The 144,179-nt window shown below is 39.5% G+C and overlaps 1 protein-coding gene across 3 annotated transcripts; it reads right to left on the minus strand.

Moving 5' to 3' along the window:
- Nucleotides 1-479: 479 nt before the first annotated feature.
- On the minus strand, nucleotides 480-121,093 carry LCLAT1 (lysocardiolipin acyltransferase 1). Of its 3 annotated transcripts, XM_061991535.1 has the most exons (7): nucleotides 120,891-121,093; nucleotides 120,537-120,648; nucleotides 78,142-78,310; nucleotides 74,261-74,459; nucleotides 59,347-59,493; nucleotides 51,852-51,968; nucleotides 480-4,686 (listed from the first exon to the last, which is right to left on the minus strand). In XM_061991535.1, the coding sequence occupies exons 3-7, from the start codon at nucleotides 78,304-78,306 to the stop codon at nucleotides 4,178-4,180; spliced, it is 1,137 nt and encodes a 378-aa protein (XP_061847519.1). In that variant the 5' UTR covers nucleotides 78,307-78,310; nucleotides 120,537-120,648; nucleotides 120,891-121,093; the 3' UTR covers nucleotides 480-4,177. The 3 variants fall into 3 exon arrangements, with proteins under 3 accessions (XP_061847519.1, XP_061847520.1, XP_061847521.1); XM_061991536.1 differs by lacking the exons at nucleotides 120,537-120,648; nucleotides 120,891-121,093 and adding an exon at nucleotides 83,899-84,037; XM_061991537.1 differs by lacking the exons at nucleotides 74,261-74,459; nucleotides 120,537-120,648; nucleotides 120,891-121,093 and having other exon boundaries at nucleotides 78,142-78,219.
- Nucleotides 121,094-144,179: the final 23,086 nt, after the last annotated feature.

The following is a 144,179-nucleotide window of genomic DNA, read 5'->3' on the forward strand; positions in this document are numbered from 1 at the left end:
GGGCTCCCTCACCTGAACAGGGAAGAAGCGTTTCCTTGTGTTTAAGTTGAACTTTTTGTGTTCCAGCTTATGTCCACTACCCCTTATTCTGTCGCTGGATACTACAGAAAGAAATGTCACCCTCTCCTCTTGACAGCCACTCTTTAGGTACTTAAAAGTGTTGATGAAGTCTCCTCTCAGTCTCCTCTTCTCCAGGCTGAACACGCTGAGATCCCTCATCCTTTCCTCTTAGGAGAGATGCTCCAGTCCCCTGATCATCTTGGTGGCCCTGTGCTGGACTCTCTCCAGAAGTTCCCTGTTCCTCTTGACCTGGGGAGCCCAGAACTGCAGATATACCACTCCAGCTGCCACAAACTGTGGGTGCAGCACCTGAAGGGACATCTCTGTGACAAAGAAAGATGGATGATCAAAGACAAGGTTTGATCCTGATGGATGTGTATGTCACACAGTAAAAATAAAACGGCAAAATTAAACGCATGTGATGCTTCAGGTCTTTATTGTTGCTGTAGAATAACTGGTACATGGTTAAAACATTCTAACGTAATCAGTGGGCTCTGAAAACTAAGGCTTTCTGTAGGTTTGTAGTATCCTGGTGATTCCTTTCACATGGTATACATATAAAAACAAGTTATAAAAACATAGATCCTTTTTTAAACAACATAGATTGATGCAATGCACAAAACTAGGAACTACATTTTGTATGATCAAGACACCACCTTACAGACCAGCTTCGAAGTCGAGAGAGATGTGTGTTGGTCTGATGCCCCACTACCCAGATGAGCTTGATGATAAAGACGAATGGCAGGATTGCAACTTCCTGTTCCAAGCAGAGAGAAAAAACCCAAATGTTGGCTAAGGAAACATCTGATTGAGTACATGAGTGCAGTACCTTCAAAACATGTCATTGATCTCAAATAACATGATCAAGACCTATCAAGGCCTGTAGATCCCATAGACAGAGCAGTTGCTGCTGAGCTGTGTGTCTGCTAGGACTACGAGAGAAGGTGAGCTGTGACAAACGTAGTAATGAGACGAGTCTCAGTGCCAATGTCTGTCTCGTGAAAGAGAGGGGTGTGTGATTCTTGAAGTACAAGCACCTTTAACCTAGCGACATTGAAAACATTTCAAAGTGATTTACCTGGCATAGAATCACAGAACTGTTTCAGTTCGAAAAGACTTTGAGATCCAACCGTAATCCTAACGCTGCCAAGTCCCTCACTAAACCATGCCCCTAAGTGCTGTCTCAGTGTACTTTGAATAAGGAAATGGGGTGAGAACAAAATAGTCTCCAACAAATCTGTATATTAGAATCTTTTGAGTAAAAAGCTACATTTTGACCACAGAGAACAAAAAGCATTCACAGAAAGATCTTCCTCCAGTTCTTTAAACACTCTTTAAGCAAACAGGCTTCTATAACCACAGAGGTTTTTCTATTATTATTTTTGTCTCTCCTCTGTCTTGCATTTCTAACTGAGATGGAAAATGATGCACATAATCTGAAAATTACCATCGCTCACAGTGCCAGCACCCTTCCCTGTGCGAGAAGGATTCCTCACTTACAGGTGCCGCTCCTCATTGGGGAGTCACAGGCACTGCAGAAGTGACATCAGCAGCCGACAAGATGACGATTCTTCCTCTTTCAATACGAATACATGAGAGAGGAGGACGAACTACTGACTTGCAGGCTGTTCACCACATTACAGGAGGGTCACACGTTTGGCTCCAGCTGGGAAAAAACCCATTGCAAGGGTCAACAATGGGCTGTGATTGATTTCATTTCAGAGCCCAACTCTAATCACCCACAGGCGTAAATCTTTCACACGATCAAGACTCACACTGATGTTTCTCATAACATTTGATGACATCACAAAGTTCTCAGAACGACTGAGAAAAGTACAGCTGGTATTTAAGTCATCAACATAGATAATCTGTCCTCCAAAGTCACTCCTGAAGACTACATTAAGGCTATTGGAGTGGGTTGGCTGTGGTATGAAAGCACAGCCATGGCTCAGGACAGACCAGAAGAAGCCTTTTAGGTCTCCTCTGCAATAACCATAAATGAGGTTTTTAGGTTCCCCCTTGCAATGAGTTACCTGGATGTGTAGGGAGCCACACCAAAGCAGAGTATTAGCTGAAGAAAAGCCAGGCTATGTAGAATTAAGCTGCAACCATGCCCTTGACACCACAGAATTTCGTTAGAAAAAAGCCCTCATAGTGCAGAAAGGACCCCCCTTCCTCTCATGACAATGAAACACCAGTTGTCAGCCGTCAGGTACTCAGATATAAACATGACAAAAAAATCATTAAGAAACATAACCCTAAATATAAACCTAGTTTTATTTATTTTTAAGAAAAGAGTGATTAAAAAAACTAGAGTAAAACAGATGGCTTCAAGTACTTTCTGCATAACAAACAGTTATTATAAGCATAGATTAGAAAATACTTGTCACCTTGCAAGGAACAGTTGAATAGAGAGGCTGGTGCTTCGTTCAAAAGAATGGCCCTGGTATTGATACAAACACATTAAACAACATGTTTAGTGTTGTAATCTAGAAGAGAAGAGACGTGTCTACCATGCCGACCCAATGCTTGAGACATTCAGCACAGAACAAGATACATTTTGCACTCTGTGCTTTCAGATTTCATGGCAGTGCCACTCAACATATGGAGCCAGGCCACCTCGGTTTAGCTCAAACAAACCTTCACACAAAAACAACAAATACTTAGTAAGTCAGGGAGGTTTTGCAGCAATGCAGTTGATCAAGCAATCTAACATTTTTTGAGGTTACAAAACAAATTTGAAGTGTCTTCTAAATGCTGACAATGTTTGTCTTTTACCACTTGAGCATGAACATTACTTTTACTATATATGACACGGAATACACTTGAAAGTGCCCTTGCCTGAGTTTAAGCCTTCAAATTTTCTGAATGTCATGAAAATAAGGGAAAGCGTTATAGATAGTGGGTGCCCCTAAAACAATCTCCCAAAAATGGCAAAGGAGGTTGGAAAAGCAACAGTGTCATCAGGCAACCAAAGAGAAAACTGCAAAGGGAAGATGTAGCTCAATGTCCCTGTTCTGTGGTGAATCTGAAACTCACCTCTTGTACCCATATGGGGACAACCATTGCATCAGATGCATTTCAGCAGGTCTGGCTGACACACCCGGCAGACAGAGTCTTCCTGCTGATCTATATGGGCACTTGAAATGCTTAAGGAAGCAATGTGAACACCAAAACACATGCTCAAATTAAACAAAAATAGGTATCTTGTTTTCAACCAAAGGTAGCCCACGAGGAGGCCTTTTTGAAAAACATTTACCAGCTACTCAGACACAGACACTTATTTTTGCCTCTATGAGAAAAAAAACCTCAGCGATAAAACAACAAAAAGCCAGTTCCTCGATCCCGCAGCTCTGTGCACTGCACTAGGAACAAGTCTCCCACAGCTAACAGGGAGAACGAAACAGTAAGAAATCAAAACTTAGCTGTATAGGTCTATGAAATAATCAGTTAAGACTTAAACAGAAGCAGAGCCAGCACTGTTTTCCATACCACAACACAAGACTCCAAGGCTCAAAAACCCTTCAGAGTCACCAAGCCAGAATGGCTGAATAGTGGCAGGTTCAGTAGCGTTTGGGAAAGTTAAAATTGTGAAGCAAGTTTGAATATTTAACATATTAAAAACAAACAAAACAAAACAGGACAACTTATCTTCCAACTTCCACCTACCATTAAAACATTCTTAAACTTACCACCTCTCCAAACCCGGAGATCACTTTACGACAAAGTGTTTATAGAGAATTCATACATCTTCCTCTCTTAGCTGGGCAGTTTGGGTTTCTACATGGAAGTTCAGTGCATGTCACATTAACTAACGTCCTTAATGATTGTTCTACAATCCAGCAATTGTTTTCTGAATTACAGTAGCAGGCAGTCGCTAGCTGCTTGCAAGAGCAACGTTGAAATTACATTCAGAGACTAAAAAAACCTACCGTTTTCACAAGTAGCCATAACTAACATTCTTCTTTCTCTTCACAGAACTGAGTGTGAGTGTCTAACAATGGCGATAGTAACACACAATTCTCATGCAAAAATTCCTCCCTGTGCATAAAACTTGCAGGGCATCTCAAAACCCCACCCATTTCTCCACCCCCACCGGGCTTTCTCCACCCCGGAACTAATTGCTTTTTATTTTCACATTGTGAAGTTTCTGTTGCTTTTTGAAGTATCGATGACAGGCGAGTTCAATTAGTTCTAGCCCACCGAATATCTTTTGCTGCACTACAAAAAAGATGATCATGGCTGCAAAATACCATCGTGCAAAGCTGTACAGGTACAGCAGTGCCAGCATACCCAGTGGGAACACCGTCCAATACAGCAAGGAGGTGCACTTGACCGCCAGGACCCTGAGCTCAGATTTACACGGTGGAATGATGCTTTGCCCTGCTGCACTGAAGCACTTTCCGCCTTCATAGAATCGTCGGAGCCTCTCCTCTTTCTCTTCCCAACGCTTCCGGCACCAAAGCTGCAGGTCCTCCTTAGAAGTGGGCACTGTCTCTATAGGATATCTCTGGACGTGGAAGTGAATCTCCTTCGGGAAATTTCCATTCAAGAGGTGCTTCTCTGTCTGAGGGATATTTTGGGGGTACGCCACAGTTATGTCATGGATAGCATCAAGATTGTCACCTAGAAGAAAGGTTGGGGGAGGGGAAAATGTCAATAAAGGTCATGCAATGGTCAGAACACTGGTTTGTTTCAAGGTGCGACTGAAAACTGTCCAAATTGTAGAAGGAATGCCAAAGATATGTTCACTATTCAGAGTATGTTTCATCTGCTAGATTCTCTAGAGGCTGAAAGGTCAAACTTTTCCCCATATTGCCTGTTCTGAATCTAAGCAAAACACTTTGGGAACAAAACGATACACAGTACAAACTAATGTAGAATTACAACAGGGAGTAAGAGGAGAAAGTAAAGATTTGAAGGAGAGAAGATGCACATCTAGTCTTGGATAAAGAGCTCAGAATCTAAGACAGATGCAGTATTCATACCTGTGCTGCTAGCTGGATTTGCTTTTAACTAATAAAGTACAACTTAATGTATGTTCCTGCAAACGCTGACAAAGATTCGATTTGACCTGAAGCAAGCAGCATACACAACACTAATTAATGGAAGACTGAGAAAACATACCCCAGTATTAATGATATTTTACTAGTGTATCTCACAAAGGACGAGGAGTACCTCAGTTAACTCCAGTTAACACAGTTTCATTAAATCAGACCAATCGGCACTGTGGTGAGGTGAGCCGCTGCTTACTGCATTCCAGAGCTGGTAAAGACAAACTATAGCACATGAGCTGTTTGGTGAGCAGAGTTAACCATTTAAAAAGCAACTGCAGATCAGATATTCAAGGCAATGCTGATGAAAAAACCCCCGTTCCTCTTCATTACCACACCTGATTAAGCCGACACTCCTGACAGCATATCAGTATTGCCAAAGTGGGGTTTGCCGCCACACCTTTGTACAAAGTGTTTTTACATTTTGCCCTTTCTAAACATCCCTTTTTATCCCCCAGCCTCTGACCAGACATTCTTTTTAGATTTCATAAAGTAAATTCTGCTAGTGTAAAACTGATCTAAAAATAGGCACGTGGTGCACTGGATGTTGCGTAACCGTCAAGTTCTGCCAGCAGTGATTTATCCCGCTGTTTTTATTTGTCTGGCTGGCTCGGGGCAAAATAGAATTGGAGACTAAAAGCTGTCTCCGGTTGCAGCAATTGAAGACTTTTGTTCCCACAGATGATGTCACTTCTTGCAAAGATGATCAAAACCCGCTCTTCATCCCCCTGTCCCCATTTTGATTTGCTCCCCTTCCCTGGCATTTTGGCTTTCCTTTACAGCTCTAAAAATGACAGGGGCAGAATAGAAAGTTACTTTAAAAGGCCATGTCCAAAATGATGTATCTAATGCTTAATTCCAAATATCACAAGAAGGAGGGGAAAAAACCCTATTCAGCCTTTCAGAGTATTTTATAACTGATATCTTATAATGATCCCTCTTGGACAGTTTTGTGACAGGTTACTTGTGTTTTTAAACGGCTATATATGACTCCTAGGAGATCTACTAGAGCAAAACTCAAAGCAAACGCACAAAACATTTTCATTTTGAGAACAGCTTGCATTTTTCCTCCCCCCCACTCCAAATATTTTTGCCATTGGAAAGAATTAGAGTCACCCTACCAGACAGACATCCCCTAGTTCCTGGACCAGCTGGGGGAAGGGCTGTTACATATACCTCTAAGAGATAACCATCTCTTAAAATCTGTCTTCCTCCTGATCCTCCATAGCTTCCCAGATCCTAGTGGCACGTAAAACCCACATGCTTTTCCTCAAGAGGGAGGCCATAAAAGTATCAGCCTTCCCGAGATACTCGCATGAAAAAAGCCTTCTGTGACTCCCTGAACCCACAGAGCTGGTCTGATCCCTTCAGCATGCAGGTTTATTTCTGCCTGTGAATTCCTCATCAGAAACAGTGAAGTCTCTACTCCTTACCTATGGATCTGTGGCATCCCCACAGATACCTTCCAGCAGGGCTTCCCTACAGATTGTATGTAAAAGGTCTAAACCACCTTACGGCTTCTAAATCACTTATTCAGAACAAAGCTCAAAGAGTGGCATACAGGAGGCTGAATATGACTCTTTCTGCATTACAAACAGGGAAACCGAGGCAAAAGATGATTTATGTGTCCTGCTCAGTGTGTCCAACTTCAACCTGTATCTCCTAATTCTCAGCTGCAAGGTTCACTTAGTAAAGTATACACAAGAAGAAAAAGAACTTCAAAGGTAGACTTAGCATATCTGAAAGCACAGAAACATCAGAAAGAGGGAAGATCAGAATACAAGGTTTAATATGCAAAAGGATCAGAGCCTTTCTCAACAGGCCCCTTGTTTGGGTTATACATATTTAAAAACTCCGCACAAATGGCAGTCCAAAGCTTTCATTCCCTGGCAAGGCAAGCATGTGGAAAGAACCAGCTTCAATCAGTTTCTACGGCTGTTGAAAGAAGCACACCCTGCTAGCACTGTGTGCAGTAAAGCAGATCAACACTGCACACTTGAACAAAAAGGTTCTGCATATTCTCTGCTCATTTATCGATAGCATCTTTTAATATAGATGGGGTTAATGCATCACTGTCAGATGTGCCACAAGCAAATCTGTTAAAAAGTAGAGAAGCTACTGCAGGAGAGGAAGGTAGACCATCCATGAGCAGAGAAAAAATTCCCTTAGCCTAGGTTTAATCAGGCAGCTCTGAAACTGCATCTTTGGCTACAGTATCTTTACTATCTCTGTTTCACACTGAAGTTTAGTTCATTCTCCCTGCTGTCTGAAGACATCTAACAGCTTGAGTTTCAGATCAATAGCAAGGTGCTGGTCAGCCAGCAAAAGAAAGCAATCCCAAGTGAAGACACAGGGCAGTCACTGATTTTAAAGATCTTTTTTCCACCTGGATTTAAAGATGGAATGAGAGACAGAGGAAATAACGTTCACAGGTTTGCATCTGAAATCTAATTAAGCTAAGAAACTGCCATTAAGGCTAAAAAGTCAATCTCATAGCCCAGCTCTTCAGCACAAAGAGACACCGATTTCAGTAGCTTTACAGTCTCACGATCTTCCTCCTGCAGTAGTGGAATTATGTATCTTTCATACCCACTATCCTATGCTTTATAAAAGCATATCAGAAAAGGAAAACTTACTACAGCGCTCAGGAGTGAATATAAAATTCAGTTGTAGTTACTGTGAAGTGATTCTAAAGTGTAGAACGTGCAGATGTTGATTAATCCATATGTGGGTCTCCGTTTTGGGGTGACAAAATGCCTCAGAAGCACTGTTCTTTTCCTTTTTAAACTTTCTGTGCTCTGAAGTTATTTATATTTCAGGCCCTGTTGATAGGCGACATTACTTCAAGCTATCACAATGTACAGCTGGTTGCTTTGGGCACACTATTCAGAGGTGGCAGAGGAAGAAGTTAACATTCTTAACATTTCCAAGGAAAAACAATGACATTTTCTTTCAATACGTGGGCTGTTCCATCAGAACATTTGTTCTGCATTAGAAGTTGCAGCATCTGGTAAGCCCAGGAGAGGTGAGGTTGCTGTGACTCCTTGCCCAGCTAGGAATGCGCCTGAGAACATATTCCCAACGCACATGTGCACAGAACCACACGCACAATGCACAGGCAGACCAACAGTCATGGATCAACATGGGCAGAAATCACAGCACTCAAGCAAGCAAAATGCCCTCATCGCGTTCCCCTCTCATCAATGAGGTTAAAGGTGTGACAGTGGGAACTACATACATATATACAATCTGTGGATCCCTCCAGCTACTGGCCATAGTCAGTCTATGCAGCAGCTCACCCTAGGTCCCTAGTCTTCTCAGGTCATGGCACCTGGACACACAAGCCCCTCTCCAGTGGCTGGCAGAGACTCGTCACGTGAGGTACATGCACTGTTAGTTCCTCCAGTTAACTGTCCTCACTCAGGGTCATGCAGCAGCTGGTCTTCAGATCTTCTCTTCTCCAATCGCCTCATGCAGAGACAGACAAACATATAAACTGGTCTCAGTTGACCCCAGCAGCTGGAGACCTTGCAGTCTCTCCAGTAGCCAAGTGGTGACCATCTGACCTCCCTGGTATCTGATCAAGATTCACAGTCACTTTGATAGTTGGCTCCCAAGCCTCCTACCCTACTCACCTGCCAAGTCCTGCTTCGTAGTTGCTAGTGATCACTCACTGACATACTCACCCACGATAGACATGGATCCTGATCTCCAGTTGCTGGCAGCTGGACCTCTGTGTGCACAGCCACAGAGTGCTCTCACTTAGGAAAATAGTTAGAAATGGGGCCCAGTGAGAAGATGAGGCAGACCGGGCTGATCAAGTGCAACGCATGGCCAAGCAAGTGTCGTGACCAGCCCCATTTACATGGAACCAGCCCTCTTTACTCCTTAATTCCCCTATTTCCCCAAACTACATCGAACTATCTCTTTGCCCACTGCTGGTTCCTCCCATAAATATTTCATAATAAATCCTGCACAACCCCCAAGCACTCCTCTTGTGCAACATGTAATGAGTCCCAGAGCAGAGCCCTGCAAGCAGTATCATCTCTCAGTGGGTAAGGTGATGGGCAGAAGCCTCTCCCATTGACTCGCTGTCACCCCTAGCCCATTGACAGCCCTTGGAGGAGCCCCACAGCACAGCCCCTAATGAGTGAGCTGGTTGGATGGACCCATGAAGCTATAGCTCGGGAGCTCAAGCACTGCTTGTTCCCCAGTTATGGTTCACGTCAACGACAAGGACACGTTCTTGTTCATATCCAGGACTGAGCATTGCTGAGCAAGCTCACTATGAGACAGAAGGATCTATATAAGCAGCAATTTGAGGACCAAAATGATGATTCAGAACAGAAGCATTTAAAGCCAAAATGACCATCAGTGAGCAAAATTGAGGATGGTTGCCAGGCAAATCCATGAAACGAAACTGCTTGGACCCTCAGCAGCCTGGAAGGTGAACAGGCAGCCAAGCCTCCTTGGCATTAACAGTGACGGCTGTTACCCATTTCCATCCCTAGCAAGGAACTCAGCAGCTGTAATTTGTCCTACTTTAGTAATCATTGACATTACTTTAAATCATACAAGGACTATACAGTCTCTTCCCCTGCATTGATCCAGCAGAGAAGATGCTATTCTTAACTACAGGACATCATAGAACATCATGCTGTTGCTGAGCCAGAATGGGGAGAGGTATATCAAAATGTTCTCACAGCAAAATATACACAATCACCTTAAAATCAGCTATGCTGTGAAGAGTGAGACCAATATGTGTGGCTGTTCTCTGGGCCACAATATAACTGCTTCCTCCTGCAAAGCCTCTTCATCAGATGCCACATACACTTCCAGACTGCCATAAAACACTGGCTGTAGTTCCACCTCTTAATATCCTTGACCTTTTATACATTTCCTTAGGAAACCACACAGAAGGAGGCTTGTCATTTCTGTAATAAACTGATCAACGACATAATCAAAGTAGAGATGGAAACAAGTAAACCCAAACCAGTTATGTTCCACAAGATCTGAGTATCGTACATGAGTTTTGAAACAAAGATACACTTTTTAATGTAAAAACAAAAGCCATCTGAAACTTCTTAAGGGGAAGTATCGCTATCTTGGCTTCTGAGGTTTGAGACATTTTTCTTTGAGAACGCTGTATCAGGAGGGAACAGCTTCAAGATTCACAGCCCCTCCTGAGAAGTATTATCCTTGTGAAGATTTAAAACTTCAAGCAGCCCTCTTTAAAGCAGTGGTGTCAGCCAGGGTTAATCTAAATCACTTTCAACTCAGTAGTTATTGGAAATATTTTTTGGGTAAGTGTAGCAATCAAACAAGCAAACAACAACAAAAAAAAAGACAATGATAATGCTGGCCTTGATTAACAGAGAAGAGTGATCCTGCATACCAAATGTTTCTCTAGCTATCCAGTTCTCCACCTACATTGTGACAAAAGGAGAGAGGAAGATCTTCCACCTGCCAACACAAAAAGGAGTTATGAAAACTGCACCTCTTGTCTTTGAGGGTGGGAGCCTGAGGAAGGGACAGCACTGGATGCTTTCTGCTTCCCACTGAAAAGAAACGTGCTCTGGCTGCTGCATCAGGAGTAGCGGACTACTGATATCCCCTGAGAAGTACCCTCAGGCAGCAGGTACAAAGGTCAAGAGAGAGAAGGACATAATCCTAGCTATCAGCAATCATCACTGATAACTGAATATGAAGCATGCTTTTAAAAGTTCAAAGCCCTCTCTCTTGTAGATCTCTGAACCTCTTCTAATATTTCAATATCCTTTTCAAAGTGTGGGTGCTGGACTTGGGTAGAGTTTTCCAAAATGGCATCATTAATTCCATACACAGATATTTAGTACTAACATTCCTACTTGTGGGGGGTTTTTTGTTTGTTTTTATGCCTCCAAAGACTACGTCCTCTATTGTAGCTACATCACTGGTGCAAGAGCTGATACTGAGCCCTGTTTATTAAGCGTTAGATAGCCCTTTGCAATATCCTGGAAGGCAATGGAGCCAGCAAGCTACAGTGAGCATGTCAGGGTTACACTTGGGTAGGATTTAAAATGATGTGCAACAGTGCTGAGATGCCAAAGTCACCATTCTCCAATGAAAAGCTTGTCAAGCCTCCATGGCTGAATTGGGCTGCCACCTCCCATGGAGGCAAGACACAGCTGAACTGCTAAGATGGAGCTGGCAGGTACCACTCCCAGGTCTCAGGGAAATTTCTTCCAGGTGAGGAGAACACAGCCTGGCACAGTGTCAGTGAAAGGTTGTTGAGCCCCAGCTGAGTCGAGGCACACAAATAAGCTATGGGAGAGTTATTCTGCTCTCACCTGTGACAGAACCTGAGTTTCTCCTACTCCAGGCTGGTGTCTGATAATTGGCTTCACATTTGTTGCTGTAACACGTGTTACAGCATGTGTTACTCCCTTTGCCCTCTCTATAAGCTAAAAAATAAGCAGGACTGCAGTTAAACAAACATTAATTTACCTGATTCTTTTTCTTCATATCATCACTACACAGAACTTGTCATGCCAATAAAATCTAGTCGACTTCAACATCTCTTAGAGATTGAGTAATTCTTTGCAGGACTGAAAAGCAATGTTACTGCAGCGTCAGGAGAGGATCTCCCTTCTTTTCTATTTGAATGTGAGGGACCCTCCTCATCAGACACACCTGCCATCTCCCTTTCTCCTCTCCAAACCAAAATCAGAGCTAATGCAAGAAGGAAGGCACAGGGTAGTTCTGTTATGGTAAAAGTCAGTACTGTGGGAAAGCTAACAGCAGATTGAGAAATGAATTATCCTGGTCTGCATGTTAAGATATGCCAAGTGTGAAACTGATTCTTAGTTCATGGATTAAACTGTACAAAAATACCTAGGTATGTGTTAAGCCAAAGTGAAATATAGAAGATTTAGCTCATAATTACTGCACACATTGTTTGCATGGCCACACTTTACAGGAATGGGTTGCAGTGCCAGATTTCACACATTTCACACCACTTTCCAACCTCCATTAAGGCTTTACAGACAGAATTCTATCTTGCCACCTCCCTAGACCTAGGCCCTCTGACCCAACTGCTATGAAAGCCGCAGGCAGCTCCTCTGGAACACCCCATGTTGCTCTTAGGTACCACCTTCAACACAAACTAAGGACCTCAGGAATCCAGCTGGCTCTTTTAAAGAAGAATCTCTGAACAGATAAGGGAAGAGTGTGCAGAGGAGAGGGGGGACTTGGCCATTGCAGTGGGGGATGCGTGAACCCAGTGGCTCCATCCACAAGACTGCCCAGGGGATGTTGTCCTTTGGTTTTCCCTCCCCACCTCAGAAGGGTTATTTTACGAATTGCAAAGCAAAAGCTGGTTGAGCTATAAATAAACCACAAAATATGTGGAGAGGAGGGAGAGGAGGGATAAAAGGGTTGGAATAACAAGTTATTTTCAGTCAGTAGCAATGACCTGGCATGACTGACTTACCACTCTTTACTCCATCATTCCCAAACCATGTTGACAAATCTGCTTGCCTATTTGCTCTCTCCTGGCCTCCCATACTACAAGTCTGCTCTGTATAGAAATACGGTTTTCACAGGTATGTTACACGTTAGGAAAGAGAAAACACTATTTATTTCTGGCTTCCAGTACACCACTGTGTTTTCATGCAGAAAAAAATGGTATTTCATGTAATCGACAGACAGTGATGCACTGGTATGCGACTCCCCAGTCCCGCTAAGCTGTAACACAAATTTCCTGGCAAACAGTCAACAAACTCGGACAAGAATCACAATTATGCTTGAAATGAAGACAATTTACTACACTGCAGTGTAATCCTTTTAAAAAGCATTATTACCTTGCTGTGATGTCTTGTTAGACAGGCAAATGTATATAAATTAGGAAATGGCTGTTTTATTTTTAAAAAGAAAGCTAAACTTGTCACCCAAGTATTTCTGGAAAGCTAAGTATCATGAAAATTAAGCACACATCCACAGAATTATTAAGATATTATTAAGATATTTCTTATCTTAAATGAAACAGAGTATTCACCTAATTCCTCTGTTACTTGTTGGGCACTTGAAATCACTGGGAACCTAAGAGAAGTAATCCACTCTTGTACATTTCTTTGCTCTCTGCCTGGATGAACAATCTCTCTCCGATGCAGATGGAATTAAGCATCTGTCTGTACAACTGAAAACACAACCCTATTGAGGTAATCCAGTTCTGCCAGCACTCAGCTGTTGCATCTGCCATTTCCACTGTCATTTCTAACTGGCCTCACTGAGTTAACAGTAAAGCAAAACACTCTGGAACAGTTTACATATACAACTGCCATACCAATGAAGCTCAACATTGCAGGAGGTTAGTGCTAGGTAAACAACACAGCTGGCTTAAACCCTGGAATTTTTGGAAACGAGAAGCACTACATTTTTAAAGATGTAAGGCGTAGCACTATGGATCAACTGCCATGCTGTAGCAGAAAAAGCATATATCAGCTTTCAGGATACCACTTGAAGTACAAGCATTCAAGAGGTTACCTTTCTCAATCTCCCTCTTTGCTCTCCTAGATACTAGTTATTTCCTCCAGCTCTTCCACAAACATTGCTTATACTCTACTCATTCTCTTTTTTTATATGGTTTTAGGATTTGCCAGGATATAAGGTAGGAATATCTCCCTAATTTCCTCATAATTTTTAATGGTTTTCACATTGTCATAAATAGATAAGCATTAGAGACCTGCTAATCTGCAGACTGACCATGCAACTTATTTTGAGTCTTGTCTTTTGTAACATCATCACAGAACTACTGAGAGACACTGTGAGGAATAGGGAAAAAATGTCACCCCAGAAAGGCTGTGGACTTCTCACTTTTCATCAGCCTGTATTTCATGCCAATGAAAGGATGGTGCTGTGAACCACGTTAATGCCACCCACTGCTGTATTGCAACAGTAGCAATAAGGAAAGAAATGATGACTATGGAAGAGATGTTCATTCTTGGCTTCCAGTGCATTACATCTTTTCTATCATTTAGATATAAAGTTTAGCTTCCTTTCTTTGCCTTAGTCTATTTTTCTTCCTTATTTTTCACAGCTACAGAAGATTAACCTTATGTTAATCCAGTGCTATCTGTTATTACCACTACCCAAAGTTAACCACTAGAGAGTACTCTTTAGCTGCTTGGTGACCTGACATTGCTCTATAACCCTGTCGTCTTCAAACGGTCTGGGCATCAGTTATCCTCAGCACAGCCTTCAGCAACCCCAGGAAGAGCTATCTGGGATTAGGGGGCCCACTTGAATTCCTTGCCATACAAAAGACGGGCTAGATGATATACTCAGTACCATGATACCTTTGAGCCATGAAAAGAGAGTGAAAACACATTCAAACTTCAATAGATTTCGATATTGCAAATATAGCCCATACTAAACCAAAACACTAGATGAATATGTATCCTGCACCAAAAATAGAGTGTGAACTAGATGTTGAAAAAACACCTGCTAGCAGCCACCTCAAATATTTGGATGGAGGACTTCCGCAGATGTCCTGAGCCGATCTCTCGTGTTTCACGGCTTGCTGATTCGTGCTATTGCCATTCTTGGTCACAGTGGTTTGTTTTCATTTCTGTGTACAAAGCATGAGGAATGCAGACCAGCACCAGCAGCCTGACAAAAAGGCATAATTCCAGCATACAGAAAAATGATGAGGCTTATAACTTCTCTCTGATTGATGTATACACTAAAACCACATCATGCTTTGCTCCACTTTGTTTTAAACCCAGGACAAGGATTTTACTCTGAAAATATTTCATTCTCTGACATTAGAAGAACTTCTGTCGGGAATATCTAGTTTATTTTCTGTTGAATATTTACATAGAAATGAGTCAATCTATACATCTCACTGAATGAAATCAGTTTGGGGCACAGAAGCACTTGTGTTTCAATTACGCAGCAAAGCCCTAGCTGTGAAGCAGTCAAGAAAACAGAGCCTCTAGCATACTTTAATCTTCTGTTCCTTACTATAACCCTCTAGATGTAACTTAACCCTTTGATATTCAACTCCAATTCTTCTAATTCCATTTCCATGGGGTTTTTCCTCTGCTGACTGACGATGCAAACCATAGAGTCTCTTGTTAGAAGAGCACTGTGCATAACAGGCATTCAGACCCTTGACTGCCTGCACTGAGATGTGAACTTATTTTTCTCAGTCCCATGGTGCTAAAACAGCTTCCACCAGACCATGATACACACAAGTGGACAAATCTTATTAAATTTAATCAGCCCAGTACTTGGGGGAGCCATCTTAATCAGAAAGGGATTTAATGAAAAGCCGCAGCTCCAATAAATACTCTTTAATTACGACTGACTAATATTTACCCACAAAGAGGAATTTGTTTCAGGATTAGTCTGAGACTTGGAAGAAGCCAAAGACATCAAATTAATAATGGAATGCCTAATTAAAGTATAATGGAAACCTAATTGTGATATACTGCTTTGTAGCGCACGATTTATTTAGAACAATTGCTTTTCACTGGGCTCATTAGGGAAAGTTAAACAAAACACAACAGTAAAAGACAAGAGGGAAAAACAGGCACAGTGGAACTTCCAAGATGATTATAATCAGCTGATGAAAGACAGTGACATATTTGTCTGATAAAGCACTGCCATCCCTCCACAGGCTGTGGTTAAAATTTCTAAAAAGGATAATGATTATATAGCTCCTTTCCTCCCTAATGACATGGAATCAGACCCAAACTCTACTGCAGCTACTTGATGAAGCTCCTCTAGTGGAAAGGAACCATGAAGTTGAAGGGTCTGCCAGCCTTTGGATCCTCCTTATGCAGAGAAACCTCGTGTAATACATGCACCCTTCCCATCAGATACAGAAGGAGGGCACGCGGGGAGAGCAACCAGCAGAAATCACCTCCAGCCCTTCCTGCCTACAGCCTGTGGATACAGCTGACTGCTCTTGATCAGAGTGCGCTTCTTTAGGAAGGTATGTCCCCGCAAGTGCCCATGGCACACGGGTGAGTGTCTGCTTTTTCTTTTTCCCTAAATAAAACCCAAAAAGCTGCTCAAGCCATTCTTACGGTAAAACCAAACATCAGGACTGCATTCTGATGGCACTGGGGTGGCAGTCCCCCCAGTAATATGGGCTAGCTGCTACCTCCCTCCTTCGCTCAAGCCAAGGTGAAGGACGTGTACTGTTTATCCTGCATCACACTTCTACAGTGTCAGTGCAAACAGCATTTCATCCCTTCCCTGGTAAAGTACTGGGAAAAAGGAAGAATGGAAAGGAGCTGCTCCTCCACCTTGAGATGCCCTGTAGAAAAAAGAGAGGTTCAGGAGCAGATGAGCTTCCTCTGATGGCAGCTGCTGGAATTGCCGGTCAACACCTTTAGCTCCAGCTCAGTTATGTTTAATTGGTGATATGAGAGCGGCTGTACCAACAGAAGACGTCATGACAGTGCCACGGAAAAGAAAAAGAGATGCTACATACCATAGGATCTGTGAAAACACAGCATCATGGCCTTGAAGATGAACGAGGAATTGCAATAACTTTAAATGCACTGCAGCAAAGTGATCTGCCTCTATAAATAAAATCATTTGCTAATGGTTTTGTTCCAACTACTGTTGCTCATAGGGATGCTTAGAAAAATTATACTGAAGTCAATTCTTTGAATGAAAATGAGCAAAGAATGATGAGAGTGCCTGAACAGTCATTCCTGTGTCCAGACAGAGGCTGAGTTCTGGGCATCCATCTTGTACTTCCACGTGTGTGGTAAGTCAGTTTGTCAGCTGGAGAAGTAAAACTTGAATTCCTACCTCAAGGACAGCAAAAGAGAGGCCACGGGCCAGTGGTTCATCTTCAGATATGGTCTCAGTATTGCAAGAACAAGGTTGAGAGTGACCACTTATCCCAGCATGTAACAGTCCAACAATGAGCCAAGTGTGTCTCTTTGCTCAAGTTTAGGCTCACCATCTATGCATTGTGAAAGACATGTTAAAGCCATAGGATGCAGTTGACTGCTGGTTATTCCATAAAGATCAAAAGGCAATCCCATGCTGGCAGCTGAAGTCACAGATGAGACAATGCTGTAAATCCTTCTTGTACAGGCTTCTTTGAACAGAAGTCTAAAATTGGTTTCCTGAAAACATCTGCTATAAACTTCCATCTCTGAACTCCAGTGGAACATTAAATTCTGTTGGCACTGAGTGCTAGAAAGCTCTGAGAGCAGTCATTAGTAATGTTTTTAACACTGCTTTTTGACACAGATATGAATATGTACATAACTACACCACAATGAATAAAATCAACTTTGGCAGTTCAATTTCTTTCATAGGAATTACAGAAACAAATGGCCTGCAAGTCAAAAACTCCATTGTTGTCAGCACACAATTGTTTTCCTTAAATATTTTAACTTGGGAAAAATGAAGCCCCCTAAATTTCACACAGTACGCTGAGAGGACAATGCTTAATTATGGGGAGAAAACATTTGCCATAGCTGAAAATCCTTTGGAACTATGTTTTCCATAAATACACTCTGCTATATCTAACACATTTGAGTTCAGAAACACTTTCCCTCAAGGCTGCCTCAACAATGTCCCCCCGGGCTTATCACTGAAAGCACAAAAGACATCGTGTAGTCCTTGCTCCAGCTTCCTCCCACTGGGAGACCCCAAGGTGCACAGGAAGAGCAAACAGATTGGAAACACGCACATCAGTAGCACATCCCAGAAAACTCCATGTTCCTCACTAGTACCTTGACATTTTCCTTCAAGTGCTTGTGTACATAACCGCTCACTGCAGACAAAATCCAGACTCGCCAGTCTCAACACTTTGTCTCACTGGTCATGAACAAGCCTAGGCAACAGTTGCAGATTTTAGGTGAATACTGCTATTCTCACTCTTATTTGGTCCATGGACACAAACAACTGTGGAGAGCTTCAGCCACAAGGGAAAGGACAAGGGCTCTACTGACCATCAGTGAACGCAATGACACCTCTGCTCTGGACCAATGAGAACCAGAAGGAGACCTGGCCCGGGGCTGGTGGAAAACCCTGAACTGCCCACAGGAAGGCTTTGCCATGGTGCAGCACAATGCTTTTCTTCAGCCAGAAGCAACGGGATGGCTCCCATTTAAGAAGGGAACAGGCTGTCCTTACAAATGAGAAGTTGCCACAGGTTCACATGGCAGATCAAAAAAGAGAGTTCAAATTTATCTGAAGAGCATAATCTCTCCTCTGAGGAACAGTTAGAGTTAGACATTTCAAGAGTGACAGAATGATGAACTGCCAGTTGGTCTCTCACCAATAAACGATGAGGCAATGAAAAATCCAATGCAGCTTGCCTGAGTTCAAAGACAGTTTAGCTCTAAAGGGTAGCTCTGGTAAAAACCTTCCTCTCTGTGGGCAAACACAAGCAAAGGAGAACTTTAGCAGCTTTGCTGTACTCTTTGAAACATGGAAAGCATGACAAATGCTAAAACCCAGAGTCCACCACTCAGTATATTTTCTGCCTAAGCAAAGGTGACACAAATTAAATCCCACCAACTCTTCCATCTGTCCTGCTTCTGAAGGCATTAAAAACAAGTAAACAAACCAAACAATAAGCAATTGTAGCATGAATCTCTCTGGAACTACACTTAGTGACTCAAGTAAAAGGAACGCAAAACAAAGACTACGACCTCTTGCTCTTGTTCTCCCAAAGCCATGTTAACCTACAGTCATAAGTTTATTGACAACAACTTTATCTATGTTTCTCTATCGTAGAAATGGCCTTTCAAATGTCAAGGCTGACACTAAAATTAATTCGGCAAACTGCCAACTTCTGTTCAAACATATGTAGTAACTCATGTTTAAGTGGACTGCACACCGAAGTGACAAATTATTTGATTAATTTATAAGATATATTGTATGCCAAATCAAAACAGTGTTAGAAGAGTGAATAAGCTGCTGCTGCAGAAACAGCTAGTGTCTCAGCAGTAGGTTGCAAAATGGAAAATTCTTCTAGATCAATCTGTGATCTGAGAAGTTGTCATAGTATCGCTCCACTCTCACCAACTGCAGACATGAATGAATAATTCTATCCATACAGTAAAACCCTGGCACACTTTGGCATTTTAAATTGACTGGTACATTGAGTTATGGCGCTGTCTGTGATGAAATAACACTGTAGGCAAGAGCCCCAAGATGGAAATGAATTGGCTACTGTCCATCTGTCTTCCCTGACTTTCAAAAAACTTCTCCCTCGACACTAAGAATGACAAAATAGGTGCAAACGTGTTTTTACACTCACTGGTCAATTATCTTACCTAAACTGAAGTAGGAAACAGATGGGGGTCTGGAAGGCTGTCTGTGAACTTTACTGTATTCACATCTTTAAAGCTATTTTGGCTACTTCTCACATCTATTTAGTTCCCTGAGCTACACACCTTCAAGAGAGCTAACAGAGACATGCACAGTAGTGGACTCATACAGTTGCATCTATGCTGACCTCCTGGCAGTCCCAGGGCAGGCTTGAGCCCAAATTAACTACCTGTTGCCAGGAGCCAGTTAACTACCAGTTACTTACCAGGAGCACCCTCCTGGGGCTAGCTGCAGGATAATCCCACCAGGATTCCCATGGGGAAAACTTCCTCAGGAAGAAAAAAGAATTCAGGCAGGGTACATCCTTTATCCACGGTCCTTCACAGAAAGGCCTTAGTACCACCTGAGAGTAGGGAGTCAGTGAGATTTGCATGGAGCCTAAAGTGACAGTATCTGCTGGGGCAGAGCGGGAAGACCTATTGCTGAGCGTTGTCCACAGCCCAGACCCAAGTGTGTCATCAGAGCTATCCGGCTGAAGCACAGTATTCCTGAGCAATGGGTCCTGAGGAGCCCTGATCCTGCACTTTCTTTTACCATACATTACATTTATCTACAGATAGCACAGGCATACTAAAACATAACTCGAGTTTATATAGCACTTTGAAAAATATAACATAGTACTCAAGACTCTTAAAAAATAATTGTATACAGAGGAAAAGACTAGATGAACAACTACCTTCTCTTGTTTTCCTGTGCTGAAGACACACTTCTACTACCAATGGTTGAACTCTATCTACAGCATACAATTTTGAAGTACGCTATAAAATCGGAAATGTACACCCTAAAGGAAGATGAAGATGACTAAATGCTGAGGAAATATATCTTATCAAGGAAGGATTCTAAAACTGATGAAAAGTCCATCATTTTGTCCTGACATCAGCAGGACCTCAACTAAAAATGCCGGTGCTCCAGTTGATCTATATGTCTGCTCCTGATTTACTACACACGATGCCTTCCCTTCATGATCTACTATCTGAAAACGTTAGCCAGTAACAATACCTGTCTCATTTTTAAATACTGAAAAAGGGAACAGTGGAGCAAAATACCACTAAATGCATGATGCCCTGAATTCCTGATTCTTAAGTATACATTCTCAAAGGGCTGTTTTAAGAAAATATTTACTTTTTGGTTGCTATGGTGATCATCTTTTCACAGCAGTTTATAAAAATAGGAATTGCTAAAAATAAAAAACCAAAGGAACCTAAGGCACTAAAAAAGGAATATGGCATGCAGATTTCTCTTCTTCAGAATAAATCTGCATATAGTGTCCTGCAGCAGCATGTTTTACAAAGGGAATTAAAGCCATGAAATTAACATTTTAATGAAGTAGAGAGACCATTGACGTCAGGACTACTCACTGATTGTTGCTTCCAGGTGGCCTAATGAGATGAAAATGAAGTTTATATCTTCAGCTAGTCTAAGCCAGGCTTGTTTTGTGACTGTGATTGAATTTAAATGAGAAGATACTGCTGTGTGCAAACATGTCTAGGCTGGTAAGTAGCCTTATCAAATCTAAGCATAATAAATGCTTGATTTAAAATATTTTATGTTAAGAAAAGGGATTTCAGTCTTCATTTCACAATTCAACATAAACACAAAGCCAAAGTCTTATCATTAATTGCATAGCATGCCACAGCTTCTTTACTAGTTGCTCCAGGAATTCCCATGTAAAATTCTGACTGCAAGATGTGCTTGTTTATCTATCGAGACACAGAAAACATTCTGGATTACAAAGGTGAAGTAGGAAATCATAAATCCAACGTAGCCTGTGGATAACCCGCAGTGTGATGTTTTGGCACCGTGGGGTATGTCTGACATTAAGGTAAAGTGATGAAATCAGAGATCACCATATATTGTGTAACACAATACACAATAAACACAATAAATAAGGAGCTGCAGCACATCATAAATTCCATGATCCTAAATGCCAGAGAGAGATGCATTTCATTTTCTGTCTTCACTATACATAGTCAATAGACATGCATAAATAGCCTTCATTATTTCTTATATGAGGAATGAATCACGCTCAGCTCATATCACTACACACACTATGTGTATTCATTCCTGGGTTCACACATCAGTGAAGTTGTCTTCAGCAGTCCTAATTTCTCACTTCATAAGATGTCCTGACGTGTAATATGCTGCTGCTGTTATAACTGATCAGCACTAGAGACTGGAGAAGGGCTGGAGAAGAAAATAAACTATCTGACCCTCCATCCCTGCTCTTCTACAAAGTCTATAATCTAGAGCTAAAGAACAGCAATAAGGGGATTTGTTTTGTTCATTATAACATATGTAGTTTTAGGATCATAACAAGAAAAAAGGTGTCCCATTAACAACTCTTTGCTCTTCATAAAACCTGAAAACTTTACAGGAAACCACTGCTCTGGAAAACCCCTTGTTTCTCTGCAAGATGGAACTAGTAATTTTTTTTTCTCCTCCTCCTTTTTTTCTCCTCCCCTTGGAACAAGGGCTGTTGCACATGGATTACATTTGAAGAGTCGGTAAGTAGGCTTGAAGAACGTCCCTGCTGGTAATTTAACAGTAATATCATGCCTGAAACTACCCCTGACTCCTCCACAGCATGTTAAGTGATGTTCCTGGCTGTTTAGGTGGAGATTTCCAGAGGCACAGAGAGATTGTTTGGAAAGACTTCATGAAACTATGCACCGTGTTCTGCCATGGGAGCTCAGATGCAGGGAAAGTGACTGCTCAAAGCAGGAGGAACAGCTGGCAGACATGTATTTTAGACCCTCTTGTGTTATCAGCAAAATGATGAACATTCTCACGAGCAAATAAACATATCTGACTGCTCTCTGGTCCCTAGGACTACCTTAAATAAGGAGCCTTTTGACCCAGTGCTTGCTACCTTTAATTGTTGAGATAACTATCCTTTACAGAGGGCTAGACATGAATGTGACTGTTGAGCATGCTACCAGAACAGAAATGTAGCCTGTTCAGTGACAGCAAACACCTTTCTCTACAAAAAGAGGATTTAATCCTCTTTCATTCTTAGCATGCAGGTGATACAGCTACATCAATGCAGGAACAACTTGACTCCAAAAGAAGTGATCTTCTTGCCCCACATTGGATGCTCCCTTTGCTCCTCTTGATCCCACAGCAAGCCCTTTCAGCACACGGAGCCAGCAAAAGCCAACCCTACCGAAGAGCCATGCAGGTCCTGGGGCTGCTGGGGAACTCCTGCCTACTGATGGAAGTGGGACATGGGCATTCCCACTGCTAGCTCATGGAGTCAGAAGAGCTCATCAGGCTAGATTGGATTCTATACACACGGTATGCTTTTTCTTGTTAGAAACCTTTTCCTCCATCCACCAAAGAGGATAAACACTCTCCATTTCCCCCACCCCTCCAAGATGTGGGTGGAGGCTTGTCTTCTCATGGCAGGAGACCTAACCTGCAGCTCACATCTGTTGTGCTGGTAAGATGCAAAAACAAGATTACACGGAACATAGTGTCCTCCTGTAATTCACATGAATTCTGGGCCAAGTGTTGGAACATTTTTTCTTCATTATTCTACCGTTGCCTAAAGTAGCATATTCCTCTATTAGTTGCTACTGCCTAGAAGAGCATCTGGAACAAGTTAGGTAGCCAGAGTAGAGTAACAGACATGAGCTCAGTGTGTTCCCAAGACCTGATTTTCAAAGATACAACACACCTGCAGCTTTCAGCCAATTCATTACAGAGTTAAAGGGCTTCAAAGCTATCAGAAAAAAATCAAGCCCAAGCTGATTAAATACACTCAGGATGTATGCCACTGCTTTCCACACACCAGTTAAATGCTCTGGAGGCTCATGAACATTTGCTCCAAGTATGGATTGCAGTATTTCAGCCTGGGAGGTGACAAAGACATGAATAACCTCAGCAAGATCCACATCCGAGAAGGATGTTCACAAATTCCTGGCTAGCAACAGATGGAAAAAACAAAGGCATGGAACCACAGCTGTTCCCCTTCTGAAATGGTGAAGGACCCAATGGGACCTCCAAGCTAAAAACTCCAGCAGAAGAGCATGGCACGCTCTCCTGCCTCCCTCCAGAGGTGCAGGCACTTACACCATTCCTGCAGGCAAATGCCTTCTGCCCGTCAGCTAAACACATCCTTCAGACCCAGATTTCTTCAACACTGACACAAAAGTGTTTTGATTACAGAATAGACACATGCCTCATATTCTTGCCACAAACTTCTCCAAGGTAGGTAGTAATACAATAACAATGTTGTACTCAAGTTGTGATAGAACCGTGGGTTTTAACACGTCTTTAATATCTCCCCCTGTATTCTTATGCATTCCTTTATCTAAAGCAATAACAGCTTCAGCAGTTTCCTGAAATTAAAAACTTCCAGGCAGTAAGAAAACCGTACTAAATGGCACCCTCTGCCATCAGTCAGCACTCAGCTCTGACACCTTCACATGCAAAACACGCTTCCTGTTGTCAACAGCAGACAGCCGTGAAAAGGCTCAGTGCCTCAAAGGAAGAACAGAACAAAGACTGGGCCACACTGTTGTTTCCCAATGGGCACAACCCTGAACTCTGGGATAGTTCAATTTTGCAGAGCTCATCTTTAAAAAAAACCCAACCAACCAAAAAAAAAAAAAAGACAACCAAATTGGATAATTTCCTAGGTTTTTCATTCCTTTCCACCAGCAGACAAAAAGAAAAAGCCATGATTGACTGAAATTTATAATTCTGGGTTTGGGGTTGGGGGACAGTGTCTTTTTTGCCAATCTGAGGTTCTGTATTTCAGTGCAGCCATTTTCTACAAGGTGTGTCCTGCCTCTCACATCAGTCACCCAGCTCCTTTGTGATGATCTTAACTGATGGAGAATTGACAAAACATGCATCTTCCTTATTACAGTGTAAGAAGCTTAAAGCCATTTCTATGACATATTAAGCTGATCTTGTCTTCAGTAAACAGCACATTTCAGGCTTTCAGTGCTTTTCAATTCCAAAATCAGAATTTCTGCTGAATGCTTAATACACGCACTTGTAAACTGACAGATCAAACAGTGCTAAAGCTTGATGCAACGTAATTACTTTTGTTACAGAAAACAGTTTAAAATGAGTAAACACAATTAAAAAAAAAAAAAAGAAAAATACAAATAACCCACAGGACATCAAATACTGCACCTAGGACAAAAATCCCTGCTTTGCATAGTCCTTCAGTCTTGCTTCCCTGACTTTATACTGCTTTACAAAGGGCAAAGTGCCTCACCAAAGAATTAACTGCAGAGACAGTAACCAGATGCCCCCTAGGATTGTTTATAAGAAGCCACATGAGGAACGTACCTATTCAGTAATAAAACTCAGTAAATGTCCCTGCAAAGAACCCGGTTCGGGCAGAAGATAAAAAAAGAGGTTTGCAATCAAACGGGCATGACAACAACAGTCTTGAAGTAGATGCAGGCACTCTCTTCTATGACTTTTGTTACAGCTACCAAAAAGTATTTATAAATGATGCTTAATGTATTTTCTCAAAACAAAGTTGTAGTTTATGCACTTAATATTTGGAATTTACATTTTTAGAAGACTATTTTCTCCATACACAATGTGTACAAAACCCATGCATGCTTAAGCCTGTCTAATTACCTCTTCTGCCTTTAAGAAAGGCATTGAGAATTTCCATCCCAGTTTATACATGGGACTCTTTATTATAAATGTTGTGACTCACTCATGTAAATGTAATCTGCCAAGATCTGCTTACCGTAGTCAACTGCATGGGAGGCGCATTACTGGCAACACTGCACGTGAATTACCTCAATCCCTCCTCTCCCACCCACCACCCTAATCTCCAAAGTGTTAAAACTCAAAGACGTCTCATGCTGCATTTGGGGAGTACTCCCACCATGTGCAAAATGTATAAACGCCTGTATGAAAACTATCCTATTTTAGGAAGAATTCGTATCTTTTTGCTTGTTTATTTTGTATTTATTACATCAGGCAGACATGGATCAAACACCTTGGTCCTGGTTGGGACCTGCGGGAGGTTATTATAATGCAGTTTATTACAACTTTTAGTTTTATGGATCAATCTCAAAACAATCAAGTGGGTTCCAGTGAGACTCTTACTAGGACAGAGGACATGATTTATCTCTAAAAATACCCAGGCTAGTTACTGAAAACATTGGTTCAGATTCTTAAATAGTTTCTGTAGTGTTTCACTGCCTGCTTCTGAAAACTAGCTTGTAAGTGTAGCAGATTCACATTTTCCTGTTGCTTAACTAAAGTCATCAACAGTTTAAAGATTCCTTATTCAAACAGAACTTGAGTTTGTACTTTTCCATTTCTTAAGTAGAAACATGATCACACAACTAAATGATATGTTCACTTCTTGTTTCATGCACAGAATTGCAGTTAACCTCACACATGTAGAGAGGAAATCAACCAAGGTTTCACAAAAGTGATTTTTACGTTCCCCTCCAAAATAGGTATGAGGCTATTTGCAAAAAAATTAAAAATGTAGCCATGTTGAATTGAATATGCTTGAGTTGCATTTGGTTAGGTCAGAGTCTGCATTCCTTGACCACATTATAGCATTTAATACCGTCTATGTGAAGAAGACCTCAACCCAGCTACCGCGGAAAAAGATGGCTGATTTTGGTTTAGAGAGAAAAGCAACAACAAATACATCCTACTCTGGCATCCCATAAATATTTTTTTCCATATACCAAACTTCATTAAATGAGCCTAAAAAAGAATGCAACTCGAGTTTTTAAAATTTACTATGAAAAATATCAACTCCTGATCTGAAAAACTATATATATCTGTATCTACATATCTATCTGGATCTGCTTATCTACCTGACTTAAATTAGCAAGTTGAATCTTTTTATTCCTGTAGTTTAAAAGTTAAAAAATTACTCAAACTGGACAGACAATACTGACAGCATTCTATTAAATGCACAAAATAAATTTGGAGTAAAAATACAATAAACCAAAAATCAAGCGTGTCTTTTTAGTTGACAGGGTAACTAATAAAAATATATTGTGTTTCCACATGTTTGAAAGAAAGAAGATGCCTGCAGAAGATGAATTACATAAAGCATGCTGTTTGGGTTTCATATAAATTGCTTTATTTTTATATTCAGAAACCTAATGTACTGACAGTCCTGAAATCAGATGTGCGTTGCTCACTCTGGGCATTTGTGCAGTTCCTTGACCACAAATGAAATTGCTAGATTAGGATCTGAAGTTTAAAGAACCGCCTTTAACCTCTGATACCTGTGCATTCATATGCACAGTCACCAGCGCCTTGAACAGTTTACAACCCCTCTGTGTATGCTTATTAATTTTCCCTGGGCCAGCTATATCTTCCATTTATCCTTATTTCCTGCAGTCCTCAAACTATATTCTGTGTAAGCAGAGGATGCCATGAAGTGGCCAAATGTGATTGCCGAGACAGTAAAGTGAATAAGGGAAGCGCTGCATTACACAGAAGAGGAGCATTATCTAACATACCATTATCCCCTCACATATGTGATTTGATTTTACTGGACACACAACTATGGAATGAGGAATACAGATCCTATGTCACTGTGTGTTTGCACGTGTGGTGGCTGTAATAGGACACGGGTCAGGGGAGTGCACAGAGAGAAAGCCATTTTTGAAACTAGATCTGCGTACAGTGAACTACAGTTTGCTGTAACCTCACTTATCTTTAGTGCTGTGATTTTTTTTAAAACCAGCATTAAAGGTTATTTTGATAGCTTTGGCTTAGCTCATGATTAAAAGCATTACCTCTAACATTTACCAAAAAAGACTCTTGAATCTTTGTTTTTAAAAATCTTCCAGTGATGCTAGGAAAACCAAAAAAAAAAGCCCAAAACCCAGCAAGTTTTTAACTTACATCTCACAGACCCTTAGTCCTCACTAAAAAGTGTTTATATAACATTTCCAAGCTATTCTATGTTGATACAGAGATGCTGAATTCTATTAACAGAATTTAGCGTGATCAAAATCCCAGTAGGGTATGCTGACGTTGCTCTCCCTCCAGCTGGTCTTCTCGATCTGAAACATTCCCTACTCCATAAACAGGAAAAACTACTAAAAAGCCAACAGCATCGTATGCTGCAGACACATTCATCCCTGTAAACGTGTAGCTTATAATATCAACAGCTGTATGGGAGAAAAAAAAACCCAAACCCAAATGGAACATTTCATAACAAGATTTCAAAAAAAATGCTTAACAATTACACAGTTTTTGGTCAAGGACCCAAAGCTGGTTACAAATATCTGTATATACAAAGTACTGGATTGTCCAGATGCAGAAACAAAGATGATGCAGAAAGACAGATGTCACTCTGAAGATGGTGTTGCATGCAAAAATGTCCATTTTTACTTTTACTAAAGACATAACAAAGGGTGTGCAGGAGGTGGAATCCTTCTGCCAGATGGACAGAGGAGAAAAAGAATTTCAATATGGGATGTGTCCAAAGATACAGGTCAGAGAGAAGAGAAAGGAGAAAAGGTCACATGCAAGCTTTTAATAGGCAATAACATTTTCTGGAGGATATAATTCCAAAACTATTTGGCAAAACTTCAGGACATCCATCAGCACAAGCAAAATGAGGGTCAGTTGGCTATTCTGTGAAGTATTGAGCATTTTATGAGTCATAAATTTAATAAAATGTGGATGTGCTAAATTTACTCCACTCCCAAGTCACACCCTTTTTTGGTAACCTCTGTCCATGATATTCTTCAATGCATTAATAATGGGAACCCTCCAAAAAAACTAAACTCAAAGGAATTAAGACTGAATAAAAACAGACAATACATGAATACTGAAATCCCATTTAAGGTAACAAGAGAATAGGGTAAAAACAACAGACGCGCAAAAAAAGTAGATGCCATTTTTGCCACAGGGTTGTAATTAGTGATGGGAGAACTAACTTGTCACATGAGTCCATAGTTAAAGGATCAGAATCTCATGAATAGTTTTCCCAGCCTCTGATAGACATTTTGCAGCTATTTTACTGAAAATGTCAATTGTTAAACTGAGCCATTTCCTCATATACTCAGTCCATGATGCTACAGAGATGCAGAACATGTCTGTCCGTCTATGATCTCAGTGCCACAGCTCAAAAAAATGAATTTTGCTAGACACAGCCTTGTATCATATATGTCCCTCTTAGTAGCAAACCAGTACCGATCTAGGCAGCAGGCTCTGAGCATTTACTTATTTAGGCGAGTCCTACTTAGGCTGGTTATTCCTCAAGTTCTTTGTTTCTTGCATCTCTCCCTGAAGCTGCTGTTGAAGGAGTCTGGCTACAAGTTTCTTCCCTTTAAAAGACCCTTGCTGCTACTCTGCAATGTCTTCACAAATTCCATCCTTTGCTTGGATTTTGAATCTCTGTATAAACTCTGCACCACAATTTCCACAGATATTTCTCTTTTCCTTGAAGTCTTCAAAAGGAGCATGGAAGACTTGCTGTTATTCCATCTCATCACCAGTATTCTGCCTGATGCCCCTTTGTCTTTTTATTTTGACCATAAGCTCTTTGGTTCGGTATTTCAAATTACTGTGGAACGGAGGAAGAACTACTGCCACATAAAAAATCCAGACCAATCTCCCCACAATGAGATAGATTTTACACAGGTTACTAAGAGGTGGAGACTCACCTACGATTTGCAGAGGGCCTCACAGATATGCTCCATTACAATTTAAAATCAGCCCTGGGAGAAAGCAGTGGCAAAGAGAGAATCTGAAGATCCCAGTACTTTTACTACCTAGAAATTATCATAAGTCATGAAGAGAAAGCTGTGTGGAGCGGGAGAGCAGGGGAAGCAAGACCTAAAAACCACCAAACAGAAGCTTTAGCTCAACCGCACACTTACATGTTCCCTTTTCAGAAAAATGAGAGAGAAAAGAGGAAAAAAGGCGAAACAGAACTGAAACTTGCAAAAAGCCAGGTTCTCAAACAAATCTTTATGTGAGAAACTGTCTCAAAAGCTCTGCTGGATTAATGGACCTGTAAAGACACTGTTTTAAGGAAACTTCCCTGGATCAGGCTTTGAAGTTCCAGTCAAGAAAGTAAAACCAAGTGGCTCGTTTTTTCAGAAATTCAGAGGAGACAAAAAGTTATCATTGTTTTACAAGAATGAGTTAGCCTGTCTTTTGTTGTATTTAAAAAAAACCAAACAAACCCAAATCATTTGTTTTTATATTCACTTATTACAGCTCCTCAGGAGTTTCGATACATTTCAGGATCTAGGAGAAGCTACAGCAGTCAGCACAAAAGGAACCGATTTCTTAAATTTCCACAACAACAGAGACCGCAAGTGAAAGATTTTGTATAACAGATCTAAATCATTACTCTCAAATTTTTTTCGTAATCTTCTGAAAACACTTCTGCATAGTTAAACTCTTGTGGCAGTTAAGAAGAAAGGAACTTGCTCCTAAAACCATGCGTGCAGATAGGTGGGCTTTCAGTGTTTCTCTGAAGCTGGCTGCACCCAGAGGTTTACGTTTTATAGCTCCTTTTAAAGCGTTCATCTGCCATTATGCAATCTCTTGCATAAACACCACTAAAACTGCAACTGCTGGTAAGGCTACCAAACAATCTCATTGAAGTACAAAAAGTTATTTTGTTTCTGTCTAAGGGTTTTTGTTTGTTTGGCTGGGGTGAGGAGGGTATTTGATCATTTCAGAACCATCTCGTTTCACATGAAGTACAGCAAGCCATAAACCATGTCATGATTTTATCAAAACAATTTCTTTATTATGGTCATTACAACACACAAGCCACTGCTGGCTTATTAATTTTAATTTAAGTTGTTTTAAATACGGGGTAACAGCCACATTTAGTTTCTTTTGTTCTGACTCCTGATGTTTAAAAAGCAAAACAAGAATTAAATCATACAGTATCTGTAATATTGGTACATGAAAGAGCATACATAATTCAAAAGTGACGAAGCTCTATAAATGCTTGTAAACATCTTTTCTCTTTTACTAACACATTAATTTTCAGAGAGAGACTCATCAGGAAATGGAGACTACCAGTATTGTACTGAATTTATTTCATAGCAAGCATATTGCTTTTGTTGAGCTTTAAAAAAAAAAAAAATCAAAAAAACCCCAAAACCCCTTTTATTTATAAAAGAATAAAATGTTCAACTGTTTCTTGTCAAATATGTATAATGAATTCTTATCAAGACACAAGCAATTTAAATAAAAATGGCCATATCTGACACCTAATATTCAAGCTGACTTCTAATGAATTCATGTTTTTTCCTCAATCAATGTAAAAGAACCATTAAATTCTCACCAACTTCTGCCCATAGAGGAGACAGCAAATATCAAATTTCAGGAGATGTTGGTCAACTGGAAAAAGAGGGAATCATGTCCCAGGAAATGGACAATGTCCCAGATTTATCAATTTATTTTGCTACCCCACCAATGTTTAAGTGCAAGGAGGAGGTTTTACAGAGACTTGGATTCGTCAGGTGCCCACCTCCCACAAAAGTCAAAAAGCCCAATACCCTGCAGTCAACTGAGTCAGGTGCCTATTTACATCCATGAGAATCAGTTTCTTTCTTTGCCATCTGGCCTGATTGCTCTACTGTTTTAGGTTAAGCTGCAGCACTTGAACAGGCATTGTCCATTGCCCTCAAAATAAAACAGCTTCATCCACCTCAGTCACTCTCAGGCTTTGGCATAGCAGGCCCTCTCCTTCCCCTCCATGACCACTGCTGTGACACAAGGATTTGCAGGCCAGATGGTGAATCACACATGAAAAATTCTCCCTCTGAAAAACAATCCTTTTCCTGTATTTTTCCCTGGTGGCAGTTGCTGATTTACATGCACATAAAACTACATGGTTGGTTACAAAGCTCTTGGGCAAACTAATAACCCCCCTGTTCCCTCCACCCCAGTTGTGCAACTTGTTGAGAAGCAAAGCAACTTAATAATGACTGCCTGGTTTACTTTTTACTAAAGTTCAGCTGGGAAATAAAAAGATGAATTTGCAAGGGCAAACACAAACATTGTAGTTAAAAGAAGTGCAAATGCTTGACTAGATGTTCAGGGGTAAAGCTGTATGTATTTCAACAGAGGCAAACTAATTCACCCCAGCTAAGGATCTAGCCTTGCAAGAGCAGGCAGGCAGAAAAACAGTAGATCCTCACTGAAGTCAGTGAGAGCTGTATTCATCTTGGAAGGGAAAAAAAATAGCTTTACCCATAAAGGGTAAGACATTACTACTAACAAAATTCTTCACATTCTTTTCATGAAAAGATGTTTCATATTGCAAGACGATGTCTAACTAACCTTAGATGGCTGGACTGAGACTGCACAGTGCAATGTCAACATATCACACGTTCTCCTGATGAAGCAAAAATTGAAGTAGGACAATTTGTCCATTCCAGATTGGGTTATTTGGTCTAAAAATAAAGTTCTTGAACACACATTTTTATGCTAGTAATCAACTCAGATGACAACACCCAACTTCTTTTATTATAAGCAGGTTTAGTACCTCTACATTACAATTTCCCAGGTCTTTCATTACAAAACCCTACAGTAATTGCTATGTACAAAGTCAAGTTTAAAATAGTTTAAATTTCCAGCCTCTTTCAGCCTCAGATTTTAATTTTTTTTTTTTTTTTTTAGAGAAGGAGTACCATAACCTCAGCTAAAGCAATTCATCTGTATCAAAGACTGAGGCTATGGAAAAAATGGGCTCGTTGCTTAAAAAGTCACAAAAAAAATTCATATGGTTTCTTCTTTGGAAAGGACTAACATCCTCAAGCCTTGAAACTGCGACTTGAAGTTTGGCAGGATATGGTATTTGTGTCAGTAATACACATTTTGCCAACTTCTAAGAAAACATCCCAAATTTGGCAAAAAACTACAAGCCTTTGAAGAATCTTAATTTTGCACACACTCAGCAAACATTTTATAGAGCTTACAACTGAAATTTAAGAAGAATCTGTCCTTATTGAGTATTCTCAACTTCTAGCCTTCAGCTCATGCCTCACTTCCTATGAATAAAAGACCATGCAAAGTCCCCTCATAGCTCCTGCATACGACCACCCATGCAGTGGGAAAGGAAGCTATCTGATTCAAAAGCCAAGGAGAACAACTATTTCACAGCTCTGGAAGCAAATTTGGCTACCAAAGCAGAATCCCAGGCTGGGGAGGGATGGCAACAGTATCTGTTGCATGATCAGCTCTTGATTTAGTGCTTAAAAACATTAAGAATAACATAAAACAGTTCATCAGTAGTAAAGAACATTAGGCTGTATAGCTCAATATATGTAGGAAAATGCCAGATCTGAGGTTGCCTCTGCCTATATAATGGACATTATCTTTAAGTTCTGTGATGAAATATTATTTTGCCTAAGGACTTGAACTCACAGTGAATCAGTTATGTAACAACAAAGTGCAGGAGCTCTGCTTCATTTGCTGCAGGACCAGAAAAGTCTGCAAGGCACAAAACGGTGTGAGGAGAAAACAGGACAAGTTCAACTTTAGGCAGCTGAGTTGCAAACCAATCAATCTTCAGGCAAAATAAAACCTAGGGTAATTGTATTCTGTTTCTGTCTATTTCATAAACAGACTTTAATTTCTCATTTTCTGGTTTGGCTGACTGGAAGTTTCTAGGGTCAGTTTTACAGCGTTGCTGAGCATCCCCAGGTTCCAGGCTGCATAGAAAGTGCTACAACTGAAAAATAAGCCGACGGGTGTCTAAAACCAAGCAGCAGACCTGACCTTATTCTTTTCCAAAATGCGGGAGATAAATACAGATAGAGTACAAGTAAATTCCTTCAAGATCAGGAAGCACTCTAGTGCTAGAGCAGCAAGCAGAAGACATGCTTATATGGAAGTTCTGTTCTCAGAGAAGAGCTTGAATAGTGCAACATATAAAGTCCTGGGGCCACCCACTGAAGATAAAGAGAAAACAAAATGTTTAAAAGTTGCTCCTTCAGTGAGTGTTTAATGAGCCAGAGGATGTGTGTGGGGGGAGAATGACATGCAATCATTTAGCTAAAGATCAGATCATCTCGTATATACATGTAAGAAAGCCAAATTAAGATTCTGCAAACAGCTTTGTGATGTTTGCTGACTTATGAGTGTCAATTTTTCCAACCATTATAATGGGTTTTTTCCTCTCTCTTTAAATTTTGCTTTCATTGTTGGTTTCATCTCAATAAAATTACAAGCCCCCCAACAAATGGAATAAAGTAGTCCTTCAAGATTTAACGATATTGGATGCTGAAAGGCGATAAAGAAATCCAATCTCACCCTTAAAGAATACATTACGGCTTCAAATATTCAATTTTGTATCAGCTTTTAAATTCACATCCCAAACCTGATCTGTGAAAGATGACTCAAATTCTGTAATGTCAATGACCAAGTCTTAAAGTTTTCCATTTATAAAAGCAGTGATTATTAGCAACTGTAAAGCTAATTCACTATTATTTTTCTGATTCTATTTCTCAGACTTTTATAAAATAAAATTATTCATTCATTGTAGACTTGCACTCCATGTAGAAAGTTGCTAAGGAAAAGAAATTAGGATTTTGTCATTCTAATGTGTAGCTCAAGTGTTAAAGCCTCATCTACAAACTTTGCACATATAAATTGTTTACAATAAGATGTATTCTTATTTTAGACATTGTAACAGGAACTCCGTCCATGCTTCTGACTTTTTAAAATTGCCCCTAACAGACACACTAGTCCTCAGCCATTCCAGAGATACTCAAACCTTTGTAATACACAGTACTGTAGAACACAGAAGTTAAAAAAGCATGCCCTGTATGCCTCTGGCAGTACATTTACCGCAGATTAAGGGCTCCTGTCTTACAGGAAGCTGACTGGTGGCTCAACTAATCAAATTCAACAGTAGATTAGAAAGAAGGAATAGGTCTGAATTTGCAGCTCCAAGTTGAACCCTCTGTCATGACAAACCATTTGACAGTCACTGATCTAAATGCTTTGGGATTTGTATTTCAGAATTGCACAGCCATATGCTTACCATTGAAACGTGCCAAAGGCATCTGTTCTTTAACAGTTTTTGAAGTTTATCAGTGCATATTAATATACATTTAATAATTGTTTTAATATCCTTCTCCCTCACCCTCAAAGACTACCAGCTCCGAGAATTTTAAAAGCTCTGGATTATCTGCATCTCAACTTTTTATATATTCATGGACTACTCTGAAATGAAGTAATAGGAACAGCACAAATAAGTTGTGCCTAAAGAGTTAGGATAAGCATTGCCATCCAGCAATCTGCAGAAAGGCTAAAGATAAATGCACCTTCTTTTTGAACTACTCCTCAGTCCTCCTTAGTTTTTCCTTCTACACTCAGTCACCACAATTGAGTTTCCTGACTTCCAGATAACAGGCTGCCTCTCAGATGAACTCATGCTGGAGCTGTTCCCCAAGGAAGCAGTGTGGTGCAGCTAAGCCTGAACTTCGAGCATCCCCACGCCTAACATTCTTACTCTCCTGATAGGGAGTACTCCTTTTCATTACTTCATGAAGTTTTGGAAATAAGCTTGTTCTTACACAATCTTGGCATTAAGTTTGCCTGCTTATCACACTGATTCAACACTAGTCCTTTTAATCACTAGAAGCGATAACATACACCAGACCCACCAAAGTGTTAAATTACCTTTTAAAAGGCCAACTCATCTGATTGTTTCCAGACAAGAAGATACCATGAAGACCATAGTGAATAAAGCATACAGTAAAGTATTCACCCAAGAAAAGACTATTTAAGAAGAAAGGTTCTATTTCAAATGTGAATTTTCTTTGTTGTATTGAAATGCAAAACAGTGTTGTTGCTTATTATGTTGCCACTTTCAATGTGACTTAATTTACATAAAAATTAACTAGACTCTTCTTTTGCATGCACCATGCTAACTATGTATATTTAATATATTTCCATGTCATCATTCATTGCTAGGTAATTAGTTCCTGGAACTCTTACTGTGTTTCAAACAGTGAAACATAAGAAGATCTTATTTAACATCAAGTTTCCATTCTACCGATGAGTAGCAGTTTCCCCACTTATCTTCACCTCTTCTCTGGTACTTCTTGCTGATATTTCAGTTCCTTCAGAGATACCTCACAGACATCCAGTCTAAGTTAAATGGGTATTCAAACACAGACAACTAAATCTGACTTTCTTTCACCTCCTTTGTATTATCTTTTCTCAAAGTCATACTATCTATCTCAACATACTGACATACAGGACAGTTACACAGAAGAAGCCTCCTTGATTTTTAGAATAAACACATCAATATCTATTCAAAACACTGGGATTTTGAACATTCTTGTATATTAACATTGTACAATTTTTTGCTTTGTGCAACATAACATCCAACCACCTTTCTAGTACAGTCAGTATGACATTTTCTACTAACTTCAACAAGTGAGGGGTTCTGCCAGAGATGTGAAGGCCAAAACAGACACAAGAGTTATCGTAACCTAACCTTGCACTAATGGCCACTGAAATTGCTGCAAAGAAACTTCTGCCTTGTGATAAAATTAGACAGAACTGCTATATCAAAAAAAAAAAGATGTTTCTATTCTCACACTGTACTAAGATTTAGCAATACTGAGGTATTGCAGTAAGTGAGACACAGGTCTAATAAAAACTATTTTACCTTTTCCCTCCCTGCTAAGATACTTCAAGCATTTTGCAGTTCTGAGATTAAGTTCCACTCACATTTGCTGTTAGACATTTTGGGCCAAATTTCATCTTTAGTTAACAAGATGACCACCTGCTGTTTGTGGAAGCTTAATCATTGTTCCTTTCCAGACCTGGTGTTACAGTTATTTATTTTCAAGTCCAAACAAAAATTCATGGAAAAGCTACAGCTGGACACCTTACCTCAAGTATCTGCGCTCTGCCCAGCACACCACTCAAGGTTCTGGTACAGACCTTCCTGTCCCTCACTGAGCTGTACTCACATATCCTCTGGGAGTTTTACTCTGCCTTTGAATCTGATAGACAGGATCATTCAAGCACATAACCCACTTGAAGCAAATTCCTTTGAGAGTGACCAGCTGGCAGGCTGTCATGCAGAACACAAGTTTGGCAGGGGGGACTCTTATTATTCACGACTGTTTATAAAATGGAGAGCAGCAACCCAAAGCTGCCTCTACTGTGTGGCCTACACCAGCCTCTGTTGGTAACCAAAGGGAAACGACTGAACTCAACCAACCTTACTCGTACTCATGCTAACTGTATTTCACTCAAAATGTCATACATGACATTTATGACATATATGAGGTGCATTATTTATACTGAACAATGCTAGGTTCAGACATTACAGTGCTGAGCAACTAGCAGGCATCAGCACAACTAGGGCTGCTTTGGGTGAAGGTTGACAGAGCAGAAGGCTGACAGGTTGCAGAAGGGTCTTCCTGACAAGTGCCTGATGGGAAGAGACTTCGTTGTGGCAAGTCAGCAAAGAGTCATGTTTTCCATGCTTGAGAGAGGGACCTATCCAAATCATGGCCTCTTTCAAGAGGAGAACAGGCTGAGTGTAATACACAGATCTGACTAGTAAATTACTTACACCATAGTTGGTGCTGGAATAAGGTGGTGAGAGCACAGAGGACAGAAAGAAGAAATGTCTAAAAGGAATCAGACAAGCTTCAGTTTTCTTAATTTTATTGAAGTTTAGAGATGACAGAATTTCCTCACTCTGCTCAAATGAAGACAGAAACAAGGACATAGTGAGAAGGAGCATTAAAGAATTAACTGTCTCCTTCAGAACCAGTGAGGCCACTTACACTCTTCCAGGCCTATCTGAGGCACAGGCATCAGGACATGCAGAGGATGGAAAACTGCAGTAACTCACTGAAGAAGGATTACATGAAAGTCATTTGGAGAGTTTACTGCAGGGAGGTGTAGGAAGATATCCTTCAAAAAGATCCATTTAGCGCTCTAAGCAGGCACGTGTGAAAGACTAACAATTTGGATGAGCCTAAGCTATTGTTTAGTAGCATGCAGAGCAATTCACCAAAAAGATATTGTCTGATAAAGTTGTAGCTAGTCATTAGGCTAAAATCTAAGCATATAATTCAGGATGAGGTATGCTGGCAAAGGCAGCAAACTCCAAGTTGCCACAGGCTGCCAGATGGTCATCTCCATTTTAGCAGAATTGCATACTCTGTTTTGAAGGCTGGACTAATTTGACCGTTCAGACAAACACAAGTGCCCTGCGGTCTGTAGTGATAACAATTATAAAAAAGCATACTGCTTCCTCCTCTATCCATTCATCATCATTCACTTGCATCTGATGGCTTCCAATTCATCTCTCTCAGCTCCAAGGTTCTGCTGATAAGCATCAGCTCCTCCAGACTGGATTGCTTCAAATCTCGTTTTACCTTGGTTGATAAATCAGAACATTTGTGATCTTCATCTAAATTTGCCCACAAATATGCAAATATGTTAGTTACGGCTCTTTGTTTTTGACCAAAGTAGACTACTATGGAAAAACAACAGAAAGAATAATTTCTCTCATCCATGTCCACATTTTGTTTCTCTTTTAACTTTAAGTAACTCCTTTGGTTTATTCCTATTTAACCAGGCTCCCTAGAGTATTTATCTGGTTCTGAACATTCCTTTGTATAATAGACACTGCTGAAAATAACATCGTACGAATTACAGTAACAGCCTGAGAAAGATACTTTATCCCCACACTATAATAAAGACAGCTTCTGATAATGGCCATATTTATATACTCTCCAAAATTCACCAAACATTTTCAAACACAAAATTTGCTTCCCCAAACCTTTTTTCCAATGAGTAAGAGTACCTAGTTTTCAGAGTTCATTGTAATGCTAACGAAAACTTTTTTTTCCATACTGTCTTAGTTGAAGGATATCCTGTCCTTCTGCTGCATTATTAATACCACCAAACCACTGGAAAACTAATTGCAAAAGCCAATTCACTTAGTGCTATCATTCAGCTCTACAGAATTTTCCATTTTAGCTACAGCATGTGCTAAGTAGTAGACAAACTATATTTTACATGCAGCTCTCAATAGTCTTTGTTTATTTTGTGACAAAAGCTTGACCAGCATATTGCTAATGTTCTTATTTCTTTATAATTGGTTTCTTAGTGTGTATATCTTTCTTCAGCCAAAGACTTTTGTGAAGTGTCTTACTTTTGGGATTAAAATTATGTTCTGGTGCTCTTTTTCAAGGTAACACTTAATTTCTGTCCACACCAGATATCCACAGCAAAATCCAGGGAGAAAAAAGCAACATGACATGTTGTATGCTTTAGTAATGAAAGTCAGTAAAGAAACATCTCACTTAAAAATCAGAAAAACTGTCATGGCTTTTGTGTTTTTTAAAAGAACCAAATATGAGTACTAAAATATGCTTACAATGTAACCATATTTAAATACTGCATTTGATATACCACCATTTCATAAAATATATTCTTTCTCATAGACATAAACCCCATTATTGTATTTATCAGATCTGGATTTGAGAATCTGCTGTCAGAAGTATGCATCTTCAAGCCTCTCATTTCTTTCAGCTATCTCCACTACTTCCATCCTTTCCTATTTGCCACAGCTCTTCTACTAAAATAATGAAAATATTTTAGGAATGTGCTTCCAGATAGCCAAGTATTTTGAGAAAACAATGTTGAGAGAACAACTGTGAAAAAGTTATCATAGAATTTTTGAAAATGAAGGCAATGTTTCTGGAGTTAGAATCAGATACTCCCAAATTCCACTCTTCTCTTAGGAAGAAATGCAGTTCATTTCCTCAGGTTCACCCCTCTCAGGCTCTTCCAGAGAACAATGCAGATTATGGAACTTGCTTTGTTCCTTCATAGCTTCCCACATAGCAGACCAACCTCAAAGCTCTGCTGTTAAAAGCTCTCCATTCTGACATATTTTATATTTCTTTCATTTGAAACAAAAAAAGCATGAAATTGAATGACAGACTCTTAACAATGTAAATAAAGGAAATACCAGACTGGCAAGACCCAACATTTGTTCTCTCACTCAAAACCATAGACCACAAGAGGGCTGCATTCAATCTCACTTTTTGAAATTCCTGTTTCTCAGTATTTAGTTATGCAATCTGAATGTTCAGCCCTTTCCTCCTGTCTTACTTTGAAAGGATGCAGCACCTTATGAGGCCGTTTAACTTGCAGATCAAGATAGTCCATCTTGATGGTGGATCCTGAAATGCTTTTCAAGTGATAATGCACCTACTCAATTGAGTTCCAGTTTCTTGACCAGCTAAGAGGCAGCAATGGATCTCCAGCCAATGAAACACCAATTCTGAACACCAGTGCTACACTGGCTTGTGGATGCCCCAGAATCTTTTGCAGACTGAGTGAGTTCACTTTGCTTATAGTCATGATTTCTTGAAATCCACGTTGGCTTCATTATCACAGTCTCTTCAGTTTGAGTGTAAAGCAACACTTGTCTGGCCTTGCTGTTTTCAGTGAACTCAGAGGGAAACGCAGAGTAAAATAATTTTGCTTGTAAAAAAAAAATCACAGATGGTAACTCCTTACTGTATAAATTCAAAAAGACTGAGTAAGATTTGTTTTCTCTAACTGTATTAATAAGGTTTCAGAATATGACCCTTATCTAGACAATTTACCAAGAAAGACCGAAATCAGCCACCAAAGCTCCATACAAAGCTCTGTATGTACACAATACACCATACCTTACAGGAAAAAAACCCACCATGAATCATAGCCTCATTATATTCTATCAGCATTTGGCTGTCCAGTTTTAATGAATTCTGTGCTGTCCACTGCTATCCAAACAAGACGATGTAAAAAAGAACATGCTGCTGGTTGATTACATGTGCCACTATACAGAAAAGCACAAGACTGAAAGTCAAGATAATTTATCCCTTCAAGGAGGAGAATAATTCTTTAAAAATGTTCTCTCCTAATGTACAACACTGCTATTATAGATCAGAAATTATGCATGTATTTTAACACTGAGTACATGCTTACGTGAGTGTCTCAGTGTGTAATGTCAACTGAATTTGTTGGCACCACAGGTAGCATAAATCCTCATGAATCTCCACAGCCTCTCAGTATGGTTTGGAATGTATTATTAACAGGTTTATTAAATATTTGCAATGCTGTGCACATGAAGGCTGCACTATTTGAGATAACTGCAGATTAACTCCTACCTGCTTCAGCAACGCTGAAATACCAGTGAGATGGTAGTTTCAGACATACAAAACCAAAACACCTGCCTCAAAAAGACACAGTCCTAGCAGATAGTACATGAAGAATGGCAAGGAAAGGAGGAGTCACGTAGCTGCTGAGCCTATGTTTCGTTCAATTCTCTGATCCATGCTGCAAAAGAGCAGCAAAGCAAAGGTCAGATGGAGGAAGCCTGGGAACTTTCAGGTCTTTCGGAAGGAATGCTTTTTTGGATTAGGCAGAAGTAGGACTGGTTAAATCACAGTGCTGCTGCTGACGGGATGAACCTGGAGAGCACTTGGGCAAAGAATCCTTTTGAGGGATGTTTTCTCAAAAGCCTCTAAGCAGATGTAAAGAGCACTAATTCTTATAGGATTTTAAATGGGACTTATGTCCCTAAGGTCTGCCCTCTGTGTGTTTGGCTTTTCAACGTCAGTACCCATAGCAACTTCCAGGCAATGCAAACGTGCCATCGCTCACAAATTCCAAAGCCGCCAAAGCGTTTTTGAAAACGTCTCTCTCCCTTTTATTTATTGTGCATGTGAGGCTTCTCTCCTAATAAATGCTCTTATTGTCTCTGTGATGCCAGAAACTATTAGGAGGGTCTGGCTCATTTCAGAGCACCACGGTGAAGGACTGGTGATCGGAACAAGCCTGCCAGAAGGTTGCTCAGGTCCCCAGTTGTGGAACTGTTTTATAATCACTTTTACTGTTATGCTACAAGGTCAACAATGACTACCAATGCAAACAAAATTACGCTTTTGCACAAGTCTAAATATAGATGATATGCATTTCAGAGCTGCTTATTTTAAGGTATTAATAGATTTTAATAATATGAAATAGGAGTATGGAGAGACACTACCCTACTGAATGTGTTTTAAAACCTGTTACCCAATTCTTAACTGGAAGTCACTGCACAAAGAAATTAATTTATGGGAAAATATATTCAAACTTTATATCTGTAATATACTTCACTATAACAGTTGAGTCACACTGTACATCACTTCAAGTAACTGGCATGGCACATAGGCATTAAAGAGAAATCCTTCCTATACCTACCAGTGTTTAGTGAGAACACTGAGAGACGAGACCTTATTTCCTGCCCCTCAGAATCCTGCGGTTCAGGAAAAGGTTGACAAAATAAGTCTCAATGACAGCAAGATTTCAGATTATATATAAGGTGATGAATGAGGTGAAGAGTTGAATTTATGCTGAAGTTTATGTTTTGATAAAAATCTATTTTAAAAAGCATTTATACTCTACCACAATTTTTCCCAAGCATCTCTGCCCTCTTATGTTTTTCGTTTTTCAGAATCAGTACCATAGCAACATCTAGGACTCATGAATGTGGCACTGCTTTCAACATCTCTGGAGCAGAGTCTTGCAAATGATTGCCAAACTCAGGGATCTTCATGAGCTCAGAAAAGTATGATGCTGGGCTAATTTTTGTATGCCTTGAAAATAATAGCAGGGAACTGGGAGAAGGGCAAAGGGAAGAAGAGTCAAAGTTGTAACAGCAAAAAGGAATGAAAGAAACAAACTACTTAAGGTTTAATGATATATATGCAGCAAACTTTGTAAGTAGAGGACATTGAAAGTTTTATTACCATCTCACAGATTTGGAGGCTATATCTGAACAGTCTGAGGATTCCAACATTTCCAGCAACTGAAATGATACTCTATGGACCTTCTCTCCAGCCAACAGTCACTCATATAGAAAAGTGGTATCGGAAATACACAAAATACATTTGCAGCAGCTTCGATGCAGCTGGAAAGGAAAAGCTAGCATCTTCAAAAAGTGGAAGAGTGAGAAGTCCATCAAATATGACTGAGAATCTCCTCTGTAATGGGACTCTGATTTTGGTTTAGTCTGTTCAGACTGTAGATACTGCTATTTTTCTAATAAAATACTTCAGGAAACATAATCTTCTAACTAAAACTAAACCAGTATTTTGTCCTGGAAAAACAACATGTTTCAGGTCTCCCCTACTCCAGACTGCTTGAAGCAATTACCTGCTTTACTAATAGAAAAACCCAAGAAATGGGTATGCTGTGTACAGCATCTGGTAATGGCATGTGAAATAAATAAATGCCAATATTATTCCTCTGTTCATAGGATTTAATTTCAGCTTCAGAAATAATTAAATATGCCATCAATCCAATCAACATCACCTGTAAAATTGTGGGTCACCGTCTGAAAAGAATGAACAGTAATTAATAAACTTGAACTTCACCTGATGCTCACCTATTGTCTGTCCTGCAGCCTTTAAAAACAACTACAGAGGTCAGTACTCTGACACAAAAGTTCAAATCCTTGTACAGTATTCAGTATCCTTTATTAGTATCCAGCCTGTCACAAGGATGTCATGAAAAACCCCACAAAATGGACTGTTCAGTGTTTTGTGTGGGCTCAGGAGAGCATCAAGGGTACTGCAAGACCCTGTGCTGCTGTCAGTGACACTATAGGAAAAAACAAACTAAATAATTACTCTAATCAGATGAACGGCCTTCCAAAATGGACATCCAGAGCTGACCAAGTGTAGACCAGCAGATATATCTTGTTACACACACTCTCAGTCCACCACCTAAGAACCTCATGAGGTTCAACAAGGGCAAGTGCAGAGTCCTGCATCTGGGAAGGAACAATCCCATGCACCAGTACAGGCTGGGGATTGATCTGCTGGAGAGCAGCTCTACAGAGAGAGACCTAGGAGTGCTGACTGATAATAAACTAAACCCGAGCCAGCAATGTGCCCTTGTGGCCAAGGAGGCCAATAGCAACCTGGGATGCATCAAGAAGAATGTGGCCAGCAGGCTGAGGGAGGTTCTGCTCTCCCCCTACTCTGTCCTGGTGATGCCTCATCTGGAGTCCTGTGTCCAGTTCTGGACTGCTCAGCTCAAGACGTATGGAGAGCTTCTGGAGAGAGTCCAGTGCAGGGCCACAAAGACGACCAGGGGATTGGAACATCTTCCTTATGAGGAAAGGCTGCGGGAACTGGGGCTGCTTAGTCTCGATGAGAGAAGAATGTGGTGGGATCTCATTAATATTTACAAATATTGAAATGGTGGATGTCAGGAGCTTGGGGCGTTATTTTTTTTCTGTTGTATCTAGTGACAGGACAATGGGTAATGGGATGAAGCTGGAACACAAAAAGTTCCATTTAAACATAAGGAAAATCTATTTTACTGTTCAGGTGAGGGAGCCCTAGCACAGGCTGACCTGGGAGGGTGTGGAGTCTCCTTCTCTGGAGGTCTTCAAGACCCGCCTGGACGTGTTCCTATGTGGCCTGATCTAGGTGGACCTGCTTTGGCAGAGGTTTGAATTACATGATCTCTAAAGGTCTCTCCCAACTCCCATCATTCTACGATTCTATGATAAATAAACAGAAAAAACCCAAAAAAACCCAATGTTTTAAAAAATATTCTGGACAGGAGATAAACATTAGATTTTAAAAAAACATAACAACAACAACAAAAGGCAGGAATATATTTTCAATTCTAAATACACGAATTCTGGTTTTTACTGAGCAATCAGTTTTCCTGAACTCATCTGTGGCCAAGCTTCATTTCTATGTATGCAATCTGATGAGCTAACATTGTTCCAGGCCTCCAGTTGAAGCAATTAAAAAAGTCCACATTTGCCAAACATTACCACATTGTTACCACAGATATTGTGTATTCTGGAGCTAAGGGAAAACAGTGGAAACCTCTAATACCACTGTGGGGTAACTGCTGGCAAAGAATATCTTTTTAATATGGTTTCCACAGCAACTATTAATAACCTCCGAGGAGGTAAATGGAAAATGATCCACCACATGGTATATCTGCTTGTCACAAGCCATGACTCACACGTAAGGATTGTAAGGAGATTATTTCAGTAGGTGGATCTTCATAGTCTCAAGAATGTAAAGCCTGAAATACTTCCGATGAGTACCATAGTATCACTTGTGAGTGACACAAACACAAACATGCCAACCTGCAAACACTACAAGTGGTGGCAATTCTTACACAGATCCACCATAAACCCTCCAATGGAAGGTTATGCTCCCTTCTCAAAAGCAGTGGAGGATGGAAAGAGGAAAGGATGGGGGCTGAGAGAAAAGAGTGTGTTGGAAAAACCAAATCCTTCCCAGAAGGACTGAAACGATGGACTGCTTGCTGCAGAGGTGGGGCGAGTAGCGCAGAATACTACTTCAGTAAGACATGAAAGAAGAGATAGTAACAGAAGCTTTCAACATGTACCAAAGGCCAGAAAATATCTAACAGAAAGCTGGTGCTCATTCTGAGAAGTACAAAGCCAACATATGCAGATGTTTGTAAGATACGGTAATCATCAACGGTTAACATCATTCTGGAAAAAGTCAAGCTGCCCTTTCTCATATTCCAGATTACAGAGACAACTGTCAGCATTTGCAATAAAGCACAACGGCCTGCACCCTATTTTCTGCACTGTTGAATTTCACAGACATGCCTAGCAATAAAAGTGTGGTTTTGAACAAGGTTTGTGTTGGTTTCTTTTTAAATTAACTAATTTGTTATGAATTTTCTACCAACACACAAAAGGCATAAAAGGCATGCAAGCTCCAATTTACATACTGATATTTCTATATCAAAAGCTAAGCTATTTAATGCACAGGATCCAATTCTCATAAAAGCACAAGTTCAATTATAATGGCAACCAGTGATGCTCTAATACTGCATTTTCAGCTAGAAAATTGCTCATAGCTCTTTCACAATAGCTCAGTAAACTCTGAGTATCAGTCTACTTAGTAACGTGACTCGGAGAGCCACACAGAGGAAAAAAAAAAGCTGGGAAGAAAGAATTTTCTTGATGGTTTAGAGTTGCTGCTTAATCTCTGCAAATCTGATGGACATATGGGTGAAATTAGTTGACTGAGGACCTAAAGTTAATGCCCATGCAGCTACTTATATTTTCCTGTTTCCAAATCAGACTGGTTTTGGTTTACACGTACACCGAGCAACCACCACAAACAGGCAAGAGCTGCTCTGAGAGATGACAGTGCTGGTCAGTGTGTAAGCTCTGGCCTCCCAAAAACCCACAGAAATGTTGGCAGTGGCCCAGCATATCATTCTCAGAGTCAGAACTTTCTTCAGTTACAAAAATAGGAAGGCTAACTTTCCTTAAAACATCTGACCTAACCCTTAGAGTCATTTGATGTGGAACTTTTCTATGTCCTGTAGCTCTGTTAGACAAATCATGCATGGACCTGAGAAGTACTGAAGTCCTGCTTACATGCTTCAGTTTGAGAACATAAATCTCTGCAGGGAATTCAGCAGACACTTCTGTGATGAAGACCTGCAAACCTTACTCAACGTTTATGTGAAGAGGAAAGAAACTTTGTGTGTCAAAATAGAAAGCAGTGTATTTAATATTTCCAGTCCTTCAATCAGACACCCTACCTGCCATAGCCTGAGTGTTTCAGTCAATAAACAGAGCTATTACAAACCTGATTTTATACCTGATTTTTCCCTTAAAAAAACATCTCAAATACAACACACTTAGAAATTAGTATTATTTTGATGTACATTTGAAAGAGTGAATGGCATCTGTGTTGTAAGCTGTAGTGGCTTCAGACATAACTGTGCAGAGACCAGAAGCATCATCTATACCAGAAGACAAGTGTCCGGCAGTATCATGGTAGCATTCCTTGTTGACATTTCAGCTACTCATAAAAACAGACTCCTGCATCTCTTTCAAAGCTAGAGGAAGAAAAAAGCTCTGGCTACTTCAAGTTGGAGGGTCTCAATGAGTTACTAAATTGAGATTTTCAGCTTTAAACATTGTACACAAATACATCAAATTTAAGCACCCTGGCTCATGTGACAATTGCAGGGCTCAAGAGAGAATCATCTTCTAAAGACAGTCCATAAGCTCTTCAGGGCTTTATGTGGGAGCTTATAATATTCTTCATGCACAGCGAGGACATCCAGATGGCACTTGCAAGGACCTTCTGCGTAGCCTCTTTGGCTACACCTCAGTGAAGGTGAATCAGATCACGTCAGCTTTCAAGAACTGCTGATCATCAATTTCTATTAAGTGTCTTAGATATAAATTACTCTGTCTCCCTAGATTAGCTCAAAAGTGACACATAAGTGCTTTGTACTGTAACATCAATAAATGGTACAGAGTTAAGTATGTAAATATGCATATATGGGTACTGTAGCTTCCAGAAAAGCATACAGAATCTACGTGTCACAGGATCAAAATGTTTACACAGATATATACAGATATCCTGGACTGAACACCTATCCTGTCCTAGCAATGAAACAGACTGGTATACTCGCATCTGATTATTGAAATGCTGTACAGCTCACATATAAACAGTAGAAAATAAACTGGTTTCTCACTTTGTGTATATAGACATTCACTTCAGGGCAAAACTACAGATTTTTAACCAATCGTGGACACAAGATGAAAATCACAGTTTCTTTGCATCAGTAAGGATAGGCAATGAAGCAAGGCATGTTAAATTCGTAACTTCCCTTAAAATGCTTCGGTTGCTAGCTGTTATCTGCTCTTTTTTTTTTGCTGATTATGAACCAGAAATAAATTTGAACCTGAAATACTGTAACTAAGGCAAATAATTCTGTCCATCATACTATAAACCCAGTAAAATATAAATCCCGCAATCGGAACATTGAGTCCAATGTAGCTAGATATTAAAGACTGTTGATAGATATAAAGGAAGCATCAAGCAGAGGTCAGTTAAAATTTAATGTCGGCAGAAATGATTGCCTGCAAAAGTATGAATGATCTTCTAATGATGCCTTAAAACCTTAAAAACTTAGTATTTTTTCCTGAGAAAATACTTGAAAGCTGTGAAAGCAATTTTAAGGAAACATTCATAAACAACTATTTTCTCTTGACAGACTATTTGGCTACAATTACAGATATTACACCAAGATAATATATGTAATTCAATGAATCCAGTCAATACCGAATCAAATCAACTAGTATTATTTTCCATCTCTTTGAAACTGAACATTCAAGCCATCTGAACTTTCAATGTCATTTGGACTTCTGAAAAAAAAAAACCTTTATAAACCACAACCAGGCCTGAAAACCTATACTTAATTTCTGAGTAACCTCTCGACCCTTCATGGAAGGATCTCACAAACCAAGATCTTCAAGAGCATTATATAAGCCATAAATGTTTTTAATTAACACCGTTAAAGGCATGCTTATATAAAAGTCTTATTGAAATTCCTGCACATTTCTGTCATTTTCCAAGTCCCACATTTTGTAAAAGGAGATGATTTGCTCTAAGTCAAGTCCTGCCAAAAATGACTGCACACTTAACATCTATTAAAAATTTTAGGCTTTAAAAAATGATTAGATATTATTTTGGGGGATAGTTGAAGAGAGGTACATGATGATGAGTTGAAAAAAAAGTCATGGCCAGTCTTTATTTTGGTGTCTACAGTTCATTTTCTGTTGCTCATTTACATGTTCTGACTTTGTCTTTCTAAAAATGCTCACCTTTGTTCCCAAAAGAAACACAGCATAAAGCTCTAGTAATTTTTCACCAGGTGCTGACTGAAAATGGAATTCACAATAGCTGAGTTGAGACAAATTATATACTTGATCAGGTGAGCAGAATTGGAAATAAGTAAATCAACTATTTTCTTTCTCTCTGCTTTCCACAGGCAGCCATCTAACCAGATAGTACTAGGGATTGAAGCGGTCACTTTGGTCAACAATGGTTTGGTCTTCCACAGAGTAACTTCTCTTGGTGCCACAATAAGGGATCAAAGCCTTCAAATGTGCTTCAGCATGCTAGGAAAAAAGGCTAGTGCTATTTTGATCAACATTCATCAATAAAAATTAATGAAGAATCTCATAAACTTCCTTTTTCTGTTGACGACATATGATCATCTTGCAGGGGTGAAAAAAGGCATGTATTTTGGTAATCTATACTTAGCCTAAGTATATTTAATACTTTTCCATCTTCATTAGTACTTACTGAAATTTTCTTCCTGTCTTGTTCACTTCCACGTCTTCAAGTAACACTCTATACTGCCTATCAGGTAGCAAGCTGACCTTACCCAGCTACCACATGGTCTTTCCCTCTGTCTTCTCGTGTCTATACTATATTTTCTCTTACCATGCACATACAATTACATTATATTAAGCCATCTAACTTAAAATTATTATTGAGTCAAAAGAACACACTTCCCCAAAAATTAATGCTGAATAAAATTTATGTCTTTCTTTTGCTTAAAAACCAGCAACAACTGCAGTCCTTATTCTCTTGAGTATATTATTAATTATGCATCTAAAGCACATTCATAGTCTGTGTTTACTCTTGGGTGACTCTAAAGTTTATATGAATGAGAAAACAGAAATGTGATCATTTACAAGTAAAACAATATTTTCACTGTCTTGGAACTTGAGCATAAGGAAAGGAAAACACAGCCAGCTTTTACCTGGGTTTCTATGCAGAAGAGTCAGCTCAGGGGCAAAGGAGCTAGCGTTATGAGGAGCTAGAATGTTGAAGAAACTGTAAGAGACTCAAAAGCCAAGGAGATGTTTTACCTAAACAGTTTTTATTGCTTTTTTGGTGGAAGCTATATGATTTTTTTTTTCTTAGCTCCCATAATCTCTGTAGTGACTTAGAAACCTTCACAGCAGCTTCTATGGGCAAAAAGAGATCAAATAGTTGAAATAATGACCATATAAGAGCGAGAAGGCAGGCAGAGGAATTTAGATGTTGGTTACCACTGGCAAAAAATCCATTCACGTGGTTCAGAATTTTTTGCCACCTATGGAAAGCAAAGGACTGATATTTGCTTGGATTATGTCGTCAAGGTGCCACGTAGTGCTTCCTCTGGGAAAAAAACTCTCTTGCAGAAACACAAGCAACATTTACTGAAGGTTATTTTTCCTGATTCTTCATTTCCTAATCAGAAGGGTCACTGATAGTTATTGTTATGTAATAACAGGTAATTCTTTCATGCTACAGTCTGTGATGCGCATTTATCAGGGTTCTTGCCAAATTAAATCAGTTTTTTCAACATTCAAGAAGCAGTTAAACTTATGACATTTTCCCCCTCTCTTCATCAACCTATTTTTGGAGCAAAATAATATACTCAGGTCTGAAGTAAAGACACTTGAGCCTCAGGAATGGAAAACAGCCATGAACCAAAGTGTATTCACAGGAGAGCTATAGGGCAATCAGGTCGTCATCTGTGCACAAAAATACTTTCAAAGACGTAAACATGATGTTAAAATCTCCACCACTCCCTCCTGAATGTTAAAGTCACACACAGATCTTTGCGTTTGCAGTCATGAGCAGGAAAAAAGGGAAACAAGTCTATTTTTATGATTAATGGCAACATTGTAGCATTACGACAGTCCGGAAAGAGGGATTCACGTTACACACCCTGTCCTTAACAATCGTGGTTTTCTTTATTACTGCTAAGGATCAGAAATTTGAGTTGTAAAACAAGCATTCTAATTGTATTCGTCAAACTAAAGCCCTACTATAATGTCAGGTACTAACTGTATCTGAAAATCTACCTGGACTTTCATGTGGTACTGATGATAAAAAAATGCATACAGTATACTGAGGTGTTCTGAAGTCAAGCAACTACAGTTAGGTTGTCCATAAAAACAACACAGTTCAACACAAATGGTCCATATCTGACACACTTACAAAAAATTGAAAACCAAGTCTGTAATTTGTAAGTAATAACTAATCATTTTAAAATGCTAGTTGAACTACCTTTCCACACACAACTTATTACATAATAGCATACAGTCATAATATTTATAGCTTATCATAGTACCCAATAGCTACTAAACTCGATGCTAAAGGGGACATTAATATTTAACACAGTATTTGTCTACTTTAAATAAAAGAGGGGACTTAAAAGCATTTGAAACACTGGACGAAGAAAAAAAAAATCACCTAGGAATGTTTTTGGTTTTTCTGCAGCTTTGTGGAAAAAGTTCATTTTCTCACACAGAAACAGAAGAGCTGATCATTTTTATAAAATTAGAAAATTACTATATAGCCACAAAGCTCTTTTCAGCAGCAAATATAGAATCTTTTTTTTTTAAGTTGGTAATATTTTGAGTGGAAAATATTACTTTAACTGAAAATTTATTCCAGGCTAGAAATATTTTTATGCAGTAGGTTAACCCAGTGCAGAAAAATTTTAAGTAAAACAAGATTTTTAAATTGCATACGTGGCAAATTCTTTCTACTACAGCAAATTGAGTAATAAACATTTAAGATAGATGAAAATTTAAGATGTCCACCACTGAATGTCCAATAAAAACAGAGTCAAATAGATACATGGTCCAGTTAGGATTGTCCTGTTCAATAAAATATCGAAGTGTTTGCGGTGATTTTAGGATATCTTTTTAGCAAGAATCAGGCAAAATTCAAGCAAGGATTCTAGCAAGGGAAAAAACATACCAGCAGTCCCTTATTCTTTTTAATAATCTGAAACATCTTTTGGCAGTCAGAATAATCAGCATATGTTAAAGATATAGAAATTCTTTTCCCTGAAGAACTAGCCTATAAATAAACACTTCAAATTTACTGTACATGTTTATTCTCTTCAACCATACATTTGTGTATCCTGCAGACATTCACTCATCTGTATTTTTATCACTGACACATCTTTATACTTTGCTCCCCTAATAGTAGGGACTCGGGTCTCTAAAATTAACACAGGGACGGAAGACCACTTCTAAGTAAAAATGAAGTATCACACGTTCTCCTACCCACCACTCTGTCAAGCAGCACAACTTCTATTTTACGCAGCTTCTCCAAGTCATCATCACCTGAAAGACCTTGGTAGCACTGGGCAGTTGAATTGCTGCATCTACATGCTACGGTGCATTCTCCTCATGCATTTAACACAGCAAATTGTGGTCTCAGCTCTCAGACTTAAAACCAGAAGCTTTTCAGACAGGTATTTGGTGTCAGCTGCCCAGCTGGGGTCAAGGACTGGTACAAACAGTAAGGTTGAACCTCCTTGGGATCTTTCACACTATTTTTCTGAGGCAGACTGCTAAACAAGCTACAACACTAAAAAGAAAGTGAAAATGGTTTTTTTTCTGTGATCAGGACATATAAAAGGTTTTCTGTCATTCAGGCAGTTTTGCGAGCCTAAGCTTCTACAGCTTGAGTGAGATTTAATATCTTCAAGGAAAGAAATAAACATATAAATACAGAGCAGAATTACCTTCCCTTAGACGTTCAACCACAAAAGTGAATCCAGTAGTTCGTGGATGTAAGACGTACTCATATTTTTGAAGTCCGCTCTTCTCAGCGAATTCATTACTGCGGGCTTTGGTATTGGCTGAAGAGAGAATAAAAAGCACCATTTTCTATTAGTGTGCATGTAGACCAAGAATTAAATGTAATTATTATACAACAGGAACAGCACAAAAACAGTTCACGCAGTAGGAACGTGCAACAGCTTTTCAGGTGGAGGCAGACTGCAAGAGTGGTTTCCGTTGGCTATCGTGTCGTACAAGGAAGAGCATCATGGATTGCAAGAACAGCCTTTTACCATTTCATTTTAGAAAATAATTGTCTAGTCTTTCCTATTTTTCAAATGCATTCTGAAATCTGTAACTTTGAGTCTGCTTAGAGTTCTCTGTATATTACCCATTTTACATTAAAATGTATTAATTGGCTTAATTATTTCCTTTTCCATTCAACAGGCACAATGTATAGTAATGAAGGTTTGATATTATGTACAGGAATACCCTGAGGTCAATGTTTAACCACCTTAAACTTATTCCAGAAAGAAAGCATTAAATAGAGGAAAAGAATTAATCAGATACCTTAAAATGGTATTTTATGTCTTAATTCTGAACTTGACATATTTTAGTCATCAACCTGAGCTGCACACACATACCCTGTTTTAATTTTTTTTGCTAACTGCCTCAGTGTCATAACACATGCTTATAACTGTGGGCACACACAAGGCATCTGGAAAGCAGCCTGGCTGAAGCTGATAAATATGTTTCAAACCTCTGGCAAAAAAAATAAAAAATTCTCACAAGAAAACTAAACAAAGGCTTCTCAGAGACAGCTGCTAAAAGAGCCCACTAAGTAAGATGTAGACACTAAAGTGGAAACATCTGAAGACAGGCAGAGAGGATGTAGTTTGTTCTCCAGTGATGTGCAGAAGGTTCCTACAAGTGGCCTCTGCTGCCAAATGGACTTCTCTGGTTCTGCACTTACTCCTTCGTTGTGGGTCCTGCTGTGCCTCCCCTGGGGCCAAAAGGCCATAGACACAAGCAATGTTCCCTTGGCAAAGTGTGTGTTGGGGGGAGGGGGAAATCAATTTGATCAACTAATGTTTTAAGTAACTCATATTAATATAGTTTTATAAGTGTTTTAAAAGCAAAAATGCCAGCAACAGATCTACAGAACAAAATCATTGCCTAACCAATATATCACCCTTTTCAACTGGAAATAACACTTTTTTAAAGTGTCCACAGTTAACTTTAACAGAGACCCAAGACCAAGTAATGAAAAACATACTGCTCCTTAATAATTTAACACAATCACTACTTACAATTAAGTCCTTTCTCTTACAATCATCACAATTTTTCCTTTAAAGGAACAGCACAAGTGGACAAATCAAGTGTGAGATGTCCTTTGTGCAACTTTCCTGCATCTGTCTTCTTTTCCTAACTACATGAGCAATTTGTTTATCTAAAATTGTAGGTGTCCCTCCCAAAAAACTAAGAATACATGCTGTAGTGCACCCATATACTGAGCATAATTTCCCTGTGACCTACTGTTTCCATGCATAAGAGTAGTATTTTTCATATGCACCCCTTAAGATTTACTGCACAGCTTTCCTGACCATGTGATTTGGAGAAAAGCAAAACTGTTGCAAAGTAGCCAAGCAAGTGATTCAGCAAAGAGAATCGAAAGACTCAATTCCTGCCAAATTGCCAAAAACGTACAAATACTTGAAAATATTTCATCTTCAAAAAGCACTGCTAAAATTACAGAATGTGTGAAAAACTACAATTACACTTGGCTATGTAGCTTACATTTATCTTCCCTTGGACATATGCATTATGTTTTTAACTACATGATCAATGTCTATTTTTGTCTGCTCAACTACTACTCTATTCAGTGCTTAAAACAGACTACTCTGAATCAGCGAAAGGAACTGGACTTTAGGATTCCCACTTCTGCAACAGCAAAACTGGCTAAGGGAACCCGGAGCAAGATTTGGAATGGCAGAAAAGGCAAGAGCAATCTGATAATTATTAAATGCTCCTCTGAAAAGCTAGATTATACCTCTTAGACACAATTGTATTGAACTATTTGCTCAATGATATAAACTCTTTATTTTCTAAGCAATGACATTGATCACCAAGAGATTTCCTATAAAAGCAAGTTTTTAAGATCATATATTCTTTCTTCCAAAGGACAGAAGTAGTAGTATCGTCTTCACTTTTTGCACAGACAAGTCTGGGTTTCACTTTGATTTGCAGATTTCAAATGTTCCAAGCTAATCAAAGCTTTGAGACGAGTGCCATAAGACAACATAAAGTTCATCAGACTAAAAAAAATAATTAAATCTAAGTCTTACACACCTCAAACTGCACAACGAGCACTCAAAAAAACCCTTTCCTTACATCTGCTCTCTACTCTCCATTTCAGAGGGAGCAAGAAAACAAATTCCCTGGTGTTTCCAAAACATTCCTACATGCCTTGCAAAAAAAAAATAGAGTAAATGGCCAGTTTTGTTTTCTGAGTAAGACCTAATCGATGCTGCAAAAAAGGTCTGGGATCTCCACTGCCCGTTGCCTTGAAGTACTCAGTCTTCAAACCTTCTCTTAGTGCACCTCTCTGGGCTTGGGAAGAACTCAGTGTAAACATCTGCAAAACATCTTCCAAATTTCCCTTGACTATAAATGCCTTTCTAAAAATGTGTGAACAGCTGGACACTGGCACACTGGCCAACACTATTCAGCTATTTTCCTGTATCCCTGCCTTGCCTCTGGACTGCAAGTTTTGTATAACAGAGACTGCTCCCTTCCCCTTTTGCATGACCCAAGTGTAATGGGATTTTCAAACTACAATAACACCTCCGGCCAATACAATGATCACCGTCATCTGGAAAAATCATCTCCCTCTTCCCTTCCTAAAAACCATAAAGCCACAGATCTTTGTGCATTAAACAATATTTACTATAGCAAGTCAGGAAAGTCAAAGGGTTTTAATGCTATCCTGAAAGCATAGGTAGGATATGCCTTCGCTCTACCAAAAAGTAAGAATAATGTCCTTCCTCTCTCTCTTGCTGCTCCCAGCATGTGAAGAAAACAGTTTCTTCCTTTATTGTTACTTATGAACAAATGGACTGACTGCCATTTTATCTGACGTAAGCACCCCGGGGCCTACCGCTGTTTGGGATCTCTCAGAGAGACACCTCAGCCTAAACCTTCTGGGGGAAATTCAGAGCAAGTCTCCTGCTCAGAACTGGATTTGACCAAAAGCAGAAAATGGGATGTTCCCCATTATATGACAACTAGAGGTTAGAAAACTGATCCAGGACATTAGAAACCCATTTTATATCCTCTCCAACCTAAGGGAGTCCACACAACAAACACCTCTCTAAAACCCCTTAATCAATAGACCATGCTATACTGTCAGCTCTGCTAAAGTTACGCAGATGTCTCATCATTCTGCAGTCCAGATTATAAAATTCTTAGGCAAAAGAATAAAAGAAATGAAAGATGTCTTTGTAAGCCTGGTAGTGAAAACACTTCCTTAAAGAGAGGAAACGTATGTTATCTTCTTTGCTTCTAACCAACTAACACAAATTGCATACAGCAGCTCTTAAAACACAGGCTGGAAATTAACTCAGATTGGGTTTCCTTGATCCCCAAAAAATCACTTACATCATTTGGCTAATTTGGTTCATGGTCCCTCTTTCTGAAAAATACGAGTATGCACTGCTTTCTAGCAACACGTATTTTCTTTCTTTCACTGTATTTAAGTGCATCTACCCCGAGTTTTCCTTCATCATTCCTTTTAGATGTATTTTGCTTTTTAACTCCTTGGTTCTATCTGCTCCTGTGATAAAAGAGAATAGGCAGAATAATCTATTTTTACAGAAAGTTTATTAATAGAGAGTGATGTGGGATCTTTCTTGATCCAGAACTGCTTCATGCTCTGTCTTCTCTAGTCTCACAGTCTTGTTTCTCATCCTCTGTATCCTTCAGCAAATACATGCTGCCTTCCAGAGGGCATGTTCTTTGAGGTGGTGACAAGTACTAGAAGTCAAATTTATTGGAGTTTTTAGACACTACTGCAGAGCAATTGTCAAGCCACACAAAAGAACAAGAATGTAAGGGTTCTAGTCATAACCTCTGACCATTTTTTTTGTTCCTGTGCTGCCATTAGTACATCATTTGATTACATTTTTTCCCATTTATCTCAAAATTATGTGGGCAAATCCCATTTATCACTTTTTAAAATTACTGGAAAAGCTCAGCAAGTCATCACTTTCAAGAAGCACCACACTTCAGAATTTCAGTTAAAGTAACTGAAGGAAGAAATTATGCTAACAATATTTTCTTGATTCTTGAGTTACAGATTTTTAAGAAGTTAAATTGCTTTTGCTCCTGAAAATCTGACAACCTGAAAAGAGATAAAGTGAATAAATAACTTTTTTTCCTAAAAAGTCAAGTTATATTTTAAATTTGTGACCTATTTTGTAATTAAAACAAAAAATACTTAGAATTTTACTTCAACAAAAGCCATAATTTAGTAACAAGCTGTTATTTGTGTGAGTCTGAAGAGTATTTGGAACTAAAACTCCAAGGCCTGTACTCAACAAAAAGCTAAGTTCATGCTTCTCCTTGTGAAATACGTATGCAGTATTATCTTCTCTCAGACAAACAAGCTTGTATGCTTTTACAGATTCACCACTGTCCAGGCTGATGTGTTTTTCTGGATGTTACCCAAAAGAATTATAAACTTCCCTCATAAAAAAAAAAAAATAGGCAGTTCATTGTTACCTTCCAGATGGAATACTGTATGTGGTCCACATCACAACATTCCTGCCAAAATCTGGGCTCTAGCAAGCATTCCTACTTGGTTTTGACCTGTTCCTCAAGGAAAAAAAGGTCTGTGCAATCACACTCTGCCCACTTGCTCCCCTTAACTTTTGAAGCTATTGTCACCGACAAGCGATTCAAAGCTAATTAAAGCCTCACAGGAGTTCTAGAAAGGCCAATAGCTGAGTAAAGGGGAGCCTCCAAGAGTAGAGATTGTAATAATGGGAAAAGCCAGGGCAGGCTCCACAGGCATTTCATTTGTCAAGGCTTTCAGCACAGCATGCAGTGGTTGGTTGGTTAATACAAGTACTGGTGAAAATGAGCCACAGCACACGATGCCTCTTGCCAAGACAGCAGCAAGAGATTTGAGGAAGAAATGTCACACAGAAGGAAATGCAAGGAAAGAGGTGAAGTTGGAGTGAAGAAGAGATCATGTGTAGGGATGCAGACACAAATCTATAGGAAATGAGGCTTTAGAAGGAAGAGGGCAATACAGCAACTTTTTTTTTTATTACTTTCTGAAGAATTACTAGAGAGACTTGTAAGGAACACCAAGAAAAACAAAAGAAAAAGCAAAATGGAGAGCTGTATTCCAGAAGCACTAGACAAGGTTGCTTTGTTGTCTTCAGGGCTTCAGAAAGTCTGGCAATATGTTTGTCTGCTGAGGCCTTCTTTTTAAGCAATTACAATAAAATACCTTTGATGCACTTAGCTTTAACCTTGAAGTACTCCACAGTGAAAAGTTGACCAACCTATCGGAAATAAGTATATTATTATTACCTCTGAGCCTATACATCCAATCTGCAAAGACATTGTTCAGGGTTCATGACACTACTATTTCTAAAACTCATTTAGGTAGCATCTTCCACTGCAAAGTACTTCACCAACTTGAAGCCAGGCAGTGGTCCACATATACAGTCATATTTCACATTTCTTTGAAGTCTTTCATTCTCAAATTCCCAGAAAACATCATACAATCTCTTATAAAGAGAAATAAATCTATTATTGTCATACGGCCACTGAGAGGACAAAAAAAAGGATAGTAGCACAGAGCTGCACAGCAATTCCACATTTCAGTCAAGTATATGTAGAATGTTATTTTTCATTTTAAGCACCAGAAGAATTTTTCATTCAGAAGTAATTATCAGTTTTGAAATTTGTTTGGAAAACAGGAGTCATTGTCTCTCTTTTTGCAAAATGTTCCCTCAGATATTAAGTAACCATTCAGAACAAACCCACAGTTTTTTTTCTCATTCTAAAAGACAGAACATGAGGTTGCGTTAGGTCCTAATACATCAACAACATAACAGTTTCCTGAAAGTCAGGATCACCACCCATCTACTGTGGCCTCAGAAGAACACTGCTGTTAGTGTGGACATCCATGTGACACTGCAGATCCTTGGGAGGGTTTAGAAGGTACACATAATTCAAACAGAGAAATTACAAAGCACGTATTTTGATCATCTTGAGATAGAAATACCAGTTCAGAAAGAGTGTGAACGACCCAAGCAGGAGTCTCCTGGCTCCATGAATAAGATGACTCAATCTCATAATTCAGAGCTAAGAAGGTTAATGAATTCAAAGAAAAAATAATTTTAATGTGAGGTACTTTCCACCCTTCCTAATTTTAGACACAAAATAACTAATCCAACAAAAGCTATCATGTGAAGTAGTCCAAGGATGAACAATGATTTATCTTCTTTTAGGAAGGTTGATCAAGAATGACAGTGCCCTACAGTGTGATATCATCTGAATTCTATACATATCCATTTTTAAGGATATTGGAGACACAGAAGAAAAAAATAGCATGTGTGTTAGTTATTTTTATACTGTGTACTTACAAATCTGACATTGTAATAAAGTACAACTTGAAAATATCTGCAATGGAAAGTTCTTTTAAGTAAGCTAAAGAGCAGAGGTTTAATTGTAATTGATTTTTCTGTTTACAGATGATGCTTTTTAAATCATGCTGCAGGCATAAAGAACCACAGAATATTCATACAATGCTTTACTAGCACTTGAATTGTCTTCAACACTGGTTAGCATCTTGCTATCTATATAAAATACCTATATTACGGTAGATATTTTATTACAAATTAATGCTATAGGATCTACCTTGTTCAATTTACTCTTATCATAACAGCAACATTTGTTTTGGGCAGATATTTTTCTTATAGAGGCAGATACACATTGCTTATGTGGCCTCAGGAACCAGTATCACTGTTTTCTCCTCTTAGTCAGGAAATCTAATAGTTCTGTTCTTCAGTCACTCTTCCATAGGTCTAAAGTGATTTTGCATGGCTTGCCCCAATAAAATAGAAAAATGGAAATATGCGAGTGATTTATTCAAGGTCTTGAAATCTACTTTTGCTACCAAAATGTACACAAAGTACTGATCAATATAAAGTAATTTCAATCGTTGAATGCTTTGAAATGTAACAGTAATTTCAGAAAGACTGGCAAAGGCTCTCAGTGGAACAACATTCCAAATGAATCAGTACATATGATTGCTTACTCTAACTTCTGCTGTCCATGACAACCTAGTTTTGTTCCTGCCTTGCACTTTTTTTTAACTATTTCCATAAACACAAAGAACGTCCACATTGAACGTTCCACAAGAAGATGAGAAATGAAGTCTACCTGTGAGATCGGTTCCTTCTGGAAAGATGAGGAGTTGTAGTGGCTCACGAATGTCACAGAAATAATCCAGCATTTCTTCAAAGTGACTCTTGTCATCTTCCCACTTTCTCTGAATGAAAATAAAGGCAGCAACCTGCATCGCCCAGCCTAAAGTTTAAAAGACAGACCTTCAGTATCATTTCATTCCAGTATTTCCACAGTGCCTGTTATTCCAAAATATTTTCCATATTTTGTTAGACACCAATATTCACCTTTGATTAAGAGCACTTAGCTACCTTGTCAAATAAGCTTTGGATAGGAAGCAAAAGAATGCACAACCTAAATAAATAGGTCTAAGTAAATTTGGAATGGCTACAGTTTTGCAAAACTCAAGTTACCAGAATTATAAACGTTTCCCAGAGAGCAAGAATAGGGACAATGCTCTCAGAAAATAAAGTGTTTAAAACAATGGTCCTCACTCTAGCATCCTTCATAACTGCAGCACTGATTTGCTCAAGGGAAGGTATTGCCCCTATGGACAAGCATCTCAGCAATGCACTGTAGGATAAAATAAAGCTGCACTATATATACACAGGTGCCCTTAATAGTGCATGTCAGCCATGTGCATTGTGCAGAAAATATCTATTGCTTTGAAGGCTTCTTATCATTTTAATTACTAATAACATAAAATACTAAGTTCTTTACATTTAATGATATAAAAATTTAATGCATATTCATTTGCTTGAATTAGTACACAAGACAATTGTGAAGATTTACAGCCTGTCAAACTGAGAATGCCATGCATTTAAACAAATGAAACTGCTGCTGAGCCTGCAGCTCAGGGGTCACACGCTGTTATCTTCGATAAACATTCTTGGCATTTTTGGCACAATTTCCTATACAATACATCACATAATATTATATGTTTTGTCCACTAGTTCAGATAAAAGGACAAAAAAAAAATCAGAGTCCCAGTTCCACCAAATGCCCATTATGGTCCTTTCTTAAACAGGGCTCAGAGGAGCATAAGACTGCCTTAGCACTGTACTGAGCTAGCTTTTATCTCATCAGAAAATCTACAGATAGATATTCCACATCAAAGAGGAAACATCACAGCTTCCCATTCTTCTCTTTGCTCACCACAGTTCTCAAAGTCTCTTTTTCCTTTGCTGGTGACTTACAGGATGTGATTCTTGTACTTTATGTCAGCTCATCTTTCTGGGGATTCCTTTCTAGTCTGTCTGCAGCAATATCCTACAAGGGCCACGTGCTAGCAAATCACTTACTGAAATCACCAACTTTTAAATCAGCTTCATAAATCAGTCAGCCTGGATAATCTACTAACCAAGCTGCATAATCTCCTCTGTATTAGATAGGGACGTTAACTGATACTGTTAAAAATGTGTAACCTGTACCACGGTGGATAAGTTTTTATTTTTAAATCAACTAAACAGACAAAGCATGAATAACTAACATGCCTTCTTCAATCTGGAGCTAATGAGTCTCAGATATTCAGATAATGAATGATATCCAGGTACCTGAATACTGGAAGTGGTGATATGAATTAAGAAAAAAAAGCTCAGAATGCAGCCTCCGCAAATCTTTCCAAACTTGCATGCTGTAATTGTTAGAAACCCTCTGTAAACAAAACTAAACTCTGATCACAATTTATGTGCACCTATGTACATATCACATTCCTGCATCTTCAAAGTCAAGAAGTATCAGCTTTATTAATAGAGGGTATCCATGTTTAAACAAATCATTTGCAAGAAAAAATAAAGGTCAATTTTAAAGTAACTGAAAAATAACTTTTTCTCATAAGACGACATCTTTTCATACCAAATATGGTCAAATATCAAATGGTGCCAAAGCATCCAGTTCCATCTAACGAGATACATGGAAATGGAAAGGAGCTGTGTCAAGGGAGGTTCAGAATGGACAACTGAAAAGGTTCCTTAACGAGAGGGTGTTCAGTCACTGGAACAGGCTCTCCAGGGAAGCGTTCACAGCATCAAGCCTCTCAGAGATCAAGGAGTGTTTAGAAAATGCTCTTAAGTCATAAGGTTTAATTTTGAGTAATGCTATGAAGAACAGGTAGTTTGACTTGATGATCCCTATGGATCCCTTTTAACTTATTTTATGTCTCTGATCATCTGAAATCAAATTAATAAAAGTGAGCCCAGCAACAGAAAAAACATCTCTCTAAGCAGAAACAGAGATGCGTTGTACCATACCACTTGCAGCTCTGAGGATGTTGATGCTCAATGGGAGAGAGTAAAAATACATAGGGATTAGGAAAGTTGGGCTATGGTTTTGATGTTTTCCAGTCACATGTCTCAGCCAAGACTTTCTGTATGTTTTATATATCCTAGATGCTACACCTAAATTAATTTATGCAAAAGCAGTACTGTGCTACACCATGTTATTGTGCGGTATCACACAGCAGGTCTACATTATTCAGTCCTCATGTTCTCATTGCAGCAGAGTCCACAGACAGAAAGAAGGGAAATGAGAAGCACTGGAACAGGTTACCTACGGAAGTGGCTGAGTCACCATCTCTGGAGTTATTTAAAAGGTGCAGATGTGGCACTTAAGGCCATGGTTTAATGGTGGATGCGGCAGTGCTGGGTTAGTGGATGGACTTGATGATCTCACTGTTTTATTTCCAAACTAAATGGTTCTATGGTTTTAAAAATGCTCACTTGGGAAGTCTGCTCACACTTTCTAAGGTCAGCAGCTCCTTAGGAAGAGTGATTTTGGTCCACAACAGGGAGGGAGCATAGAAGAAAAAAAATCTGACTGACACATCCCACCCTCTCCCCTATCTTTCTCCATGCAGCACAAGGCTTGAAAACTTATACATAAACTCTTTCCAGCTATCATTCTTAAACAGCATTGTGAAAATCAAACTACAAACACCTTTAGCTGCTAAGAAAGCTACTGCATGGGTAACACATGCGACCTGACTAAACTGATTTAAAGCAGAGGATAAAATGCAGTAGTTTCCCATTCCTGTCTTAAATGGTTGTGTTATATACAGGCTATAAAAAATTAAATAGAAGCAGTGATGTAATAACAGTAGGGTGTGGGGGAGGAGGAATAAAGAAAGAAAGGGAAGAGAGTTGGGAGGCATCCAGTTTTTAAATAAACAAGTGGTCTGATTTTCTAGGCTTTCCAATAGATAACATCCAGTGTTCTGGAAGAATATTTCTGTAAGTGTACATCTAATTAGATAAAACAGTCTTGACTGTTCAAATAAGAACACTTTATCTGCAGCCAGATGACTAATAGTAAAGGACACAGGTTTTCCTCCCCACTTACCCCAGCACATTGCATCAAACTATTTTACCAACTAGGAAAGCGGAAGAATCTCCCATATTCACTCAGCTTTAAGGCCTCTGGTGAAAGGTAACAAAAATACATATTACTGCCTTGAACAAAAACCCTGGTCCATGTACCGATGGGGAGGAATGCCTGCTGTTTTTATATCTCACTATCTCACTAGATTCAAGCAAGAGAAGAAATCCAGCATAGACTTGCACACACGTGCCTTTGAACTAAGCAAAAGCTGCTCTCACTTTGATTTCCATTCCACAGTGTTTCTGCAGGGTGCTGCTGGAAAAACGACACAAAACAAGTCCAAGGCACAACCCAGGATCCAAACGGAAACGCACAGAGAAACAGGAGGAATTCAGTAGAGCAGTGAGCAAAATGAAGTTTTGCTAATCAGCAAGAATTATGAATAAGCAGTAGAAGGATGTACCTTCTTATGTGCAGTCTGCAGTGAGACGTGCTTTTGAGTTAATTATTGTTAAGTCAACTTATTGTTCAACAAAAGTAAATATATTTTGCTCTTTTTGAAAAGCATTTTTGATTGTCTAAAAGGTTCTGGGTAACGGGAGTTTTCCTAGCAAAGGTGGTGTTTACTTGACTGGGGAAAAGGTCACCCTTTGATTTTCAGATTCTGGAGAAATCATCGATTGCATTAAGACAGCAGAGAAACAGTGAAGCTAAAGAAATCATAACAATGCAACTCCATTTCTTTGCTCAAACAGTCCTCCTGCAGAAAAAGTACATAAAAAGCATCACATTGCACAGCTCTTGTTCAAAATGTGTTTCACAGCAATGCAAAACCTACTAGGTTGAGTAGCTAGCTACATTGACCTCTAAACAACTTTTCATTTGAAAAAAATAAAAGAAGTGGATTCAAGTCTCAAGTAACATATACACACCAGTGATATGTATTCTATCAGGAAAGAGTTCTACAAAGAAAAAAACTAAACAAAAAGAAAAGCCTGGTATGGAACTAGAGAAATGTGCTGTACAGAATTTTCTTACTGCCTTGGAGATAAAGCAAATTCTAGCTTAAGCAGGTTGAGAATTTGCAGCATTGTATTAAAAATGCTAGCTGCATAGATAAAGCTTTTTAAATTCTAAGACTCTGCACTTCTATTTTCCCCACCTCAAAATCCTTTAGAAGAAAATAACATTTGAAGCTGAAATTTCAAGTATGTTTTCATTGAAAAGGTAATTTGAGGGTAAATAGATATTAAGGATAAAGGTGACCACAAACAAAAGAGAAAAAGAGGCGAGTTGTGTAAAATTTAAAAAAGTCTTTGCTTAATTTTGTATCACAGTTTTACTCACATTTCACAGAATCACAACCACAGAATGGTAAGGGTTGGAAGGGACCTCTAGACATTATCTAGTTCAATCCTCCTGCTAAAGCAGGTTTATCTACATTAGGTCACACAGGTACACGTCCAGGTGAGTTTCAAAACCTCCAGAGAAGGAGACTCCACGCCCTCCCTGGTCAGCCTGTGCCAGGGCTCCCTCACTCTCACAGCAAAGAAATTTCTCCTCATGTTCAAGTGGAACTTCCTGTGTTCCAGCTTGAGTCTGTTACCCCTTGCCCTGACACTGGGCATGATAGAAAAAAAGACTTGCCCCATTCTCTTGACATCCACCCTTTAGGTACTTTTAAGTGTTGATGAGGTCCCCTCTCAGTCTTCTCTTCTCCAGGCTAAACAGACCCAAGTCTTGGATACTTACTTCCATAAGTACCTCAGAAAATTAGGTATCCCTAAAAGTGTCATGTCTCTATAAGAGGAATATCTTAGCTGATACAGAAAGCAAACACAGATACATCAAGAAAATGGTATCTATGTATTTCCTATAGCAATGTAACAGATCAGCTAATAATACTAAAACCCCTTGCAAACAAATTCAATAAATGATACAAAACTATAGCAAAAAGTAGGAAAGTAGAAGGCCTAGCTATGGAATTTCATTGTTAGATTCATTCATCCTCCCCCTTTTTTTTCACTGTATTAGTCACAGTTTTTTCAAAGCATTATCTTGATCAAAAAGAAACACATTATTTGGTATGCCTGTATTCAACAGGGGTCTGATCTTGATAATGGCTTTTAAGGCAACCGGTAACCTCACGTCTAGGCTTAAAAAGGGAACTCAGAAGTGCACGGTTCCACTGCATACAAATAATTTGGTACATTAACAATTTGTTATTCCAAGTGTTTTGCTGCATAAAATATCCATAAGGCAACAACTACTCAGTTCTGAATGTTTCTTATTTCAAAGAACTGTTAACAAAAGAGGTTAGCAAACAGAAAATCAATTAGGAAGCAAGGGCTGAAAGTTACTACGTATAAAGTGTTAAATTTACAGCAGTATAGACTGATAAACAGGTTTCTGTAAATTCAATTAGGATCAGTCATTTTACTGTTTTTTTTCTAGATAGTTTTATGTCTAATAACCCAAAGATAATTAAAAGTCTTTTAAAATTTAATGCAATAGTCCACAAACAAGAGAAATAAAGAATTAAATGCTTCTTAAATTAATCTTGTAAAACACAATCTCTGCTCCTGGCAAGCTTTTTTTTTTCTAACCATGTTCATTTCCAATAAGGTAGTTAATAGCAGTATAATGAATTGCACAATCTCCATCTCATGTGATTGTGAATTCTTTGAGAAAATTACAAAACTAAGTGATAAAATTCACAAATATAGATTCACAATTGAACTCTTAATTTCATAATAAAACATCTGATTCAGTCTATTTATTAATTTGATTCCATCTATTTGTAAGGTGTCCCAGAGGGTGGTAATCAATGGCACAGAATCTAGTTGGACACGGGTGGCCAGTGGAGTTTCACAGGGATCGGTTCTGGGGCCAGTCTTGTTCAACATGTTTATCAACAATCTAGATGAGTGTACCCTCAGCTAGTTCCCTGATGACACCAAACTGGGAGGACTGGCTGATTCCCCAGAAGGCTGTGCTGCCATTCAGCAGGATCTCAACCAGCTTGCGAGTTGGGCAGAGAGGAACCTCATGAGGTTCAACAAGGACAAGTGCAGAGTCCTGCACCTGGGAAGGGGCAACCCCACACACCAGTACAGGCTGGGGGTTGACCTGCTGAAGAGCAGCTCTGCAGAGAGAGACCTGGGAGCACCTGATTGATAATAAACTAAATATGGGCCAGCAATGTGCCCTCGTGGCCAAGAAGGCCAATGGCATCCTGTGATGCATCAAGAAGAGTGTGGCCAGCAGGTCAAGGGAGGTTCTTCTCCCTCTCTACTCTGCCCTGGTGAGGCCTCATCTGGAGTCCTGTATCCAGATCTGGGCTCCCCAGCTCAAGTGGGACAGAGAACTTCTGGAGAGAGTCCAGTGCAGGGCCACCAAGATGATCAGGGGAATGCAACGTCTTCCTTATGAGGAAAGGCTGCAGGAACTCGGGCTGTTTAGTCTGGAGAAGAGGAGACTGAGACTTATATATTTTTATAAATATATAAATGGTGGACGTCAGGAGGTTGGGCATCACTTTTTCTGTTGTATCTAGCAACAGGACAAGGGGTAATGGGATGAAGCTGGAACAAAAAAAGGTTCCATTTAAACATAAAGAGACAACTACTTCACTGTTCAGGTGAGGGAGTCCTGGCACAGGCTGCCCTGTGAGGATGTGGAGTCCCTTTCTCTGGAGGTCTTCAAGACTCGCCTGGACATGTTCCTGTGCAACCTCATCTAGGTGGACCTGGTTCTGCAGGGTGGTTGGACTAGATGATCTCTAAAGGTCCCTTCTAACCCTACCATTCTATGATTCTATGATTTAAACACCACTATGCTTTTGCCATTGCCTTGCCCTGTCAGACTCTGAACATTACTTTAACCTAAATTTGGTTTTAAATTATTTTTATGGTCATGTTCAGTTTATGTTCAGACTATATATTTCATATATGTATAACATAGTATTGTCTCTTTGAATGTATGTGAAACCTAAACTTTTTTTCTTATAACAACTTCAGTGAAGAAACAGCAATGTTAGAAACAAAGAATTTTAAGGTAACCTAAAAAAGGAAAATTATTCCGTTTTTGCTGTGATTGGTATTATCTTTGATTTCCCTATAGTTCTCATGCATTTGTTTCAGCACCAGAATCTCCTAAATTTTATATCTATTTAGGTCACCTTGAAATATTTCTGTATTTCCTTTGCCCTGTTTCATTCTCTTGTGGGAGATACAGTATGTTCCAGTGGAAACATCTGCTTTAGCTTATTGTTTGTTTACAATTAAAAGCTTCTTCAAACACTGTTTACAGTACAAGATTTCCTTGTCAGGTCAATAACAATGTTGGTAAAAGCTAGTCAGTTACAGTGGTCTATGCCTTAGCTATGAAAATTTAACTGGAAAGCTTATAGAAAGGATATTACACTGGTATTTCTTCAGATTTCAGATAGAGGTATAGTGTGCTATTGGAAAGCATTCTTTCATTATTCGAAACCTTAATCACAGATCAGAAAAATACTATTTGAACACTTCATACTCAAATATTCATTCTATTCGTATATTATGTGAGTTTTACAGAATACAGGCAATCAGATTATTAACTCTAACATTGTATTAGTGCTACTTGCACAAAATCTTTGCTCTAAAATGGCATTTATAGAACGCCATTAAGGACTATTAAACCTATTTGGTTCCAATATCCATCTTAAAATAACACTTCACATTTTTATTTAATTTGATGTATTGTGTAAAATCAGAATAACATAAAATTACTCAAAACTTAAGCAAACTAAAGCTAAGGCGTAAACCTCTAGGGTGACTGGAAAGTTACCTTTTAAAATGTATTGGAAAAATACATTACTACAGTGAAACAGTGCATGAAAACCTAAGTATTAAAAAACCCCACAAGTCTTGCTCAATACACATCTGGAGAAAAGCCCCATGTCGTTCAAAGATCTCCAAAGATGGTGGAGAAAAAAACCTCTAGCTGACAACAGTGCGAGTCTCTCCTATGGATGTCTCACCTTTACTGTGTGTCAGAAATGGTGAGCGATTTTAAAATTCAATACGTTTTTGGTAGGGCTGCATCCTCTCCAGATGCTCCATTTCCTTATGGGAGAAGGATGAAAGTAAAGAGCAGAAAAAGGACTGGAGATTACCCACCTAATCGGGCAGCAGAAGACCTAATGTGTATCTCTGGCTGCATCTCTGCACTGTGGTCCCATAAAAGTGGCAGTTTCTTGCCCCATACTCTCAGATTCTTTTAATGTGCTCTCTGGAGAGCAAAGGGGACAGAGAGAGGATGGAGTCCTTGTTATACAGAGCGTTTTAATGGAGTACGGGCTAATATTTCTTTTTAACCCAACAGAGTTCAGAGAATATTGGAGGTATTCATCCAAAAATATTCATATTATGTCTTTCCTGCATTACCAAACAAAGACAAGAGTCAGATGGAAAACAGGCACCTAAATCTTTTCCTCCTCATCCTTCCCCCCGCCAAAAACCCCATATGGCGCTCAAGGCAAAGTAAGCTGCATTTTTACTTCAAAGTATAATACTTCCCTCACACACAAGACAGTCTTGCATATGTCTTCTACATGAACAACATTTAGAATAACAACTGTGCTTTCCATTAGACAGAATAATTTTCAACTTCTACTTTAAAAATGACGTAGGATAACTCTTAAGGTAATTAAGTCTGGCAGTTCATAATTGAATTGCTAGAAGACAAAATGTCACAGCTCCTCAAAGCTTTCATTTCAGCCTATTTTAACATAACAAAGATATCTGAGACATGAGCTATACTAGAAAGTTCAGTAGGTTACACTTTCAATTTTTTAAACCAATATGCTCTATTGATAAGAATGTGAATGCAAATCCAGCTATAACCTGAACAAAGAGGCTTTATGCCAAAGTATTTATATCCCTACCTACATAAGTGGTTGTGGCAGCACAAACACTTCCATGCCAATATAAATGCGTACAGATTCCCTGCAGCATGCTGCTTTAACTACACTCCAATTGAGTTAAGTGCTAAAATGTTTTAGACTTCACGACACCAATATTTTACTTCATCGTAGCTGATCCATCATAGCTGTCGGTGTGCATGCTCTTAGCCCGTGGCAAAAGCAGGATGATTTGAGTTGTTTTGCCCTGCTTCATTGAAAACTAAGATGACTCAAATTACTTTGAATTTGCTTCAGGCGAAGCTTGCACATACGGACAGCTATAATGGATCAACTGACGTGCAGCAAAAGATTGGTGGGGCAAAGCCCAATGCTGAAATAGAGCACAAGACCTTTTTTTATTTTCTCCTGGCACTTAACACTATAAGGGCTAAATCTAACTTTGAGCCTTTGAGAGCTACAATACGAGTGACCAGATGAGTGAAAAATGACAACTAAAAAGCGTCTACATCTTGCAGTCTCTTGCATGTTACCCACAGAATACCTTGAATACAGAGATGAAATGAAGAACTGAACAGTTACCTCTACTCCAACTACTCAATGTTTAACAGCTTTGCTTATTCTCCTATTCTTCCTTCATCACCTTGTTCTGTCCTTACTTGTTCCTGCACCAATCTGCTCCAGCTTTAATTCCCTCTCAGGGAGACTTTTCAAAAATACGTCTTCCAGATCTGACCATCAATGGTGCCTGCGGCACCTGCATACTTTACATTTGTATACTGAATTACAGTGTTATTTATCTCTTCCATCTGCATTAAGCAAAACCAGAGTTAATGTTATCTCATGTAGCAACCATGCACTGACACTAACCCGCTCTCATTTTTCCACCAATTTATCAGAGTGCTCAAATTAAACCCAAATTTTAACTTATTTTTCATGTTGATGTCAAGACACTTTTAACCACTACAATCCAATATTACTGCAAGTCTACCAAACACATGAAAATTGTCCAACATTAAAACATATCTCTATGTCCAGTAAAGTCTTACTGGTTTGTATCACAAGAAGACTTTTACAGATGGAACTATTAAGAATAAAATTAAAAGGATGCAACTGACTTCTAGTATGATTCTATGATCTGACGCTATTGTGTATGCTCCTTAGTACCTACTCGAACAGTATGTATTCCATGGCACATACTGAACAATTGCATCATAATCTGTATCACTTTCACTCTATTAATTGAGAATAGGTGAGACTATAAATGGTACATATGTACTACAAGTACTGTTGAGATGTCCTGTCTTGTCAGACTATGCAGGAAGCTGTCAATGCCATTAGAAGTTCTCCTTGAAAACTGACACTAAAGAATGTGTCAGTAGTTTCTGATGATGTCAGATGAGAAACTGCAGCAACAGCTAAGAGCAGAGCAGTGCTCCCTCAAGACGCCAGCTTTGGCAAGTTGTACTGAAACGCTGTAGGAATGTTTCTGAAATTAAGATTACTGAAACGTAATACCTCATTTTGAAAACTTTACTGCACACAATTTATCAAGCCAAAGCTACAGTTCCAGGAAGAAAGGACCATCTGTTTTACTTTGGGCTTAATTTTTTTTTAAGGCTCACCTTTAATCAATTTAAAGCTTTTTTTCATACACTGGAATGCAAAGAATTCATAAGTTAAGAACTAGATAAATTATTCAATGTATCTCTTTGAAATACTGACTCCTCTGATTTTAATTATAATTAACTAGAAAATAACTGCCTACTTGTAATACAGCCTCATTAAATCTGATACCTTTACACTTTTAACCTACAAAGGGGGTGACAAAGACTCTGGGTCTATTATTTCCATTCCAAGCTTTGCCCATCATCTACTGTATATACCACTGGGATAAGTACAATCTCTCACAGGTCTGGTTTACAGCCCAAATGGGAACAGACATATGATAAGTGCTATGATTAACACAAGTTTTTCAAAAACATGGAAATGAAAGAAGTTGCACTATAAATCTTAGCTCATACATAACTTTAAATGAAATGATTGCTTAAAAAAGTCTTTGAAAGATGAGAAGTTGTGCTGAAAGTAACACAGTTTATTCATTTAAATATTTCTCAAACTCAAAGCAAGATTACCATTAGGTAAAGTCTTATTAGACGTGACATTTAGCCAAGGTATCAATACTTCATAGTCCTACACTTTTGACTACACACAACTAATTCATATAAATATATGAAAAGGTGAAACTGAAAGACATGATGACAGTAGTTGTTTTCATTTTCACAAGTTACCTCTCATTTCCTTAAATGATCAACATCTAAAGCATCAATTATAGATGCAATGCACTGAAACTGTCCAGTTGATTTCCACATTATCCTCTCACTTTTACAAGTTCATAAAATAAATCTTATGTAAAAAACATACAACACAATTTTTTTAAAAAGTCAACATTTGACAAACACCTATTAAAGATCTATCACATAGTATTAGAGGCAAGAAGGAGAAATCCTACTTACTGATGAAATTTAAGAGTTGTCCTCTTTAGACACCATTCTCTATTGTATCACTGCCCCATCAAACTTCATACAGATTCATCTTCTGTCAGTCTTTATGTAATCCAAGAGTCTCACTTTCCAACTGTCCCCTAATTATGCGGCTATGGAGAATATGTTTGCAAAAATCTGTTGCCTAAACTATAGCCTGACTAAACATGGAGACCTGTATTTCTAAGACCTCTTTTTAGATACACTAAGACAGAACAGAAGCTGACCACTCACAATTTTAGGCTGTTAAATTTTGAGTTGAGTGAAGGATGTAATCTAGATGAATTCCTCTCCTGTGATTAATAACATAATATGAACAGTTTACTAAAAATAAGCTATAAATTCGCAACATTGCAACCAAAGTACTCAAAGACCAAACTTTGGAGGGCACTTAGGCATCTGACATATTAATACTGATTTATAAAACTACAGAGCCAGGCATCCACTCTACTGACAGAAATTGTCATCTTGTAATGCAAGCAACAGGAGTAAATGTCTGTCTCTCCCATGTTTACCATTGTAGCCCACAAAATGGAATATGAGCCCAGAACTTCATTATGGCTTAAGTTACTATGTCAGACTATGAATAAAGATGGCATCGTGGTCCACTAACTGACCTGCCACAATTCCATCTGCATGAATCTACTCATCAAATCTACTACATTTGCTCAATTCATGCACAAAACTGAGAACTTAGGAGTGGAAATAATGGTTTTCTAAAAAAGACAACCTCTAAAAAACTCTTAATGACCTTTCAGGAACCAGATTTTGCCAAGCATACAGAGCACCCAAGTCCTGGAGCTGATCTTTCAATTTTAAAGGCAGTAACAAGTATACATATAAATGTTTCATTACAAACAAAATATATGCCACTTCTGGAGAGATAAACATATGAATCTTTCAGACTCAGATTCTGAGATTTCAAAACATCTCTGCTGTATTATGATGACATAGGACTTATCTAAACATCTATTTTTTAATTTCCTGTTACATTAAAAGATACATCTTTTGTCAGATAAAACTGACATTAATGTTTGACTGTTAGGGAAAAGTAGTATGTTACCTAGCTGCAGCTCTTAAGAGGAATAAAGGCCCAGCAAGTGAAGGCAATAACAGCTCAACTGTATGAGAGTTCCTCAGTGTGGAATGCTGCCAAAATTATCTGTTCAGATAAATGGTCTGACAAAAGGGAACCATAAATAAAGTTACTCTTTTGACATCATAAAGTTGACGCATATCCTGCCCAAGTCAGTTATGTATAAAACTGCAAATAAATCTGAGAGATAAATAAAATGCAGAGAGATATTTTCATTTCAAGTAAGTCTGCTTATTTATTCAAAAGTCATTTGTGTGACAATTTTTGGCCTATCTGAAAAAATTTCTTTGAACATGTGCAACTCAGGTCTGTTTCCAGCCTACACTATTATAAATACTGATTATTTCATATCCTGTGCAGCATCATATTTTGTTTAACCAAGTTCAATTTAAAACTACAGTTATTAAAATGAATGATCAGCTTTGCAACTGCCTACAGGGCTTTTTCTTTTTTTTTTTCTTAATCTTTGCAATAGTATAGAATCATCAAATGGTGGGGGTTGGAAGGGACCTTTAGAAATCATCTAGTCCAACCCGCCTGCAGAAGTAGGTCCACCTAGATCAGTTCACATAGGAACACATCCATGAGGGTTTTGAAGACCTCCAGAGGAGACTCCACAGCCTCCCTGGGCAGCTTGTGCCAAGGGCTCCCTCACCTGAACAGTGAAATAGTTTTTCCTTGTGTTTAAATGGAACTTTTTGTGTTCCAGCTTCATCCCATTACCCCTTGTCCTGTACAGATATAATAGAAAAAAAGGGATACCCCAACCTCCTGACACCAACCATTTAGATATTTGTAAATATTAATATGATGCCCCCTCAGTCTCCTCTTCTCCAGACTAAAAAGCCCCAGTTCCCGCAGCCTTTCCTCATAAGGAAGATGCTCCAGTCCCCTGATCATCTTTGGTGGCCCTGCACTGAACTCTCTCCAGAAGTTCCGTGTCCCTCTTAAGCTGGGGAACCCAGATCTGGACACAGCACTCCAGATGAGGCCTCACCAGGACAGAGTAGAGAGGGAGAAGAATCTCCCTTGACCTGCTGGCCACACTCTCTTGATGCATCACAGGATGCCATTGGCCTTCTTGGTCACGAGGCCACATTGCTGGCTCATATTTAGTTTATTATCAATCAGGAGTCCCAGGTCTCTCTCTGCAGAGCTGCTCTCCAGCAGGTCAACTCCCAGCCCATACTGGTGCATGGGGTTGCTCCTTCCCAGGTGCAGGACTCTGCACTTGTCCTTGTTGAACCTCATGAGGTTCCTCTCTGCCCAACTCTCAAGCCGGTTGAGATGCCACTGAATGGCAGCACAGCCTTCTGGGCAATCAGCCAGTCCTCCCAGTTTGGTGTCATCAGCCAACTTGCTGAGGGTACACTCTGTCCCCTCATCCAGGTAATTGCTGAAAATGTTGAACAAGATTGGCCCCAGAACCAATCCCTGTGGAACTCCACCTGCCACACGTGTCCAACTCGATTCTGTGCCACTGATCATCACCCTCTGGGCTCTGTCATTCAGCCAGCTCTCGATCCACCTCACTGTCCACTCAACCAAGCCACACTGTCTGAGCTTTCTGATGAGGATGTTGTGGGAGACAGTGTCAAAAGCCTTGCTAAAGTCAAGGTACACGACATCCGCTACTCTCCCCTCATCTAGCCAGCTGGTTATACACTCATAGAAGGCTATTAGGTTGGTCAAACAGGATTTTCCCTTGGCGAATCCATGTTGACTCCTCCTGATAACCATCTTTTCTTTCATATGTTTGATGAATGCATTTGCTACTTGGGGTGAGCACCCCAAATATTTTTTCATCATTTTGAAAAATGCTTTTGTTACATAAAGCAGAAATATTTTTAACCAACAGCAAAAGCAGTACCTGTAGTATCTTTAAAAAGAAATGTTTAAGCCTGTAGCCCAGGCAGGCTTATGGTAGCCCAGGAGATTTATGGTTTAATCACTCAATTTACTACATATTTTACACATTTTTTTTTAAATAATGAAACAGAATTTAACCCTAGGTAACTTAAGAGGGTATGAACAGTGCTGGGCAAAATTTAGACATATTTTCCTTTCAAATTAAAGGGTTTAGTGACCTACCAAATCCTGGAATGCTTTTGAGACTGGATTTGAGACAGATTTTTTCAAGTCTGAGGTAGCTGTATCGCAGCAGGCAGTTCCACAGGAACATCCAGTCCATTCGTGTGCGATGGTTCATGATAATGACACTCCTTTCTCCAGGAACAAATCCATCACCAGTGACAACCACCTTGGCACCAAACACCATTTCCAGCAAGGCCTAGAAATAACATCTCAATATTATGGTTTACTCCCAAAAGAAAAGCATCAGCTCAATAGTAATAAAAATTATTTTGTATTATACCATTTCACTTATTCACTCACATTATCTACTGATAAACAAACTTCATAGAATGGTAGGGGCTGGAAGAAACCACTAGAGATCATCTAGTCCAATCACCCTGCAGAACCAGGTTCACCTAGATCAGGTTGCATAAGAACATGTCCAGGCAGGTCTTGAAGACCTCCAAGGAAGGAGACTCCACACCCTCCCTGGGCAGCCTGTGCCAGGGCTCTCTCACCTGAACAGTAAAATATTTTTTTTCTTATGTTTAAATGGTCCAGATTGTTTTCTGTTTTCTAATAAAGCAGACAGCTTTTCCACACTTTCAAGTCTGCTGTCTACTGGGACAAGAAACAACAATTAAATATCACTTCTTTTACAATCAATGTCCAACATTAAACTTACCTTTCCCTGGTCTATCTAGAACACTATCAGGAATAAAAGGAAAGGAATCAGTAGGGATTATGACTTGGTAAGTAATTTAAGGAGCGTTTGACTGCACAAATAATCTATTGCTCAATATTGTCAGGGCTAGGGGGGAAGGCATCAGAAGCTGTCTTGCTTTCTGCTTGGATCCAAACTGTCAACATGTTTGTGCTTGACTGCCATCTGCAAAAATGGATAGAACCTAATGGCAAAAAGAAGAGTTGAGAAAGAGAAATCCTAAACAAGCTTGAACACAGTACAGTGATGTGGATCTATACCTGTACAACTCTATAATGCTACCTTCAAGCCTTGGCCTCCACCTCACAATTAGCAAAAAGCATCAACCACCAAACAGGGCTTGCTACACAGTCATCTACAAAGTGTCATCCCAAAGCATAAACTTAGAAGGATACAAACAAGAGGCCAGGCAAACAGCCTCTTCCAGTTTGCCTAAATACTCAGTGATGCTAGAATTTCACAAATAGAACATACTTCTTGCTCTATGTGATATATCTGGCCCTGAAGGGTTAAGTTATAAACCACGAAACGGTTGTTTATCAAAAGAAAAAAGCAGGTAAACACTACATGGGAGGTTTAAGAGAACCTGGTTTTATAATCTGGACAGCTAGACAAAAAACTAGACTGCCTGTAAATGACATCAGAGCCCAATGGCATGCTTTGACCATGTTCACACCACTAAGGTTTCTCAATCTCCAAAACAAGGTTGCCTACTAAAAATGGTTTCTGATCCATGATCATTCCCAAATCATGCAAAAAAGTGTATGGAGGAGCACTGGTTGGTTACAGCAAAGACCAAGACCAGGCAAGTAGTTAAAGAAATACAGATGACTGAATGCTAGTGCCTTGCAGCCTTTTAATATCTAGTAGAAACACAGTGGAAAGGTACAAAATCCCTAGTAAAAGGTAGGCAATAGATATTACCTAGAGGTATGACCTCAGGCCCTAAGGTTAGGACCACTGGAAGGACAATGTTAGCACAGAAAAAGAGGCCAAAAGTAGGTGACTGGACACCTAGAGGAATAAACTGAACAGTTGGCCTTGTAAAGAAAAAAAAATGGAAGCACCTCAAATTACTTCCTTACCTTTTCTTTCCCATCCTTCCTCCAGAAAAATACAAAAAAAGAGCACAGTCTGAGGATTACAACAGAGCTCCAAAAAATAAAGCAACTTTCTATTCTGTTTATATTTCTGCCTCCTCTGTGCCACAGAACTTAAAGAAACAGTAATTTCTCAGTTTAAGTCTGTAAAACTCAAATGACAGTCTCACAATCGCAAATGGCTTGAATTCTCAGAATGAAAAGCATTATACCTGCCAAATATTCATAGTATTAATAACTCATCTCACTATAGTTCTGGCAAAGGTGTTGCTATCAAGAGTAACTATGGACCACTGCAAGAGCAGAAGAGGTAGTATAGCTTGAAATGGTAAACAGTTTTTCATGAAAAAAAGAGAAGCAGTTTTTTCTTGAAAGTTTAATAAGAATCTTATTACATATTTAACATCTAGTTAAACATAATACTGAACAGATGTATGTTCTTCATACAAGCCAAACTAAACTGAAACAGTTTAGAGTGCCTCATTATCCCATCTTGCTGACTCTGCTAGAAAGGGAATAATATGTGGCAGAGGAGTGTGGAAGGTGGTAAGTCTACAGAGGTCAGGGTCAGAGCTTTCCCACTGGAATTCAGTTGGTCCAACATTAGTTTATTGTTTGGAGGACAGAAAACCAATGCCAACAAGGTGTGAGGCTCAAAAAGGCTGGGTGCAAAATTGTTTGAGACTCCTTTCTTGAACTAGTTGCTATAAACCAAAATTATAAAGCTCTCACAGCTATTTAAAGACCAGTTTTTGATTTTAAGGAGTTTGCAGTTTTAGAAAAATTCGGAGACAAAGAGAGAAAGGGTCCATTTTGTGGAGACTATCAGTACTCAGTTAAAATTTCGTCATTACAAGAAATTGCAGTCCCCTTGTTCCCTTTACTGGTAATTACTTCTTCCCTTGTAATGTAATCACATTTAGTAATGATGAAAAACATTGATGTTTCAGAACATGTAACAGCTCACATCCCTTTAAAACGCAAAATTAACAGAGAAAGCAGAAATTATTCAATATTTGAGAAAGATATATCTTACTTTATGCCACAAAATACATATTTCTGCCCACTAGCATAGCATTTTACTGCAGAAAAAGTTACATATTTAAAGGCCTAAAGGAACAAAGTCCTTTGTTTTTTAGAGAACATACCAAGAGACGGATCCTACTCATACCGCTTTTCCTCAGGAACAATTCAGGTAAGAGCTTTGCTATTGATTTCCAGACTTCTATAACTATAGAGTTGGTACATTATAAGTCAGGAAGACTTCATTTCTAGGGGAAGTTGTTCTTTTTCACCTGAAATAATTTCTAATTCAACTACAATGACTATACTCTAAAAGGATTAAGTAAGAGAACAGTGAAGGTCAGCAATAATGTATGAGACAGTGAATAATTTTCCTAATTAGATAGCTGGAGCACACTTGAAGGAAACCGTTTATAAGACAACTCATTTAGGAAGTTTGTAATTTAAAAAAATCCTCCAGCTTACTGCTGCTTCACCAACTCTTCTCTGATCAGCATCTAACTGACACCATACAGAGCTGTCACGAAAAAGCCTTTTCAAGAGCACATTAAGACATTAGCTTATGTATAAATTAAACTGTGGAAGAATCACAGAATCTTAAGGATTGGAAGGCACCTCAAAGGATCATCCAATCCAATCCCTCTGCCAGAGCAGGATCACCTAGAGTAGGTCACACAGGAACTCGTCTAGGTGGGTTTTGAATGTCCCCAGAGAAGGAGACTCCACAACCCATCTGGGCAGCCTGTTCCAGTGCTCTGTCACCCGCACAGTGAAGAAATTCTTCCTTGTATTTCTTTGGAACCTCTTATGTTCCAGCTTGCACCCATTGCCACTTGTCCTATCATGGGCCATCACTGAGAACTGAAATAGACACCAACGTGTGACATGGAGCTAAAACCTAGGTGTCCACAGATAGCAAGTGTGTTAAGGCCTGTTTTCATAAAAGCATAAAAACCTTAAAAAACATGAAACAAAATCAAAAGTGTTAGCATGCAAACTAAATCTCGAGATTACAAATAGTTGGCTAGAACTTGGCTTAAAATGCAACTTACCACTGGGAGTGTGAACCAAGTGGCCACAACACGATCAGTGATCCAGCGATACCAGGCCGGTGAGATAAACATCAAAGGTAGAAAAGGACCAAGCATGAATATACTTCCAAAAAAACTTCCCAAGAATAGTGCAAGTATGAAGTATATTCCCTTCCATGACACCATGGCTCTGAAAAAGAAAGTTGGCATTATGTTAGAGAGATAAATTGAAAGTAATTACGTAAGTCTTCAAGTCTTCCTCCTTTTCTTTCCCATGGCTAACAACACACAATGACAGTACACACAATCAAAATGTTCTACCTCATATGTAGCAGTAAAAGAATGACTTTATAAATCTAGTGATTTGTAATGAGAACTGGGATATTAAAGGGGTCATAAAAGTATCAGCTACATCATAATTTCTTCCACTTATTGCAATATGTAGTTCCACTCTAAAACCTTCAGCAAGCTATTTTTATTACCAAAGCTACACGAGAGTATATAAAATAACATGTATTGTATTGAACTTTCCAGCCATTATCTTTGTCATTGACAAAGTACTAATGTTAGTATTTTCTGAAGTTGGGGAACTTTGCTCTTCTATTTCTCCATTTTGTTTCTTATTGCAAAACATGGTTGTTACATAAACTCATCTTCCATGCCTAACCAGATTCTATGTGCAACCTCCCTCAGAAGCCACTCAAACCTTGTGAGACTGATCGATCAGCTATTTCAAACACCAGCTTCTTTTCTAACACAAAAGCTGGGCAAACACCAGTTGAAACCTCCCAACTCACCTTGGCTTCAAGAATTTGTGACTTTTCAAAAAGTCTCCCGTACTTCAACTGTCCTTATCAGTTGTTTTCCAACTGACTCTATCAAAAAGTCAACTGCTTTTGGTTTTTAAGACAGTAGCCTAGACTTGAAATATTTCACTGTCTGTGATATCAGCTAGATTCCCTTATTATAAATTGAGATGTAGTGTACGGAGCTTCTTAATGCATTATGGCAGAACACTCAGCAATCCTCCAAGCATTTATAATAGCTACAAGCTTTCACAATTTAACAACTGCTACCAGATATGACAAAGCAAAAGTGGAAAATATCAATTCTCTAAATTAGGGCCTAAAAATAGACTGTTTTCATCTATTTAGGACTCAACCAATTGTTTATAAAATCAAAGGTTAAGCAGTCACTTTTCAGTCACTTTACTGAATTCCTTTTTTGACAGGCTACTTTAGAAATTATAAGAGCTCAGATAGACAGGACTTCAGGACAAGAAAAACAGGAAGCTGGTGTTTTTAATTTTAAAATCAGCAATGGAAAAGTAATCCATTAAGCTTTGTGTAATGTAACATACAAGATTTCTCTCAAGCATGTTTTGTACAATGTCCATAGCAATAATATTTGCACAGCAAATTATTCAGAAGTCAAGAAACGGCAACACTAGTGTTGCTAGCAAATTAATTTGCTTCTGCTACTTCATGTTGACAAGTAACAATAAAGTAGCTGTATTTTGGGATAGTTTTAGGTTGAAACCATTTCCTACACTGTACATATTTGGAGGAAGGCCAAGAGAAGAAGACAAGCGAGTTTGTTAACGGAAGAAGGATATAGGAGGCTGTATTTAGCCCAACTTCTGCAGCATAGCAAAAAAGGTAACACTAAATACAAATGTTTCCTCATAGTTATATCAGAAAGATTAATTTAAACACAATGAAATTTATTTACATCCTGGAACAGAGCGCTCTTCTTCCTGTCAAAAGCAGGAACTAAATAATCAACTGTCCACATATGCAGGCACTAAACACGATCAATTTTGACATATCAAGGGTTCCTTGAAGAGAATTGCAGTAAAGAAACAATCCTCCATCTACATTCTTGTATTTGTTACTGCAAACCTGTGTGGCTGAAGTCCAAAATAAAGGTAGCAGAGGATAAAAGAAAAAACCCAGAGAAAGACAGCAACAACAGACGGCATAACAAAAAGCATTAATTGCAACAGGACTACAAGAAAAAGCTTTCTCCTGACATACCAGGATTTGACCTACTGCAAAGGGGGCAAAGAGGATTAAAATGTGCTTGATCTAATCAAGGATTTTTTTTAGGAACTCACACAGCAAAACAACTAGAAACATCTAGGGATAGCTTTCAGACAGGTAAAACCCACTAAAAGACAAAGCACATGAGTTTGCTTAGTTTTAGTCAGACTCTTCATTCTCTGCAGGGCTGCTCAGAGTCAACTGTCATCAAGTTGGACACCATGACATCTGCCAGAGACCCTGATTCCAAGCTGCTGCTGGACAACACTGAATCGCATGTTCTGGTTCCAAATACCTGACTGCTGCACACAGGTAACCACTGAGTTATTGAGAAGACATTGCTGTCATCCTCTAGACTCTTAGAAAAGCAATGTAAGTCACTTACAGGCTGAACTTTTTTCACAGTTTAGGCTGGTCCTTCCCTTAAGTTATAGCACAGAGACAAACATTTAAGAAAAAAAGTCTTTTCTGTATTTTATGTGAAAGATTGTCTTGTAAACATTTGGAAGTTTTAATTAGATGAAGGTATGCAAGCTATGGAAAAGACATGAGGAAGTTCTAAAGTTTCTCTTCTTCAACCTGCACCCCAGCAGTGCTTTCTTTAATGTTACAGTATACATGTATGTAAGTGATACTACATTCTACACTGTGGTGCAAACAAAATATACCATGTGTGGTTTTTAATCATTATCATTTATCTCTTTTACAGCCACATTTTAAAAGCATGGTACATCCTGTATTTTGCTTATATATAATAGATCATATATACTTACACATATACACATGCATTTATCTAGAATAATGAATAGACTTTGTCTCTGAATTCCTTCCACCTTAATAAAGCACATATCACACAAACAGGTATGAAAAAAGAAAAATAACTCCCTCTTAATGCATTTGAGGAAAACCACAAAATGAGAAGCCTGTAGTAACATGGAGAATTTGCAGCAGAGAGTAACCATCCAGACAGCCTTCCTAAAACAGTGCTCAGCGAGCTCATTTTAGTAACAAGGTACAATTGTTAACACACGTCTCATTTGTGGGCTCACATGGTGATGTAACAGCCTGGTCAATAGGTTACATGATTTAAAATGCATCTGCCTACGGATGTCAGTTGAAACATTTACATATATACTCATTTTAGCCAACAGTCAAGGATAGGTATTCATGACACAAGCTGCTGGGCAGGTTGGCTGCCAACAGCAAATGTCCTGGGTCAGCCAGCAGAAGTGTTGCACTCTACATTTAGAGCAGGAAGGGCAGAGGCCCCAGGTTGAATTGGTCACATTCGCCAGACCAAGTGCACTGCTGAAGCGATGTGCCCTCTCTAACTCAAGTGGTGCCACACTCCAGCACCTCTTCACCTAGAAGTACAACGCACAAGACTGTAAACTGTAGAGAACCAGGTCTGGTCACACAAAATAATTAGTCACAACTTTGTGTCCAATTAAAGAGGCAGTACAGCTTGGGAATTGCTCTGTCTCTGAGGCAGTACAGTTGTGTTCACAGAGTGCTGCAACTTCCCTAATAAACCCTCTTCCGTCCATCTTTGCTCAGCTCCGTATACTCACTCACTCTCAATAGCAACACTTCTTCCAGCCTCACATCCCAAAGGAATACTCCTCCCTTATACAACCCATTTTCCCTCTCCTCTTGCAATACCAGCTTCTTTGGGCAGGTGAAGAGCAGCACGCTTCAGGTGACCACGTATCCTGCTGAGAAGGAAAGCCGTAATGCCGAAGACAGCTGAGCCTGCCTGCCAACCATGCAATCGAGTCATGCCAGGCCAGGCTCTGCACCCTGGTGCCAACTACACAAGTCAACATCTGTCCCTATTTACCATTGTGTCAGTCACCTGAGGATTTCCCAGGCATCTGCTACCAAAGACAACTGGGGATTGACCCTTACACCTTTTTGCATCTCTCAGCCCCTTAAACACATAGCTTAGAAGCAAAGTCTCTTTATAGGTACTTATAGATCAAACATATGCACTCAACAAGAGATGTAACAGCTACAAATCCATGCAAGATGCTTGCCTGGCAACTTCAAAACATGGTTAAATACAACCAAACAATCTCAAAGGCAAAGGAGTACTTAGTGAGGACTTGCAAAATGATCTAAAAGAAATGTGAAATATCTCACAACAAAATAATGGAGCCGATTCATATCAGAGATGAGACACCCAAGAAATGAATTAAAGGATTCAATGAGCAGTCTGAAGCACAGAACCCAAGCATTTTCAAGCAACAAAAGTATTCCTTTAGTGCTACTGCCTTATCCTAATGCAACAATGATTCTCAATACTGGATTTAGTATGTATTACTGCTTTTATACATCTTAAAGCCACTTTCTATTTGCTGTGTGGGTCAGAGCTGTGGGAAGATATCAAAACTTGTTTAAGATTCAGGTTGAGGGAGAGAAGTAGAAACTCAGCACACTCATACTGGGTTTGTAGTTCTTCATCTATTTTGTGGCAGAACTCCAAGTTATTGGGGTACTGTACTTCACATGTTCTTGTTGCCACAGCAGAAGGAAAACATACTTTGTCTCCAGGTAACAGGAAGCAGTAATTCTTAAAATACAATTTTTGTTTTACATTTCAGTTCATTTTGATAATTCTTGGCTACAATGGCACAAATTACTTTCCAAAACAGTTGCATTTTTTGTAAACTTCACCTTTATTAGACTATTTTCTTGAAATTATTTCAATATTCTATGCAAACAAAGTATTTGCATAGTAACATAAAGCAGAGGCACCTTCCTGTGATTAGATTTTGGCTTGTTTTGCTTCTCTCTACATGCTTTTATTCAAGGTACAGCAGAATGACAGACAAACGACAGTTTGTTATCATGGTGATTTCAAAAGGTTTTAAACAGCCTGTTCTCTACAAGAGAACTAGTTTCTCTTCACAACTGCTTCTATGGCTTGTAAGTGGGCAAAGGATACAAAGATCAGTTTATCTGGTGAGAAACGAAACAGTTCTAAAATTAAAGGTCTAGAAGCTTCACAGTAGTAGTCAAGACTGATCATATGCTTCACGTTTCCTTAACAGTTCATGGTTGACTCAAAGTTCTTGTACAAACAGGTTAATTCATTTTCCAGGTTCAATATAAAATATGATTTAACCTACAGTATGGGATTAAGCAATGCAACCTAACAAACAGAACCAGCTGCCTGATAACTAAAGAGATTTTTAAGCACTTAGTATTATGCAGTCAGCAAATCAGGTTTTATTACACTATTAAAAAAATAAAGAAAAGCTCTTTAGTGCCAATAAACCAGCATTGTATTATTACCGGTCAGTATGTTTCCATTCAATCAGCACAGGCAATAAAACTGTTCATTACTCTTCAAGAACTGTATTGGGAATACTAAGCATTGGGTTTAATTCTTCTTTCAGTCAATTACCAGTGGAAAGGATAAACGTTATCTTCAATTAAAATCAAGCAGAAATTCACACAGACAACTAATGATGCCTTTTTGCTTAGAGTTCTACAAAGGAAGCCAGCAGTTAACTGTGAACTGACTTAATTTAGTTCTGCATTTCTTCTAAGCACAGCAAATGAAAGAGGCAAGATGGACATTTCAGCTCCCATATCCAATTTTTCATTCTGAAACATAATGTCCAAGTCAGAAGATACAATTTTCACAATACTCTTTAAAACCTTTCATCTGGGTGAAGTGAAATAGATTTCCAAGAGGTGGGCAAGAGGAGAACAATGATTGCCAACTTACCAGGTGTTCATTAAACGGGCCATCAAACAGATCACCCAAACTTTTACTTGTTCACTAGTTTTTAAGGTCACTAAATAAAATAGGATCACCTGATCCTATCACCAGATAGGAGAGGAGGCAGTTGGACAGTCTTTTCCAGCTTGCAAGGCAAATAATGCAGGAGTCTCGGCAACCACCAAGCAGGTATCCAAGTGACAAAATATCAACCAGGCAAACAAACTTTTAGTGGAAATGACACACCTTAGCAAAATACTTCAAGTCCAACAAATCACAAAGCTTCTCTGCTGGGGCATTTTATGGGGTTTTTTTCCATAACAACATTTCAAGGGAAATTTTTACCAATTCTTGCACTTGAAGCAAGAAACTAGTATTTTAAAAAGAAAATTGCTTACAGCAAGCTTTTGTAGACTGACTTAATTGTATTTCTAGTTTGACAGCTTACTCCATCTCTTTGATCATGTAACTTCTCAGTTGTGCATCAGTTACAAGAACTGCAGAAACAGCAGAGATTATATGGGAAGCAATGACAGGAAAAAGCTGAATCATTAATTGCACAGATATCCACTCTAATTAGTAACCCACATGATATAGCAAGGAGCTCTATCAGCCTCCACAGACCTCTAAGAACTATATTTTATTTCTGATTCTTGGGCAGTTAAGCATTTTAAGGAACTTACAAATACGGCATAGATCACTATCACTTTCTATGTGAAGAAACAGGCACTTGACCATTAAAACTACTTCCCTTTTATTCAGTTCTTATATTTAAAAACCTTTAAGACATTTAACACCTCCATCATAAAACAATGTATAGGATAGGGCAATAAAAGACAACTATCATCACAAACAACATCCCTAACCCTTTAACACTACAGCAGATGTTAGCTTACACATGCAAAAAATAAAAAGTATAATACTTAATGAGTAATTTCCTTAAATATTACCAATAAAATATTATTATTGCTGTATCTTACAATTTATTATCTCTTTGATTTGCCAAGACTCAATCTGATTATTGTAATTCAATAAAAAAATTAACAGAATATTTAATTTGCTCTTCCAAGTAATTGTGTCTTTCCAAATGCAAAAAACCTGGCTGAGATTCTTTGCAGCACAGCCTTCAGATACTGTAAACAGATAATTTCGTCAGAGTACAAACATCAAATCAGCCTGATGCTTTTTCACTCCGGTTTACCTGCACTGTTTCCACTGTTGCTCCAGACAACCATTAAACCAATAAAGCTAGAATGAGAGCATAAGCTAAGGTATTTAAAATCATTTATAAGAGGATATCAAGCAACAGCTAGAGCTACTTCCTAAAAAAAAAAAACAAAACCAAAACACAAACCACCAAACCAAACCCAGAATGACTGGAAAAACAGCTTGCTTCCATTGCTTACTATATTCAGAAAATCTATATGAGCTGATAAATTTCAGCTGCAGTAAGAAGAGCCTCGCAAGAGCTTTTTCTACCAAAAGCTACCTCAGTTACACAAGTAATTTTGAATTACTTTTTCATGGCATCCCATGCATACAGCTGCCTCTGTACTATCTTTCAAGATACTGTGGCCCCACAAGTCTGTATTAAACAGCAACCAATATTAAAAGAGTGTCCTGGCTGACAAGGCATCAGAAATAGGTTTGGCAGATGAAGAACGGCTGTTCTATTCCCCCCATTCCCTTCATCCCATGTCTTTAAATAGAAAAATTTTAAAAACCCCACATGACCTTGCAGCAAACATATACCAAGTGGTCAGTTCTGGAGTTTTATGAGGTATATTATGTAAAATCTGCAGATCAGCTTAGGCCCAGTCTACTTTAGAAACAACAAAAAATGCACTTGTGGTTTACAGCTGGCAAATCTAAGTCCACTGGTTTTAAAAGTCTACAACAGACCAAAAAGTTGACCAACTTTGACAGATAACAAATCCAAGTGAAAACTATGAGAAACAGTTAAAATGTTCCACTTTGTAACTGGAGATGTTACAAACAAAGCAGTAAATCACTTTTTTCCACTACAGAACAGCACCCCAACACTTTAGTTCACAGCTATTCTTAGCAGGGAAGAGTGGCATTTAGAATTTCAAAAATATCTCATTTCACAATAAAATCATCAGCTGGGGAAAAGAAATCAAGGACTCCATGCTGAAGAACAGTTGCTCAAAGATAAAACTGGCAGCGTTCAGTGGAGTATCTTACAATCTCTGCCACTGTCATTGAACCAAAGTCACTCCCTAAAAACAGTGAAATCTCTACAAGTTACTTATGTACACTGCAATGGACCTTGAACATACAATATTTTTAAAAAGTGGAATTTCCAAGTTTCTAAAAAACTTTTCTGTGTTCGCCATTTCCAAGATAAAGTCTATTCTCAGACTACTTAGAAAACACAACTGCTTTCTGTGTAAGGATACATCCATGAAACTAGTTCTAATGGCTTTTCTACTCTCATCAAGGCAGAATTTTCTTCTTGAGTTGGAAGTCAAACATAATAGAGGAGACATAATTCAAATAGCTTGTTCAACAAGCTATGAAAACCCCTGACTATTACTAGGATAGGAGTAGCATGGCAGAAAACTTATGCTAACTCAATATTATTCTGAAGAGTGCAATTATGAAAAATAAAGGGAGGGGATGTAAAAGCAGATTTTCAGAGGACTTAAGTAAGGTACCCAGCTTCAGTGACAGGTTTGCATTTGTGACCATCCTTTACAAAAACCTCTCTGGGTTTTAGAATGGAACATATTAACCCAACTAATTCCTCCTCTTCCAGCTACAATGTATGCTACAAATTAATTTGATTCTGGATGAGTAATACTACAGTATGGTTGGGTTTTTATAACCAAAGGAGTTTTATTTCTTTTATGCTGACAGCCATCACCTGTAAAATAACAGCAACTGCTAAACTACTTCATTCCTTTTCTCAGTATCCTGTTACATCCTATAAAATTTCAGCAAGTCTCATGTTAAAAAGTCCAACAACAAACTTACAAAGGCCAGTGAGTCTCCCTCTAGAATCAGCTACTAGATCAGATTATGGACTTTATCTACTCTCAGAATCGTTAAAAGGCTGAAAACAAAAGCTAGAAACTTATCTTCATTTCCCTACCACATAAGTCTTTCTGGCTAAATAGTACTTATATAAGAGATGGAGAACAGCACCTACAAACACTTAGGTCACTTATTTTTTTAAAATATTAATAAAGATAAACCTTTTTTATCTTCTCTATACAACTCTACCAAACCTTTGAGACTGTGAAATTGCCTCAGACTATTAAAAATATATTTCCAAGACAAATAACAAAAACCAAACATTTGCAAATAATGTTTAAAATGTTTTAGTCACTTAATTGGAAAATTTCATGCTTTAGGGAACTTGAAATTTTGCAGGGCTACCTTTGTATCAGGAATACACAGCACATTGAAGCACACTTACACATCAACAAATATTACATATTTATAACAATTTTAAAAGCCACATAAATTGTAGTTTTCTAGCGAGTTATGCTTACAGACTGGCTGCTTTCCAAGGTATACATAGTAGAAACAATAGATTGGTTACCTGGCAGGCTTCAAAGCAAAAGAGGAAAAATGTAGTAGTTCGGCAGAAAATTTACAAACGTTTCATTCTCACTAGAAGCAGCAGAAACAGGTTATTTGCATTTGTTCCGTTTCTGGATATGAAATCCTGTTCTCAGTCTGTTATGTTTTGGTGAAGATGGAACACCCAAAATGATACAGCCAAAACCCACACATTGCCAAACTACTGTCCACCACTAACAATATTTGTGCTTCAAGACCTTGCAGTAAGAGATCAAGTTCTGCTGTAATGTTTGGAGCCTTCTAGAGAATAATCCTCAAATCACATTTGCATAGCTCACCAGAATAATTGGTCAACAGCATATCTAGATGTTTTTAAGATTAGATTCCACATCAATGTTAAATAATGTAGCTTTAACCCTGTCTTCAGCTCTGTAATTCTTTCTTTCCAGCAGCTATAAAGGGAAGCTCCTCTTCTGACAGAACTCCAAAGGGATGTCCTCAAGGCTTCAAGTTGAACCAGGTCTTCAAAGCCATTTCTAACAGAGCACTGCATTTCACAGTGTGAACACTTTCTTCATACATCTGCTGGTGCTGTGCATAGATGCAAGCTATGCCTGGGAAGTCGCATAGCTGAGTTAGATGATCTGTACTTGAGCTAATAAAGCTCTGTGTCTCAGCAGGGATTCTCAGCCTGTGCCCAGGGGCAGGCTGATTCAGATACTTGTTTTTGGTTACAGGGCTATTGAATCCTACTCTGCAAAATACACAACACTTTTCTTCAAACTTAAAGTCTTCTCAAAGTCAGAAATGTTATACCAATATAGCATAAAATAGCAATTCATGTTTCTTGTTAAAGTTGAATGGCTTTGGTCCCTCAAACACATAGGAAGATACCAGCAACCATGCGACGCTTGTAAAGCATTTTGCATTTAGATGTAAAGGATCCAGTGCTACAGACAAATGAATATAATTTTTTTTTGTTATGAACATCTAGCAAGGTCTTTTTATCTCGTAACAAAATACCAGTATAAGAAACTCAATAAAGTAATTCAATGCTGAAGCAACCATGAAGTTATCTGCCAGTGCTTATGCAATACTCTACAAAGCTGCCAGAAGGCAAATGGGAAAAAAAGCAACTTTTCAGTAATATTTTTAGCTTTTTAGCTTTGTATTATGTAAAACAGTAGCTCATTTGAAACAGAATTTCAGTTTCTAATAAAGTTTGCCAGAACTAAAAGAAGCTTATAAAAAAAAGTATTAAAAGTGGTTTAATAGGTGTTGTATTTCCCATCACAAAGACCAAGTCAATGTTATAGTAAGAATGAGTTTTAAGTCAGCTGCAAATACATTTGGCAGTTGCAGATTCATCAGATAGACATGCTGTGGCAGACACATAGATGTTAGGCAATCCAAGAATAAAGTATCCACAAAATAATTACAGAACAGCAAGTGACCTAGTGAGGGAAATAACCCATTAGAGCTATTCAGGGACTACTAGATTTTACACTTGTGAGCAATGCTCTTAGCTTAACAAGAGCTATTAGAAGAAAAAAAAAGAAAAAGGAAGAAAAGAACTACAGATAAGGAGACTCCCAACACACATTTGGGGCATTGTTATAGACCAACTGACCACTTCCAGTCTCTCACTCAGTACTCCTGATGTTTCTACAAAAGTGCCTTAAAAGCTGCAAAGCAATAGAGGAAATGAACAAAAAGACAGAATACTTTTTTAGAAGACTGTGATCATTGGAGTAAAAAAATTGTTTGGATGAGAGACAAGAAGATACCCTAACCTACACCAAAACTGTCATGTAGAAGAAGAAAGGAGACAAATAGATATAGTCTACATTATTTATTGATAGCCACTCTCCCTCTTAAAAGAAATAATAATAATAAAAAAATCTGACATGAAATGGAATGATTCAATCTTTGCACTAGATAAATCATATCCAAAAAAAAAAGGAAGATAATAACCAGATTCACCTTTGCAGATCATGGTACCAGAAATATCTAAATCTGGAATTTTCTCATGAAAGTTTCTATACTCATGGAATATGTTTAATATCAGTTGCATTTAGATTTTTCTTTTGGGCCAAGTAGATTTAAGAAACAATGACCAAGTAAATCATGATAAGGACTTTTTTCCCCCACCTGCCTCCTCCCTTGCTACAAGAATTTCTCTTCAAAGAAGATGTAGCATTTTCAGTTATTTCCAAGTGGGAACACACCCTGGCATATGTTTCCACTTTTACCATGTGCCTTGACCTTTCAGGAAGAAGATTATACAAAAGCACAGAATTCTTGGAAAGAGTCTGCTATTTCTGATTAGCATACTAATATCACAGAAATGGAAAGAAGAAGAGCTTGTCTTCAAGCTGTAAAATTTGCTCATTAATAAGTGAAGTACCTAGGCAAGCGGCTAAGGATATGTATGACAAGGCAAGTATATCTTCCTGGACGCATTTGAAGATGAATTCCCAAAGGCGATCACAGCTCTTGAAATGCCTTTAATGAGTTCATTGCAATGGGCATTGTGGAGGTGATATTTTTATTGGGAAAATTATAAATCAGGGAATTGTCAGAAATGGAAGTTTATGACATTCCACTTCACTTTCTTCTTCATCAGTTTGAGGCACCTCCATTTGTCTTAAGTAAGTAAATACATTGCTGAAGCTCTCAGTATACTCCCAAATAACCAAAGGACAGTATACATTTACATGCTGAGACACTTTGTATTCAAACAATATAACCTCAAGAAAATTAGTCCACTTCTAGTATGACTGCAAGGCATGCTGAAATTAAGAAAAAAACATCACAACCACAGCTACAAAATTGAATATAGAAGTGCTGGCATTAAAAATAACAACATTGACTATGAAACTGCCTTACATCCCTGTGCGAAGAGACACTTTTAATCTGAGCATGGAACAGATTATCCTATACTGAGATGTTCATCTCTGAAATATTTTTGTTGACAGCATGACCATCAAGTAAGCAGCTTGATAAACAAGAGCAAGAGTAGTGATGGCAAATGATGCAATACAAGGACTGAAGACGTGATATTGCACAGTATAACTTGGAGCCTAGTAAAGTTATTCATTTATGCCAGCATAAGTAAGCACTAACAAAAGCATGGAATAGAAAGTAGTGAAATACAAAAAGTTCCACTTAAACATAAAACCGTTTCACTGTTCAGGTGAGGGAGCCCTGGCACAGGCTGCCCAGAGGTGTTGTGGAGTCTCCTTCCTTGCAGGTCTTCAAGACCCGCCTGGACATGTTCCTATGCAACCTGATCTAGGTGACCCTGCTTCTGCAGGGGGGTTGGACTAGATGATCTCTAAAGGTCCTTTCCAACCCTACCATTCTGTGATTCTGTGATCAAAAGAGACAGCAAATTGTTCCAACTTTTTAAGTAAAATGTTATGAATTAACTAGCAGTTGGGTCAACTTGTCACCCTGCCCAGAGGCATAAAACCAAGACAACATGCAGGGATGCTGCCTTCCAAGCTCACGGGCAGAACATGAATTTCTATTCCAGTGGTGGCACCTATCTGAGAAATACTCATTCCTGTATGTCTTAACTCCTACTAAGCAGGGTCTTAAACCTAATTTTCCACAATAGCACTAAAATAAGAGGTGCAAGTGACAAGCAACTCTGCCCTTCAGAGTCCTGACTTCTCCCCTCTGCAGATCCACCTTGAGCAATGACTGAGGTGAAAACAGTTAAGCTGCGATTGTTAAGTTAAAAACTCCGAATTTTGACTTTCACAGGTAACATATGCAGACACTTCTTTTGAGTGCTTCTGCTCTTAACATTAAATATGATTCCTGGTACACACTTTGATCTGAATTTATGCAAGAGCATTGTCTTCCCATGAGGATAGCTCTTAATATGTACATGGCCTTAAAAGACTAATAATACATTTTTTTCATAGTTTACATAGAAGTTTTCAACTTCTACTATGGTATCTACAAATGTGCTGTGAGAAAAGTCCCAGACTGTTATAGTAACAGTTATATACTTGGATTAAGGCAAATAACTTAGATTAAGCACATAATTTCTCAAGGCTGAAACATATAAATTTTTAATTTTACATGAAGTTGCTCAACACTCAAAACCTTCTTCTAATAGAAATCATTTTCACCTACTCCTACTGTTGTCACAAATTAATAGCCAGAGAAACAGGACAGAAAGAACCAAAACAACGCAGCAGTGGGTACAACAGAACATACTATGACAAAGGGAAAGCCTAGAGCTATTGGAAAGCCCTGTATTACAGTTAAGAAAGGCAAACCAACATGCCTTCTAACAAAGACAATTTGAAGTCAATTACAACCCAGAAGATTAATGTATTGACTCGACCCTGAGTTTTCCATCGTCCATCTTTCCCAAGAACTCTTGTCTAACTCACTAAAAAGGGGGTAAAGCTGGTTGTAAAAAAGTTTCCAAGAGTGCAGTAAGGAGAAAATTTGAAAACAACTTGAGGAAACATGGATTCCTGCTGAGCAGAGTTTTCAGCAACAGCTAAGATTTATATGTTGATTTTTTTTTCCCAACATAGATAGAAACTACAAGAACGTGTGTTTCCTTTCCAATTCAGCCACAGCTGAACATTTTATTGAACCATTGCAGTAAGAAAAGAAGCTTTCACAACAACTTTTAAAAAAAGATTACTTCTTTTGGGACCAAACAGATATATTATTAAAATAATACTGCTAAAGAGAAATCAATAGTTGGACTAAAGTGATGTCAAGGATTGCTGAGAAATTAGATCTGATTACTAATTTTGTTGAATTGATGAGAACATCAGAACAAAGCTTTAAGAAAAATATAAGGAAGATAAATGTTCATACTATTCTTTATGTTTTCCCATTCTCTCTCCCCTAGATTTGAATATATCAAGATATATGAACAACCTTCTATATCAATATTTAGAAATATTTTACGCGCAATACAAGCAGTAACTCAGTTTTTAACAAACACATTATAACACGTATTTACTGTTTACATAATCACGGAATGTTTGGGGTAGGAAAGGACCTCTAGAGATCATCTTGTTAAAGCAGGTCCACCTACATCAGGTTGCACAGGAAGGAGATGCCACAATCTCTTTGGGCAGCCTGTTCCACTACTGTCACCCTCACAGGAAAGAAGTTTTTCCTTGTGTTCAAGTGGAACTTCCTGTTACAGCTTGTGACCGTAATCCCTTCTCCCGTCACTGGGCACTACAAAAAACCTCACCCCATCATCTTCACATCCGCCCTTTAGGTATTTATAAGCATTGGTAAGATCCCTCCTCAGTCTCTTCTCCAGGATAAACAGCCCCAGGTCCCACAGCCTTTCCTCCAGGAAAAACTTCAGTCTCATCATCTTGGTGACCCTCTGCTGGCCTCACTTCAGCAGTTCCCTGTCTCTCAAACTGAGGAGCCTGGAACTGGACTCCAGGTGTGGCCTTACCAGGGCAGAGTAGAGAGAGGATAACCTCTCTCAACTTGCTGGCCACACTCTTATTAATGCATCCCAGAGTGCCATTGGACTTCTTGGCCACGAGGGCACATTACTGGCTCATGGTTAGTTTATTGTCAACCAGCACTCCCAAGTCTTTCTCCGCAGAGCTGCTCTCCAGGCAAGTCAATCCCTAGCTTGTACTGGTGCATCCATCGTTCATTTAATCAAAGCTCTCTTAATTTGTTTGTTTGGATGGTTTTTGCTATACAGAATGGGGAACAGGAGGGGGGAAAAAAAAAGAAAAGAAAAAAAAAGTGACACCTTTGTTGGTCCCTGTTTTAAAGGTAAGCTAGCAATAGTCAACAAAGCCAGTATTTTTAAATCCTCTCCCATCTCCACCTGTTTAATATATAACAAATTAACAGTCTTTTCAAAGAGTAGACTGAAATAACATAGCCATATAAATTCTGCTTGGAAGCAGCTGTCTGGTCAAATAGCACATGTGTAGCCTTGCCCTACTCCCAGCACGTGTTGCTCTTTGATATATTTCTATTAGGAAAAGGATGTAGAGGTAAAGCTGCAGTTGGTGCTTTGAAAAGAATATCACTAGGAGAAAACAAAAATATTCAAAGTATCAAGATTTTATTATGAAAGAATCAATTTTCTAAATACTTTTCTAACAACATAAGATGAACCTTCCCATTGATTTCCTCGCAGAAAGCAAAAACTTTTTGTTGACACACTACACCATTTATAATCAAACAATCTTTATTATTTACAAAAGTAGTTTTCAAGGCCTGTCTTGTAAATCACATCTGACTCCAGTATTTTGATTTATCTTTTTTAGGTTTGTTGGTTGGTTGTTTTTTTAGGGTTTTAACTAAACTTTGCTCCATCACCAATTATGCTTGGTGGAAAGTTAGGTCACACCAAGCTCTCTCATTGCATAGGCAGTGATGACAGCATTTGTTAAATATGCATTTTCTCACCTTAAAGGTATCTCACTGAAACAGCCTGAGCACAAGAAGAAAAATTAACAGTCTCTTGGCAGCACAATTAAGCTGCCATTATTGTGATGAAACATTAAAGCACAAGCAGCTTCCAGAAGCAGGCATGCTTATGTAAAGGAGTAAATGTCTTCAAGTGTTTTAGCTGAGATACTGAAATGAAAAGAATTGAAGTAATTTTAAGAGCTGCCTTCTAAGTCAGCTTTCATTCTTTTGTATATATATCACAATAACATTACTGTGTTTCTTGAGTAAAGGTTTGTTTTGGTTGTTCATTTTTTCAAGCCTTTGAGAGAACAGATGAAATTGAAAAGAAATTAGCTGCTTTCTGCTTAGAACCAGTGAAATAGTACAAGCTTTTTAAAATCCTGGATCAAAACTACTTTACACAATTTTGAATTTGCCAAGCCTAGTACCAGTCCAGCAAAGAAGGATTTCTTTCATTTCATTTTGGGCATTTACATAAGTATCTTAAGCTGGGTCACTGGAATTATTCCCCCTCACTCCCCATCCCATCTCACTCCATTCAATGGGTTGATCCTATAAATCTGATTTCACAAAAGGAAACTCCACTTTCTGTTCCTACGAAGCAGCAAACATACACATAGAGTTTATTTTCATGAATGCCTGATCTACAGAAGGCTAATATTTTAGAACTTGTGGGTAAAATTTGCCATCACAGTAATAAAAAACTGAACACGCACACACACACACTACTATGCAGACAATATTTTTTCAAGTTTTTCTTCTGAGAAAAGGAAGGAAGGAATAAGCTACAGGACACCCTGGAAGAGTTTCCTGTTATAAATAAAGGTTTTCCTACAAGAACATTCAGCTATTGCCATACACTCACACAGCTTCGAATTTTGAACAGTTTGATCAAATAATGAGGTTCAGCGCTTTCAAGCAGTTTCAGAGACCAATTCAAGACCCAGGTTATGAGATTCATGAATATTTACACATGAAGTGACAATGAAAACTGCCATTTTTCTCCATACATATCAAAAAATGACAAAACATGTGGAGTCATAACAAACTTCAGCCAGAAAAAAAACATTTGCAAAATGAAGTGCTTCTGCAAAATAGCTCCCTCTTCAGTTTTCTTTCAGTTTGTTTCTGCTGACTTAAACATATCAAAGAATAGCCTTCCACCAAAGTCACCATTGGAAAAATTGTCATGGGCTTGTCCTCCTCAATGTTTAAAGTCAGAGATATCATTAGATCACTTAATCAAATCTATACAGAAGACTATTCAATTTAGTTCACCTAGCCAACAAGAGTTTGTCTATAACAACCTTTCAAAAGGTTTCTCTGTTTGAAAACACCAGCAGGAGGGTATCTAACACCTCCCACTATTATGCTATTGACCCATATTTCAATGTACAAACGGAATAACATATCACGAATAATCAAGAAAAACACACTATAAACACTACTCAATTTGATCAGCCAAACTTATTTTCCATATAATCATATGTATTCAAAGACCATCCCAGGCTAGAGGCACACTGAGCAAGTGTGATTGTGACCACTGGAATTTTCCCCTAGCCAGTTCTATTTTCAGAAGAAACTATAAATTTTTAAAAGTAACCTACAGATGCTAAAACACATACCCGACAGAAAGATTCCCTACTCACTGTGCTGTGAGATTAACCCTTTATCCTCCAATAGTCCCACGGATGTAATCTACTACTAATGCCATGAGTAACTCAACCTCCCACCTCATACACACTCTTTATATATAAATACATTAGTCATAGGCTACCACTATTTAATAATGGAGTATTAAAGTTGCAACTCCAAAAATTTTCTTCCTTTTGTCATGACAACTATTGTCACCAGATAGTTTTTCTCCTGACTTCAGGAACAACCACATCTGACTCGAGTCAAACTATTCATAATTCAAAAGAGTAAACAGCAACCAATCTTGGAAATTTAGCTTGCCTAGTTTATCAAAGGACTTTTCACAAATGCTTATAGCTATTTGTACATTTAGGGAGAAGAACACAAAAACAGGGTTGTAAAAGCAAAACACAGCAGCAAATTTTTGCTCTGGTTTCCAATCTGGTTGAATAAACAGCTAACTAGCATGTATCAGTAATTAAGATGCACTGACATTTCAAAACAAGCTAAGAACTTCCACTTTACAGTGGAAATGCATAAATACACCTAAATCGAAAGTGAGCTACAATACATCTACCTATTCCTAGATGGAAAACTCTTTTCATTCTAGAAAGAGGAACTAAGCCAGCATTGCTACAGTTGAGGAAATTGCCACTTTCTCTCAATGTCTGCAAGTTCCTATGACATAACAGCTGTAAATTAAAGCAGGGGAAATTGTTAAGTATATTTGTGTAGGAGGTGTGTGGGGGTAGGAGTTTCTTTGGGGTTTATATTTTTTCATTTTAATTTACTTGAATTTCAGCTTTCAGTTTGTTCATAAGACTTCTTTTCAGCTACCTCAAATTTGTTTCAGATGTTGTACATTTATCTAACTAGAAGAAATTATGCTATTAGTTATATGGAAAGACACTAGCTAAAAAGTCCGCTTAATTTCTCTACAAAATAAGCTTCCTTTTAATAGAGGATGATACGAAATTTTCAAAATTAGGAAGACTGCACTGCTTATGAGTAGGACAAATAGGTATGTTTCTAATTAAAGGGTAAGTGACGTTCCTCATTCAAGGTTCTCAAACTGGTTGCTTGTAAGTTTAGAGAAAGGAAACAGCTAGTTACAGAAAACGTTGCATGTGTACACTTAAATATACTACCAATGTGTAGATCAAAACTGAATTAACCTCTACAAGCAAGTACTTCTTGTATTTAAGCCTTATTTTCTAACGAATAAGTAATCTGGAATTTAAATAATTTGTTTCACTAGGGAGATCACAGTCTCTTTTGGAAGACTAGGGTCTTGTAAATAATACAGCTTATCTGAAACCTGGAAGGGGGTGGGGAGACGAGGGGACAAGAGGGTAGGCCTTAATTCACTGTGAGGAACATTTGCAGAATCATTATGGTTGGAAAGGACCTATAAGGTCATCGAGTACAACAACTAACCTCACACTGCCAGTTCTGGACCCCTCAGTTCAAGAAAGATAAAGAGCTGCTGGAGAGAGTTCAGCACAGGACCACAAAGATGATGGAATGTTTCCCTCATGATGAAAGGCTGAGTGAGCTGGGGCTCTTTAGCTTGGAGGAGACTGAGGGGAAATCTCATTAATGTTTACAAATATGTAAAGGGTAGGTGTCAGGAGGATGGAGCCAGGCTGTTCTCAATGATGGCCAATGACAGGACAAGGGGCAACAAGTACAAGCTGGAACATAATAGGTTCCAAAGAAATACAAGGGAGAACTTCTTCACTGTGAGGGTGATGGAGCACTGGAACAGGCTGCCCAGATGGGTTGTGGAGTCTCCTTCTCTGGAGACATTCAAAACCCACCTGGACGAGCTCCTGTGTGACCTACACTAGGTAGTCCTGATCGGGCAGGGGGGTTGGACTGTATGATCTTTCAAGATCCCTTCCAATCCTTAAGATTCTGTAATTGTTTGATCACTAAACTAAACCATATCCCTCAGCACCTCATCTAAGAGTCTTTTGAATAGTTTGGTGATCATATCATACAAACCTTTATAGAATAAGATATTCCAAGAAACATTGCCAAGATCTTCAAGGGTTTACAATGCTTCAGATGCATTGAACTGTTATACTAAACTTTAACTGCACTAAAATAACATTCTGTTGTGGACATTTCTACAAAAGAAGTAAGTTCTACCTTACAGGTACCAGAACACTGAGATTTTTTCCTTGTAATGTAAGTTATATTGTAAAACTTTGAGTACGTCCAAGAGTTTGGTCAGTCTAGATGCATTCACAGTAAATGAAGTATTTATGGATTCCATAGAACTTATGAGTGGAAATGACCATAGGTTGGTGAAGGACTCTGGCATTCCATTAACCTTTTACATCTCTCACACTGCACAGCAGTATTTATTCTTCTCCAATAAAAAGGGGTTAGTCATTGGAGGCTTTCAATTCAATAAACAGCTGTCCTTACCATGGCAGAAGATGACAGGTGACATTTCAGGGAACAAATTCTAGAGAAGTCTACATCCAGCAGTAAAAGTGAACATCAGCATAAAGTGAAAACTGCAAGTCAGAAACTATGAAACCATAACAAATTCCCACATTGACCTTTTGTCACTGTGAGGCTTTTGGAACCATCAATACACATCTGCTAAAATAAAACATCCTACTTCCCACCACCTTCTTCCTCACATAATAAACCTCTGATTAATATCCATTTTCTTTGGAAGTGTTTTTCTTGTTTCCTGTTTTTGCTATACAGAGAAATTAAAGAGGGCATCTGTCCCTATGGAGAATAGACTCAGAAGATGCAGAATAACTTTAACACTGAATACACTTTTGCAAAATCCGTATCATACTGAAAGGAAAAAGCTACCTACTGGTCTTTGGAAAAAAAAAAAACAACCAAAAACCCACAAAACCAAAACCTCAAAAAACTCCCAAACAACCACAAACAGAAACCCCCAAACTATGGACTTAAAAGGAATCAATAAGGAAATGAGTCATGGGGAAAAATTCAGGGAAATTTCACATGAAAAGGAAACTCATGAGCAATTTCATAAAATTTTCCATGCTCAGTCACCCCCCACCCCCCCTTTTTCTGTTTTTCTTTCCCAGAGGCTTGATGGAAGAGGACAGGCCTCAAAATACTTTCAGTTATCCTCCTATTAGAGGGAGAACAAAACAGAGAACGGACCACAGCAGGCTCTGACACCCTGAAGATTAATCTGGTGTATCTTTTTATTCACGGAATAAAAAAAAAAATTATTACATCAAGAACTGGCAACTACAAGCATTCAAAAACTATGAATCAGATCACCAAAAATCCCAAACACATTAAATAACCATTCCACTTCCAGTTCTCAGACATGCTGTCAGGAAACTGAATGGTTTCTTTCTTACTCTATGTCAAATGGGCAGGTGGAAAATTCCCAAGCATGTTCTTCTCGTGGCTATGTTCTCAATCAGCTGGAAAGCAAATGTGTCAAAGTCACATCATTTGTATTTATGTCTCAGTTCCTTCCCTGATACTTTAAACCAGCCTTCTATCATTACCCCTTCACTATAGAAACAAAAAAATTGGTATTGTTCAGATGCAGAGGGGTCAAAAAAAAGAGCCCTATAATACCTCTACTATCAAGGCTTTACTCTAATATTCTCTTTCTTCTATAATTATCTTAAGTCAAAACTTAATTAAAGAAAGATGAGCAAGTTGCTTTGCTGTTCCAGGTCAACAAACTTTTTTATGGAGAGAACAACAGTTTGGAGAACAGATGGAAACATCAGCTGGAAGCTCTGAAGGACACTGATCTGCCTATTTTCTCAAAAGATTGAGGCACAGACCTGTTCACATACTTAAAACCTTTGTAGCTTCTGAACAGCACACAGATTTAGGTCTTGGTTCTAAGTAAGGGTCAAGATAAGATTTTCCCAAGAAATTTTCACCACAAATAGAGCAGGTAGGTTAATTTGTTTTAATTAATTCAGAACAAGAAGATTTGAGTCCTCGTGTAAAACATTTGTTTCCAGGAGGGTCGCAAAGGGATTCTGCTATTGAAATGACATCATGTTTGTCTCTGGAACAAGTGTGATTTTTCCAGGAGTCTTCCGATGAGACGTCGCCTGGGCAAAATGAATCAAATTTTCTAGCTTTTGAACTCTTCAAAACAATAAGAAAAAAACCCCACAAAACTCAAAATATATTAGCAAGCAAAACAGAAGCAGAAATACAGGAAATGAGAAGCTCTTTTCTTACACAGACATGGTCCTCTGGTTTGGGAATTCCAGTCAGACAATCATTGACCTGGAAATACTTCACAGATACTATTCCATTGGAGAACAGTCACAGCTAGGATCTCCAGAAAAACATCTTAGGGAGGTCACAAGTCTCACCACAATTCATGTGGGGAGAAATGGTTTCAAGGATTCAATTATTAGCTCTTTGAATGTGTCATGGCACAGTTCACACACAGTCATTGCGTTATACAGATCAATCATGTAGGTCTGACAGATCAAAAGGCAGCAGTCTCAGAGAGTTTTAATGCATAAACTCGGGCAGCAGAACTTCCACTAGTAAATCCACTGAAGAAATTGTCCTTTCTGATCACATGTATGAAATCATTAAGTTCAATGACTTATTGATATAAAACATCTTTGAGGGGAAAAAAAAATAAAATCTCTTTGAACTCTCAACAGTGAGAGTAGCCCCATGAACTTCAACTAAAATAAGAACAACCTGTAGAAAACAGCAGCACACGTGACTCAAGACACACAAGCTGTAGCCAGCCACTAGTACTTAATGAGTCAAAGAACTGACCTTGTGAACTCCATTAATGGTTGCCACACACAACTGGTACAGAAGAAACCCAAACAGCTATACCATAGCTGCAAAAAATATCCCGATTATTGCTCTAAAATCCTGCTTCCTCTCCCTCCTGCTGTCATTCGGTTCTAGTTATTGATCCTGCTTCTCAGCACTGGTCCTTGGACCTTTTATTATTCTGCCAACACAGCCTGGGTTTCTAATCCCACCTCTGGTCTGCGTAACACTGGTTCCAGGATCTTGATGCCTACCATAGCCCTTAACAGTAATTGCCACTTCTGATTATACCACTGAAGCTTGGAGAGAAACAATCACAAACAGAATGGTAGAGGCTGGAAGGGACCTCTACAGATTATTTAGTCCAACTCCCTGCTAAAGCAGGTTCACCTACATCAGGTTGCACAGGAATACGTCCAGGCGGGTTTGAAAACCTCCAGAGAAGGAGACTCCACACCCTCCCTGGGCAGTTGCCACGGCTCCCTCACCTGAACAGGAAAGAAGTTTCTCCATGTGTTCCAGTGGAGCGTCCTGTGTTCCAGCTTGTGCCCATCACCCCTTGTCCTGTCACTGGACACTACGGGAAAAAACACTTACCCCAGAATCTCCCTTGACCTGCTGGCCACACTCTTCTTGATGCATCCCATTGGCCTTCTTGGCCACGAGGGCACATTGCTGGCTCATGGTTAGTTTATTGTAAGTCAGGACTCCCAGGTCTCTCTCTGCAGAGCTGCTCTCCAGCAGGTCAACCCCCAGCCTATACTGGTGAATGGGGTTGTTCCTATCCCGGATGCAGGACTCTGCACTTGTTGAACCTCATGAGGTTCCTCTCTGCCCAACTCTCAAGCCGGTCGAGATGCCGCTGAATGGCAGCACAGCCTTCTGGGGAATCAGCCAGTCCTCCTAGTTTGGTGTCACCAAGGAACTTGCTGAGGGTATACTCTGTCCCCTTATCCAGGTTGTTGATGAAGATGTTGAACAAGACTGGCCCCAGAACCAATCCCTGTGGAATCCCACTGGCCACAGGCCTCCAACACTCCTTCTGTGCCATTGATCACCACCCTCTGGGCTCTTTCATTCAGCCAGCTCTTGATCCACCTCAGCATCCACTCATCCAAGCCACACTGTCTGAGCTTTCCTGAGGATGTAATGGGAGACAGTGTCAAAGGCTGATGTCAAGGCAGATGACATCCACTGCTCTCCTACTAAGCAGACATAGACCAGACAATCTCTAGCCTAGACTGACTCGCTCTGAAGTTCATATCCCCTGGTTTTCCAGTTCTTCAGAACATTATTTCACTCCAGTCTGTCCTAAACTTGAAAGACCTATTCACTCAGGCCCCTGATAAGATTCCTCACTATCAAATAAAAGATAAGCAACTAGTATCTACCCAATTAATACCCTAGAAACAAAAATAACAGCTGTGCATCATCAAGGACTTAGTGGTTGCCCTAGAATTTCTTACCACCTTAGCAGATGAAGAATAAAACCTTAAAAGTCAGATAAAAAGCATACCCTTTACAGTACTTGTTCTCTGGCATTTTCATTATGGCATCTACTCTGAATTAGATCAGAGGCTCAAAAAGAGTCTAGTTTTATTTTGTGGATTCTTTGGGAATTTTTGTTATTATTCTGGCACAGCGAAGGAAGGGAACATTAACAAAAAACTGGCAAGAAGTGGCAACACCCACTTTTCCTTTGTTATTTTGGCCCCCATTGCTGATATTTTTGGATTTTCATTCTGGAAAAAGGAGAAAGATGAGGAATTGTCTGAAGGAGTGTGTGCTGGGCTGCTTGCCCTCAGAAAATTGGAAAGTTGCCCAGGCAGAATAAAGAAAGGACTCTATAAACTCAGATCTGACTTGTGTTTAACAGAACAACATTTATGGAGAATGAATACTTACAGTGTCTTGACCTATGAGACTTTGTTATCTTGTATGGTGTTAAAGATGGAGAAGACCAGGGGAAAAAACACAAAAATTGCTCAATTGAATCAGCAGCAGTCCACCTAGTCATCCTGTCTGGCAGTGTCTTGAACCATGTACTTCATAAGAAGGCACGGGAAAAAATCCTGCAGTACGCAGTGATGGCAAATTTATTGTTAGTCTCTTTTAACATTTATCTTAAGCTATAAAATACATGGGTTTACATCCTTCTCAATATTACTCATTCATTAGTAGGCTGATCTTGTCTTCTGCATAAATAGACTTAATACCTTTGTTCTATCAGCAGTCTTTAAAGCCTTCTTCACTGTTACTGAGTATCCAAATCCATAAAGGAAAAGGATTGACAGCAGCCAGACAACCTGCTCATTCAACCAACAAAGGTACAAATCCCACCCTTTAGCTTCACTCAACTATCAGTAGCAGGTAGTCAGAAGTGAGGTGATTAAAAGCCTGTAATCTTCTTACCAGCAAAAAAACAGTGATTGTCACCACCACCCTCCACCTTTCTCCTGGCATCTTTAGATGTTTATACTTTAAAAATTCTGAATCTAGTCCTGGGGAAAAAATTCTCACTTTATGGAATGTCTTATTAGAAGGCATTGTTTGCTGTGAACGGCACCTCAGATTGTTTAAAACATCTTAAATGCTTCAGGAAACACAGTATTAAAGAGGAAGAAAGTAGTAAGGGGAAATTAGGTCTGAGATTTGTTCAGTTCGTATAGAGCAAGGGATGCTCTTGAGAAGCTATCTCTCCAAGCCAGGAAAATGATGTTGCCAATCATCCAAGATGCCAACTACTAAGATTTAGCCAGCCTCTAACTGTTGGTGCAGCAACGTCAGGATAGGAACTGGGGAAAGGAAGGACACAGTCATGTTAATAGGCATTGCTTGCATGACCTTTGGAGAACAGCTAGGAGCTACCAGCTTAGATAGTAGAACCAGTATGAACAGTCATGTAAAAAGAAAAGTCTGAAATGACTCCTTGTAAAAAACAAAAACTATTTGTAATGTTGTACAGTCCAAGTTGCTACAACAACAGGATATGTAAAGAAAAAGAAAGATAGATGCCAATTGAAGAACAAAAAAAATGTATTCCTGTTGTCTGCATTATTTATAGTACATTATTTATAGTATATTTATAGTATAATATTTTCATCAGTACACCAGACTATTAAATGTCTGAGCAACTTCCAGAGCAGAGGGTTTTTACCCCCCTCCAAAATACAAAGAGTACAAGAAACGCAACTGACAAGCACAATTTTATACAATAACAATGCAATACTATGATTCACTTGCATTAAGTCTGACTAAATATGTCATCATCTTTAAACAGAAAATGCAGCTAATAATTTCAAAACTAAAAATAGAAAGATATGTGATGTGAATCCTATGTGGTTTACTCCCAATTTGAATACATTATGCTGGGTTTGAAATATTTTTGTAGGATCATACCAGCTTTGCTATTTTGTTTTCTTTCACTTGTTTGCTTTTTCTTTCACTTATCAAGACAACATCTACTTACAGAAAAGCATTTCTAGAATTTTATATAAAAAAGTGATGGGCTTGGCAGTGTTAGATTAGTGGTTGGACTCGATTCTATGGTTGGACTGTAATGTTTCTACGATTCTATGATTAGTACATTGGTACAGCAACCATGCTGATAATAAATGTAAAGGCCATTATAGCCTAAGAAAATCGAAGGGGCGGAGAAAATTACAATGAAATACGTGGGAGTAAATATGCAAATTAACCCTTTACAATGCAAGGAAACAGTACTAAAAACCTTCTAAAAATGTCACCAAGGGGAACTCAATAAACGTCAAGACACTTTAAAGAGGGTAAGTTAATCACAGATTTTTCTGTATTTGGAGTCTTTAGTTCCATAATTCAGTAGAACATACCCTAGGTTACTTTGAAGCTAGGAAGTGACCTTTCTTGCCAACGTTCACTGTTCTTTACCCCAGAAATCGCGAGTTTTACCTGAAGAAGCCAGACAGATCAGTTGATGTATAAATTGTCTAAATCTACATCTTGCAGGACACAGTGATGTTTGCCTCCAGAACCACTACTTATATGACAGAACTACACCAACATAATTACTTTTCACTGTTTTTGCTTAAACCAAAATAAACACCATGTGGGGAATGATCCCAGAATTCACTCCATATATGTTAAACAGTCTTTAACTAGCAAATGAAAGTAAGTGAGGCAAATTTTTTTCTGCCAACAAAAATGTTTCATTTTATAACAAAGTCTGTGTCAAGAAGGCCAATTAAAATGTATAGGAACGTTTTGAAGTCACTGAATTCAAAGTCACTCCAAACTTGTGGAAATAAACTAGCATTTGAAAATGGGAGTATTTTCATCATTTTCTTTGAACTGTCACTCTCAATATGAAAGCAAAATCAAGGAGGAGATAAATTGGTTTTGATACTGTGCATGCTCTTGAAACCTCTTTTTTGTGGCTTAACAAGCACGTTAAACCGCTTCTCTCTCTTCTTGTAGCTTAAGACCATTACACAAGAGAGACAGCTTATAGCAAAACAGGGTACACAGCAAGTGCTTCTGTCCTTCCTCCCTCAGGAAGGAAGGCTATTTTCCTACTGTGGCTTAGTTAAAATGTGCATTTAAATTGTTCTAACAGCAACTGAAACTACCGCTTCAGTTCTCAATTCACATGTTTTCTAAGACTTAAGAGGAAAGAAATCTTGTTTCCCAAATAACATAGCTTACAGTAGTTGTAGAATAAGTAGTTATCTCTTCTGAAGCTGATGACAGCTAGAAAGGAATAAATAAAGCATGTTTTATTTTAAGGAGAATCATCTTCCCCTGCAAATCATCTATGGACAACCTGAAACCAATAATGTATGACATTTGCAGAGCAGAATCACACAGAATGGCTGAGGTTGGAAGGGACTTCTGGAGGTCACCTGATTCAGCCCTCCTGCTCAAGCAGAACCAGTTACAGCCAGTTGCCCAAGATCACATCTAGTTAGCTTATGACTATTTCTGAGGAAGGCTCCATAACTCCTTTGGCAACCTCACTGACTCCTAGTAAAAAAGTGTTTTCTGATGTCTTTCAGTTTATGCCCATTGCCTCTGGTCCTGTCACTCATCACCACTGAGAAGAGCGTGGCTCCATCCTTTTTGCATCCCCCATCCTCTTTTAACTCTCTCCAAGTTTTTATGTACATTGATACGATCCCCCTTCCCCAAGCCTTCTCTTTTCCAGGCAGAACAATCCCAGCTTTCACGTCTTTTCTTTGTTAAATGCTCCAGTCCCTTCAGCATCCTTGTAGCCCTCCAGTGAATTCTATCCAGCATGTCTAGTATGTGTTTGTGCAGGGTTTCAATTCTAAACACTTCTGGAAGCATCCACAGTGTCCTTATTACCTGAGAAGTTAAGCTCCAGTGTCCCTTTAGGTGCTGCACAGGACTTTTACAACAGGGAGAAGGAGAACTTATGGCCCTTCAAATTTAGCATAAGGGGGTTTCTGTCTTTAACCACTAGCACAATTCTTTTGGTCCTGGTCCTAACTCAAACTGGAGGAATTAAGGCCAGCTTTTAGGAAACTCTGAATTATGTCTATGCTTCTGAAAATACCTCCCTGCTAGACGCAAATTTAAAAAGATGCCAAGTCTCTTAAAAAATTCCTCAGTCCTCAGCTCAACCAGTTTAAACTTCAGGAAGAAAATAATTAAGCTTATAATTGTTTTGCTATACTGCAAGGCTGAAAGAAAAACTAACAAGAGATTGAAAGATTCGATGATCAAGATAATAAAGATGACATTTTCATAGCAATTATTGCAAAAATAAGTGAGGAGGGAAACAGGTGAAAGTGTTTTCAATTTAAAAGCTTTTTAACTTGTGAATAAAATGTCAGTAAGTCCATGTCAGAGTTCTAATTATTTTAGGAAAAGGTAAATATATTTGAAATCAGAAAGTTCACTGATATTCAGTGTTTCCCTCTCTCCACATTTTGGTAAGAGGACCCAATACCAGATAGACAAGAAGACACGAGCAATAACCGAAAGATCCTTTCTACTGGTTTATATTAAGCCACAACTTTCTCATAGTGCTTTCCAGAGCATTTTATAGTAATCTGCAGTGTGCAAAAAGGATATAATAGACAAACCAAATGAGAAGTCATTTGATAAGCATTTCTTAGGACATCAGAATTTGTAATAACTAACATTGTGGCAAAAAAGAAAGAGATAAATGGTGACAGAACGAGAACTAGAGAAAGTCACTCAAACTCAGCATAAATGTCCAGGCAATGCTTTAGCCTTCAATTTGGCAGCTGCTACAGACACACCTTTATCTTCAAACCATACAGCATGAAGACACTCAGAACAGCCACTTTCTGCATGTCAAAATGTTGATAAACTAGAAACTTCAAAGGGGTTTGGAAACAGAATAGCATCAACACAGATGTAATGAACATAAAAACAACAAAACTAGCTTCGTACAGATTGCTCTTATGAGATTCTCTATTCAGCAAATACAACTAAGGTATATAGATGAATAGCTTATAACGTATTCTGATAGGATTTTAGGTCTTTTACAGGAAATAAGAAATTTAAAGTGATCTAAAACCTCTAACAGTATAGTCTTAAACTTTTTTCAATGGTAACAGATTTCAAGCTTCAAATCAGGTTTGACTGCATTAGTCAGTAACAAAAAAATGTAATGATTTCTTAATGTTTCACTGAAATTCTTAGGCCAACTTACACACACACACATACAAAAACCCCTTTTAGAAGAAATAGGAGAAAAAGATCCTCCTCCAGTTCTTCAGGAACACTAGAAATTTAAAATATTTCAAAACAGCTAACTGCAGTTGCACACAACATGGTTAATGAGACTCATCTATCAATTGTTCCATAACAATGTAGTCAAATAATTTCTTTTAACTTTCCATCTCTAGCTTCTATACTGTCAGATAAAGATATCAAGCATATAGATGGAAAATTACATCAAGATATATACTTGACCCTTTTAAACTCAAAGTAGGTTTTCCTATACCTTAAGAACCAGCTCTACAGCAGAAGTCCTATTAAAGAGTATCTCCAACCTGCAATTTTGATAATATAATTTAGTCACTTTCCACTATGTAGGTCAGATAATAGAAATATGCTTTGTAGCGGTAATACTTTTCTCCTCCAAAGTTCTTAGTTTAGAAATACATAGAGGAGTATTATTCCTCATTGGCAGAGAACTCAAAGCATTAATTGTAATATATAATCAGACACATCTGTGAAAACGATTACTGTGTCCTGAGTCAACAGCTGAAGAAAAGATTTAACTGACCATCAAATTAGGATAAAACTAAAACTCCAAGCTTCACACTTCATTCAAAATGCATTTGTCCACGTCATTTACCTGTATAGTTGTCTGCCAGTTCATCAGATAAGCTTTGTCTCATTCTAAATACCATGAAAGACTCAGATATATTTAGATCAAATAGCTTCAAGAATATTTTCAGACTTAACTTCACAGTGAAAGCCAACAGAGATTACTCAAACCTGTCTATCACCAATTAGACATTAAAAGTCAATCAATTCATAGTGGTTCATTAGTAATTTCTTAGAAGAAAAGAATCCTGATCAACATCTTTTGTCTTGACTGTGGAGGCATCAAACTGAAATTGAAAAAAGTAGTCCTGTATGGCTAATACAATTTTCACAAGAGTCAACTCTGGAGAAATTTTCAAGATGTGAATTGACAGATTAGAAGATGCCATCTTCCTCTTCCTTAGAACAATCACCATATGTTCCACTATGCATACATAAATACACAAAGAACTATTTCACTCTGGACAAAAGCAAGATTTAAGTCAGAGGCATAAAGAAGGATATGTATAATTCAGTCAAACTGCAGAATCATTTACAATTGTTAACTGCTTTGTAGATATGAATGCTGATCAATTGCTTTTCTAGCCCTGATGTGATTAGTGGTCTTGATACAATATTCAGGAAATCAGTGTAGTTACTTCTCTTTAGAGTTAGCATTGATCTTTGATATCTATCATTTTGCATACGATAAAAGAGACTGCCAGTAAAGCGTAGTCTCAGACTACAGATTAACTGATTCTATGGAAGCCTAACACAGAACAGCTAGTTTCATCCTGAAAAGCATTTAGGTCAGATTACAGCAGCAATGGAATTTACATGAGGGAGAACACCACATCTGGTAAGGAGTTAGGAGAATATCACATTTAGCAAGGAGTCATTTGCAGCATAACAACAGTTTGCTATGTACACAGCTAAAAGATATGGGACACTTAGCACCACGCAGCACACTGATATTGAATTGTTACCTTTATATTACACTCACAATACATTTGGGATACTGAAGCTGCACAATCTTACATACTGAAATTATAGAACACCAGAATTAAGGCTGTTCCTTCCTGGTTAGCTTGCTGTTTTGGGTTTTTTTTCAAATAGGAACCCTGTCTCATCCAATGCACATTCTTTGACAGAAGGGTTAACAGGGAGAAATCACTTGGTATTTCTTTTTTTCCTTCTCATAGCACAGTGCTAAAATTAGTATTAGCTTTTAAAATCCTAGGAGAAAAAGAACACTTTTTTTCCCCTCCATATTATGCATATTATACTACCATCTGAAAGTGTTATATGTAGTAATCTATTTTCACAACAGATCCTATTTATATATCTCTAACTCAAGATCCACAGCCCAAAGCATATGAATTGTGTCTGACTAATCTGGAATGTTTCCAAACTGATTTTTCTCAGAATATTTTTCACTGTGCAGTACATCATAAGCACAATTCATAGTTGCTCTTAGCTTCAGTTGCAGCTGTGAAAGCTTTGCATTCTTTATTTTATAGGTGTCCAACCTTATTATTCAATTCAAGGATCAGAATTATTGTTAACTGGTAATAACCAGTTCTCCAGGATGGCATTTAAATAAAGAAACCTTCAGATGACCATCTTCAATCCTTTATTCCGTTCAGCATACACCACCAAGCACGTGCAACAAGTAAATTATGTTCTCCACAATGCATTCCTTAAATTTTTAAGGCATTCTTGAAATATAAGCCATCCTGAACACTAAGTTTTTTAAAGGGGAAAATAAAAAAGTATTAATGGAAATACAGACTGCCAATTCAAATGTGCTGCTCTGGGTGACATTAAAGAATTTAGCCCACATAACATTTGGAACTCGTGTTTCTATTGGTATTTTAACCAAATCTAAAATCACGAGCCTAGTGTGAAGTGAATTTGGCAGAACAGCAGCTGCTCATCTCTAAAAGCAATCGTGTAACTTGAGAAATGTAACTTTAATAGTCTCAAGGAACAAAAGAAAACACTCTGATCTTCATGAATTTCCAGAAAACAATTATAATGAAGTGGTAAGGTATCTTATATGGAGAAAGACTTAACATTCTCATATACAACATTCATGCTTTTCTAAAATAAAGCCCTAATCATTCAAGTCGGTCACATAATCTAAACATCCCCTTCAACCTATTTACCTAAACTAAAAAAGATAATAATTGGAGCATTACCTAGAAAAGTAACAGATATAACTGTGGCTGTGCTTACTGTATTTCAAGGCATATTTGATAGCATCAATGGATTAACAGGACAAAGAGCAAAGTGGTAATTAAACAAAGGCTTATGTTTTAAACCATTACAGTAAATCTGCATATGTAGTGTGTAACTCCTTAAAGCCAGGAGGCCAGACTGTATTAAAGAAAGAGTAAATCCTACCATATTTAACATTTTACATGCCTGATCCAGGTACACCTTTTTATGTGCACGTCACTATTTTCCTATAATGAAGCATAATAATGTCTCCTAATGCTATTAATTGCTCATAAAAGAACCAATTTTCAAATAAGAACATTACTGTGCAAATCCTGAAATATAACTTGTTTTCTTTTTGATATAAATTCTGTCCATCAAGAAGAATCAATGAAAGCAAGCTTTTAGAATCTGAAGGCAGTGAAGTATCTTGATTCCAAGTCCTTTTTTTTCCTTATTTCTTTGCCCTACTAGTTAACATTGTAGTTAGAAAATTTCTTTATCCTACATTAAGGAACAACTTAACTAAGTCAACTTCCTTCTGAAAAAAAAATCAGTGGCTTTTAATAATGGTTGCACTTTAGAAAAGGTTACATAAACTCCCCTAATTTTCTTCCAGAACAAAAACAGTTAAAATGTTTTAATTAATCCATTTGTCCTTGACAAATATTTCCTTTAGAATGTTTTTAATGCAACTCAACATTGCCTGCATCTTTCTTGACAGCTGGTATTTCCTTAACAGAGAATGGTCTCAAATGGTTTATATATAACATTCTTTCTAAAATTCATTTCCTTTCTGTGTAAGCAGTTAATATAGCAGGAAAAAAAACAAAACAGGAATGTTTCATGCCATGTGGGATATAACAGTTCTAGAGTTTTGTTTTAAATTAGTCCAATAATGTTTTCGTAGAAATATTATTAATGTGGCTGAAGTCTAACATTCGGAAAAACGAAAAATACTTGCCCACAACTTTGCTTCTCTCCAAATCTCATTGCAAACGAACTTCATTTTTATGTTCTAGCTCTTCAGTACATGCCTGGTGAAAATCTGACAGCTCTTACTAAGGTTCAGCTGAGAGGACAGATGTTAAGAAGAAAATAATCATCTAGTTAAGAACAAGTGAGCAACAGTTTTGCATCAAATAGCTCCCAAACCAGACATGGAAGCTCTGATAACTTCACTTTAAACATTACAATTATTCAAGACATTGAAATTGGCATAAAAGTACGCCATAAGCCTTCCAACAGAGGATGGACATTGTCTCACAGAAGGTGCAATGTCTAAGGGTAGGCCACTCCTCCATACTAACACCAAATCCCAAGTTCTTAAGAGCTGGGAGACTTGTACCAGTTGCATGCAGAAGTAGCAAGGTCCCATATGCAAAAATCCTGGGAAATGGCATCTTCACAGGTTACTGAGGTCAAACAAAGGCATCTGCTCTACAGTCTGAAATATACACTCCCCATAAAGATTGTAAACCCTTAGCTAAATGGCTGGAGAGCTACAGCAGTATCAGCAGCCTTTAAATAATGAAGAAATACTCACTGACAATCTCTTTCCTCTTGTCATGTTATAAGAATTCATTAAAATATTACTCTTCTACTAGATCAACTCATTTTCAGTACTGACGAAAATTTTCCTTCTAAAATATTCTGCAGCCTGTGGAACTCTGTACAACAATATTTTGCAACCACTATTCTCCATTTTTGGGGTATCTCATAGCCAATACATCATTTTGTGATACTTTTAGTAAACATTATGATCGGTGTTAATACTGTACATAAAAAACATCCTGCACTGAAGGCCAAAGCTACCAGATAGTTTCCCTAAATTTTAAGGTTTGCTTCTTTTGCATTCAGGAATAAGTGACACATTTCTAAACTCCAGTAAAAGCCCATCCTAAAGATGCTTTTTTCAGCTAATTTTGTATTTCAAGATACAGGAGGCAATGACAGAGACATGAAATGTAATCTTTCTTTCTTTCTAACACGCAAATTCATTTTTGCATTCTGCTCACACAATGATCCCCTTTGTTCTGAAAGTGAGTTTAATTCTGCATGCCCAGAGCTCGTAACAAAGCTACGGACAATATCTGCAACACCACTTTGCTTAATAGATTTTATGGATGTTTTACATAAAGTTAAAAAAGAAAATACAGCTGTATTTACCAGCTGTATTTGCTGCTGTCCACACGTAAAATGAACAAGAATCTGAATACACTCAAGGTCACAGGCAACATGGGAATAACTTAAAGCTCCCCTTAAAAAAAGAGAAGTGAGTATTTGCTATATACACTTCAGGAGCACAGTGCTGTTGCAGAAGGGCAATGGTCTGCCAAGCTGCAAAGGCACAGAGGAAAGGCAGACAGGAAGATAATCTTACTAATATGTGACTGACCCAGAGCTTCTCTAAATCCTCTAAACTTTTCATACGGTTCCATCTTTAATTAAAAGTAACTGCTATTAGTATCTTTTCAAGGATATTCTACTGCACAAGGGTGCTGTGTATCATATCATAGTGCTCTTTGATAGACTAGCCTACTGCAATTACTTTAACAAATAAAAAAACCCACATAATTTGAGCTGTTTCGCCTTTAGACAGAAGATAACACATATTCCTGTGCTATCGACAATCATTTTAGCAATATCCCTATTGTGACCACTCAAGTCACATTTGTTTCTGCCTATATTTCATAGAATCATAGAATCAATCTTTAGAGATCATCTAGTCCAACCCCCCTGCAGAAGCAGGTTCACCTAGATCAGGTCACATAGGAACATGTCCAGGCGCATCTTGAAGACCTCCAAGGAAGGAGACTCCACAACCCCTCTGGGCAGCCTATTCCACTGCTCCGTCACTCTCATAGTGAAATAGTTTTTTCTTATGTTTAAGTGGAACACTTTGTGTTCCGGCTTCATCCCATTACCCCTTGTCCTGTTACTAGCTACTATAGAAAAAAGGGATGTCCCAACCTCCTGACACCCACCCTTTAGATATTTATAAATGTTAATAAGATCTCCCCTCAGTCTCCTCTTCTCCAGACTAAACAGCCCCAGTTCCTGCAGCCTTTCCTTGTATGAAAGATGTTCCATTCCCCTGATCATTTTGGTGGCCCCGTGCTGGACTCTCTCCAGCAGTTCCCTGTCCCTCTTGAGCTGAGGAGCCCAGAACTGGACACAGGACTCCAGATGAGGCCTCACTAGGGCAGAGTAGAAAGGGAAGAGAACCTCCCTTGAGCTGCTGGCCACACTCTTCTTGATGCATCCCAGGATGCCATAACTACAGAGTCTTTTTATCAATTACACAGATCAGTCACCTCTCAAGGTCTTTCCGTGATCTACCATAATATGAACACACAAAAAAATATAGCTGTTTAACCCTTGACATCGTGGCAGACATTAGTCATTCCAAAACTACTAAGCTGGCAGGCAAACACACAGCTCTTTTACTCACTGTCAAAATCTAAATGCGTTACTTGGTTAAAGCACAGTTTTAAATTGGAATTTTTGTTATTGCTTAGTGGAGCTGACATTCAAGATCTAACCCTGTATCCAACACAGGTGCAAAAATAAATGCTTTTCAATATTTAGGAAAGACAGTAAGATTCTTTCTCCAGAGTAGAATGCCCATCTTTATTAGAACATAAGTAAAACTACTCTGCAAAGAAAACTTTTACAAAAATTACTATTGTAAGTAAGGTTTGGAAATTGTAATCTCAAGATGCAACCATTTATGATAAAAAAATGATGTATCCATTTGGAAATGAATAGTAGAATCATGCAGGCACTGGGAATATTGGATAACTGTCAGGATTTTATTTAAAACTTGAAATTTAAACCCGATGTTCCTAACAAACACACTTCACTGAGCAAAGCCATAATTTTGGGAGAGACACACCCATTGCCACTTTCAATGGTTAGAAATAGACAAGCCTGCAAACACTTTTTGTAAATCAGGCTGATGCACAACTATTTTTCTAAGGAAGGTCTAGTGCAAAAATCTATCTACCTCACAGAGACAGCACAAACTACAGTAAGACTGATGCTTTTCTAAAACAGTCCATCACCAAAGTTTAGAAAGATCGAACATACCCAGAACATTACTTTCCGACTTCCTAGACAGTCTGCAGTTATTTAAGAGAGATTAAACCAAACCAAACACCCCCTTTCCAAATGTGAAAGGCGTGCCAATTCCCAGAACATTAACTGTTTCCACTATCTGATGATGAATTACACATAATTAGTTCACTGGCAGTGCAGTACTTTTAGTTGTCCTAAGGACAAATCTACTGACCTGCACAAGAGACCTTGAAAGAAATTGCTGAAACTGTTTTGGAGTTGTTTTTTTTTTTTTTTTTTAAGGGAATCCACTAGTTCAGTTGACAGATTTAGTGGTGTTTTCACATTGAAGCGTAAGAACTAGAAGAAAGCTACTGTCTACACAGGAGGCTGAGAGGAAGTGAATAGCCTTACCTTACCAGACTCTACAGATTGGCTCAGTAACTTTGGCACGAATGTTTTACCTCATACTTGTACTCAAGAGGTTTTCCATGAGTGGAAAGATTAAACAAAACCAAAATAAAGAAAAAAAAGACTGACTCCCAAGAGAGACTTAACAGGTAAGTATTTCCTTCTACTTGTTTTGCTCTTTGAGAAGTCTTTTGTAGTTTTCCTTGGCTTTGTTAAAGGACCTAGTGATTACTTCTCTGGAGCACATGGCTCCAAACTGCAGCTGATACAGCAGCTAAAAAATTTACCCAGCAGAACTATGAACAAGCTCTAAGTTCTGACCATGGCCCGAAAGCTGGAAGACAGTTTACAGTTTGATTCACTTTGAAAAGTTAGCTTCCTAGATCAGCATGTTACTACTGTCTCCTGATGTTATCTTACTAGAAGGGTTAAAAGTTGTTTTTCAATGAGTGTAAAATGTGTAACTCCTATTTAGTGAGCTGAATGCTTGAGAATTTCCTACTGTACCACATGAAGTTCAGTTAAGAGTTACTCTCTTTCAAAATTGTCGAGTGAAATGAAAGCGTTTTTTCCATTGCAGTCTCTTAAAAGTAATAGCATGAGTTGCAGCAACTGGAAAAAAAAGAAGTTAAAGTTTACCAGCTACTTATAATTCTGCTACTTTGTACTATTACTATAGTATTATCAGCCTTTTCAAAACCAGTGTTCTTTACATTCTAGCGGATCATTAAAATCATAGTAATAAACATGATCTTGATAGCAAATTAAACTGATCAGAGGAACCGATGCATGATTACTATAAGATAACATATTAAAAACTAGAAGGAACCAGTCCTCCTAGCATCTGAAAAATAATATAAAGCATCTGTCAAACTAAGATTTCTCACAGTGCCATGTCCAAACCAGAACAGTATTTCTTTTCTACACTATTTTCACTAAAGAAACTAACAAAGTGCTAAGCCGCACATCTCAGATAAAAACCACTGCATTCCATATAATAGAAATCCACAAAATTCATCTCCCTCTTATGACATTTGTCCTCATGTTTCTCTGTAAAAGCTATTCACCCTACCTGGGATCAGTAGAAGTGGTCTACCTGACCAAGAGAAGTCTGCTAACAGCTGAACTCCCTTAATCTCTGAACACTGTCAACTGGAGAACTTTCTGGGAATAACAAAGATCTTTTTCCCAGCATCTGGGTAAAACCAGGGATATCCAGTTTGTAAGAGTTTTGGGGGTCTTTTTGTTTTTTAAAAACACTTTTCTAGAAACTGAAACTACCAAATGTTTTGCAGTAATTTAGGGAGTTGTAATAGCCACCTGACAGATACAGTTCAGACTTGTTCTTACTTCTATTTCAGAATATATACAACATTGAGTCAGTCCTTCACACAAAGAGTTTATTTACAACTTCAACTTACCAACTGAAAAAGGTAACTATATCCTGCCTAAGACAACCAATGAAACTTTGGTAACCTCCAAAGCAGCACTTGTGTAGAAGTCTGGAGGAACAGGAAGCACTTTGCTTTGATGGTACTTATTTTAGTTTCTTTCTGAACAGCTACCTTTCAAATTTCAGAAGCACAGCACGAAGTGCTTTCAGTAGTATTTATTGCAAACAGATATTATTATTTATTACACAGAGATACTTGATACTATTATCAAGTGATATTTGTGCCAGTCTATAAATGCGGGGTTTTTTTGCAAATAAATTGCAAAAGCACTTCAAAAGCATTAATAACCTTAAGCCCATTAATTTCTGTATATGTTCTTCTACATAAGTTAAATCACATTAGAAGAACATACTTTCTAAAACATGACTTGAGCTAATTTTAAATATGGTTGGAAAAGTTTGTCCTACACTGATTAAAATCTATATTTAAATGAAAGGAAAATTTAACCACAGAAACTGTGCTCATTTTAGAAAAACAACCAGATCACTGCCAAAGTGCTGTCCTAAGTTTAGATTGCCGTCTGACTAAAACATTGTAATTACGAGAAACTAAAATGGATTTCTAAATGTTTCAAGATGAAACAGCCATTGGGTAATTTGCAAGATATGCAATTATCATCTAAATTCAAACACATAACACTAATACTTGATCTGAACAAATGCAAGTTGTAGATGCTTGCTTGTTGGACTGGGAAAAATCAATGCTGAAAAATCTTTACCAATGCTAGGTAAGACTAATCAAAATAAAACCTAAGAGCAAAATTACCAAGTGATGTAGAATTCATTAATTAGACATAACGAATTTTTTTGAGGGGAAAAAAAAAAAAGTTTGGATCTTTTATCTACTGCTTCTGTCGCTCCAAGAGCTGATCAAGCTCAACATAGGATTCTCAGCACTTTTGTCACTGTTATAACTGTATCAGTGCCCACACAAGGCAAGCTCTCACATGTACCAAGACTACGTCTTTTTTACCTTCAGACATCAGAGAGAGTCTTGAAGGGTCATACAGATTTGAAGGGTCATACAGTAGATTTTCTGTTACTTTGCAATTAACATTTTTGTTTGGGTGGAACCATTATCATATTGACCACATACAAGTTAAAAATTAAAAACCCAAAACAACCAATCACACACTAACCCCAGACCTGTATGTGCATTAAATGTATAACTAGAATAAAATCAATTTATTTTGAACAGTGACTCAAGTCTTCATCTGCAACAACCATTAATAAGAATCAAGCTGGTAAAAGTATTTTGGGAAATAAAAGTAACCCTATTCCCATTTAAAAATCATAATTGTGTGTACTTGTCAGTATCTGCATTGTCTTGTATTGTTTGTCTTTGAATTAGCACAATAAATAAATAAATGCCTTGGTTGTGGTTTATTTCTTGTTCTCCTGTAAAACCCTGGGTGTTTGGTTATGTTTTGACTCTTCTGATTCTATGATTCTGACTACAATCAGCTCTGTAATTTCACTGATTTTGTGAAGGAGTACAAAACAACCTGTTCTTCATACATTAAAGCACTCAGGACCTGTGAGCACGTCTGGGGACACAGTAGTTTATAGGAACACTTCCATGATCCAAACAGTAGTTTTATAAAAGAATCTATAAAGTAACTTTCAAGAAAAATTACTTCTCTTTCTACAAGCATTGTCTGATGATTCACCTTAACCTCTTCTTATAGACTCATAAAGCAGTCTCCTCCTTTAAGCCTTCGTGGGACCTCTAAAGATGCCACCAGAAGAGAAGAGAGATTTCTTTCAACCATAAGATATTCTGAATGCTTTAAAAACAACAAAATCACCATCAGTTCAAGGAGAACACACTTGAGATTAAACAATACCTTTCAGAGCCACTGGAATGAAAACAATACCTGCTCCCTTGATATCTAAGATAACATAAATAGCAGGCACTATATCAAAAGATGCCCCTCAAAAAAACCCTCAATAGTCTCAGGAGTTTTAACATCAGAGATGCAAAGCCTTGGAAAGGGACAACTGAAAGCAGCAAAATGAAAAAAAAACAGCTTTGTTACAAGGAATCCCCAGAGGAGGCAGAGGATCAAAAGCAAACACACACAGAAAACCCCCAAAACTAAGACTGCTGTCAAATTAAAGGCAAATTCATTTTTCTCCAACTCCTGGATAGTGTGTCACCCTAGTGGAGCAATTGATTTTGTCCTGACAAGTAACAACTAGCCTAGTTTTGAACCTATAAAGCATGCAAGAAACTCTGATACAAACGAATCAAATTAAGTAACCTAAGTTTATTATAGCAAAAGACAAGCAAACTAGTTCAGCTAAAAGAGACTAGGAAAACTGAGATACATTTTGTCTAAGCTTCAAGAAGTCTGCTAATATTTCTCTTGCATCTTGCAGTGCCCTGCAGTAGCAACAATGGACTCTGTAAAGCAGAACTGTCTTTCAGGAGCAATTTACTTTTTAGCCAGGTCAACAAAAAGCCACACAAAAACCAAACCACAAGCCTTTGCCCACACTCAGCGGGGACCTGTTTCAAGACGTCTACTCTCTAAAGGTTCCATTTTCCTCTCTCCTAGCTCTAAGTGCTGATCAAACACCACACATGCCTTCCAGCTCTCCTCAGTCCATAGCTAATAAATCATTAAACCAGATTATGGAACTCAATACCACATTCAGAACATGAGGAATCTTGTCTGTGTGTTCTCAGCACCGCAACCTGAAGAAATTTGGGAACCTTGCACAAGACTATAAGTGAGGAATAGAAGAATGAAATAAGGAAAGAAAGTAGGACAGAGGAGAACAAAGGTCATTTGCAAACAAGGACCACATAGGAAGAAAGCATAAACTAAGACAAAAACTCTGCAAGTCCCAAGCAGCTGGAAGAAGCGGAAAGCTAAAGAAAAAGGTGTCTTTTGGCAAAGCTGAGGTGGGAGGAATGGGGGCAGCAGCATCCTGAAGGTCAGGATAAGTTACAGTAAAGAAAGGACATAAATAACACCGTCTAAATAAAAACTAAAAGATAGAAACTACAGGGAGAAGTATTTGACTATTAAACATAAAGCCAGCAGGACAAGAGGATTTGCAGCTGAGAGTTCAGGTGATTAAGAATCTAGTCTGGCATTACTAAAAGTAGCTGCTGAAGAAGTAAAGTCTCTACCGGAACAGTGGAGACACATGACAGCCTGCCACCTGAGCAACCAGTGAAAGGATTTGCTGGATCAACTCTAATGCTGCTAAAACCTCAGGCAGATGAGAGGATGACACATTATACTTCCAATTTTCTTTTCGTATGGCTGTTGTGAAGAGGGGATAGAACTCCATGAAAGCAAAACCTATCAAGACTGAGGAGTGAGAACACACCAGGTTCAGTTTCCCTGCCTAAATTCAGTTTGGCTTTTACAGTGGGAGACAATATTATTTTTCCTTCAGGAGTCCTGCCTCACTGAGCAAACATGATGTACCAGTCCCTGAGGTCTAAATAAGGCTTTGTAAGAGACAGCCCTTTTTCAGCACAAAAGCTCTTTGGCAAGAAGGGAGAAATTACTCTGGAAAGGTGGGAAAGCTCCTCACAGACTTACACTCCCCTCAACTCATACCGCATATTCCCTACATGTGGCTGACATTTCATTTCTTAATCCAAACTTTTTAGAAGTTTTAAGTGTTGTCTGAATTTTTTAAGATTTTCTGAATGCCCAGTTTGAGACTTGTTTCTCAAGGTACAGTTAGACATTATACTTAACCCACAGCTGGTTTACATTAGCACAGAAGGAGAAACAGCTTTCATTCATATCAGAGCAAACACTCACTGGAATGGCTTCCATTTGACAGAAAGCCATCCCCACAAAACTTTTAGATCAGCTGTCCCTGCAACCATCAAACCACTAAATCCATTACAAAGAGAGCAGCTGTAACCTATGCCTAGTGATGGCAAATGAGTGAGACTGTACTCTTCAGCTGCAGCCCACACAATGACCATAGTATGTATTCACGCTGTTAAAACTGTACCTTGACTTGCTGAGGAGCCAGACAGTACAGCTTTGGCTTTCCCTTATTTTATCCTACTTTCTCCATTTGTAAAATAAGTAGGGGGCAGGGAGATAATCTATTAATCTCTCTGTGTTAAATGGAATAAAGTTGTGCCCGAGAAAACATTGCAGTATTGCTGTGGTAGCTACTACTGAAAAGTCCCAGAGTCCAAAACCAGAGAGTGAGCCAGGTCTTCAAAACAATACACAGCTACTATGAAATAAACGAGACTCTGCAATACTTAGCTATCAATAAACAAAACACACTCTCCATTCAGCAAGCATGGTCCACTCCATTCACTGGCCTAAGAACAGATTAAAAGAAAGTTGAGAAAATCAAGTACTGTATCACAATGAATACACACAAGTACCAATGTGAAGCTGCACACAGTTTAATTCTAGTATTTATTTGTAGACCGTAGCTTTTTTCAGCCACCGTTATGTCCTGAGCCCAGTTGTGAAAAGTTACATGCCTCATTCTGATACCCTGCATTTCTTAGGCAATAGATAATTCCGGTCAAAGTTTAGCTTTCCCAGAGGCCAAACCTAGCGGAGACTGAAGCTTACACATCAGTAACGACGGGGGAAGGGACAACAGACACAGCGAACAGGGCAAACCAGCCAGCTACTGTTGGCAAAACTTGACTGCCATTGGTGTATGTGCAAATCATAACAAGAAACTCTACTTTTCCCAAAAAGAAAGATACTAAGGATGACACTGTAACAACAAGCCTCCATTTATTCCTCTAGATGCAATAAAAATAGCAGCAGTGAAACCAAGGTTTCGGGTAACGTACACGTTTCACACACACTGAACGAATCCTCAGGCAAGCTCAAGGGCTCTCCTCCAGCGGCTCCTCCTCTGGCATCGCCGCGGCTACCGGCCCTCCTACAGCGCGGCCACCATGCCTAGGGAGAGACGGGACGCAAGTGAGGGAAGAGGGGAGGGGGTGCAGTGAGCTACATCTCGTCGAGAAGACATTGGCAAGGCTGCGGCAACGGTGGAGCTCCAGAACCTCTGGTCAGCCCCGCCGAGTCGCAGGGGTCAGGCCGCCGCCAGCAGCGGCGCCAGCAGCGGCACCGGTACAGCGGCCCGGCCCGGCCCGCCGCCCGCCACGGGAGCAGCTGTGTGCCTGCCCGCCCGCCCTCACCTGAGACGGGGCAGCCGCGCTGCGGCGGGAGGAGGCTCCTCGCCCCTTCAGGGAGCCGCCACCCCGGGGAGCACGACCGCACCAGCACCCAGCGTCGCCAGGACTGCCGCCATGTTCCCGCTGCTACCGCCGACCTCTGACCTCCCCCAATCACTTCCGGTCACGGCTGTCAAGCCGTTGCCATGGCAACGATCCCGGCCCCCAGCCTCCCTTAAAGGGGCAGCGTCCATGTGCACCCCTCGCAGCCCCACATCCACACACACGGCTTACAGCCATGCACACTCCTTGCACACAGGGGTGTGGTTGACAGGCCTAGGGAGTGACGAGGTGCCTGAAGGTGCCATGGGCCTGAGAGCAACAGGCCCTGTCACACGCGGCAGGGTCATACAATCACAGAATCATTTTGGATGGAAAAAACCTTTGAGTTCATTAAGTTCAATCACTAACCTCACATTGCCATGTCTACTAAGCCATTTCTCTCAGCACCTCAGCTACACAGCTTTTAAATATCTCCAGGGATGGTGGCTCCACCACCTCGCTGGGCAGCCTGTTCCAGTGCCTAACAACCCTCCCAGTGAAAAAGTTCTTCCTAATTTCCAATCTAAACCTCCCCTGGCACAACTTGAGGCCATTTCTTCTTGTCCTATCGTTCATTACTGAGGAGAAGAGGCTGACCTCCACCTCGCCACAACTTCCCTTCAGGTAGCTGTAGGGAGTGATCATATCTCAGCCTCCTCCAGGCTAAACAGCCCCAGCTCCCTCAGCTGCTCCTCATCGGACTTGTTCTCCAGACCCTTCAGCAGCTTTTTTTCCCATCTCTGGACATGCTCCAGCACCCCAATGTCCTTCTTGTAGTGAGGGGCCCAGAACTGAACACAATATTTAAGGTGCAGCCTCACCAGCACTGAGTACAGGAGGACAATCATTTCCCTGGCTCTGCTGGTCATACTATTTCTAATACAAGCCAGGATGCCATTGGCTTTCTTGCTCACCTGAGCACACTGCTAGCTCACATTCAGATGGCTGTAGATTTAGCAAACTCAGGTCCTTTTCCTCTGGGCAGCTTTCCAGCCACTATGCCCCAAGCCTGTAGCATTTCCTGGGGTCGTTGTGGCTCAAGTGCAAGACCCAGCACTTGGCCTTCTTGAACCTCATACAATTGGCCTCGGCACATCCATCCATCCTGTCCAGATCTCTCTGAAGAGCCTTACTGCCCTCAAGAATGTCTAAACACTACACATCAGAGTCCTGCTTACGCTCCAGCTCACGAAAAAAGAGTTTTTGGATGAGCCTTTTGAGATACCAGACAGCGCAAGAGGTGGCTTCTGGTACTCAGCAAGAAAAAACACACTCATCTTAATTTAGTTATTAGCTAAAAAGAGACAATGATTCATCAGCCCAACAATGCTGTATGAAGGAGAAAACTCTACTACTGTTAGCCACAGATTTTGTCATAAAATAGCCCGTTGACTGTGAGAGAAGCGGAAAATGATCATAGCATGATTTCCACTGCCGTGAGGAGATGGTTTCTCTTAACTTTCTCTGAATGTGGCAATATTTTCAGCTTTTATTGCACCCTGCTTTACTGCCACTTGTTGTTGACATGGTTAACCTTTTCATACTCTTTCCACTTGTATGTTTTTGTAAACAAATCTGGTGAAAACCCCAATCCAAGAAGGAAAACTCCAGGAGGTTTTAAGCAAATTTTTGTACTTGTGTAAAACCAAAGTGAGCCCATGCCTGCCTGACTCAGGCTGTTGGATTAGGACCAAAACAAACCAGTCTTTCTGATCCCACAACAATTTCACATGCGTAGGCAAACATGCCCCTCTGCAAAATTCCTGCAAAGTACAGATACCAGGGCAAAAGTTGATCCCAAACACATTTATGATTGCCCCATACCATGATGGGATCACTCTTTTCTGCTGCAGTTAGTTGTGAGGACAACACTGTCTCTTCTGAAGCACTGATCGTCATTCAGTAGGAATTCATTGACTTATTAAGTACCTTTGCGGAGCCAAGAATTGTCAGTTTGATCAATACTTGAAATAAAAAGAAAAAGATTAGGGAATGAGTCTTCTGGGAATCTCATTCTAAAAGTCATTAAAATGTTGAAAATTCCATCGTCATCCCTTTTTTAGGGATTTTGTTTGTTCATTCAGTCTGGAGAAGAGGAGGCTAAGGGGGAGCTTATCTGTTGTCTTCAGCTGGTGGAAGATTATAGAGAAAGCAGAGCATGGTTCTTCTTGGAGGTGCACAGCAAACAGATGAGAGGCATTGGTCTTGTGTTGCTTCAAGATGAATTCAGACTTGATGTTAGGAAGGAATTCTTCAAAATGAGGATGGTAAAACACTGGAATGGTCTCCTCAAAGACCTTGTGTTATCTCTAAACTGATCTGGGCAAGGTATTAAATAAAAGTATTAACAGCATCCCAGATCCTTCAAAATTACTTAGCTGAAGAGATGAAGACAACTGCTTTTTAGATTGTACTGTTTCCTGTATTACAAGGCTATTTGTTGGGTGATTCAGCTCACCTGAGTTGTGCTAACTATAAAAGAGTCAGTTTGTCAGTCATTAAGGTTCCCCCTCTAGGCAGCTCCAAAAAGTGACCCATTCCATCCTTAAATGGATATCTAAGACAGTATGTGGGGAGCTGAAATGGCTGACTTTGATAGCACTCTTACTCATCATATAGTTAAAGCTCGGTGTAATGAATCCTCACTGGTGCCTCATAAAGTCAAGAGAAAGGCAAACTGCAGAATTTTAAGTAGCTAAGTGCAAAACCTTAGGATGAAAGAAATAGCATACGCAGAACGGCTCCGAGGGAAGCATGTGTCTTGGACTGTCAGCCATTGAGTTGTGGCTGGGCAGCCTCAAAACTTTGAATAGAAACAAGGTATCTGCAGTGATGGCTTCTGCAATAGACATCCTTGTACAACACTGGAATACTAAAGGGAAAGCTGTCCCCAAATTATTATACTGCTGTTGTGTAAGAAGGTGAGAGAGGTGAAACTCCAGTTATATCTGTGTGTGGCTTTTTGTGTTTGTAATGCAGGGAAGCCATGACTCTTTTTATTAGTTTGATAAACTGATAATGGGCAAAAATGCAAATGGCTGATTGTCTCTCAGGTTGAAACTCCCTGTATGGAAGAAATTTGTACTAAAATGGGTTAATAAAATCTTGAAGAAGATTTTGTAGCTAAGGAGCTTTGGCATTCTCGGGTGCATCGCTGAGCACCAAAACACAGGCCAGAATCTTACTGCAGCCCACTCTCTGCCACTTCCAGGGTGACCTTAGACAAATCACTTTGCTCTCCCTATCAGTCTAATAGGAATAAAGACCCTCTTTTCTTGCTGATAATGTTGTCAGGAGATAATATACAAAGTTCATAATTTGATTAGAAAATGTGAAACACTATACAGCTCTCCTTACAATGCCAACACCTAGCTATACAAACTTCCATTAGGATACTTTACTTATAATGGTGGATAAAACAATTTGCTGAGACAGATAATAACATGTAGTTTTGTTCTTGTTTTCCTTAAGGACCCTAAAGCAATTTTGTACTGTTTGTAGAAAACTCATTTTGTCTATCACATTGACATGCAGCCGACTGAAGAAGAGCTTGACATCTTCTCAACCATTCATCTTGGCTCTCTATTAGAAAATACAAAGGAGAATTTAATTTTCAGTTGCAGCTATGAGGCAATGTAGATAAGCACCTTGTCTTTTATAATCAAATATTAACACTGAACTTGGGTGAGGTCAGTTAGTGTAACCATTTTGTTAGAAAGCAGAAAGTCTGCTCAAGAAAAATACAGGCATTCATAATGCCCCTACAGTTTTAGTGAAAGTGGAAAGTACAATTTCTACAGCCAAAGACAACAGTGAGGGGAAGAAAAGAATGTTCAGTATTCAGCAAAAAGGAAGAATCCGGCTGACTGGAAATGTATGTGGATTTCACAAGGCTTTGTTAAAATAATATTAAGGTACTGGCTTTACCTCCACAAAAATCATGCCATTTGAAGCTCAAGTCAAGCTTCTGACATGTTTGAAAGAAAACAATATAGATTTGATTAAGCCACAAAACAATTCCTGTGGGGAGAGCTGGAAACAGCAAGGTCTGATTTCTGACAAATTTGTTCCCTGTATCCTTCGGCTCACCTCCATCCCTGCTGCATTAGTTTTGTTTCCTCCCCACATTACAGACAACAGCCCCGCAAAGCAAGAAGCAGTAGGTGCAGATTGGCCAGTGAGTACCAGCTGCCAAGAGAAACAATAATGTTTGCTCAGTGAGGGCATGAATTTAGTTCTCACTCCTCTGGCGTGCTGTCGATATTAACCGATTATGTAGTAACATGGTTGTTTCTGAGAATACTTCTCTTCCATTAAATTTGAGTGAAATTCATCAAAAAGGCTCAAAAGCTGTCAGAGGGGGACTTGCAGCCAGACTGAAAGTCAGTATGTACATATAAGCAGTATCCATGTGGAAAAACAGGTTGAAAAAATAAGGAGTTGGGGAAAAAAAATTCTTTGGAAGAAGATGAACATAAAATAATTCAGATTTTCTAGTTTTGCTAGCACATGAGAAATAGAACGTGAAACCAGGAAATGAGACAAGCTACTATCCATCCAGTGACAGGACTTGGAAATGTAAGACATGAAGAATTTAAGATATTGTTAGAAAGAAAGGAAAAAGGATTGGTGGGGTTGGCAGGCTATAGCTGGGGTGGGCTTTTCAAAATGTTTCTAGCGATGTGATTTATAGTGGGACCTTTCCATCCATCCTGTGTTGGCATAGCCCACCTGGATGACAAATGCCATCATGGAGCTCATAGCAAGATCCTAAGAAAGAGGAGACAGAGAAGAGGTGAAAGCATTTGCAACCAGCATCTCTAACAACGCAGTATGCTTAAAACATTTTGGGTTTTCATCACTATTGCTTAGTTCTGTGTTTTACTCGTAGATTAAGTCCCCTGGGGGCCTACATCTGAGCTGAGGGAGATGATAGACCATGTGGCACTCAAAAGGAAAGAAAAGATAAGTAATATGGAAAATATCTTTAAGCAGACAGTCACGCCTCCCTTAGAACTGCCAAAAAACATCAGAAAGAAAACTCATGTTCTCCTGTTCCTTACAAAAGACTCAGTCACTGGGATGCAGAGACTCTGTAGAAGCTCTTGTTTCTAAATGGCCTGAGATACACTTGCATCAAAAGGCTTTCAAATTGTGACCCACAAGCTACTTCTGGGTCTGCAGAGAGCCTGCTGTTCACATGGCTATTTCCACTTCTTAAATCACATTGGAATGTGTTAAATGCTTTCCTAATATTTTTGTGCTATGTAAACAATTGCAAAATTAGCCCCAGAGATGTTATAAAGTGGTAAATTGAAGGGATGGGAAGAAGAGGAAGGGGAAGAGGAGGAAGAATTGCGTGACAGAAGGGGAAAGATGAAAAGGGATCATAAATGCAAGAGGTGGGAGGTCATGAGATGCTCTCCTCAAAGACCTGTGCCCCAGAAAGCAGTCCTGTCATCAGGACCTTTACTGTGTTTTGTCCTAAAATCTTTTAGGATGGCTCCACCCTAATCCCCTTGCTCTGTCCTAACACTGCTCATGTAGCTCATTTGCCAAAACTGCAGTACTCTGTATCCACATGGATTTTTCCTCTCTCTTGGGTTTTCTAAGCAAATTTCATTGCTTGTGAGAATCATAGAATGGTATGGGTTGGAAGAGACCTTTAGAGATCATCTAGTCCAAACCCCCTGCAGAAGCAGGTTCAACTAGATCAGGTTGCATAGGAACATGTCCAGGCGTCTTGAAGACCTCCAAGCAAGGAGACTCCACAACCCCTCTGGGCAGCCTGTTCCACTGCTCCATCACCCTCACAGTGAAATAGTTTTTTCTTATGTTTAAGTGGAACTTTTTGTGTTCCAGCTTCATCCCATTACACCGTGTCCTGTTGCTAGCTACAATAGAAAAAAGGGATGTCCCAACCTCCTGACACCCACCCTTTAGATATTTATAAATGTTAATAAGATCTCCCCTCAATCTCCTCCAGACTAAACAGCCCCAGTTCCCGCAGCCTTTCCTCATATGATAGATGTTCCGGTCCCCTGATCATCTTGGTGGCCCTGCATTGGACTCTCTCCAGCAGTTCCCTGTCTCTCTTGAGCTGAGGAGCCCAGAACTGGACACAGTACTCCAGATGAGACCTTACCAGGGCAGAGTAGAGAGGGAGAAGAACTTCCCTTGACCTGCTGGCCACACTGTTCTTGATGCATCCCAGGATGCCATTGGCCTTCTTGGCCACGAGGGCACATTGCTGGCTCATATTTAGCTTATTATCAATCAGGACTCCCAGGTCTCTCTCTGCAGAGCTGCTCTTCAGCAGTTTGACCCCAAGAGCTAAGTTACTTGATGTCTGCATCATTCACCTTCTTACTTTCATTTTCCTGCTTTTCTGGAGGGTTGGAGATAAGGATAGGACAAGCCCACGTAAGGATTTTCACCTCTCCATCTGGTTGCAAAGGAAACCAGATATCTGAGCCCACATACACTCTTAGGTGTGGAAATTTTCTAACTGTTCATAACATGCCTAATCTGCACTTGTTACATTTTTTTTCAGAAACAGCAGAAGCAGTAAAGGGACCTTGACTCAAAGGGTATCAGCACAGCAGTAAGTAGAGATTACTGTCACTGAATCAAAACAGAGGAGGCAGTGACAGCAAGGAAAGCTTGCAGTGATTTAAGTTGGTATAATATTTCTGGTGCCAGTAAGGTAGGTATATATCTCTGGAGACAGACTAAGCTCATTCTTATGTACAGCCACATGAACAGCAAACAATAAAGGCCACTGTTTACTGCCCTACAAATATAGTAACTGGCACAGGTGATATAATGGATTTAACTGATTAGGGAAACACTGTGAGTTTAAATGTTTTTGCTATCAAATTTAAAAGGCATCTGCAGGTATAACCATGAAAGGAAATTCAATAAATTACTGGGTTTTTTAAAGTCCCCAAAGCTAAAGAAAAGATGGATTTAATTCAGAAATGTTTATTTGATTTAGTTGCTGTTTGGTTCACAGGAGACTCCCCACAGGGACAATAAAAACCAAGGCTGCCTTTTTTATAGTGCAAAGATTTTACACTGCAGTCCTCTCCAGTCTTTTTAAATGTGCCCCTCTCTTGTTTCAAATACTAAGAAATTCCATTCATCATGACTCAGAAATTTCTGAGATGGAAACGATCTATTAAGCCCTATGATCCATCTACTAAGCAGTGCAGAGTTGCTCCCTCTACTGTGTTCGTATTTTTAATGTTTTGTCCATCAAGTTTATAAGGTCACATTACCTAAGTGTTTTAAATCACATTTCATGTTTGTATAAACAAATACAAGGTGGTTGTATTTTGGTGCAATTGCTCTTACAGATGTACTGGAGGAAGGAGGCAAGCAGTAGCCAGGATAAATGGCAGGTGCCAGTATCAGGAGGTTGTTTTGTTGTTAAATGTGATCAGTGCTGTGCACAGTAGGCTTTCAACTATTCCTCTTTAGAGAGCGGTCATTCTAATGTCAGTCATTAGCAATTTGCTGTTGGTCACTTAGGAACAGCATGTTTCCTACAAATTGCTTCTATTAGTCACCAGTTCTTGTCTAAATAATCGGCTATGAGAGGGAAAGAGAGAGCCCATGTGAGACAGGAGTTAACAGGATGGCAGAATGTATGGATACATTGTTATAAGACACATACTTTATGTGGTTTTGAGTGCCAAAAAATAGTGGAATGGGCTCAGATCTCTTTCTGTGCTGGAGCCAGGCTGGAGCTGCACCACTGAAGTCCAATGGAGCCATTAGGAAAGCCAAGGCTAATGTCTGTGAGGTCAGTATCTGGCAGTAATAGAGCAGTACATTTGCCTGTCTCTGAAATGCAGTCACCTCTGGCATAAAACTTGGCAGCTGTTTCATGTAAAATGGTAAGGATGTGGTCCAATGTCGTTCAGAAATGGAGGAAGAGAAAGAGGAGGAAGAGAATGGAAGAGTCTCACTAGTTTGCACCCTTTGGATACAAGTTGCCAACCCATTTAGTGAAAGCTCCTACATGGTGGTGTTAGTTCAAGTAACTTCTGTTTTGACAGCCTTTTATCTCACTGAAAATAGGTGTTTTGACATGATAGAAAATAAAAGGAACACAAAAATTTAACTTACATACTAAAAGGAAAAAAGCTGTGGCAGAGAAAGCAGGTCACAGTCAGTAGCACATCAGCGTTCAGTTACATAGTTCTCATCAGAAGCTTTAGTCTTCCCACCATACCATTTGAATACATTCTGCTTTAGGTTACTGCCTCACTGCTCTTATGATCCTACTAAACTTGATCTGTGAAAGCTGAGCCTGAGAGAGTGTGGGGGTAAAAGATTATGAATGTCCTCCCAATAAAACTCATGTCCTAGTTACAGGGAAATACCTAAGTTTGTTGTTGTTGATGCAGTAATTTACAGATGCCAGGAAGAGGGTCTTTAAGATCATACAAGTCATTCTGGAGCCTGTGAAAAGATATATTAGGACTCTAATGCAGGCACATCCAATAGGTGGGGAGAGAGAAGTGGCAGGATCTTTGCATCTAAAGCTGCCAGTCTCTGTGTTGATGTAGAGGGGACTGGGTGGTTATTCCCCAAGGTCTGGGTAGGAGCCTGAGTGAGATACTGGGAAACTGGAGCTTAATTATTGCTCTCATGGGAGGATGCAGCAGCACTGGGACAATGGATGGGGGTCAAAGAGGGGACAGAGGAGCCAGCCTTACATAAACCATTTCTCAAAATTATGCAATGGAGAATAGTAATAACACTAATGCACATTTATAATGCATTCCTATGGAGATTTTAAATGCTTTGAAAGAGTGAATAAATATATCATAAGATGGCAGATGGAGAACCTGGAGTAACAAGGAAATAAACAGCTTCCTTCTAACTGAAGAGAAGGAGTCAGAAGTATGGTAGGGAGAAGAAGTAAGGTCTATGGAGCCCTCTGAGCACTTGATCACAGGTTCTCAAATGCCTAGGACTGCTAGACAGAAGGAAAACTGACAGGTTTGTAAGACATTTTCCCTATACGAGAGAACAAATCAGAACAGAGAAACACATTTTTCAAGATGGGAAAAGATGTTTGGTGAAAACAACAGAGAAACATTTTGGGTTCCTGGGATTTTATTGCCTTTTCTAGTGTGAGCCAAAGGATCTTATCCAAGTTTCCAGAGATTAATCCTCACAGGAAAAGCAGAGCCCTAATAAAGGACATAGCAGTTGCACAGTAAAAACAACAATAATAAAAAAGATGCTTTTTGTGTGATCACCTGGACAGATCCAAATAAAACATGGGATAACAAGCTCCAAGAGACAGCTCACATCTACAGGAGCTTGTCAGGCCCAGGCAGCAAAGTGAAACAGAGGAAGTGTTGAGGGAGCAAAGACAGGCAGCACTCTCATAGCGTGCACCTACCTGTGGTCTTTGTGATCAAGCTACTGTTTATCATCAGCACCAGTGACCCCCAGGGGTTTTCTGCCCTCCTCAAAAACAGTTCAAACCGTTTGTTGATTTCCCAGTGAAAACAAACTGGCCACCTCTCCTTAGTATCACCCTGAGCTAGACTAGTTCCTTCAGGGTTACCACAGCGGGAGCAGCCCAAACTTGGGAGCAGTCACGTGCAAGAGCTCCAGGCAGCTCCTCTGCCATGTGTCCTCTCTCCTGCCTATAGTACTGCTGTGAGAAGGACAGACTGTCCAAGAGAAGTTTTACCAGGGTAGGCCAGGTTATGTGGCTCAGGTCTTTCCCTGCAAGATAGAAATTGAGACTTTCCCAGAAACCCAGCTGCTGCTGCTCCTGAACTGATGGCTCAGTCATGCAGCCAGGGATAACATTTTACAGATCTGTTGGACTAGTGCTGTGTTTTCCGTGTTTAGACTTCAGGGACTTATGGGAAAATGTATGTCTTATCATATGAAATGCAGCAACTGATAAATAATGATCTGAACTTCTCCAACCACAATATTTAGCTATCATAAATGACTACAGTGTTGTAACAGGTCAGTGAGCATCCAGGTGTTAACCCCATTTCTGGATTTGTGGACCTAAATCAGAGTACCATTGATGAAGATCTTTTCCTTTACCAGAAGGGGTGGTGCCTGGCCTCCTGCCCTGTTATAATCCCTCCAGGAGCAATAATGCTGCCAGGAGGAACTATAATCTCCCCTGGGTGGGAGAAACGGGCTCATCTCCAGATCACTGTCTCTGACTCACTCCTCAGACAGGCTCATCTGTGGGTTCAGAAGGGAGCAAGGTAGAAAAGCACCAGCTGCCTCTGCTGGAAAGGCTGCATATGTGCCTGCCAGGAAGAATTTGGTCCTGATTACATGAAATCCAGTGCTATTTGGTCAGTCTCAAACTGATGCTTTGGTCTGGCTTATCATGGAAAGGATCCGGTGTTCTGGATGAAAGAAAACACAGCAGCTGAGGCTGGCACGGAGAGGACTGAGCCGGCTTCAGAAAAGGCATGTGGCTTTCCAAACATATTGCAGTCCAAAGCAGAACCAGCAGTTCTGACATGCTGTGAGCAACAAACAATGAGCTTTGTCAGCATATCTAGAGGAAATGATAATTCCTGGAGTGTGAATGATGAAATGTTAACCAAGATGGAGGCTTCGGATAGCACTGTGGTTAGGAAAGCATATGTGCATCAGTGTGACTGAGTTGACACTGAGGCGAAGAGCCCTGTCTAAAGCATCATAATCTCCCAGGTCTCTCAACTTGGTCCCAAGTGGTGTTTTCTCTTGTTCCCTGAATAAAGTGTAAAGCATTCCTTATGCTGAAAGGGAGATTTGCACTGTTGTAATTAGCATCAAAATCCACCCATCTCGCTGTGTGCCTCTGTCATCTACTGCCCAGTGCTGCCATTCAGCCTTCTGAGACACACAGACTTTGGTGCAGGTCGATTTACAATGTAACATGTATTACAAGATTGGCTATCCCTGTTTTCTAGCCTTTATATTAATAGGTAGCTCTGATTGCTCTGCTCTTTTCAGCCTAATGAAATCAGTGGAAGTGTTTTTGTAGGTCATGGTGACCTTGATGGAGACCTGGTAGCCCCATGCTTAAATATTTTTGCCAGTCTATTGCATAGTTTCAAAGTCAAAAATAGCCAAGGTGTATTTTTCCCCTTTGCTTGGAGGATGTGAAAACCATTCACTACAAACAGTGAAATGTTTCCTATCACTCCAGCAATGAGAAGCATTGACATGCATGTATCAGCAGAAAACAAGAGTAACTATAATCAGGGGGGAAAAAAGTTATTCATGGTAATAATCTTAATTTCATAATGTCATCACTGTAGGGGTCTGTTACAATAAATAACCTCAAGAGTTATCTTAGTATGTGTGACAGAGGACATATGTGCATATGAGATCTGATTACACAATAACTTCTTCCCGATGTTCTCTATGAGGCACGGAACCTTGATCTCACTCCCCAGCCACCCGTCCTGGGGTTGTTTTAAGAAAAATGGCATTCAGTCCCATTATTCAGTGCTGCAGAGAAAAAAATCCCTCAGTGTTCTTCTATGGCTAGCGCTACCCTCAGGCATTTCTGGCACTTCTCCGTTATAAATTCATTTTATATGTGGCCAGGAAGTACAACATCTTGTTGCATCATGTAAGAAAATATCGTGAATATTCCCTGTTGCTCATTTCCAATCTACAGAAGCATCTGGTGAGAGCATGTCAAAAACTCTGTCGTTAAATGAGTTTTGCCCACAATGCAGTTTTATGCTCAAGTCCCATCTTGAAAGAACAAGGTCAAATTGTATTTTACTTTTCTCCTGTTTTAGCTGTGACTTTTTACTACGCTTCTCTCTTTTGTACATGATGATGATTTTCTTTTCTACCAAAAACTGTTTTTGTCACTGTCACTTCTGGGAAATTTGGTTTTGGATGGAGATGAAAATTAGCACTACTGCTTTCCAGGAAAATTCCAGTGCTTTGAGTTTCCACCGAAGCCTGGCCCATGGCTTAACATGTTCAAGTGTCAAGGCACCCTTAGCAAAAAAATTTCAAAGTACTACAGAGGGAAAAGTAATGACAAGCCAAAACACTTCAGTTTGCATGTGTGATATGGCAGGGGTTGAGATGATGGGTAGCCACAGTACAGCATTTGCCAGAGGGTCATAGTTTTGTTGCAGGACATGAACATAACATGAACATGGCCTCTCTCCCACCTCTTGTTCCTTTCTCTTCCTCTCTCTCCAGACAAAGCCAACAGCTGCTTCACCATTACATCACTATCACAATGGCAAGTCCAAAAAATGTCTATGTAACGTTAGGAGGAAGGTAGAGAGCCATTTGAACAGCATAAAGATTACTTTCATTGCTCCTACTAAGCCAAGGTCTGAGCCACGTAGTTCTTGTGCACTGTCTACTGACACAGCACCTGTCAACTCACTGCCTTACACACACAGGAGCTCTGCGGTAACAGAATCAGACATTTTTTTGCTGTGCTCATCTCCCATAACCTGCTCATTTCTGTCTACACCTTGCCATCCCCCAAGGGTGTCTCTGTTACCTGGTTAATCTGGGAACTGAGTTGTGGATAAGAAAAGTTGCATTTCCCAGTGGTCAGACTGGCTCCACTGACATAAGCCTCACACTAATAATAGAAGCAGGAAAAACTGAGAAAATACATCTGATGTAATTAGTGTAACCTTTCTGCCAGGTGGTTAACAGCGGAGAAAAATGTCTGGATTTAATATACCCATGGCCCCTCTTGATAAAGGGCTAAATTCCAATCTCCACTTAGAAACCTGAGAAAATGAAACATACCCTCCCTGAGAGGTCTTAAAGAGATGGATTTCCACCACTCACTTGCATTCCCAGATCATTATTAGACGAGGGGGAACACAGTCATAAAGCCAGACAAAACCAGCAATGGCAATATATACGTAGAGAATGAGCCCTTGGGATGAATTAGGCCCTGTGGCATGGAGCTGCAAGGCAAGAGTTTAGGCAGCAGAGTGGCCTTGACCCACATCCAATTATCAACAAACTGGTATTGGAGTGTGGTCTATGCTCTTGCACTGTGCTTACTGCACTCTTACCTCCTCAGGCAGAGGTGGAGGAAGAGACACTATTCCGGTCTTCTTTGTGGCATGTCATTAAAGCAATTGAGGTTTATGAAGGAAGACCACTTTTCCACGCAACTGTGATGCTACTTCCTCCAAGGCGCTGTCATATAAGTCAGGTGACCACGTCACTATGTCCTGAGCACAAGGGCTTCGGGATGTCAGAGAACTGGAAGAAAATAACTGTGGTTTAGAAAACTTTTCTCCTTCATGAAATCTCCCATTAAAACAGTACATGGCCTTCACTCCAGAGCAAGAAGTAGCAGGAGAGGAGTCAAGACCGAAGGAGGGCACAAAATGAAAAAGACAGAGATAGTCCAAGCAAAGAGGCAACACAATTTTTCCATGGACATTTATCCAGGGAGTTTTGCTCATCTCTGCCTCCATCATGTGTGGCTGATGCCCGGGGAAAGTCATGTTGACTGGTCAGTGTCACAGCAGAGCACTGAAGAGCATTACTCAGTGTTTGGATAACACATACAGCCATTCTCCTGGCTGTCCAAACACATCGTATGATGCAGACAGGGGTAAGAGAGTCTGTCTGAACAGTTTCAGTGAGGACAAGATTCATATTTCCCACCCCTATTGAAGCATTTCATTTTAGTTATGTTCTTTTCTCTCCTCTCTCTCTTTTTTTCCCCCTTTTTTCCACCATTTTTTTCCAGAAAGTGCCCATCCAAGCTGCTACAAGCAGCTTGTGCTGTGTAGCTGTTCCCTGTAGAGCAGCCAGCAGCTGGCAGCAGGCAGGGAGGGAGCTCAGCAGCCAGGGGTGACTGCGGTCACCTCTCTGCTGTAAGGTTTGCACAATGCCCTGGGAACTCCTGGAATGGACAGGAATGATGTACATGGGAGATATTCCTGAGATCATTGTACATTGTGGGAAGAGTCTGGATCGCAGCAGTCCCATTAATTTCTTTCATTCAGCTCTGCTGAACTCAACAGTTGAAAGCAATTTTAAGCACTTGGATCATACAGAACACATAAATACCTGTATTCTGGCTAACAGTAACAATTCAATGGTAAGTATGAGTCCCTGGTGAATGAACAGGATATCACAGGCTTATTTTATCTTCCAAATGAGTCAGAGTTGAATCTTTTTCTGGATTTCCACATTTATTTTCTTTAACAGGTTAGGTTATTTACTTGGAGAAGGCATTGTTATAGTTCTCAGACTCAATTCTCAGAACAATTGCAACAGAAACACCTCCAGATCTTCTCGAAGATGTTTAAAATAAGTTTCTTATGACCTGCAATTTGGTTACACTTTCTAATTGATGCCTTGTTTTTATATATAGATGTAGTTTAGGCTTATGTATCCAGCCTGTATTCCACATATGTAGGTTGGGTAACCTTGAATCAATATGTATCCTTTCATAGCTACTTTAAGGGGAGTTAAATTAATTAACCTTTATAGGCAATAATGGCCTTCCTGTGGTAGCCCTGTTTGTGTACCCTCATGTGAAATAATTAAGTTATAGCCTTTGTTTTAGATGTACTGTTCTCAATAACAATACTGGCTTTGCTAGAGAAGATGATTAAAAAATGTCTATAATATCTTAAACATAATTTGGTGCTTTTTTTAAATGGTGTGATTCTGGCATTTTTTACAATTTCAACAAGTGCTGAAAGTTTCATCTGACAGCTGGTTGAAAAATGTGGAAACTACTGAAGCGAGCTCAAGACTCAGATTATTTTGGCTAGTGTATTTAGTGTAGGCTTTAAAAATAAGGCAGTGGGATAAAACAAATCCTGATCTTAGCATTAGACTTGTAGGCAGTGTGTAATATGCATGTTGTACTTTCCAGTGTATTTTGGCACTTGTACTCAATATACAAGGAGTGTGTGTGTATGTGTGTATATATGTGTACATATATACACACACACACACACACTCTTTTCTTCACTTGTATGTTCAGTTGATCTGTGTTTGGGGTTCAGAAGGCATGCATGTAAGTACACATGCATGTGTATGTACACAGCCATAAACTCAGTTTTGAACGTACACACGAAGTAAATGCATTATTTGTGCTTGTGTCACGTTTGCTGCCTTGCTTGAGTCTTTCAATCAAAGACTGAAAGTATTTCAAAGTCATTTAAGAGCCAAACATCCCATGGATGTAGTCATGAGCTGCTGGTATACCTTGTGCACTCTTCACATACTTCACTATCACTGTGCCCAGTTGTATGCCTCTCTGTGTCCACACTAGGTACATAAAAATTAAGCCTCTTGTTGCTGTTGCAAAGAGGATATGTATACAAAGTTTCCTAGTGAAGTTACCTGATTCCCCCAGGTCCTTGCTGGTTTGTGGGGCCAAGAGCAACACCCAGCAGTACTATCGTCTTGAACCATGTATTCGTCATCAGAGCAGGTCATCTCTCCAACATGTCCTTTTGCCGCACACTGCTCCTTTCAATTTTCGTATCTTGCTCATCATCCTGCAACAGAAGGAATGATATCTGAGGCACCCTCAGCTCCAACATGAGATGCTTGGCACTTCCCAGGATTCAGCCCAGTTTTGTCAAAGTAGACAAAAGTGCGGTGATCATCAGCTGGGTGAATCCCAGAGGAGGACCACAGGATTTCTGTTAGACACTTTGGTGAGCCAGGCACAAAGCTATCAGCATTCCAGGTCTACTCTGAACAATATAGAAAGAAAAACAAAGTTTTAAATTAAAAAAGAAATCCCATCAAGGTTAATCTTTCAAAAGCCACAGTCCATCTGGATGCCTTCTTCCTCGGTATTAATTACAAAGGCTCACCCTGTAATACAAAAGTGAAATACGAGTGAGATGTAAGCTCACTGCAGTTGTGTTTATTGTTTTGCTTGCTAACAGGGCGCCTAATCCACCGTGAGCAGGAATTCATCAAGCCCCAGGGCTTACCTAAAGCACACAGTAAATGAGAAGGAATCTCTTCCATCGAATCTTCAACCTCATGAAAACTAATAAGTGATACTAAAGGTTCGTCTGTTTGGGGAGCTCCCGGTGGTGGAAGGGACCACACTGTGCCCAGCTCCCAGTGTGACAGCGAGCACAGCCCTGAGGTGAGTGTGGGCAACGAGGCACATTCCTGGCATCTTTACTTTTGCAGCAAAGAGCCTTTCTCCCTTGGCGCACCAGAGATCCACTGAAATTTGTGAGCCACATGAACGCTGGACAAAAAAAATCCAACAAACAGGCTGGAGCAACAAGATCAATAACAATTTCCACAAACTCCACTCTTCCACATAACGCTCTCTCCCTGCTCCTTGTGGGATAAACTGTGGGATGCAAGGCTGACATTTTGCAGATGCTGGGAGCGCAGGCAGTTCCGGCAGCGGCGGCGGGAGGAGAAGGAGAAGGAGGCAGTGCGGGGGAGAGGCAGAGGCGACTGAAATTCATTACTTGGAGAGGCCGCAGGGGTCAGTGACAGTGGCGCTGAATGGATTTTTCCAGCCGTTTCGAGCTGAGATTTGCACTCTGTAATCTGAATGCTTTTATCTATTTCTGAAAATAGACAGGAATTTTTTCCACAGGCTGCTCCAATCTGGCCATGGAGATGCAGGGAAGGATTACAGGGATAAATTCAGGTTTTGTTAAGCAAGCATAGCTTTTCCAAACCAAACATAGACAGCTTTCTCGCAGCATAAACATGCGTACAAGGGCTCTTTTGTCGGAAGGACACATCCCCTTGTGCAAGAGATGAAAGCACCAGGTGTCCTGTGCAGCTCTGGAGCCCCGAACTCCTGTTTTGTGTGTTGTTTGCCTCTTCAGGCCCAGCTGTGCTAGAGCCAATGAGGTCTTATCAAGGATGCAGAGAATTATCTAGTTATGCTTCCCCCACGGAACAGACAAGTACTGGTGTACTTGGTGATTATTTTCTGTTTCACTAGCATTTTGCTGCAGTTTAGCTTCCTCTCTTGCTTAGTCATGTCCTCTCCTGGCAGTGGTTTCTCTGAAAAGAGAGCTGATTCTAGAAATTAGTTAGGACAGAAACTGTTGGGTGGGTGTATTACAGCACTTTCAGGAATGAGGGATTGATAAGAAGCTGACTTTATTTACTAACTTTTTTCTACCCAGTGCAGAAAACATGATGCTAGGGCCTGGTTTTGGTGTTACTCAAGTGCTTTGAGCTAGAAACTAGGATGTGCTTGCATGTGTATATGCCAATGTCTCGGGGTGAAATACTGTAGGATAACAGAACATGCAGTTTCACAGCATCAACAGTGCTCATAGCGTTTTGCCATTTTCCTGGTGTCCCTTCAGTCCCATCAGCCCTGTCTCCAAGCACCTCACCTGTCTGTCCTTGAGCTTGTACAGTCACTTTCATGCCAGTCTCCTTCCAAGCACTAATAACGAACCAGCCACAGTTTTCAGTTACTCACACTTTAGCAGCTCTGCTTTATATTTTAAAAACCTGGTTATTGTAAAGCATAGATGCTCTCTTTTTGGGTGGAAAGAGTTAGGTACTGAGGTGTAACCCTGCTCTCAGTCTGCAGGCTGTGGACACATCATTGATAATGGGCAAATATTTGCAGGGAGCCAAGCGCTGGGCCAGCAGATCAAGAGCTTTGCTTACCATCCTGCCAGGAGGTGGCTCTGCCTAGCCATGCCCGGGTGGCAACAGAACTACAAAGTCAACACTCAAGATAACTTTAGGGAAGAGTGAAGGAAAGAAAAAGGCAATTCAATTAAACGTTGCCGTTATTAATGACAGCAGAGCCTTGATGGTGGGGAGGCATGAATCTGGATGGAAAACAGTATACATGACTGGGGACACCATCAGGGCAAGCAAGGGTTGGAAAACCATGTCAAGAGTTGAGCTGCTAAAGCATGCTGACAGCTCTGAAAGATGATGGTGAGGAGTGATCATCCCTTGGGAACTTCCTCAGCTAGAGATTCAGAGAGGAAAAAAGGTCTCTTAGGAGGCAGCCAGATCCACTGAGCTTCAGCTGCCTGACAGAGGTTTAGATCAGACCCTCCCAATGCAATGCAACACGTCCATCAAATCAAAAAACCCAAACAAGTGAGTGCAAAAACCCACTGGCATTCACCCACACTCTTAACATTTACCAGCAGTCTCTCACCACCCCCCTGTCTGTGCATCCTGCCTTTTGCCTGATCTCAGAGCAGTTTCATTTCAAGTCAACAGCAAGCACTGCCTGGGGAGGCCAGACGCCTTCAGACACAGCCATTCCTTGGCACAGAAAAAGAGACATCAACCGTTTCCCCTCGGCCAGCTAATACACAGGAAAATTAGTTGGCTCCATAATTTGGAAATTAAGTTTCTGTGATTTACCAAACCAGGAAAACTGAAGCTTTAAACATTACTATCTCCCAGACAGAGGAAGAGACTAAAAGCAAACCCTAGGGAAGTGTTTGAAGGAACCTGCTTGTGAGGCAGGATGTCTGTGTAGGTGGCCATCCAATGCCAAGGATTTAAAATGGTGCTTGACTTCAGCAGGCCCTCTGCACTTGCTCCTAATGGTCGCACCAGGTAGGGTTCCATGGACATCAGCTCTCCCACAGCAGTGGTAGATGGGCTCTGTGCTATCAGACCTTCAGCTGGCTCTTCTGCCTCTCTCCCTGTCTTTCCCAAGAAACAAATAATGGCAGACTCCTGTTCAGCCTTGTCTATTTTGGGACCTCTAGCAGTCCTACCAATAATCACTGTTATAAATGTTTACACTGATAGGAGACTGGCCCATATTGTACAGAGATAATAACAGTACAATTTGATATTCATGAGATGCTGATGATCTCTAAATATAGAAACAGAGTAATTATTGCTGGCATTACAGGCTAGGTTTCAAAAAGCAGATAAATAGAGACATGGATATGCTATTTATTGCAGCTTCAACAGTAACAACAGGAAAGCTGTCTCCCTTGATTAGGCAAGGACCAGACTGCAGAAGGCAGAGCTCATGGCAGAGGGGTGAAGGGCTGTGGAAGGGGAAAGCACAGACACAGGAAAAAAGTCTGAAAGTAACCCTAATGCCAAGCCCACCCCAATGCACATGACTAGGCAGGACAGCAACAAGGCAGATTGACTGTACCAGGAAAAACTATTGTGACTGGAAAAAACATCACAAGATTTTTCTACCCAAACCCCTGAAGGGAAGATGAAACCTTTGGCTACCACAAACAATGCATGTCTGCAGCTGGAGCTGAAGCAGATTGCCAGGGTGCAGTGAGAGGACACTGAACCAAGATCCCAGCCATTTACACCTGCAGGCAATAAGCTTCGGCATCTCTGCAGGGTCACTTAAGGCTTGTACACTGGCCTATAGGATAAGCCTGGTATGTGGGCATCCCTGCATGCTGGACACTGCATGTGCACATTTCATCATTCCCCTGGTTTGACTTCCTTTGATTTAGAAACATTTAGCTTGGAAGGCAGCAAAAAGAGTGGGTGCTCAGGGCTTCTGATAAACAGGCTGTTGATTAACTACAGAATCCTTCAATACAGGTGCAGGCACTTAGCTTCAGGCATGTAAGTTGTTATCACTGGGGAGTTTTCTGTCAGAATTACTCCTCTGTTGTCTTTGTTGAGATATCTGTGTTTGGGGACATATCTTTTTCCCAGTCTCTAAAGGGTGTAAGCAAGTTCAGTTACCTAATGACTGGAAAGACATTGTCTGAAAGTGTGGCCTTTGTAGTTTCGACACAGCAGTGGTACCCGTGGAGCTGAACGCTGCATTGGCCAGAGCCATCCAGGATCTAATGGTGTCTTGTGCAGCTGTTCCCTCATGTCCCTGTGTGGAACCTCATTCCTGGCTGGTACTTCCACAACAGAAAAAGACAGATTTGCTTTGACTTTGTCCTTTACCACCACTGTGCTGAACAAAGCACTCACTGGTTTCTGTTGCTGAGGAGAAAAACACATGGACTGCAGCCAGGCTGTTGCCCCAGAAAGATAAAAAAAGGTGTTCAAACTGAACAGAGCAGTAGCTGTGGGTTCATCCGCAGTTGTTTGTTGGTATGACTTTTGACAAGGATTTTCTGAAGTGAGATATGGAAGGGAGAGAAGTTCCCATCGCTTTCAGACTTTGGTCTGAAAGTTAATTACAAAGAGGATGTTTTTAAGAGCAGTAATTCCTGAATCAGTCTCCGTATTCAGTGATTCTGCAGTCCTAAGAGTCAAGCAGCAACTTGAACTCTTAAATTTCTCCAAAGTTTCAGGAACTTGTGCTTGCAAGTGAACTTCACATGGATCACCTCAGTACATGAAAAGGTAAAATTATTCACACGCTCTGCTGCTACTGCTCTGCCCTTCCCATATCTTCTCTATGCATACTATGAGCCAAAAAGGGAGAGAAAGAGAAAATGAAAAAGAGAAGGAGAAAAAAAAAATCTATAAAATTGCAAGTGAGAAAAAGTGGAGGTGACACTCCATAGCATGTATACAGTGCTTAGTATGTTCCTGAGGTATACTCTTGAAATGCAGTATAGTTAACTAAAGATCATTCAGTCTTGTTGGAACAGAGGGAATCAAAGTTCCCCAGACTTTTACAGCTGTTTGTCAAACTATGCCTCAAAGTTTTTACTGAAGTTTTCCAACTGGGATAAGCAGAGCACCGAGGAGTTACATCGCTCAGTCAAGGACCCATAGCAGGTCACTGTCGCAATTTCCATGGGAGCCAAGCCTTGTTCTTGGTCACCAGCAATCCCAGATGAGAAGAGTCTCAATTAAACTGGATGGGGATTCAAACTAGTTGTCCTCAGCAGCATGAGCTACATAGCTTTGAGGAAACTCCTGAGCTGTACTTGGCTCTGTGTCAGAGTGGTGGAGAGAACACAGTGGCTGTGACCAGCCGGTGTCACTGCCTGGAGGTCGCAGTGACTTGGCTAATGGACCCTGATCTCTTAGGCAGGCTCCAGGCTTGTGTACACCAAGTCAGCTCCCACACCAACAGATTCACTAGATGTGAATAAATAACTGTTGAGGGATGTGCTCATTGGTGAACGTGTGTTTCAGTTGGATAGAAACCCTCAGCCTGTAGGGAAACTGCACTGTGGTAAAGTAGGAGTAGAACAGTATTTTTTAATTTAAAGAAATAAATAAAGAGACATTTCAAGCATAGTTTGTACTCTGCTGAGGGAGGAGCTCCCTGCCTCTGGGGATGCTGAGCTGTGATAGCAGCTGTGGCTTCCCTACTTGTTGCTTTTATGCAATATATTGCTATTTTGCTTTCCTAGGCAGGTGACGATGGAGACAGAGCATCACCTTCTCCAATATAACACAAAGCTCTGTGTGGTCTGTTCGGGTTAGAAACGAAGTCTCAAATTGATGCTGCTTCAGACATGGGGGGGCAGAAGTACAGAGGTATTCTCCCTGTTGCTTGCAGGTCCCCAAGGGTCTTGGAGGAGCTCCAGCACAGCACACTAAGAGAAGTAAGTATGCCAGCACAAGGCTTGGGTCCACAATGTGAGCAGTGCTGCTGGGAAATCTGTAGACTCTACAAATCAAAATGTTTAAAAATGCAGCTCTGAGGACTGCTGCTGTAAGCTCTGTGAATTAAAGACAAATCACCAGTCTCTAGGGAGAATACTATATTTTGTGTAAGGGAAAAATGTGACATTCATTTGTAGCCCAGGTTTTTCCAATTCCCATTTGGTCACAGTTCAAGGTTGTGCTTCCCACTTGCAGCTCTGTACTATTGGGGTTTTCTTTCCCCACAAAAGATGAATTTTGTCCTGATGAGGTCAATGATTGGAATTTACTATTCAAGAAGCTTTTCTTCTCAAGTCACAGATGGCCATGGGCCTAGCAACTATGCAACTCTGAAGGTCACCAGCATCATGTGGTGACAGCCAGGGATTTTCACCAAACCTAGTCCTCTGTGCATGAGACCTGGTCCACCCCCACATCAGTCTGGTTGCATGAAACCACAGAATAAAATGGAAGTGAAGCAGGAAAGACACCAGCGCAACTGCTCCCAGGAGCTACACTGCTGGCAGCATTTTCTTTGGTGCATATTCTCTGTCACAGTTGGTCTTGTTTTTTAACAGTTGTGGTTAAGAGGTGTTAATTCTGGGGCTTGGAATCATCATTTTTTTAAACAGTTCTCTGAAGCACAGTGCAGAGGAGTAAAGGCATGTGTTGGAGAGGAGAAGGGAGATAAGAGGAGAAGGTTGGGGTGGAAAAAAGGTGGGAAGTCCGAGACTTCCCTTCCCACCTGATCTTTCATATGTGCATTACAGCGAAGTGTGTCAAAAGCACGTCTTCACATGCAACTGCAGGTCAGTTTGCTGTTTGGGACAATGAGGGTGGGAAGTGGAAATAATTGTTGTTTTTAGCTCGGATGAACATGTCCAAACTAAACCTTTACAGCTATCTTTCCTCATAACTTTTTCCACTTCCGCTACCTGCAACTCTCCCTTTGGAATGAGTGGTGGAAACAGTCTTTGTGGGTCATGAGAAAGGATCAGACCTCTAAACATGTTGTTATTCCTGTTTTCCATCTCTCAGCACTCACAAAAACAAATGATTAAATAGAGTAGGTAGCAGTCAACTGATCCAGTTCTCCTGGCAGGTACAGGGAGTTCTCTGCAGACGAGCAAAACTGCTGGAGTAGACATTTTCCCTGTCGCAAAGCAGCTTGTTATTCGTCTCAAACAAAGTAATGCCAGTGCTGCAAAGAGACATCACCTTACCAAAACACCTTTTCCTGCATTTTTCTTCAGATTTATTACAAGATACCTTGTCTGCATTGCTCTGTGAAAAACTTGGGAGGAAATTAGTCTCTCATACTTTAACAAGACTGTTTTGGGGTGTAGCTATATAGGAGCTAAGAGAACAGGCCTTGACTTTGAATCAGGTTTTTTTGTCATGAATAATGAAATCTCTAATGAACATCAATAAACACATACAAATGGACCCCTCATCTAGTAGAGGCAATTCTGAAATTATTGTAGTCTTATCCTTAAAGAAAATGAACTGAAAATAACTATGAAGTTTGTGTCTTTCCTCCTGCAGCCCACGGAGCTGTGAGATCTATTAGACACAGATACCAAAGCCCATTTGCTGCCGATGCACAATCACCCCTTGCAGTGAGCTAACCGGTATTTTACTTCTCCTCAAGCATTTTGAGTCATCATGGCAGTATTATCTTCAAAGCATAAAAGTATTTTCTGGAAAAGC

The sequence above is a fragment of the Colius striatus genome, chromosome 2 (genome assembly GCF_028858725.1).
Source record: "Colius striatus isolate bColStr4 chromosome 2, bColStr4.1.hap1, whole genome shotgun sequence".
Lineage (NCBI taxonomy): Eukaryota > Metazoa > Chordata > Aves > Coliiformes > Coliidae > Colius > Colius striatus.

Coding starts and splice junctions, on each gene's coding strand:
- LCLAT1 (XM_061991535.1), bottom strand. CDS start 78,306: ATGGTGTCATGGAAGGGAATATACTTCATACTTGCACTATTCTTGGGA. Junction 51,969..59,346: donor AGAAGGAACCGATCTCACAG/GTAGACTTCATT, acceptor TTCTCTCTTCAG/CCAATACCAAAGCCCGCAGT. Junction 4,687..51,851: donor GGTTGAACGTCTAAGGGAAG/GTAATTCTGCTC, acceptor CCTTTCTTCTAG/GTGACAATCTTGATGCTATC.